We start from the raw sequence: 124,663 nt of genomic DNA, 5'->3' as shown, positions 1-124,663 counted from the left end.
GAGCAGGGCTGGGGCTGTGACAGGAGCTCTGAGAAACTTGCACTGCAGTGCAGGAGCTGCTTGTGCCACCTCAGCCTGCTTTCCCAGCAGTGGCCGTTCACAAAGCTTTCCTGCACCAGCATGGGGACACGCTGGCTAGCAGTGACATGCAGAAACTTCTCTGGGAGCTCATTTGGGATGCTGCCCTGAATCAGGAAGGTCTGGGCAGAGAGGGAAAGATGTTCTGCGAGGGATGGCTGTCCAGCAGTGAGCACATCAAGGAGACCCGAGGTGGTGACTTAGGTCGTGGCAGTCCCTCCCCGAAGAGCTTCAAGAGAGGAGCATCAAGGAGCAGAAAGCTGGAGCCGGGCTGTGTGAGAGGGGAAGGATTGTCCTATCAATCACAGGAGCCTTCTTAAAAATTAGATGGCTAACAGTGACTATAATTATAACAAAAATTACAGTCTTGTCGCACGCAGTATGGGAAAAAAGCCCAGAGCTGGAATACAACAGAGAACTTTTGTGGAGGATTTTGTGAACAGCTAGCTAGTTGACAAAGGTCACACTGATATAATACCGTTAGTTAAGCAAGTAGATGAGGATAGGAGTCAGCAGTCAATGTCCAAACCTGGAAAGGGCACTGTGCCCTTGGTGCAACATCAGGATGGGGGAGAGGATCGTTAGTTAGAAATATGAAGAAAAGATGTGGACAGCTGCAACATAGTAGCCACAAGAATGCTAAGGTAGGCGTAGTTAGCTGATAAGTAACTAACCAATAATGAGCTCGCCTTTTGCAATATGTATTGGCCTCATTAACACCAATATAAATGTATGTGCCTACCAATAACGTTTTGAGATTTGCTGATCACTCATATTGAGTGCCGCATTTCTTCCGCCGATTACCACAAACTTTGATGTGATCTTTTGCTTGAGCGAGTGTGGCAGAGGCAGGCTCCTTTATCCCTGTTTTTGGACTTGACTTAACTTTTAGTTCAGGGAGATTAAGACTCAGGCAATATAGATGGGGGTATTTCCTGCTGGATTTCTCAAGTGATGGAATGTAGGAAGGCCTTCCAGGTGGAAAGAAGTGACGGAGTGCCTGTCTCAGATGAAGAAAGCGAGGCACTGCAAGAAACCAGCATGCCAGGGCACTGCTGTCCTGGGCTCACGAGTCCGACTGACGGTGGTCCTGCAGGCCTTTGCCCATGCCTGCTCCAGCTGGGCCATCTGCAGCCAAAGCTGGAGGTGTGAGTGCAGCAAAGCTGCTGTCCAAGGAACGCAGCACAGCTGCTGTTGAGGCTGACTGTTGCCTGCATGCAGTGTGTGGGGAGGATATTGCCGGCAGCAATTGCCGGAGAGATGCTTGAAGGCATCTCTGGACAGTGGGCTTTTGGGGGGGTCCTTCTACTTCTTGCTCGGGCGGTAAAGACTGTCCCAAGACAATGCTCTTCCCTTTGAAGTGATGAAGAGGAACCACTGAGCTCCTTAGCCTTGTTCCTCTCCTCTGCTCTCCACAGCAGCTCCAGCTGCGCCTCTGCGCTGTCTCTCATGGGCCTCTCTGAGATAACAGCAGCTCTGAGATAGCCACCTCCTGAGAGGGCAGCCCAAGGCTCTGTTCAGAAGAGAGCTGTGCCTCAAGCCTTGAAGCAAGCCTGACAAACTCTTCTCATATAGACACCCACACTTGCAGCCTTCCAGATGCACAACTGAGAGCTGGGGGACATATGCATGCTCATGCCCTGCAGTGCCCTTTCTGAAATGCCTCGGCTGCTTCTGAGGGAGCTGACATGCCACTGCAGCAGCAAAAGAGCTCCGGATTCAATGGGGTCCGGCAAAAAGCGTGCCTGGCATTTGCCTTGTGTGTTGCTCTGTCCAGTGGCCAGTGCCTTGGTTTGCCACCTCATCCCTGCTCTCTGCCACTGGGGCCGGGAGGGGCGGGCCCGGGGCTGTGGGGCTGTGCCGGCCCCGCTTCCCGGGCCGCAGCTCCAGCTGCCGCCGCTGCCTGGGAGCGGCCCCGCTCCGGCGCCAGGGCTGAGGCGCCGGTGCCGGGCCCCATTGGCCGCTGTCGTGCCGCCGCAGGAGAGCTCCCCGCCGCGTCCCGGCTGCAGAGAGCGGCTGCCGGGGCGGTTGGCCTGGGAGTCTGAAGCGAGCATGGCCCAGGGAGCGGAGCCGAGAAATAGAGACCCAAGAGACAGGGGCAGGAAGCAGAACGGAGAGACAAGAGGAGCAAAAGAGGGCCAGGGAACGGGGCCGGAGCTGCGGGAAGGGGCAGCAGGGACAGAGGAAGAGACGCAGAATGAGCAGGAGGGAGCAGAAGAGAGCGAACACTGGGCTGGGGCGGGATGGAGACTGTTGAAGAAGCTTTGGAGGGACAACAAAATAGAGAGCGAGTGGCAAAGAACAGGGCTATAGCGGGCAAGCAAGGGACGGGCAAGTGGCTAGAGCAACACAAAAGGAGAAGCCCAGGGGCAGTTTTTGCATGTAATCCAGTAAAGCCCGAGGTGTTTTCCTGCTGCAGTGGTCGCTGCCAGCCAGCGGCAGCAGCTGGGGCTGAGGCCCGGCAAGCGGGGCCGGCACAGCCCCGCAGCCCCGTGCCCGCCCCTCAGGGCCCCGTGCGCAATGGCGGCAGCAGGGGACGAGGAGGCCGCGGGCTGCGGGCAGCGCTGCGCCCCGCCGGGCCACACGCCGCGGGCAGCTTCAGCAGCAGCACAGGAGCTCTGGGGACACTGGTGCTACAGCTGGTGATGGGCCGCCGAGCAGCACAATGGCGCGGAGCACGGTAAGGGAGAGCCTGGGCGTGTGGCCCCTTAAGGAACAAAGGAGGGCCGTGTTCATCGGTGCCTCCCCTCGGGCAGGAATGGAGGGCCCGAGATGGTGCTCAGAGCCAAGGCCGAGGCAGCTGGGCAGCCTGCCTGGGTGCTACGTAGGAAGGAGATGTCACCAAGACACCCTCCAGCCTGCTCTGGCCCTCTGCTCATTATGGGCTGCGGCCTTCACGGTGGGCAGTGATGTGTGCTTGATTCCAGAGGATGCCATGGGCCGAGTTTCTGCAGCTTGTCAGCTGCATAGGACTCTTACGAGCCTTGGAGAGAGACCTGAAGGGTGGAAATCTGTCAGTGCCTCTTTGCTTGCAGCTGGAAACACCTGGGGCTTAAGTGGTGCTTCAGGGACAACTGTACCAAAGGTGCTCTAGAAGGCTGTCCAAGAGCTTCTGAGCGGAGGTTGCCTGGCACACATAAGTCATGCATATTTATTTGCCAGAAGAGCTGCTCGGCTAAAAGGCCAGCAGTGTTACCTGATATCTGCAGCAACCAAGACATTTGTGTGTGTCCCGTGGCGGTGCCTGATGGTGTCCGAGGACAAGGCAGAGGGAGCTCAGGGGCTCTGGATGACTGCTTGAGGGATCTGGGCCGCATGTGGTATTTTCTTCCGCCACGTGCAGTGAGCCAGACCCAGGAAGGCTCTAGAGGTGAATGGCCGGCAGCCTGGTGTTCCCAGCAACAGTGTGGGAGTTTGAGCGTGGGTTACTCTACAGGACAGCAGGCGTGATGGTGGCACATGGGCTACATCTGCCTCAAAGGGAAAAAGGCTCTTGGCTGCAGAGTTAGCAGGGCTCCTTGAGAGAGCTTTAAGTAGCATTGGAAGTGGAAAAGGGAGTAAACCAGGCTGACGGGGGAGATGCGTCAGCACTGCACAGCCATGTTTGCGTGACAGTGGAGGATGGAAGCAGTGCTGCCATCAAAGGTCATGAAAGTGTAGCAGAAGTCATGGGAAAAGCAGGTTTTTGCCACAATTCTTTCAGAACAAAATACTACCAAAGAAACACTCTTGAATTTGGGCTTTTTGCAGCAGCCTTCATCCAGGTCTTCTTCTAGGGAATTTCGGAGGAATAAGACATGAGTGCCTCTGCATTCCCATGCACAATGCTGCCTCCAAAATACGCCAGCCCTTCTCCATTTGGCTCCTTCCATTCCTGTGTAGAAGAAGGAAATTCAGTAGAGGGGAGGTGCAAGAATTCACAGGCAACGTGGGCGTACATTGGGGCCTTCACAGCCATCACTTTGGTATGAGGTCACAGAGCTCTGTTTGATGTCAGGTTCCAGAGCCCCACTGTGCTCTTCAGTGCTCACTCTGGGCAACACTGCAGCAGCAGCAGCAGCAGCAGCAGCAGCAGCAGCAGAGTGTTGCTAGCAGGGGGGATCATGGTCCTGAGCCGCTACCTCCTGCTGCTCTTTCTCGTGGCCCTGCCAGCCCAGAATGCCCAGAGTGCTCCAGCAGCTGGGCAGGGAGCAGGTAGGCAGGCAGGGGCCAGCACACAGCCCTGGCTGGCAGCAGCGGGGCCGGGAGCAGGGATGGCTGAGCCAGGAAGGCACCACGGGGCAGGCAGAGGGGCAGAGGCTCCAGGGGAGGTGTGAGGGGCTGCAGCTGCTTTAGGGTGCAGCATGGAGAGAGCTTCCTAAGGAGCAAGGATGTGGGGAGGGTCGGGTCAGGCCCGGAAGCTCAGCAGCAGTTCTCCATCACTCAGCAGTGGCTGTCCGTCCCTCCGCTCTGGTTGGCCAGCCTTCTGGTCTGGCTCCAGGGCTGACCCGCACACAGATTTTGTGGGCATGCCACGGCTTTTCCCTTCATGTGGGAGCTGCCAGCTCAGTGTCCCAAGGGCAGCCAGACCCCCCTGCAGCTGTGAGGATGCAGACCTGCCTGAGCGTGCCCTAGCAGTGCCTCCCACATCCAGGGCTTGAGGTGTGCCCGTGAGGGCAGTGCACGTGATGGTAACTTCTTGTGGGTGTTTGCTTGTAGTTGTGGACACAGAGAGTGCTCTTTCAGCCCCTGAGCGAGGAGGGGCAGATACCGTGCTGACTCCGAGCTGGTACCTCAAGCGTGAGTAGTCAGTCTGTCCTGCCTTCACAAAAAGGAGCGCCCCTTTTCCCTGTTTTATTCACGAGAAAAATACCGTCATAGGTTAACGTGCTTTTGTAAATCTAACAATAGGGATGAACGATGACAAGGGTCCTGAAGAGTTCCCTGAAGGATTGCCGGATGTTCCAGAGGAGCTCCTGGCAGCCTTGCATGAAGCCCCGTCTGGTTAGTATATCCCACTCTATTAACCCTGGCAGCCGGGAAGCTGAGCTTTTGCTTCCTGTAGGCATGTGCTGTATCCTGGACAGCCAGAAGCACTCAGTCAGAGTCTTGCTGCAGGCCCACTGCATTTCACACCTCCTGCAGGGAGCCCTAGAGATGGTCCAGCACAGCCTCTGCTCGCAGCTGTGCTTCCAGATGACTGCCAGGGGCATCTCCAGCTGCTGCTGCAGTTGTAGCATTCCTGGCCAGGGCTGCTCTGTGCAGACATTGGCATCCAGATGTTGGGCAAAGGCCAGTGCTGAATTTGGGTTCGCCACACGCTCAGCACCGCATGGAGGCAGCAATGACATCAGAGCAAGCCTTGGCTGCCCCTTGCAAAGCTCAGGCTCAGGGACGGCTTGAAGCTGGAGTCCAAGGGTGAGGGGGAACCTGAAGGTACTCCTTCTGTGGGTCATTTGGTTGATTAAGTCTTGGCTGGTTTGGGTCTGCACTTCTTGTTGCACTGCAGAAAATCCCGCTGTCGATTCCTCCTGTCTTGGGGGGGACAGCGGCCTCGTCAGCGCCGCTTGCCGCAATGCCCAGGCCATGGTACCCTGCTTGTGCTGAGGGGCAGTGGCTTCTGCTTAATGTGTGCAATGTCTTGTTTTTCTGAAGAGACAGATTCTGAGACTGTGCCGGAGACCTTAGCTGTGGAAGAAAGTGACATTGTGCCAGGCTCACATGAAAAAAGAGAACCAATAGAGGACACCAGGACACTTGCTGAGCCTGAGGAATATTCAGGTGAGTGCTTGCTAGATGCTGTCTTGGGCAAAGAGCAGCATTTCTGCTGCATCCCTGCAGTGCTCTCCATGGGTGAATTGCAGGTGCCCAGCACGCAGCCCGGGCCTGCAGCCCGGAGGACTAGATGGGGCAGTGCTGCTCCCTGGCACACACTGGCCTCTTGTGCATGAGAGCTCGATGGGATCCCTCTTGGTCCCTGATGCTAAGACACCAGAGCCAGAGGAAGCCATCTCTGAAGACAGCATCAGATGTCAGTTCTGATCCACTAGCAGTGCCAGTCCTTGGGCATCTGAAGCACACTGTGGGGTTATGCCTAGTGCAGAGCACAAACGCTGACTCTTGCATTGTCTCTTCTCCTGCCAGGGTCATCCGGTGGGCAAAAAGCCGAGACTGCTGGACACTGTGACCCGAGCAAGTACTACATCCTAGTAGGGACAGTAGCAGCCTCAGCTTTGCTTCTGCTTGGGGCAGTGTCTGGCTATCTAGTCATGCATCAGCTGCTGAAGAGAGACAGGTGAGTTATTAATTGCTGCCATTGGCAAGGAAGTCTTTGCAGCATGCAGGAGCGCCCAGGTGGCTCCTAGCAGGGCTCTGAGGAAACTGTGCTCCAAATTGCTATCTGTGAGGAGTCTTCTTGGAAATCTGTTTCTGCAGGAGGAGCCAGGAGGACAAAGAGGCAACAGGACAGGACTGGGACTCTTCCTGGGAAAGCTGTGGTCAGCCTAGAGGTGAAGCAGAGCCAGGAGAAGGAGCGGGAAGCGGCGAGAGAGCCCAAGGCAACGGGTTCAGGGACAGCTGCCGCCTGTTTCCTGAGCTCTTTGCAGCAGAGCTTGCCCGGCTGTACAAGAACATGAGCGCAGACCCGTCACCTCTGCCCACCTGCTCCTTCTGTGCTCTGGCTGACAACGCCTCTTCACGGGACCACTGGATTTCCCTGGAGTCACCTCAGCCCACAGCATCCTCTTGGCCCTCCTACCACCAATACCTGCAGGACTACTATCTCTTAGAGGATGATGATTAGTGATAGTGATAGCCATAGATAGTGATAGTGGTAGTGATTCTTTTAGTGATAGTGATAGGGACACTTAGATAGTGATATTAGAGGGTGGTGGTTGTTTTAATGATAGTGATAGTTAATATTAGAGGATAGTGATGGTTTTAATGATAGCGTTAGTTAATATTAGGGGATAGTGATTGTTTCAATGATAGCGTTACTTGATATTAGAGTGATAGTGATAGTCATAAATAGTGATAGTGGTAGTGATTCTTTTAGTGATAGTGATAGGGATACTTGATATTAGAGGGTGGTGGTTGTTTCAATGATAGTGATAGTTAATATTAGAGGATAGTGATTGTTTTAATGATAGCGTTCTTTGATATTAGAGGACAGTGATTGTATTAGCGATAGTGATAGTTAATATTGGAGGATGGTGATTGTTTTTGTGATAGTGGTACATTTAGTGGTAGTGATACTTGGTATTAGCAGACAATGATTGTTTTCTTGATCTTGATAAATAAATATTTTTCCAAAAGCAGTAAATTCTTGCCTGCTGCGGCTGTTTCTGTTGGGGCAGAACGCACAGAGCTGGGAGCAGGGCTGGGGCTGTGACAGGAGCTCTGAGAAACTTGCACTGCAGTGCAGGAGCTGCTTGTGCCACCTCAGCCTGCTTTCCCAGCAGTGGCCGTTCACAAAGCTTTCCTGCACCAGCATGGGGACACGCTGGCTAGCAGTGACATGCAGAAACTTCTCTGGGAGCTCATTTGGGATGCTGCCCTGAATCAGGAAGGTCTGGGCAGAGAGGGAAAGATGTTCTGCGAGGGATGGCTGTCCAGCAGTGAGCACATCAAGGAGACCCGAGGTGGTGACTTAGGTCGTGGCAGTCCCTCCCCGAAGAGCTTCAAGAGAGGAGCATCAAGGAGCAGAAAGCTGGAGCCGGGCTGTGTGAGAGGGGAAGGATTGTCCTATCAATCACAGGAGCCTTCTTAAAAATTAGATGGCTAACAGTGACTATAATTATAACAAAAATTACAGTCTTGTCGCACGCAGTATGGGAAAAAAGCCCAGAGCTGGAATACAACAGAGAACTTTTGTGGAGGATTTTGTGAACAGCTAGCTAGTTGACAAAGGTCACACTGATATAATACCGTTAGTTAAGCAAGTAGATGAGGATAGGAGTCAGCAGTCAATGTCCAAACCTGGAAAGGGCACTGTGCCCTTGGTGCAACATCAGGATGGGGGAGAGGATCGTTAGTTAGAAATATGAAGAAAAGATGTGGACAGCTGCAACATAGTAGCCACAAGAATGCTAAGGTAGGCGTAGTTAGCTGATAAGTAACTAACCAATAATGAGCTCGCCTTTTGCAATATGTATTGGCCTCATTAACACCAATATAAATGTATGTGCCTACCAATAACGTTTTGAGATTTGCTGATCACTCATATTGAGTGCCGCATTTCTTCCGCCGATTACCACAAACTTTGATGTGATCTTTTGCTTGAGCGAGTGTGGCAGAGGCAGGCTCCTTTATCCCTGTTTTTGGACTTGACTTAACTTTTAGTTCAGGGAGATTAAGACTCAGGCAATATAGATGGGGGTATTTCCTGCTGGATTTCTCAAGTGATGGAATGTAGGAAGGCCTTCCAGGTGGAAAGAAGTGACGGAGTGCCTGTCTCAGATGAAGAAAGCGAGGCACTGCAAGAAACCAGCATGCCAGGGCACTGCTGTCCTGGGCTCACGAGTCCGACTGACGGTGGTCCTGCAGGCCTTTGCCCATGCCTGCTCCAGCTGGGCCATCTGCAGCCAAAGCTGGAGGTGTGAGTGCAGCAAAGCTGCTGTCCAAGGAACGCAGCACAGCTGCTGTTGAGGCTGACTGTTGCCTGCATGCAGTGTGTGGGGAGGATATTGCCGGCAGCAATTGCCGGAGAGATGCTTGAAGGCATCTCTGGACAGTGGGCTTTTGGGGGGGTCCTTCTACTTCTTGCTCGGGCGGTAAAGACTGTCCCAAGACAATGCTCTTCCCTTTGAAGTGATGAAGAGGAACCACTGAGCTCCTCAGCCTTGTTCCTCTCCTCTGCTCTCCACAGCAGCTCCAGCTGCGCCTCTGCGCTGTCTCTCATGGGCCTCTCTGAGATAACAGCAGCTCTGAGATAGCCACCTCCTGAGAGGGCAGCCCAAGGCTCTGTTCAGAAGAGAGCTGTGCCTCAAGCCTTGAAGCAAGCCTGACAAACTCTTCTCATATAGACACCCACACTTGCAGCCTTCCAGATGCACAACTGAGAGCTGGGGGACATATGCATGCTCATGCCCTGCAGTGCCCTTTCTGAAATGCCTCGGCTGCTTCTGAGGGAGCTGACATGCCACTGCAGCAGCAAAAGAGCTCCGGATTCAATGGGGTCCGGCAAAAAGCGTGCCTGGCATTTGCCTTGTGTGTTGCTCTGTCCAGTGGCCAGTGCCTTGGTTTGCCACCTCATCCCTGCTCTCTGCCACTGGGGCCGGGAGGGGCGGGCCCGGGGCTGTGGGGCTGTGCCGGCCCCGCTTCCCGGGCCGCAGCTCCAGCTGCCGCCGCTGCCTGGGAGCGGCCCCGCTCCGGCGCCAGGGCTGAGGCGCCGGTGCCGGGCCCCATTGGCCGCTGTCGTGCCGCCGCAGGAGAGCTCCCCGCCGCGTCCCGGCTGCAGAGAGCGGCTGCCGGGGCGGTTGGCCTGGGAGTCTGAAGCGAGCATGGCCCAGGGAGCGGAGCCGAGAAATAGAGACCCAAGAGACAGGGGCAGGAAGCAGAACGGAGAGACAAGAGGAGCAAAAGAGGGCCAGGGAACGGGGCCGGAGCTGCGGGAAGGGGCAGCAGGGACAGAGGAAGAGACGCAGAATGAGCAGGAGGGAGCAGAAGAGAGCGAACACTGGGCTGGGGCGGGATGGAGACTGTTGAAGAAGCTTTGGAGGGACAACAAAATAGAGAGCGAGTGGCAAAGAACAGGGCTATAGCGGGCAAGCAAGGGACGGGCAAGTGGCTAGAGCAACACAAAAGGAGAAGCCCAGGGGCAGTTTTTGCATGTAATCCAGTAAAGCCCGAGGTGTTTTCCTGCTGCAGTGGTCGCTGCCAGCCAGCGGCAGCAGCTGGGGCTGAGGCCCGGCAAGCGGGGCCGGCACAGCCCCGCAGCCCCGTGCCCGCCCCTCAGGGCCCCGTGCGCAATGGCGGCAGCAGGGGACGAGGAGGCCGCGGGCTGCGGGCAGCGCTGCGCCCCGCCGGGCCACACGCCGCGGGCAGCTTCAGCAGCAGCACAGGAGCTCTGGGGACACTGGTGCTACAGCTGGTGATGGGCCGCCGAGCAGCACAATGGCGCGGAGCACGGTAAGGGAGAGCCTGGGCGTGTGGCCCCTTAAGGAACAAAGGAGGGCCGTGTTCATCGGTGCCTCCCCTCGGGCAGGAATGGAGGGCCCGAGATGGTGCTCAGAGCCAAGGCCGAGGCAGCTGGGCAGCCTGCCTGGGTGCTACGTAGGAAGGAGATGTCACCAAGACACCCTCCAGCCTGCTCTGGCCCTCTGCTCATTATGGGCTGCGGCCTTCACGGTGGGCAGTGATGTGTGCTTGATTCCAGAGGATGCCATGGGCCGAGTTTCTGCAGCTTGTCAGCTGCATAGGACTCTTACGAGCCTTGGAGAGAGACCTGAAGGGTGGAAATCTGTCAGTGCCTCTTTGCTTGCAGCTGGAAACACCTGGGGCTTAAGTGGTGCTTCAGGGACAACTGTACCAAAGGTGCTCTAGAAGGCTGTCCAAGAGCTTCTGAGCGGAGGTTGCCTGGCACACATAAGTCATGCATATTTATTTGCCAGAAGAGCTGCTCGGCTAAAAGGCCAGCAGTGTTACCTGATATCTGCAGCAACCAAGACATTTGTGTGTGTCCCGTGGCGGTGCCTGATGGTGTCCGAGGACAAGGCAGAGGGAGCTCAGGGGCTCTGGATGACTGCTTGAGGGATCTGGGCCGCATGTGGTATTTTCTTCCGCCACGTGCAGTGAGCCAGACCCAGGAAGGCTCTAGAGGTGAATGGCCGGCAGCCTGGTGTTCCCAGCAACAGTGTGGGAGTTTGAGCGTGGGTTACTCTACAGGACAGCAGGCGTGATGGTGGCACATGGGCTACATCTGCCTCAAAGGGAAAAAGGCTCTTGGCTGCAGAGTTAGCAGGGCTCCTTGAGAGAGCTTTAAGTAGCATTGGAAGTGGAAAAGGGAGTAAACCAGGCTGACGGGGGAGATGCGTCAGCACTGCACAGCCATGTTTGCGTGACAGTGGAGGATGGAAGCAGTGCTGCCATCAAAGGTCATGAAAGTGTAGCAGAAGTCATGGGAAAAGCAGGTTTTTGCCACAATTCTTTCAGAACAAAATACTACCAAAGAAACACTCTTGAATTTGGGCTTTTTGCAGCAGCCTTCATCCAGGTCTTCTTCTAGGGAATTTCGGAGGAATAAGACATGAGTGCCTCTGCATTCCCATGCACAATGCTGCCTCCAAAATACGCCAGCCCTTCTCCATTTGGCTCCTTCCATTCCTGTGTAGAAGAAGGAAATTCAGTAGAGGGGAGGTGCAAGAATTCACAGGCAACGTGGGCGTACATTGGGGCCTTCACAGCCATCACTTTGGTATGAGGTCACAGAGCTCTGTTTGATGTCAGGTTCCAGAGCCCCACTGTGCTCTTCAGTGCTCACTCTGGGCAACACTGCAGCAGCAGCAGCAGCAGCAGCAGCAGCAGCAGCAGAGTGTTGCTAGCAGGGGGGATCATGGTCCTGAGCCGCTACCTCCTGCTGCTCTTTCTCGTGGCCCTGCCAGCCCAGAATGCCCAGAGTGCTCCAGCAGCTGGGCAGGGAGCAGGTAGGCAGGCAGGGGCCAGCACACAGCCCTGGCTGGCAGCAGCGGGGCCGGGAGCAGGGATGGCTGAGCCAGGAAGGCACCACGGGGCAGGCAGAGGGGCAGAGGCTCCAGGGGAGGTGTGAGGGGCTGCAGCTGCTTTAGGGTGCAGCATGGAGAGAGCTTCCTAAGGAGCAAGGATGTGGGGAGGGTCGGGTCAGGCCCGGAAGCTCAGCAGCAGTTCTCCATCACTCAGCAGTGGCTGTCCGTCCCTCCGCTCTGGTTGGCCAGCCTTCTGGTCCGGCTCCAGGGCTGACCCGCACACAGATTTTGTGGGCATGCCACGGCTTTTCCCTTCATGTGGGAGCTGCCAGCTCAGTGTCCCAAGGGCAGCCAGACCCCCCTGCAGCTGTGAGGATGCAGACCTGCCTGAGCGTGCCCTAGCAGTGCCTCCCACATCCAGGGCTTGAGGTGTGCCCGTGAGGGCAGTGCACGTGATGGTAACTTCTTGTGGGTGTTTGCTTGTAGTTGTGGACACAGAGAGTGCTCTTTCAGCCCCTGAGCGAGGAGGGGCAGATACCGTGCTGACTCCGAGCTGGTACCTCAAGCGTGAGTAGTCAGTCTGTCCTGCCTTCACAAAAAGGAGCGCCCCTTTTCCCTGTTTTATTCACGAGAAAAATACCGTCATAGGTTAACGTGCTTTTGTAAATCTAACAATAGGGATGAACGATGACAAGGTTCCTGAAGAGTTCCCTGAAGGATTGCCGGATGTTCCAGAGGAGCTCCTGGCAGCCTTGCATGAAGCCCCGTCTGGTTAGTATATCCCACTCTATTAACCCTGGCAGCCGGGAAGCTGAGCTTTTGCTTCCTGTAGGCATGTGCTGTATCCTGGACAGCCAGAAGCACTCAGTCAGAGTCTTGCTGCAGGCCCACTGCATTTCACACCTCCTGCAGGGAGCCCTAGAGATGGTCCAGCACAGCCTCTGCTCGCAGCTGTGCTTCCAGATGACTGCCAGGGGCATCTCCAGCTGCTGCTGCAGTTGTAGCATTCCTGGCCAGGGCTGCTCTGTGCAGACATTGGCATCCAGATGTTGGGCAAAGGCCAGTGCTGAATTTGGGTTCGCCACACGCTCAGCACCGCATGGAGGCAGCAATGACATCAGAGCAAGCCTTGGCTGCCCCTTGCAAAGCTCAGGCTCAGGGACGGCTTGAAGCTGGAGTCCAAGGGTGAGGGGGAACCTGAAGGTACTCCTTCTGTGGGTCATTTGGTTGATTAAGTCTTGGCTGGTTTGGGTCTGCACTTCTTGTTGCACTGCAGAAAATCCAGCTGTCGATTCCTCCTGTCTTGGGGGGGACAGCGGCCTCGTCAGCGCCGCTTGCCGCAATGCCCAGGCCATGGTACCCTGCTTGTGCTGAGGGGCAGTGGCTTCTGCTTAATGTGTGCAATGTCTTGTTTTTCTGAAGAGACAGATTCTGAGACTGTGCCGGAGACCTTAGCTGTGGAAGAAAGTGACATTGTGCCAGGCTCACATGAAAAAAGAGAACCAATAGAGGACACCAGGACACTTGCTGAGCCTGAGGAATATTCAGGTGAGTGCTTGCTAGATGCTGTCTTGGGCAAAGAGCAGCATTTCTGCTGCATCCCTGCAGTGCTCTCCATGGGTGAATTGCAGGTGCCCAGCACGCAGCCCGGGCCTGCAGCCCGGAGGACTAGATGGGGCAGTGCTGCTCCCTGGCACACACTGGCCTCTTGTGCATGAGAGCTCGATGGGATCCCTCTTGGTCCCTGATGCTAAGACACCAGAGCCAGAGGAAGCCATCTCTGAAGACAGCATCAGATGTCAGTTCTGATCCACTAGCAGTGCCAGTCCTTGGGCATCTGAAGCACACTGTGGGGTTATGCCTAGTGCAGAGCACAAACGCTGACTCTTGCATTGTCTCTTCTCCTGCCAGGGTCATCCGGTGGGCAAAAAGCCGAGACTGCTGGACACTGTGACCCGAGCAAGTACTACATCCTAGTAGGGACAGTAGCAGCCTCAGCTTTGCTTCTGCTTGGGGCAGTGTCTGGCTATCTAGTCATGCATCAGCTGCTGAAGAGAGACAGGTGAGTTATTAATTGCTGCCATTGGCAAGGAAGTCTTTGCAGCATGCAGGAGCGCCCAGGTGGCTCCTAGCAGGGCTCTGAGGAAACTGTGCTCCAAATTGCTATCTGTGAGGAGTCTTCTTGGAAATCTGTTTCTGCAGGAGGAGCCAGGAGGACAAAGAGGCAACAGGACAGGACTGGGACTCTTCCTGGGAAAGCTGTGGTCAGCCTAGAGGTGAAGCAGAGCCAGGAGAAGGAGCGGGAAGCGGCGAGAGAGCCCAAGGCAACGGGTTCAGGGACAGCTGCCGCCTGTTTCCTGAGCTCTTTGCAGCAGAGCTTGCCCGGCTGTACAAGAACATGAGCGCAGACCCGTCACCTCTGCCCACCTGCTCCTTCTGTGCTCTGGCTGACAACGCCTCTTCACGGGACCACTGGATTTCCCTGGAGTCACCTCAGCCCACAGCATCCTCTTGGCCCTCCTACCACCAATACCTGCAGGACTACTATCTCTTAGAGGATGATGATTAGTGATAGTGATAGCCATAGATAGTGATAGTGGTAGTGATTCTTTTAGTGATAGTGATAGGGACACTTGATATTAGAGGGTGGTGGTTGTTTTAATGATAGTGATAGTTAATATTAGAGGATAGTGATGGTTTTAATGATAGCGTTAGTTAATATTAGGGGATAGTGATTGTTTCAATGATAGCGTTACTTGATATTAGAGTGATAGTGATAGTCATAAATAGTGATAGTGGTAGTGATTCTTTTAGTGATAGTGATAGGGATACTTGATATTAGAGGGTGGTGGTTGTTTCAATGATAGTGATAGTTAATATTAGAGGATAGTGATTGTTTTAATGATAGCGTTCTTTGATATTAGAGGACAGTGATTGTATTAGCGATAGTGATAGTTAATATTGGAGGATGGTGATTGTTTTTGTGATAGTGGTACATTTAGTGGTAGTGATACTTGGTATTAGCAGACAATGATTGTTTTCTTGATCTTGATAAATAAATATTTTTCCAAAAGCAGTAAATTCTTGCCTGCTGCGGCTGTTTCTGTTGGGGCAGAACGCACAGAGCTGGGAGCAGGGCTGGGGCTGTGACAGGAGCTCTGAGAAACTTGCACTGCAGTGCAGGAGCTGCTTGTGCCACCTCAGCCTGCTTTCCCAGCAGTGGCCGTTCACAAAGCTTTCCTGCACCAGCATGGGGACACGCTGGCTAGCAGTGACATGCAGAAACTTCTCTGGGAGCTCATTTGGGATGCTGCCCTGAATCAGGAAGGTCTGGGCAGAGAGGGAAAGATGTTCTGCGAGGGATGGCTGTCCAGCAGTGAGCACATCAAGGAGACCCGAGGTGGTGACTTAGGTCGTGGCAGTCCCTCCCCGAAGAGCTTCAAGAGAGGAGCATCAAGGAGCAGAAAGCTGGAGCCGGGCTGTGTGAGAGGGGAAGGATTGTCCTATCAATCACAGGAGCCTTCTTAAAAATTAGATGGCTAACAGTGACTATAATTATAACAAAAATTACAGTCTTGTCGCACGCAGTATGGGAAAAAAGCCCAGAGCTGGAATACAACAGAGAACTTTTGTGGAGGATTTTGTGAACAGCTAGCTAGTTGACAAAGGTCACACTGATATAATACCGTTAGTTAAGCAAGTAGATGAGGATAGGAGTCAGCAGTCAATGTCCAAACCTGGAAAGGGCACTGTGCCCTTGGTGCAACATCAGGATGGGGGAGAGGATCGTTAGTTAGAAATATGAAGAAAAGATGTGGACAGCTGCAACATAGTAGCCACAAGAATGCTAAGGTAGGCGTAGTTAGCTGATAAGTAACTAACCAATAATGAGCTCGCCTTTTGCAATATGTATTGGCCTCATTAACACCAATATAAATGTATGTGCCTACCAATAACGTTTTGAGATTTGCTGATCACTCATATTGAGTGCCGCATTTCTTCCGCCGATTACCACAAACTTTGATGTGATCTTTTGCTTGAGCGAGTGTGGCAGATGCAGGCTCCTTTATCCCTGTTTTTGGACTTGACTTAACTTTTAGTTCAGGGAGATTAAGACTCAGGCAATATAGATGGGGGTATTTCCTGCTGGATTTCTCAAGTGATGGAATGTAGGAAGGCCTTCCAGGTGGAAAGAAGTGACGGAGTGCCTGTCTCAGATGAAGAAAGCGAGGCACTGCAAGAAACCAGCATGCCAGGGCACTGCTGTCCTGGGCTCACGAGTCCGACTGACGGTGGTCCTGCAGGCCTTTGCCCATGCCTGCTCCAGCTGGGCCATCTGCAGCCAAAGCTGGAGGTGTGAGTGCAGCAAAGCTGCTGTCCAAGGAACGCAGCACAGCTGCTGTTGAGGCTGACTGTTGCCTGCATGCAGTGTGTGGGGAGGATATTGCCGGCAGCAATTGCCGGAGAGATGCTTGAAGGCATCTCTGGACAGTGGGCTTTTGGGGGGGTCCTTCTACTTCTTGCTCGGGCGGTAAAGACTGTCCCAAGACAATGCTCTTCCCTTTGAAGTGATGAAGAGGAACCACTGAGCTCCTCAGCCTTGTTCCTCTCCTCTGCTCTCCACAGCAGCTCCAGCTGCGCCTCTGCGCTGTCTCTCATGGGCCTCTCTGAGATAACAGCAGCTCTGAGATAGCCACCTCCTGAGAGGGCAGCCCAAGGCTCTGTTCAGAAGAGAGCTGTGCCTCAAGCCTTGAAGCAAGCCTGACAAACTCTTCTCATATAGACACCCACACTTGCAGCCTTCCAGATGCACAACTGAGAGCTGGGGGACATATGCATGCTCATGCCCTGCAGTGCCCTTTCTGAAATGCCTCGGCTGCTTCTGAGGGAGCTGACATGCCACTGCAGCAGCAAAAGAGCTCCGGATTCAATGGGGTCCGGCAAAAAGCGTGCCTGGCATTTGCCTTGTGTGTTGCTCTGTCCAGTGGCCAGTGCCTTGGTTTGCCACCTCATCCCTGCTCTCTGCCACTGGGGCCGGGAGGGGCGGGCCCGGGGCTGTGGGGCTGTGCCGGCCCCGCTTCCCGGGCCGCAGCTCCAGCTGCCGCCGCTGCCTGGGAGCGGCCCCGCTCCGGCGCCAGGGCTGAGGCGCCGGTGCCGGGCCCCATTGGCCGCTGTCGTGCCGCCGCAGGAGAGCTCCCCGCCGCGTCCCGGCTGCAGAGAGCGGCTGCCGGGGCGGTTGGCCTGGGAGTCTGAAGCGAGCATGGCCCAGGGAGCGGAGCCGAGAAATAGAGACCCAAGAGACAGGGGCAGGAAGCAGAACGGAGAGACAAGAGGAGCAAAAGAGGGCCAGGGAACGGGGCCGGAGCTGCGGGAAGGGGCAGCAGGGACAGAGGAAGAGACGCAGAATGAGCAGGAGGGAGCAGAAGAGAGCGAACACTGGGCTGGGGCGGGATGGAGACTGTTGAAGAAGCTTTGGAGGGACAACAAAATAGAGAGCGAGTGGCAAAGAACAGGGCTATAGCGGGCAAGCAAGGGACGGGCAAGTGGCTAGAGCAACACAAAAGGAGAAGCCCAGGGGCAGTTTTTGCATGTAATCCAGTAAAGCCCGAGGTGTTTTCCTGCTGCAGTGGTCGCTGCCAGCCAGCGGCAGCAGCTGGGGCTGAGGCCCGGCAAGCGGGGCCGGCACAGCCCCGCAGCCCCGTGCCCGCCCCTCAGGGCCCCGTGCGCAATGGCGGCAGCAGGGGACGAGGAGGCCGCGGGCTGCGGGCAGCGCTGCGCCCCGCCGGGCCACACGCCGCGGGCAGCTTCAGCAGCAGCACAGGAGCTCTGGGGACACTGGTGCTACAGCTGGTGATGGGCCGCCGAGCAGCACAATGGCGCGGAGCACGGTAAGGGAGAGCCTGGGCGTGTGGCCCCTTAAGGAACAAAGGAGGGCCGTGTTCATCGGTGCCTCCCCTCGGGCAGGAATGGAGGGCCCGAGATGGTGCTCAGAGCCAAGGCCGAGGCAGCTGGGCAGCCTGCCTGGGTGCTACGTAGGAAGGAGATGTCACCAAGACACCCTCCAGCCTGCTCTGGCCCTCTGCTCATTATGGGCTGCGGCCTTCACGGTGGGCAGTGATGTGTGCTTGATTCCAGAGGATGCCATGGGCCGAGTTTCTGCAGCTTGTCAGCTGCATAGGACTCTTACGAGCCTTGGAGAGAGACCTGAAGGGTGGAAATCTGTCAGTGCCTCTTTGCTTGCAGCTGGAAACACCTGGGGCTTAAGTGGTGCTTCAGGGACAACTGTACCAAAGGTGCTCTAGAAGGCTGTCCAAGAGCTTCTGAGCGGAGGTTGCCTGGCACACATAAGTCATGCATATTTATTTGCCAGAAGAGCTGCTCGGCTAAAAGGCCAGCAGTGTTACCTGATATCTGCAGCAACCAAGACATTTGTGTGTGTCCCGTGGCGGTGCCTGATGGTGTCCGAGGACAAGGCAGAGGGAGCTCAGGGGCTCTGGATGACTGCTTGAGGGATCTGGGCCGCATGTGGTATTTTCTTCCGCCACGTGCAGTGAGCCAGACCCAGGAAGGCTCTAGAGGTGAATGGCCGGCAGCCTGGTGTTCCCAGCAACAGTGTGGGAGTTTGAGCGTGGGTTACTCTACAGGACAGCAGGCGTGATGGTGGCACATGGGCTACATCTGCCTCAAAGGGAAAAAGGCTCTTGGCTGCAGAGTTAGCAGGGCTCCTTGAGAGAGCTTTAAGTAGCATTGGAAGTGGAAAAGGGAGTAAACCAGGCTGACGGGGGAGATGCGTCAGCACTGCACAGCCATGTTTGCGTGACAGTGGAGGATGGAAGCAGTGCTGCCATCAAAGGTCATGAAAGTGTAGCAGAAGTCATGGGAAAAGCAGGTTTTTGCCACAATTCTTTCAGAACAAAATACTACCAAAGAAACACTCTTGAATTTGGGCTTTTTGCAGCAGCCTTCATCCAGGTCTTCTTCTAGGGAATTTCGGAGGAATAAGACATGAGTGCCTCTGCATTCCCATGCACAATGCTGCCTCCAAAATACGCCAGCCCTTCTCCATTTGGCTCCTTCCATTCCTGTGTAGAAGAAGGAAATTCAGTAGAGGGGAGGTGCAAGAATTCACAGGCAACGTGGGCGTACATTGGGGCCTTCACAGCCATCACTTTGGTATGAGGTCACAGAGCTCTGTTTGATGTCAGGTTCCAGAGCCCCACTGTGCTCTTCAGTGCTCACTCTGGGCAACACTGCAGCAGCAGCAGCAGCAGCAGCAGCAGCAGCAGCAGAGTGTTGCTAGCAGGGGGGATCATGGTCCTGAGCCGCTACCTCCTGCTGCTCTTTCTCGTGGCCCTGCCAGCCCAGAATGCCCAGAGTGCTCCAGCAGCTGGGCAGGGAGCAGGTAGGCAGGCAGGGGCCAGCACACAGCCCTGGCTGGCAGCAGCGGGGCCGGGAGCAGGGATGGCTGAGCCAGGAAGGCACCACGGGGCAGGCAGAGGGGCAGAGGCTCCAGGGGAGGTGTGAGGGGCTGCAGCTGCTTTAGGGTGCAGCATGGAGAGAGCTTCCTAAGGAGCAAGGATGTGGGGAGGGTCGGGTCAGGCCCGGAAGCTCAGCAGCAGTTCTCCATCACTCAGCAGTGGCTGTCCGTCCCTCCGCTCTGGTTGGCCAGCCTTCTGGTCTGGCTCCAGGGCTGACCCGCACACAGATTTTGTGGGCATGCCACGGCTTTTCCCTTCATGTGGGAGCTGCCAGCTCAGTGTCCCAAGGGCAGCCAGACCCCCCTGCAGCTGTGAGGATGCAGACCTGCCTGAGCGTGCCCTAGCAGTGCCTCCCACATCCAGGGCTTGAGGTGTGCCCGTGAGGGCAGTGCACGTGATGGTAACTTCTTGTGGGTGTTTGCTTGTAGTTGTGGACACAGAGAGTGCTCTTTCAGCCCCTGAGCGAGGAGGGGCAGATACCGTGCTGACTCCGAGCTGGTACCTCAAGCGTGAGTAGTCAGTCTGTCCTGCCTTCACAAAAAGGAGCGCCCCTTTTCCCTGTTTTATTCACGAGAAAAATACCGTCATAGGTTAACGTGCTTTTGTAAATCTAACAATAGGGATGAACGATGACAAGGGTCCTGAAGAGTTCCCTGAAGGATTGCCGGATGTTCCAGAGGAGCTCCTGGCAGCCTTGCATGAAGCCCCGTCTGGTTAGTATATCCCACTCTATTAACCCTGGCAGCCGGGAAGCTGAGCTTTTGCTTCCTGTAGGCATGTGCTGTATCCTGGACAGGCAGAAGCACTCAGTCAGAGTCTTGCTGCAGGCCCACTGCATTTCACACCTCCTGCAGGGAGCCCTAGAGATGGTCCAGCACAGCCTCTGCTCGCAGCTGTGCTTCCAGATGACTGCCAGGGGCATCTCCAGCTGCTGCTGCAGTTGTAGCATTCCTGGCCAGGGCTGCTCTGTGCAGACATTGGCATCCAGATGTTGGGCAAAGGCCAGTGCTGAATTTGGGTTCGCCACACGCTCAGCACCGCATGGAGGCAGCAATGACATCAGAGCAAGCCTTGGCTGCCCCTTGCAAAGCTCAGGCTCAGGGACGGCTTGAAGCTGGAGTCCAAGGGTGAGGGGGAACCTGAAGGTACTCCTTCTGTGGGTCATTTGGTTGATTAAGTCTTGGCTGGTTTGGGTCTGCACTTCTTGTTGCACTGCAGAAAATCCCGCTGTCGATTCCTCCTGTCTTGGGGGGGACAGCGGCCTCGTCAGCGCCGCTTGCCGCAATGCCCAGGCCATGGTACCCTGCTTGTGCTGAGGGGCAGTGGCTTCTGCTTAATGTGTGCAATGTCTTGTTTTTCTGAAGAGACAGATTCTGAGACTGTGCCGGAGACCTTAGCTGTGGAAGAAAGTGACATTGTGCCAGGCTCACATGAAAAAAGAGAACCAATAGAGGACACCAGGACACTTGCTGAGCCTGAGGAATATTCAGGTGAGTGCTTGCTAGATGCTGTCTTGGGCAAAGAGCAGCATTTCTGCTGCATCCCTGCAGTGCTCTCCATGGGTGAATTGCAGGTGCCCAGCACGCAGCCCGGGCCTGCAGCCCGGAGGACTAGATGGGGCAGTGCTGCTCCCTGGCACACACTGGCCTCTTGTGCATGAGAGCTCGATGGGATCCCTCTTGGTCCCTGATGCTAAGACACCAGAGCCAGAGGAAGCCATCTCTGAAGACAGCATCAGATGTCAGTTCTGATCCACTAGCAGTGCCAGTCCTTGGGCATCTGAAGCACACTGTGGGGTTATGCCTAGTGCAGAGCACAAACGCTGACTCTTGCATTGTCTCTTCTCCTGCCAGGGTCATCCGGTGGGCAAAAAGCCGAGACTGCTGGACACTGTGACCCGAGCAAGTACTACATCCTAGTAGGGACAGTAGCAGCCTCAGCTTTGCTTCTGCTTGGGGCAGTGTCTGGCTATCTAGTCATGCATCAGCTGCTGAAGAGAGACAGGTGAGTTATTAATTGCTGCCATTGGCAAGGAAGTCTTTGCAGCATGCAGGAGCGCCCAGGTGGCTCCTAGCAGGGCTCTGAGGAAACTGTGCTCCAAATTGCTATCTGTGAGGAGTCTTCTTGGAAATCTGTTTCTGCAGGAGGAGCCAGGAGGACAAAGAGGCAACAGGACAGGACTGGGACTCTTCCTGGGAAAGCTGTGGTCAGCCTAGAGGTGAAGCAGAGCCAGGAGAAGGAGCGGGAAGCGGCGAGAGAGCCCAAGGCAACGGGTTCAGGGACAGCTGCCGCCTGTTTCCTGAGCTCTTTGCAGCAGAGCTTGCCCGGCTGTACAAGAACATGAGCGCAGACCCGTCACCTCTGCCCACCTGCTCCTTCTGTGCTCTGGCTGACAACGCCTCTTCACGGGACCACTGGATTTCCCTGGAGTCACCTCAGCCCACAGCATCCTCTTGGCCCTCCTACCACCAATACCTGCAGGACTACTATCTCTTAGAGGATGATGATTAGTGATAGTGATAGCCATAGATAGTGATAGTGGTAGTGATTCTTTTAGTGATAGTGATAGGGACACTTAGATAGTGATATTAGAGGGTGGTGGTTGTTTTAATGATAGTGATAGTTAATATTAGAGGATAGTGATGGTTTTAATGATAGCGTTAGTTAATATTAGGGGATAGTGATTGTTTCAATGATAGCGTTACTTGATATTAGAGTGATAGTGATAGTCATAAATAGTGATAGTGGTAGTGATTCTTTTAGTGATAGTGATAGGGATACTTGATATTAGAGGGTGGTGGTTGTTTCAATGATAGTGATAGTTAATATTAGAGGATAGTGATTGTTTTAATGATAGCGTTCTTTGATATTAGAGGACAGTGATTGTATTAGCGATAGTGATAGTTAATATTGGAGGATGGTGATTGTTTTTGTGATAGTGGTACATTTAGTGGTAGTGATACTTGGTATTAGCAGACAATGATTGTTTTCTTGATCTTGATAAATAAATATTTTTCCAAAAGCAGTAAATTCTTGCCTGCTGCGGCTGTTTCTGTTGGGGCAGAACGCACAGAGCTGGGAGCAGGGCTGGGGCTGTGACAGGAGCTCTGAGAAACTTGCACTGCAGTGCAGGAGCTGCTTGTGCCACCTCAGCCTGCTTTCCCAGCAGTGGCCGTTCACAAAGCTTTCCTGCACCAGCATGGGGACACGCTGGCTAGCAGTGACATGCAGAAACTTCTCTGGGAGCTCATTTGGGATGCTGCCCTGAATCAGGAAGGTCTGGGCAGAGAGGGAAAGATGTTCTGCGAGGGATGGCTGTCCAGCAGTGAGCACATCAAGGAGACCCGAGGTGGTGACTTAGGTCGTGGCAGTCCCTCCCCGAAGAGCTTCAAGAGAGGAGCATCAAGGAGCAGAAAGCTGGAGCCGGGCTGTGTGAGAGGGGAAGGATTGTCCTATCAATCACAGGAGCCTTCTTAAAAATTAGATGGCTAACAGTGACTATAATTATAACAAAAATTACAGTCTTGTCGCACGCAGTATGGGAAAAAAGCCCAGAGCTGGAATACAACAGAGAACTTTTGTGGAGGATTTTGTGAACAGCTAGCTAGTTGACAAAGGTCACACTGATATAATACCGTTAGTTAAGCAAGTAGATGAGGATAGGAGTCAGCAGTCAATGTCCAAACCTGGAAAGGGCACTGTGCCCTTGGTGCAACATCAGGATGGGGGAGAGGATCGTTAGTTAGAAATATGAAGAAAAGATGTGGACAGCTGCAACATAGTAGCCACAAGAATGCTAAGGTAGGCGTAGTTAGCTGATAAGTAACTAACCAATAATGAGCTCGCCTTTTGCAATATGTATTGGCCTCATTAACACCAATATAAATGTATGTGCCTACCAATAACGTTTTGAGATTTGCTGATCACTCATATTGAGTGCCGCATTTCTTCCGCCGATTACCACAGGCGTCAACCCACTACTTTTATCCCAGCAAGTACAGTGAGACAAGAGCACTCCTTTAGATCCAATGCACTGAATTCAGCAAAGCCTCCCCAGCCACTCCCAGCTGAGATGTTCAGGAATCAAAGGAGGAAGCTCCACCATGATTTCATTGGCAGTAATGGGGACACGCCTCTGGAAGTGCTGCCAGCTGAGCCAGGGGCTGGGCCTGGGGGGGACTCCTGTGCCCCCATTGCTCTCTCAGGGCAAATGCCGTTTGCGCAACACCAAGGAAATGTAATGAACACTGCCTCAGGGATTTCATACAGACAAAAAGGCAAAATGGAACAAACTTTGGTACAGACAGATCATGTCTCAACAAAGACAAAATGTGAAAAGTTGAAGCATAGAAACACCAAACCTCTTACATTTATTGCTAAATCTAACACTACTAATACATCTTGAATAATACTTATATATCTTAGCTAATAAAGAGAGAGATTCCCATCATGTAAATTAATAGAAGAATAAACAATCCTAAAAACTTGATAAACAATCTTATTTCTATCTAGTCCTCTTGACCCCTAACTCCTGCTAGCCTGGGGCAAATGCAGGGCTAATTTGGCCTTTTCTTCTTGGGGAGAGGCTGTGCATCCTTGCGTGGGCGATGTCTTCTCCTGTGCTTGTTCCTCTCCTTGATGGTTTCAAACTCCCTGGAAGACAGGAAACAAACCATGCATTGTTAACTTCATACACACCATTAAGCCAAGTGCCGAGATCTCCCTTTTTGGATGAATTTCTGCCTTTTCAGGCTGTGACACATTTGTAAAGTGATCAGCACCATGAGTCTGATCTTTCTGGTTTCAATTCTTTGAAATGTCTTCCTCCTTTTGCTTCATCCTTGGTTTAATTGGATCAGCAGCATCAAAGCAAGCTTTGATGCATGTGTTCCTGCTTGTATGAGCTGTGTCTTGTTGGGGCATGGCAAGGTTTCACTGGGAATGCTGGGTTTGAACTAAGTTGTTTGGGTTCCAAGTGGGCTGTAAGCTTGAGCAGGGCTGCCAGGAGCGATCCTGCAAGTGTCCTCAGCTTGCCCTGTGGTGCCTTTGGAAAGGGTCAGCGTGCTTTAGGCCAAAGGGGCAGCTGGGAGCAGAAGGAGGAGGAGCTTGCGCACCGTTGGCACTGCCCGCACGGAAAGGGGCCTCCCGCCGGCTGGGGCGGCTGGCGCGGTTGGCAGCAGGGACACTCCGCGCTGCCAGCCCGCTTGCGGCTTCTCTTTCCGGTCTCCCCAGTCTCCTTCCTGGGAGGGCTTTTCCTCCTCTTCCGTTTGCCTGCAGTCTGGAAATCAAAGAATCCTTATCAGTGCTTCCTTCCTCTCAGAAAGCTGGAATTCACAGCATCCACCCCAAAAATCTATTGGCCTAAGCAAATTCTTCCAAACCCCAAAGAGCTGAGAAAAGGGCTGGATATGGCAGTGGGCTGCGGCAGCCTGCCAACCCAGCACTTGCAGGAACATACTCCCCTTTACCACAGCTCTAAGGGGGTGGGATAAATACGTGGCTATCTCTAGTTCTGCATGTCTGATTTCTACCTCTCTGCCTAACATCTATTTATCTCTGGTTTTCCTCCCCACATGTCTTGGGCATGGCTTATACATTCAGTCACACTAGTGAAGACACATGATTACCCATTTTCTCCTACCCAAAATAATCTGTCTCTCTCTTTCTCTCTGTCTCTCTCTGAAGCAAATTGCTCTTTGCTGGTATGGAACGTATTTAAGGTCCCGTAGCACTGGCACATCTCCTTCTTGGGGATACGCTGGGGTGCTACAAAAGATCTCTAAAATTTGGCAGCATCTCCATGAAGGCAGCCCAGATGGCTGATGTTATCAGGCAGTGGGGAATGAAGGGTCTGATTGGAATCTGAGGGTGCCAGCCCTTAAGAAACCGATTTGTAGAGAGTCAAAGCCCATTTTGGTGGTGGTGCTGCTTTGTTGGGTCAAAGTTCTGCTCCACAATTCTGTATTTTAGGCTAGCAGCACAACAAAAGTCAGGGCAGCATCTGCTGAACGTTTCCCAGTGCGTGGGACCAAGGGAGCCAGGCAAAGCGGCGTCTGGCGTGGCTTGCCAGCAGGGTTTGTGCCCTTCTGCCAGTTTCTTGACTCTGCTGGCGTGTCTGGATTTTCTTCCCACTCACCTGAGCAAGAGTGCTGCTGGCAAGTTTCTGCTCTTTTTTCCAGCAGTAGTAGTACTCCACACACTGTGCCACGGTCTTACTCGGGATCTGTTGTGAAGAGAAAAAGAAGGAATCTGAAACAGCTGTCCTGTAGGGTGCATTGGAGAACAATGAGATTACAGAGTAAAGTAGGAATTAAAGTCATGGAGAAAATTGAGGAGGGTGTAAAATGAAATCAATATGCAGGAGTCAGAGAGGCATTATGCAATGTAATAAACCGAGTATTGTGCTAGGTGGTAACACATGTAATGCACAGATAAACAACAAGTCCCTCTAGCAGAGTTCTTCTTTGCCCCTTCATTGCAGTTATCCCAGCACAAGGTGTTGTGGAAGCAGCAGCACACATGGGAGACAAGTCTAACAAAACAGAGCTTTGTCTTCCAAAACAGCCTGGAGAGAAAGGCTGCAGAGGCCAGATCATCATTTTCACACAGGCCTTCCATGTCCTGTTCTGTGACTACTTTAACAGTTTTGGTACTTGAGAAAAGAGGGACATAGGTGCAGTATTTGGTACCAGCAATAATCAACATGTCCCTTCTGATGATCTGCCAAGGTGAGGAATGTCCTGTGGCTTTACCTGCTTCTTGATGAGATGGAAATCCTTGCCGTAGGTGTGGAAAGCCATTTGGAAGGCCTCCTTCTCCTCAGCTGTCCATCTATCAGAGCCTGTCAAGAAAAGGCAGCAGCTGAATTGATCCCTCTAGCCACTTGAAGCAGATCCCACTGGCTGCCGAAAGCAAGCTGGCTCCAACCATCATTCACGTGTGTGCATGTCTGCTCCCTCAGAAGGTGATGAAGACGAGAGCAGGCATTCCCCAGGGAAAAAAGCATGGAAAGCGGGTCAAACTGAAGGAGTAGATGCTGGTGCTTTCCCCACCCCCAGAGAAGGCGAGATCTTGTGCTGGTTCAAAGCACAACTAATTGAAGCAGAAATGCTTGACACGGCCATTAAGGGCATGGCAGCATGTGTCAGAGAAGGAAGAAGCTGGGCTTAGGTTACCTGCATAATGATAATCAGCCAAGGGATGGCCTTGAGCTGTTGGAGGCCCCCCCGAGAGCAACATCTCCAGAGCCTCCTGCAAGATGCAAAGGAAAACGGCTTGAGCCGCCCCACAACACAAAAAAGGAGCCAAACCCCACCAATGCTGCCCTTCAGCCGCTTTGCCTCTTCAGCTGAGGATTCAGGCCCCTGGCTCTCATATGGGTCAAAGATTGTGCTTTGCTCCCAGTCCCTCATATTTGCTGCCCAGTCCTTGGCTCCTGCTCCCGAAGGGTAGCATTTTCCTCTCCAACTCCATGATTTTGCTGCTCCTGCACCCAGAATTGCCTCAGCTGACTGTGGCTTCTGGGAATTGTCCCTCAAAATGTCTTTGAGAACACAGATCTCCAGGAGGTTTTCAAGGCAGCAGGCTGCAGGACCCTGCGCCGCTGCCTCCAGGAGAGATCTTGTCCCTGCTGGAGCCATTTGGGCTCAGCCCTGCCGCAGCTGGACGAGACACAGCAGGCAGCGAGTGCTCTGCTGCTTGTGAACTCCCTTCTTCAAGGAGCAGCCAGGAAAGGCTGTCCCGCTGCCCGGGCCTTATCAATTCCCTGCCCACTCTTGCCCGCGCCCAAACAGCCGCTTCCTACCGGAACGCTGCCGCGAGCCTGGTGCAGGCAGTGCAGGGCGAGCTCCAGCTGAGCTGCTGCCCCGGGAAGGCCACGGGAGCTGGCCATGTCCAACAGTTCTCTGACTGCAAGCACAACAAAAACCCACCCAAAGTCAGCCGTGAGCCAACAAAGGGGAAGGCTTGCCATACAAGGCAGAAGGAAAGCACAAGAGCTAAAGCCTGCAGCTTGGAGAGCACAAAAACGAGAGCAAAGCAAGGGGCAGCTGAAGCAAGGGCCCACCTAGTGCTGCCTCTCCCTTCCATGCAGCTTTTGTCATAAGGAGTGGAGGCCAATCTCCCCTCTTCCAGTGGCACATGCCCCTGACCCATTTGGAGAGCAGCACAGTTGCTCTTTTTCCTGCTCTGCTGCAGAAGCAGAGCATTGTCCTTACCCCTACCACTTCCACAAGGGAAGATGGGCATGACAAAGGAGAGAAGCAGAGCCTGCCAAAAGCTGCCTTTTTACCCAAAAACCAGCACGTTACATGCCCGACTATCTCAGGAGTGGAAGGAAAGCTTGACAGTTACCTCTGTCCGGTTTTTCCAGGTCAGGGTCGTCTTCCTCCAAGGGCTTCCAGACCAGGGTTGCAGGCTCTTCATCCTCACTTGGCGGCCCGGTCTGCACCTCAGGGAGCTCTGCCTGAAAGTCACTGCCAACATTGATGTGTCTAGAGGAAGAAGGAGGAGGATGTAAGAAAGGCAAGTGGTCAAGAGACACCTGGCGTGCAGCCACGGCCTTGGACCAATCCCACCGTGACTCTGAAAGAGCAGTTGTCCTGCTCGCCGTTCCTCAAGTTTGCTGTCCTTTAACCCTAGGCCAAAACTCACGGCTCAGTGTGGGCTCTTGCTTTCCTTTTCATTGTGCCTCTCCTTTCCACCTGAAAGAGATCAAAACAACGCTCCAGATGAAACTCATTCTGCCAAGATGTGTCGGTAGCCTGCTTCTCATCCTCATCATCACTGAAAACCCCAAGCTCCTCTGTCCCAGCTCCTCTCCGTTAGGTGTCCTTGTTGTGTTTTTCACTTGGAATTTCTGAGGCAGGTCCCTCTAGCAGTCTGCAGCTTCCTGAAGAAGGAAAGCTGAAGGGCAGGCACTAGAGTGCTGTGAGTCTTGGGGCCAGTGAGAAGAGCCAAGAGGATGGCATGGAAGATGCACTACTGCAGGCTTGGGTTGGATGGAAGGAAAAGGTTCTTCAGCCAGAGGGGGCTTGGGCACTGGAACTGCCTCCCCAGGGAAGGGCTCCCAGCACCAAGGCTGAGAGAGTTCCAAAAGTCTTTGGACACTGCTCTTGGGCACAGGCTGGGATTCTTAAGGCTGTCCTGAGCAGGCCCAGGTGCTGGGCTCCATGATCTTTGGGAGTCTCTTCCAGCCCAGAAAATGCTGTGATACTGTGATTGTGTTCCTGAGAAGCACCACTCAAGAGGGCATCTCACAGCTGCCTCTGACCGCGAGGCAGAGCCAGCCCTACACACATTGAACAACACAGACAAATCTAGAGCAAGATCTCTCTGGAAAAGAGATGCAAGGCAGGTGGAAAAAAATCAAAAAAGCTATGAAAATAGAATATTCTTCCAGTGTCTGGAAGTGATGTAAGTATGTGAGTACATAAGAATTGCTGCAACCAGATCATTTTGGAGGATGAAAGCCAGTATTGCAGGACAAGCCCAGCAAACTCCTTGCATGCTCTGATGGGCAGGCATCCCAGAGGAGAAGTCCCATCCTTTTGGTTTTTCAAGCTTTGCAGGAGGTGTGACCAGAGTGAGGGCGTAACAGGATTAGCGGACACTGAACCCCTAACCTCCTCCGGAATGACCAATTGGTTTTGGGGTCACCACAACGTAGTTTTAGGACTTAAATGGGTGCCAAGAACTTTTACACAGGTCATCAGAGGACGAGAATCTGCAAGTGCACCGTGACAGCTCCCTACGTCCTCTATGGAAATGTGTGTATTTCCCCTGGAGGCAGCATTATTCCTGGAGAAGTTGCAGCCTGCTTTCATGTGCAACCTCGTCTGGGGAAAGTGACCACACGCCGTGTCTGTGGTGGTTGGTGGCAGAGCCAGCTGGAGCCTCCTGCCGTTCTGTGAGTGCTTTGGGGGCCCACGGGGATTTTCTTACCTTGCACAGTGCCAAAGTGCTGTGGGGATGCCTGGCAGCAGACGAGGAGATGAGGATGTCGCTGCAGAGGCCAGCTGTGGCGCTGAGTGCAGAAGGTGGCTGCTGAGGGACAGCCCAGGAGCAGATGCTGCAGCTGCTGCTCCAGCGCTGCTCCACCAGTGTTCCACCAACGGCCGCAGGAGCAGCAGACAAGGGCAGTTGCTACGGGCACAGCCCAACATTCCATGCAGAACCCCAGGGGAACCATGGGACAGAAACAGGGATAGGCCACCTTTGCCCCTTCTACTTCTTCTGCTGCAAGTTTGCTCTGAGGAGCTCCCCATTGGGGCTTTTCTCCTCAGTCCTCTGGACGGGGAAAAGCAGAGCCGGGACAGCTCTGGCTCTCCTCTGTGCTTCTCTGTAAGGTGCCTGCAGCTGAACAGGCACAGGAGGCTGGCTCTGTCCAAGGGCCCATTCCACATTTCCTGCACTGCAGAACCAGGAGGACTCCTGCCGCTGCCTCTCCTCTGGCTCTGAGAGGAGCTAGAGCTTGCAAATCATTCTGTGCAGAACCAAGTGCAAAGCTTTCTCTCCAAGTGGCGGCATTCATCCTGCCCCCTTTCTCAATTGTCTGGTGCCCAATAATGTCACTTGATGTTTTCCCTCCTTTGGCCAGCTGAGCTGGTCTCTCACCTCAACACTCCTTCCCTGAAACTTGGAGAAACGGGATGTTTCTCAGGGCAGCTGATGGGGACACACACACTGGGGCAGTGCACCAGCATTGCTGTAGTCAACACGTCATGCAGAATTTCTAGGTCTCTCTTCCAGCTCCCTTGAAGAAGGGGGAATGTTCATCTCTACTACTCTGGCATTCCTCTAAGGAAGGAACACCAAGAGAATTTCTTTTCCACACTAATGACCCTCAGCTTTGTTTGAATACTTAGGTGCCAGATATGGCAAAACCCAGCCACTTGTACTGCTTTCCTGCCTAAGGTTTAAGCAAAAGCAAATCTTGCTTCCTTCCCAGCCTGCATGTTACACCCACGCCAGCCACCTGCTGGGAAAACATCTGGAATGAGGCCCACTGCAAGGCAGATACTTTGTAGGCTCCAGATCCCACCTGCACTGGCTCCAGCAGGCAAGGGCAAGCTTTGGTCACTTCCCAGAAGCAGCCTGGCCATTCCCCCCTGCCTCGCCCCCTCGCCATCCTCCACAGCCCCTGCTGCCAAAGCCTTGCTAGGCAGAGCCATTTGCTGGGCTCGGTAAAAGAGTGACTTGGATTCTTCTTTGGTGCAAATACCAAAGCTGTGAGAAGTGAGAGGATCAGGTTCACAGCCGCTCTGCTTTAGCTAAGGACATTTCTGGAGGCTCAGAGCCTGGTCCTTTAAAGAGAAACTGAATCTGAACTCCTGGTGTCTTTGTGGTGCATGTGGATATTTCTTTTCTAGAATCAGAGAGGTTAGAAAAGTCCTCCAAGGTGCTCAAGTCCATCTGTCCCCCAAAATGAAACAAAGTTATGTTGCTGGGCAACCAAAAGGCCTCAACCCACTACTTTTATCCCAGCAAGTACAGTGAGACAAGAGCACTCCTTTAGATCCTGTGCACTGAATTCAGCAAAGCCTCCCTAGCCACTCCCAGCTGAGATGTTCAGGAATCAAAGGAGGAAGCTCCACCATGATTTCATTGGCAGTAATGGGGACACGCCTCTGGAAGTGCTGCCAGCTGAGCCAGGGGCTGGGCCTGGGGGGGACTCATGTGCCCCCATTGCTCTGTCAGGGCAAATGCCGTGCGTGCAACACCAAGGAAATGTAACGAACACTGCCTCGGGGATTTCATACAGACAAAAAGGCAAAATGGAACAAACTTTGGTTTAATGATAAAGACAGATCATGTCTCAACAAAGAAAAAATATGAGAAGTTGAACCATAGCAAACAACAAACCTCTTACATTTACTGCTAAATCTAACACTACTAATACATCTTGAATAATACTAATATACCTTAACTAATAAACAGAAGAGATTCCTACCAGGTAAACTAATAGAAGAACAAACAATCCTAAAAACTTGATAAACAATCTTATTTCTATCTAGTCCTCTTGACCCCTAACTCTTGCTAGCCTGGGGCAAATGCAGGGCTAATTTGGCCTTTTCTTCTTGGGGAGAGGCTGTGCATCCTTGCGTAGGCGATGTCTTCTCCTGTGCTTGTTCCTCCCCTTGATGGTTTCAAACTCCCTGGAAGACAGGAAACAAACCATGCATTGTTAACTTCATACACACCATTAAGCCAAGCGCCGAGATCTCCCTTTTTGGATGAACTTCCATCTTTTCAGGCTGTTACGTATTTATTAAATTGATCAGCACCATGAGTCTGATCTTTCTGGTTTCAATTCTTTGAAATGTCTTCCTCCTTTTGCTTGATCCTAGGTTTAATTGGATCAGCAGCATCAAAGCAAGCTTTGATGCATGTGTTCCTGCTTGTACGAACTGTGTCTTGTTGGGGCATGGCAAGGTTTCACTGGGAATGCTGGGTTTGAAGGAAGCTGTTTGGGTGTCAAGTGGGCTGTAAGCTTGAGCAGGGCTGCCAGGGGCGATCCTGCAAGTGGCCTCAGCTTGCCCTGTGGTGCCTTTGGAAAGGGTCAGCGTGCTTTAGGCCAAAGGGGCAGCTGGGAGCAGAAGGAGGAGGAGCTTGCGCACCGTTGGCACTGCCCGCACGGAAAGGGGCCTCCCGCCGGCTGGGGCGGCTGGCGCGGTTGGCAGCAGGGACACTCCGCGCTGCCAGCCCGCTTGCGGCTTCTCTTCCCGGTCTCCCCTGTCTCCTTCCTGGGAGGGCTTTTCCTCCTCTTCCGTTTGCCCGCAGTCTGGAAATCAAAGAATCCTTATCAGTGCTTCCTTCCTCTCAGAAAGCTGAGACGCTCACAGCGTCCACCCCAAAAATCTATCGGCCTAAGCAATTTCTTCCAAACCCCGAAGAGCTGAGAAAAGGGCTGGATATGGCAGTGGGCTGCGGCAGGCTGCCAACCCAGCACTTGGAGGAAAATACTCCCCTTTCCTACAGCTCTAAGGGGGTGGGATAAATACGTGGCTATCTCTAGTTCTGCATGTCTTATTTCTACCTCTCTGCCTAACATCTATTTATCTCTGGTTTTCCACCCCACATGTCTAGGGCATGGATTTTACATTCAATCACACTAGTGAAGACACATGATTACCCATTTTCTGCTACCCAAAATAATCTCTCTCTCTCCCTCTCTCTGTCTCTCTCTGTGAAGCAAATTGCTGTTTGCTGGTAAGGAAAGTATTAAAGGTGCCATAGCACCAGCAGCTCCTTCTTGAGGATACGCTGGGGTGCTACAAAAGATCTCTAAAATTTGGCAGCATCTCCATGAAGGCGGCCCATATGGCTGATGTTAGCAAGCAGTGGGGAATGAAGGGTCTGATAGGAATCTGAGGGTGCCAGCCCTTGAGAAATCGATTTGTAGAGAGTCGAAGCCCATTTTGGTGGCGGTGCTGCTTCGTTTGGTCAAGGTTATGCTCCACAATTCTGTATTTCAGGGCAGCAGCACAAGAAAGCCCCGGGCAGCACCTGCTGCGCCTCTCCTGCTGCGTGGGACCAAGGGAGCCAGGCAAAGCGGTGTCTGGCATGGCTTACAGCAGGGTTTGTGCCCTTCTGCCAGTTTCTTGACCCTGCTGGCATGTCTGGATTTTCTTCCCACTCACCTGAGCAAGAGTGCTGCTGGCAAGTTTCTGCTCTTTTTTCCAGCAGTAGTAGTACTCCACACACTGTGCCACGGTCTTACTCGGGATCTGTTGTGAAAAGCAAAAGAAGGAATCTGAGATGGCCATCCTGTAGGGTGCATTGGAGAACAATGAGATTACAGAGTAAAGTAGGAATTAAAGTCATGGAGAAAATTGAGGAGGGTGTAAAATGAAATCAATATGCAGGAGTCAGAGAGGCATTATGCAATGTAATAAACCGGGTCTTGTGCTACGTGGTAACACATGTAATGCACAGATCAACACCAAGTCCCCCTAGCAGAGTTCTTCTTTGCCCTGTTCACTGCAGTTATCCCAGCACAAGGTGTTGTGGAAGCAACAGCACACCTGGGAGACAAGTCTGACAGAACAGAGCTTTGTCTTCCAAAACAGCCTGGAGAGAAGGGCTGCAGAGGCAGGATCACCATTTTCACGCAGGCCTTCCATGTCCTGTTCTGTGACTACTTTAACAGTTTTGGTACTTGAGAAGAGAGGGACATAGGTGCAGTATTTGGTACCAGCAATAATTAACATGTCCCTTCTGATGATCTGCCAAGGTGAGGTATGTCCTGTGGCTTTACCTGCTTCTGGATGAGATGGAAATCCTTGCCGTAGGTGTGGAAAGCCTTTTGGAAGGCCTCCTTCTCCTCAGCTGTCCATCTATCAGAGCCTGGCAAGAAAAAGCAGCAGCTGAATTGATCCCTCTAGCCACTTGAAGCAGATCCCACTGGCTGCCGAAAGCAAGCTGGCACCAGCCATCATTCACGTGTGTGCATGTCTGCTCCCTCAGAAGGTGATGAAGACGAGAGCAGGCATTCCCCAGGGAAAAAGGCATGGAAAACGAGTCAAGCTGAAGGAGTAGATGCTGGTGCTTTCCCCATCCCCAGAGAAGGCGAGATCTTGTGCTAGTTTAAAGCACAACTAATTGAAGCAGAAATGCTTGACACGGCCATTAAGGGCACGGCAGCACGTGTCAGTGAAGGAAGAAGCTGGGCTTAGGTTATCTGCATAATGATAATTAGCCAAGGGATGGTCTTGAGCTGTTGGAGGCCCCCCCGAGAGCAACATCTCCAGAGCCTCCTGCAAGATGCAAGGGAAAAAGGCTTGAGCTGCCCTACAACACAAAAAAGGAGCCAAACCCCACCCATGCTGCTTTCAGCCGCTTTGCCTCTTCAGCTGAGGATTCAGGCCACTGCCTCTCATATGGGACAAAGATTGTGCTTTGCTCCCAGTCCCTTGTTTCTGCTGCCCAGCCCTTGGCTCCTGCTCCCCAAGGGTAGCATTTTCCTCTCCAACTCCATGATTTTGCTCCTCCTGCACCCTGAATTGCCTCAGCTGACTGCGGCTTCTGGGAATTGTCCCTCAAAATGTCTTCGAGAACACAGATCTCCAGGAGGTTTTCAAGGCAGCAGGCTGCAGGACCCTGCGCCGCTGCCTCCAGGAGAGATCTTGTCCCTGCTGGAGCCATTTGGGCTCAGCCCTGCCGCAGCTGGACGAGACACAGCAGGCAGCGAGTGCTCTGCTGCTTGTGAACTCCCTTCTTCAAGGAGCAGCCAGGAAAGGCTGTCCCGCTGCCCGGGCCTTATCAATTCCCTGCCCACTCTTGCCCGCGCTGACACGATCCGTCCTAAGGACGTGATTCGTGGAGGTTCTTTTTCACTGATCTCAGGGTGCAAAAACTGACACAACAAGGGGATTTGCAGTAAAATCAAAATACATGTACTATTATTAAATAGCCATAGAGAAGACGCATTAGAGAGAGGGGAATGAAGAAAGGGAAAAGAATAAGGAAAAGAAAAAAGAAGAGAGGGAGGGCAAGGAGGTATATAGCTATCAGACGTGCAGATGACAAAGTCCCTCAAAGTCCGGTTGGCCAAGAGGCCTGTCGTCTTCACGTCAGGGGAGATCTCCAAGGTATCAGTCAGGTCTAACCTTTTTTATAGTCCTTTTGAAATGGAGGAAGGGGACCCATTTCAAAATAGTCTATTGATAAAGGGTACAAGGAGTCCATCAGTAGTCCATCAGGAACAGGTGTCGTCAGCAGCAGATGTCGTAGGCAGGAACCATTGTGTTCTCGGTCCCGTGGTCGCTTGCAAAACTTGCTCCGGTCCCCACGCATACCTTCCCTTACCCTACGGTGGGGATTTCAGTCTCAGTCCTTTTGGGAAGAAGAGGGGAGCTTTTCCATGTAGGGGTCGCATGTCCCAGTCCTTGAGGGGAGAGCCCTCTCCCATCTCAGTCCCTCTGTCACGGTGGTTGATGTACGGTGAGTGGAGGGTCCTTTTGTGGTGACCTCCGGGAAGGTCATTCCAGAGAGAAAGTCCAGCCAAGTCAGAAGGGTGGAAAAATTCCAGCACTAGTGTTGCTAGGTGATGCAGGCAAAGGAGAGCACACTGCCCCTTCTTGGGTGCAGTGTTGTTCCATGAGTTGAGCAAACACACCCATAGGCAATAATCTGGCTTGGTGGACCAGACAGACCTGGATTTTCAGAACAGGATCTTTCCCTTTCCCCGGTGGTCTTGGCTTTCATGACGATCGAGAGGCAAAAAATGAGGGAAGTTTTGGACAGACTCTCACAATAGCAAGAAGCTTCAGAAATTTGCATTTTCCTATGCCCTTTGTACCTTGGCAGAGGTTTCTTAAGTAAAAGGTTAAAATTCAACACATAATTCTACAATTTAAAATTTAAATGCTTAGTCCACATATTGCTAACTTAATTGAACCCCCCAAAACCTCCATTTCAACAGCAGCCCCTGCCTGGCTTCTGCCTGCCCACACCGTGGGCATCCACGGCTCCTCCTGAGCATGGAGCTCAGTCAGTGCTGGTGCTGGGTGGCTTTGCTGCTGCTGCCACCTGGACACTGGGGTGACCGCTTGTTCTAGGTTACAGTATAAACATGTATTCTATTCCCATCCTCAAGAGCTGCTGAAACCAGGAGGGGCATAGTTTTCTTCCTTATCTCCTGTTAATCAACAAGATCACCGCTCTGTCTCCACCTACCAAGGAGAAGAAAACACAAGCTTTCCTAGGTGCCGTAGGCTTTTGGAGAATGCACATTCCCGAGGACAGGCAGATTGTGAGCCCTCTCTACCTTGTCACCCACAAGAAGAACGATTTCCACTGGTGTCCTGAACAGCAACAAGCCCTTGCCCAGATTAAGCAGGCAATCGCTCATGCGGTAGCCTTTGGCCCAGTCACGATAGGACCAGAGGTGAAGAATGTGCTCTACTCTGCAGCTGGGAACCATGGTTTGTCCTGGAGTCTTTGGTAGAGGTGCCTGGTGAGACTCAAGGCTGACCACTAGGATTCTGGAGATGGAGCTATGAAGGCTCTGAAGCAAACTACATTCCCAGAGAGAAGGAAATCTTGGCTGCCTACGAAGGAGTTCAAGCTGCCTCAGAAGTAACTGGCACCAAAACGCAGCTGCTTCTGGCACCCCAGCTACCAGTGCTGGGCTGGATGTTTAAAGGAAAGGTTCCTTCCACACATCATGCCACCGACACCACATGGAGCAAATGGATTGCCCTCATCACCCAGCGCACCCAGATTGGAAATGCGAATGGCCCTGGCATTCTGGAAATTCTATCAAACTGGCCTGAAGGGGAGACTTTTGGATTGTCTTCTGAAGAAGAAGAGGAGCAAGTGGCACGTGCCAAGGAAGCCCCACCATATAGTGAGCTACCGGAGCCTGACAGACAATATGCCCTCTTCACTAATGGTTCCTGCTGAATTATAGGCACTAACCGGAAATGGAAAGCTGCAGCATGGAACCCCACAGGACAAGTTGCACAAGCTACTGAGGGACAAGCTGGATCGAGTCAGGTTGCAGAGCTTAAAGCCGTCCAGCTGGCTTTGGCTATTGCCAAACGAGAGAAGTGGCCGAGGCTCTATCTCTACGCCGATTCATGGATGGCAGCTAATGCTCTGTGGGGATGGCTGCATTGCTGGAAAAAGGCCAACTGGCAGCGCAGAGGGAAACCCATCTGGGCCACCAAGATTTGGCAGGACATTGCCACCCGAGTAGAGAGGCTGACCGTGAGATTCGACATGTGGATGTGTATGTACCCAAGAGTCAGGCTAATGAAGAGCATCACAACAACAAACAGGTGGACCAAGCTGCCAAGGTGAAAGTATCACAGGTGGATCTAGACTGGCAGCACAAGGGAGAATCATTCCTAGCTCTCTCGTTGGGCCCACGGTGCCTCTGGTCGTCAGGGGAGAGATGCAACATAGCGATGGGCCCGTGACCGAGGGGTGGGCCTTGCTATGGACAACATCTCACAGGTCATCCACAACTGCGAGAGCTGCGCTGCAATCAAACAGGCCAAGCGGGTGAAGCCTCTGTGGTACGGTGGGCGATGGTTGAAGTACAGGTATGGGGAAGCCTGGCAAACTGACCTCATCACGCTTCCCCAAACCCGCCAAGGCAAGCGCTACATGCTGACCATGGTAGAACCTACCACAGAGTGGTTGGAAACCTACCCTGTGCCTCATGCTACTGCCTGGAACACCATCTTGGGTCTAGAAAAGCAAATCCTGTGGAGACAAGGCACCCCTGAGAGAATTGAGTCGGACAATGGAATTCATTTCAAGAACGGCCTTATCAACACCTGGGCCAGAGAACATGGCATTGAAAGGACATATCATATCCCCTATCACACACAAGCTGGCGGGAAAGTTGAACGATGCAACAGACTACTTAATACTAACCTGAAGGCACTTGGTGGAGGAGCCTTCAGGAACTGGGAACTGAACTTAGCAAAAGCCATCTGGGTGGTCAACACCCGAGGACCTATCAATCCTGGTGCTGCCCAGTCTGAACCCCTGCACACAGGGGATGGAGACAAAGTTCCTGTGATACACATGAAAGGTATTTTAGGAAAGACTGTTTGGATTAATCCCACTGCAAGCAGGGGCAAACCCATCTGTGGGAATTTTTGCTCAAGGACCTGGTTGCACTGGCTGGGTAATGCAGAAGGACAGGGAAAGCCGTTGTGTACCACAAGGAAATCTAACCTAATTTGAAGCGAGAATTGTGTGTAAAGTTTCATTTTATATTATACATATATATAGATAGATACATATATATAGTAAGAGGATATTGGTTTGGGTATAAATGGTAATAGAATAAGGGTTAGATTATGTCCTAGGTTATAATATAAAATTATGTTCTATTCCCATCCTCAAGAGCTGCTGAAACCAGGAGGGGCATTGTTTCTTCCTTATCTCCTGTTAATGGGCCCATCAATGTCTTGCCACATGACTCAGAGATAACTCCCTCCCAGAGCCATTTCTGTTTCATGGCTAATCAAGGACCCACAGCATGAGGCAGAATGATATCAGCCCACTGTGAGATGCTCTGCCCATGGGGGAGGAGCTAAGCATCCCCAGCTGGATATAATCTGGGTTTTGGGACACAACAAGCAGTCTTTCCACTGGATTCCCAGAGGAACCGCCGCCCTTACCCACTGCTTTTCCAGAGGATGAGAGCTACCAGATTGTTTCGACAGGATCACCACTTCCACAAGTCCATTTCAGCTGGACTGCTACCACCACCCTAACTAGCAGGGTGTCAGGCTGTATTCTGACCCTGTCAGTGGTTTTTCTTTTGTATTATTGCATGTATTTTGGGGGTTTCTTTTCCCTTTTCCTAATAAATTGTATTTCTGACTTGGAGCCTCTCACTGGTTTTGCTTTCAAGCCAGGACACAAATCCATCTCTTTATTTCAACAGAGGAATGGGCCATTGCCTAACCTGCAAGCGGGGGGGTGGGGTGGGGTGGGGTGTCACCTTCAGTGTTGACTAGAGGGCAAGGCCAGGGGGCTCATGGGCAGAGAAAGGGATGTGTTGGTCCCAGGAGGGGCTGGAGGGTGCTGGGCTGGTCCTGGGGTCTTTAGAGTAACATGGATTGGCTGGGATGGGACAGACGGAGATAAAAATAGGGATGAAGGCAGCTTGGGGAGGCCCATGGGGAGAGCAGGTGGCAGTGGGATCTACGGGGCAATAAGAGGCTTCCTTATCGACGGTTGTTCTGGGGTCCTCTTCACAGAACACTTGAGAGGGCAGTCCAGGCTGTAACTGCTGCTGGAGGAGCTGCTGGAGGAGCTGCTCTCGCTGGAGGAGCTGCTGGAGGAGCTGCTCACGCTGTCTGGGTGTGAGGTGCAGCCACTGTCATCCAACTCCTGTCCCGAGGTGCTCCTGTGCAGAGAGGAGGTGGCTGAGGCCCCAGCTGCCAGTGGCACACAGGGACCCTCGTGCACAGCAGGGCCCAGAGCTGGCAAGGCTCCCCAGCACGGCTGGAGCTGCTGGCACAGCTGGGCCCCACTGGACAGCTGCCCCTCAAGGCCCCGGCCAGCAGGGTACGGCTCTGGGCAGGCTCCCTGGCCAGGAGCGGGCCCCAGAGCGCCTCTGCCTTTCAAGGGCAATCTCGGCCCTGCTCTTTCTCCTCCCCACCTCCCTCTGCCTCTGCCCCGTGCCCCTGGGGCTGCTCTTGGCCAGGCAGTCTCAGTGGGAGCCAGCTCTGGCTGCAGCCCCAGCGGGGCCCCCAGGACAAGGCCCAGCAATTGAGAGGCCAATGGAAGCACTGGGCAGCAGCAGAACCCTCAGCAGAGTTATTTGGACAATCATGGACTGGCCACAACCCCACTGCAGTCTCAATGGGAATGTTCCCTGACCACGTTAGACTTTCAAAAGAAGCTGTTTGAGGGGGAGAGCAACAAAACACTCACTGTTTTCTCTTCCAGGAATACCCGATTCCAAAGCAGCACAACAGGAAGACAAGCTCCAAACAAAGGACGCCTGCCTGTAACCCTAGCCAGCAGCCTGTTCCCTGACAGAAACCCCTTCCGAGGCCATCCTGGGCATCGGTAACAGGTCTTGTGGTGCCAGCTGCATCTGTGGGAGCAATGGGGAGCGTGAGCCCGTGCTGTGCTGCACTGCTGAGCTGGCAGCACGGTGGATACGGGCAGGACGTTCTCTGTTTCCCCCAGAGCTGGGGCCTGCAGGCACCTTGCCGGCGCTGGGCACAGGCTGTGCCAGCCAACAAAGCCCAGCAGGCCGGGAGGAGAGCCCGGGGGCAGCGCAGCTGCTTGGGCAGTGGCTGCTGCCAGGGACACGGGCCAAAGCCATCCCTGAGCAGCCACTGCCACCCCTGGCCCTCCCTGCCCCGTGACAGCTCCCCCAGCCCCAGGGGACAGGCTCAGGCCCTGTCAGGACCCAGCGCAGCCCCTGCCCAGTCGGGAGCCAGGGCTGGCTCTGGCCCTGGGCTGGCGGCAGGGCTCCCGCTCGGGGCTGCTCCTGTGCCTTGGGCCTCTGGGCACTCAGGGCCAGCTCCGCAGCAGCTGCAGCGCCAGGGACCTTGCTGCACCAGTACCGTTTCCCCGGGGCTCTGAACAAGCTCCTGCAGGCCTGGAAGCCGAGGCGCCTCCAGCTTTGGCTGCTGCCGCGCCGGGCAAGGGCAGGCCCTGGGGGAAGAGCTGCTGCCACACAGCCCCGGCCAGGGCTGAGCCTGGCACAGCAATTACCTGCTGTGCCTGTGCCCGTGTCTGGCATCGCCTTCCTTCCTGCAGCAGGGGTTGCCAATGAGCCACTGCTTCTCCCTGAGTGTTCCTCCTCCTGAACAGCCTTTTGGTCCATCACTTGAAAAAGGAAAAAAGGGACAACTGGATCAAATGGAAATATTCCCCACTGGGGAGGTGGCACCTTCATGAGGCAATGCTTGTCTAAGTCAAAGGTAAAGATCAGGAAAAAGCCCAGGTAATTGGGGCTGGGGCAGTGTGCTCCCTTGTGCAAACAGCGGCACCGCCTGATCTTCTCAGAGACTGGGAAATAGCAGGTGATCTCAGACCCACAGTACAGTTGGGGCACCCTATCAGCTACTGCCAAATTCCATCCTGCAGAGGCTGGGGAGGAATTGAAGCCAGGCCAGGCTGGGAAACAGCCCTGCAGGGCATGACTGCAGCAGCGGGGCAGCGAGGCTGCCATGGATCCCTTCCCGCTGTGCCGGGCACGGCGTGGCCAGATGTGCAGCCAAAGCCCCCGGCTGCTGAGTTCCACGGGAAGCATGAGGGAAAGGCACCCACCTTGTCCTCCAGGTGCTTCCTTCTGTGTTTGTCTCAGGAATTCATCTGAGTCATGAGACTTTTTGGCTGCAAAAACTTGGGTCTTTCCCTTTGGAAGACCTTAAGAGAAAGTAGTTCCGTTTCCCAGGAACGGATCCCACAAAAGCGGGGCTCAGCCTGTGGGGTCAGCAGGGACACACTACTCACCCCTGCCATGGGAGCTGGGTTGGGGCCAAGCATCCAACCCTGGAGCTTGAGAAGTCCTCCCTGCAGACACACCTGTAACTCAACAGCCACAGAAGCTTCTGCCATCTCTGATCTGCACGGGCACCATTGAGCCGCAGCAGCGGTGAGGAGATCGTGCAGGGCGCGGGCACACACGTGCATGGTTCTGTGCTGGCACCTGCAGCGCTGCCTCCCTGGCCCAGCTTTGGGCTCTGAGCTGGCAGCTCTCCCAGGGGAAAGGCCTTGACCTACCCTCAGCATCTCCCAGAGCCTCAGTCCTGGATGTGGGGCCTTCACCCACAGGTACAGCTGCAAAGAAAGGCAGGACAGAAGAGCTCCTGTGGCACTGCAGGAGATCCTCAGGCTGCCCACAAGGCTCAGCCCCGAGGCACAGCCCTGGGCCCGGCCCCTTCCCTCTCTGCTCTTCTCTGTGACTGCACAGAGCACACGGAAGGACACACTGGCACAGCACACGGGAGGAGGACTGAAAGATCAATACTCCTTCCTCCCACTGACAGCGATCCTGTGGGATCCCTCAGGGCTCCAGAAGGGAGCAGGGAAAGATTCTCAGAATCCTTCGGCCCTTACATAATGTTAAGGGAAATGGTTTATAAATGAGCTTTTGTTGCATTGATCCTGATTATTCACTAAGGAAAGGCAGAATGAAAACTTGCCTCTAGCATTCTCCAGGAACTTCAAACCATCCTTCATCAGGACTTCCTGAAAACCCATGTCACGATTCCCGTCTAAAAGGGAGCGGAGATCAGAACCATATCTGTGGCATGCTGGGATCCCCTAATGCTACAGGGAAAAGGGCACTGCCAGGGGGTTGGGTAAGGCTATGGGACCCAGATGTGAATAGACATGGCCAAAGGTTCTTAGGGGCCTGGGGAGCTCTCGGCTGGCTCCTGATCACTCTCCACACTCTTTCCCTGCCCTCAGCAACATCCCAGGGAGGGGTGGCTGGAGCAGCACAGGGCCCTGGGGCTCTCTCCCTCAAACTCACAGAGAATCCTCCCTAAAGCCCTGGGGAAAACTGCAGCAGGCAGTGCCACAGCTATCCCTCCCTCCTACACTCCCTCCTGCCCTCCTTCAGCTGGGACAGCTCCCAGATCCCAAGGGCAAACAGCCAGGCCCTCTCAGGACACACTGGAGCCTTGCTCTCCCCCTCTGTCCTTTCCCCACCGTGGGCACCCCGTGCAGTCACTGCCAGGTTTCAGGACATGTCTCCCATGGAGGGACCCCAGCAGGACTGCTCAGGACCCGAGTGCCCTGAGCCTGCTCGGGATAATTCCCCTGGGCTGTGCCGCTCTAGTCCAGGCTGTGCCCGCACTGCCAAGCAGCAGAGAGGGCAGCTCAAGCCTCAGCAGGGCTCAGGCCCAGAGGCACAGCAATTACCTCCTGTGTCTGTGCCTGGCATGGCCTCCCTTCCTGCAGCAGAGGCTGGCACGGAACCACTGCTTCCTGCGGGAAATGCTTCCTTCTGCACAGGCTCTCCTTTCATTTCTGGAAAATGGAAAAGAGACAGCTGGATCAGATGGAAACATTCCTGACTGGGAATGGGGAAGGTGCGACATCACTTGTGAAAGGAATGGATAAGGATCAGAAAACACGCAGGATTTTGGGACAACCCAAGGCTGCTTCCTTCCTCAAACAGCCCCAACATCTGATCTGCCTGGACATCAGGAAATTGCAGGGGATCTGAGGGTGGCCATGGACTGTGATGCAATTGGGGCTGTCTGTCAGCTGATGCCAAATGCCTTCCTGCAGAGGCTGGGCAGAAGCTGCAGCCAGGCCAGCCTGGGAAACAGCCCTGCAGGGCGTGAAAGCAGCAGCGGGGCAGCGAGGCTGCCATGGATCCCTTCCCGCTGTGCCGGGCACGGCGTGGCCAGATGTGCAGCCAAAGCCCTCGGCTGCTGAGTCCCAGGGGAAGCATGAGGGAAATGCACCCACCTTGTCTTCTCTGCAGACATTCCTTCAGCATTTGCCACATGATTTCTAATGGGTCCTGGAATTTCTTGCCTGCCATGTCTTTGGTCTCTCCTGTCGTAGGACCTTAAGAGAAAGTAGTTCCATTTCCCAGGAATGGATCCCACAAAAGCAAGGCTCAGCCTGAGGGGTCAGCAGGGACACACTACTCACTCCTGTGATGGGAGGTGGGCTTTTGTGCAGCATCCAAGGTAGGAGTTGGTGAAGTCGTCCCTGCAGACACATCTGTAACACAACAGCCACAGAAGCTTCTGTCACCTGGTCCTGACCAGTCAGTCAAACATTACGCCTTGGTGGGACAGTGAGAACATACCTGCAGAATGCTCGGAGGGCTGCACAACTTCAGAGCGCCAGGCTAATGGAGAATCCTTCCCAGCATCCCAGTCTGGAAGCAAACCAAGATGAGAACTGTTTCCATTGTGTGCCAGGGCTGGCTCTGGCCCTGGGCTGGCAGCAGGGCTCCCGCTCGGGGCTGCTCCTGTGCCTTGGGCCTCTGGGCACTCAGGGCCAGCTCCGCAGCAGCTGCAGCGCCAGGGACCTTGCTGCACCAGTCCCGTTTCCCCGGGGCTCTGAACCAGCTCCAGAGGCCTGGAAGCCCAGGTGCCTCCAGCTTTGGCTGCTGCCGGGCTGGGCAAGGGCAGGCCCTGGGGGAAGAGCTGCTGCCACACAGCCCCGGCCAGGGCTGAGCCTGGCACAGCAATTACCTGCTGTGCCTGTGCCCGTGTCTGGCATTGCCTTCTTTCCTGCAGCAGGGGCTGGCACCGAAGATAGAGTGCTTCCTTCAAGAAATGCCAACTTCCACTGAAGCACTATGTCCATCTCTTGACAAAAGAAGGGAGACAGCTGCATCAGATGGAGCTGTTCCCCACTTGGGCGGTGGCATCAGAGGTAATATTTGTGAAATTTACGGAGCAGGAAAATGGCCAGATTACAGTGGCATGGTGTGAGCACTTCCACCTCCAAACAGCCACCCTTTTCCTAATCTGCAGGGCTGGATATAGTGGGGGATCTCAGGGTGTGTTACAGTTTGGGCTGCCTGTCAGCTGATGCCAAATGCCTTCCTGCAGAGGCTGGGCAGAAGCTGCAGCCAGGCCAGGCTGGGAAACAGCCCTGCAGGGCGTGAAAGCAGCAGCGGGGCAGTGAGGCTGCCATGGATCCCTTCCCGCTGTGCCAGGCACGGCGTGCCCAGATGTGCAGCCAAAGCCCCCGGCTGCTGAGTCCCAGGGGAAGCATGAGAGAAATGCACCCACCTTCTCTTGTCTGCAGGGGTTCCTTCAGCTCTTGCCTCATCTGTTTGGAAGTTTGCAGGGACATCTTATCTGTTGTATCTTGGACTTTCCCTGTTGGAGTACCTTAGAGAAAAATATTTCCATTTCCCAGGAATGGATCCTACAAAAGCAAGGCTCAGCCTTTGAGGTCAGCAGGGACACACTACTCACCCCTGTGATGGGAGCTGGGCTTGCGTATAGCATCCAAGGTAGGAGCTGGAGAAGCTGGAGAAGTCCTCCCTGTAGACACATCTGTAACACAACAGCCACAGAAGCTTCTGTCACCTGGTTCCTGCCCGCTTGTCTACAATTCTTCCTTGGTGGCACACTGAGAACATACCTGCAGGAGGCTCCAAGGGCTTCAAAACTTTATTCATCCAAGCTGATGGAGAAGCCTTCCCAGCAACCTCATCTAGAATGGAGCACAGATGAAAACACTTTCCAGAGTGTGCTGGGATCCCCTTCTGCCACAGAGAACTGGGCACTGCAAGGGGGTCGGCTAAGGCCGTGGGAGCCAGATGTGAATAGACATGGCCAAAGGTGCACAGGGGCCTGGGGAGCTCTGGGCTGGCTCCTGGTCACTCTCCACACTCTTTCCCTGCCCTCAGCAACATCCCAGGGAGGGGTGGTTGGAGCAGCACAGGGCCCTGGGGCTCTCTCCCTCAGACACAGAGGAAATCCTCCCTAAAGCCCTGGGGCAAACTGCAGCAGGCAGTGCCACAGCTATGCCTCCCTACCTCCCTCTGTCCCTCCTGCCCTCCTTCTGTGGGGACACCCCCCAGATCCCAAGGGCAAACAGCCAGGCCCTCTCAGGACACACTGGAGCCTTGCTCTCCCTCTCTGTCCTTTCCCCACCGTGGGCACCCCGTGCAGTCACTGCCAGGTTTCAGGACATGTCTCCCATGGAGGGACCCCAGCAGGACTGCTCAGGATCCGAGTGCCCTGAGCCTGCTGGGGATAATTCCCCTGGGCTGTGCCGCTCTAGTCCAGGCTGTGCCCGCACTGCCAAGCAGCAGAGAGGGCAGCTCAAGCCTCAGCAGGGCTCAGGCCCAGAGGCACAGCAATTACCTCCTGTGTCTGTGCCTGGCATGGCCTCCCTTCCTGCAGCAGAGGCTGGCACGGAACCACTACTTCCTCTGGGAAATGCTTCCATCTGCACAGGCTCTCCTTTCATTTCTGGAAAATGGAAAAGAGACGCTGGATCAGATGGAAACATTCCTCACTGGGAATGGGGAAGGGGACAATTTCAGGAGGCATCACTTGTGAAAGGAATGGATAAGGATCAGAAAACACCCAGGATTTTGGGACAACCCATGGCTGCTTCCTTCCTCAAACAGCCCCAACATCTGATCTGCCTGGACACCAGGAAATTGCAGGGGATCTGAGGGTGGGCATGTCCGTTGGTCCAGTTTGGGCTGTCTGTCAGCTGATGCCAAATGCCCTCCTGCAGAGGCTGGGCAGAAGCTGCAGCCAGGCCAGGCTGGGAAACAGCCCTGCAGGGCATGAAAGCAGCAGCGGGGCAGTGAGGCTGCCATGGATCCCTTCCAGCTGTGCCCGGCACGGCGTGTCCAGATGTGCAGCCAAAGTCCCCGGCTGCTGAGTCCCAGGGGAAGAATGAGGGAAATGCACCCACCTTGCCTTCTTTGCAGACGTTCCTTCAGCATTTGCCACATGATTTCTAATGGGTCCTGGAATTTCTTGCCTGCCATGTCTTTGGTCTCTCCTGTCGTAGGACCTTAAGAGAAAGTAGTTCCATTTCCCAGGAATGGATCCCACAAAAGCAGGGCTCAGCCTTTGGGGTCAGCAGGGACACACTACTCACCCCTGTGATGGGAGCTGGGCTTTTGTGCAGCATCCAAGGTAGGAGTTGGTGGAGTTGTCCCTTCAGACATGGCTGTAAAACAACAGCCACAGAAGCTTCTGTCACCTAGTTCTTACCAGTCAGTCAAACATTACGCCTTGGTGGGACAGTGAGAACATACCTGCAGAATGCTCAGAGGGCTTCACAACTTCAGAGGGCCACGCTAATGGAGGAACCGTCCCAGCATCCCAGTCTGGAAGCAAACCAAGATGAGAACTGTTTCCATTGTGTGCCAGGGCTGGCTCTGGCCCTGGGCTGGCGGCAGGGCTCCCGCTCGGGGCTGCTCCTGTGCCTTGGGCCTCTGGGCACTCAGGGCCAGCTCCGCAGCAGCTGCAGCGCCAGGGACGTTGCTGCACCCGTCCCATTTCCCCGGGGCTCTGAACCAGCTCCAGAGGCCTGGAAGCCGAGGCGCCTCCAGCTTTGGCTGCTGCTGGGCCAGGCAGGGGCAGGCCCTGGGGGAAGAGCTGCTGCCACACAGCCCCGGCCAGGGCTGAGCCCGGCACAGCAATTACCTGCTGTGCCTGTGCCTATGTCTGGCATTGCCTTCTTTCCTGCAGCTGGGGCTGGCACCAAAGATGGAGTGCTTCCTTCAGGAAATGCCACCTTCCACTGAAGCTCTATGTCTATCTCTTGACAAAGGAAGGGAGACAGCTGCATCAGATGGAGCTGTTCCCCACTTGGGCGGTGGCATCAGAGGTAATATTTGTGAAATTTACGGAGCAGGAAAATGGCCAGGTGAGAGTGGCATGATGAGAGCACTTCCACCTCCAAACAGCCACCCTTTTCCTAATCTGCAGGGCTGGATATAGTGGGGGATCTCAGGGTGTGTTACAGTTTGGGCTGCCTGTCAGCTGATGCCAAATGCCTTCCGGCAGAGGCTGGGCAGAAGCTGCAGCCAGGCGGGCTGGGAAACACCCCTGCAGGGCGTGAAAGCAGCAGCGGGGCAGTGAGGCTGCCATGGATCCCTTCCCGCTGTGCCGGGCACAGCGTGTCCAGATGTGCAGCCAAAGTCCCCGGCTGCTGAGTTCCACGGGAAGCACGAGGGAAATGCACCCACCTTGTCCTCCCTGCCGCATTTTCTTCAGCTCTTGCTTCATCTGTGTGGGTGGTTCCAGGGATATCTTGTCTCTTGTGTCTTGGATCTTCCCTGTCAGAAGAACTTAGAGAAAAATACTTCCATTTCCCAGGAATGGATCCCACAAAAGCGGGGCTCAGCCTGTGGGGTCAGCAGGGACACACTACTCACCCCTGCCATGGGAGCTGGGTTGGGGCCAAGCATCCAGCCCTGGAGCTTGAGAAGTCCTCCCCGCAGACACACCTGTAACTCAACAGCCACAGAAGCTTCTGCCATCTCTGCTGATCTGCACGGGCACCACTGAGCCGCAGCAGCGGTGAGGGGATCGTGCAGGGCGCGGGCACACACGTGCATGGTTCTGTGCTGGCACCTGCAGCGCTGCCTCCCTGGCCCAGCTTTGGGCTCTGAGCTGGCAGCTCTCCCAGGGGAAAGGCCTTGACCTACCCTCAGCAACTCCCAGAGCCTCAGTCCTGGATGTGGGACCTTCACCGGCAGGTTCAGCTGCAAAGAAAGGCAGGACAGAAGAGCTCCTGTGGCACTGCAGGAGATCCTCAGGCTGCCCACAAGGCTCAGCCCCGAGGCGCAGCCCTGGGCCCGGCCCCTTCCCTCTCTGCTCTTCTCTGTGACTGCACAGAGCACACGGAAGGACACACTGGCACAGCACACGGGAGGAAGATTGAAAGCTAAATGCTCCTTCCTCCCACTGACAGTGATCCTGTGGGAGCCCGCAGGCCTCCAGAAGGGAGCAGGGCAAGATTTCCAGATTCTTTTAATCTTAAGATTATATTAAGGGAAATGGTTTATAAGTGAGCTTCTGTTGCACTGACCCTGATTATTCACTAAGGAAAGGCAGAATGAAAACTTGCCTCCAGCATCCTCCAGGAACTTCAAACCATCATTCATCAGGATTTCCTGAGAACCCATGTCACGATTCCAGTCTAAAAGGGAGCGGAGATCAGAACCATATCTGTGGCATGCTGGGATCCCCTTCTGCCACAGAGAACTGGGCAATGCAGGGGTGTTGGGTAAGGCTGTGGGAGCCAGATGTGAATGGACATGGCCAAAGCTGCAGAGGGGCCTGGGGAGCTCTGGGCTGGCTCCTGGTCACTCTCCAACCTCTTTGCAGGCCCTTTGCAACATCTCTGGAGGGGTGGCTGGAGTAACCCAGGGCCCGTGGGGTCTCTCTCCCTCCCGCAGAGGAAACCCTCCCTAAAGCCCTGGGCAAAACCATCCCCAGCGCTTCCCAGGGAGAAAGGAGCGCTGTCCCGGGAAACGGCAGCCAGGCTGCCGGCTCACCTGCTCGCCACGCTTGTAGCGGAGCAGCCTGGGCAGCCCTGGCAGGCAGGGCCACGGCCAGGAGCAGCAGGAGTAGGAGGCGCAGAGCAAGGGCCATGGTGCCTTGTCCTCCGCCAGTCCTGCAGCTCTTGCTGCCACCGCTGTCCTGACACCACTGTCCCAACGTCAGCACCGCTGCTGCCACCGCTGCTGCTGCCGCAACAGTTGTGCTCAGGGACTGAGTGCTGGCTCCTTGTGCTGCTGTGCAACCACGGAGCTCTGGCACCTCTGGCACCTCTGTGACCTCAGGGCCTGCTGAGAGCTCAGCCTGCTGTGACCCCAGAGCCCTGCTGTGACCTCATGGCCTCAGCTGTACCCCCAGAGTGTGCGCCCGTCTGCATGAATGGACTGCCCTGATTGTAAATGTTTTGCTTCATCAAAGGGCCATTGCTTAGCAAAACCTTTCTTTTGCCTGCTGACATTGCTGGTCAGGCTGCGTCCCTCAAGATGCTCTTATTGTTGCAGTTCAAATTTATTTTATTGATTTCATTTTAAGTGTTGTTTAAGGGCTCTGTTATCCCCCATGTTTTTCCTGAGTTGGTTTACCTGTGGGTTTTACCCTCCCTCCAAACTGTCCCTCGTGCACTTCCCCACCCCTTGTTCCAGCTCTTTCCCTGCCTGTCAAGGCAACCCAGCCCCTTGGTTCCCAAACCTTTGGGCCAATCCCTGACTGCAACTCCCCTTTGGAATTCCCCTACTCCTGGGAGCCCCATTGGCCCTTGTGACCCATCCTCTCCACCCTCCTACCCCAATTGGCCCCAGACACTTGATGTAATCCCCTCACTCCTCTCCTGAGGATTCCCTATTGGTTCATTGTTTGCATCCACCCCATGACTTGTATGTGTACAAAACCCCTTGGGCAGTACAGCTAGGGGCTTTTCATCCTGTTCTCTTCGCCTGGACTAAACTGTTCCTTGTGGAACCTGAAGACGGGACGCCTCCTCCTTTCTCCTGTGCTTCGTCCCTGTCGTGGCTTGTGTCTGGCACTGGAGAGCAAGTGGCACTAAAGGCTCTGCCTCTGGTAAATCCCCATAGCGAGGCAGTTCCCGACTCCTGCCGTAGTGCCGGAGTTCTAAGAGCTAGCCCAGGTTCCAGCACTCACTTCACTAATGTACTGAATGCCCCTTCTTCAGTGCCTGCTCTGGTGCTCTGCCATCTCACACAGCAGAGTGTGATTCACATATTGCAGCCCAGAGTTAGGTTGTTGCAACATTGAAATGGGTGTGGTTGGCAGGATGGCTGGGCATAAATCACTACAGAACTAAAGCAAATGCGTGCACGGTCCCAGGCTGGACTTGAATAGGCACAGGAATTGTGGAAAGATGAGGACAAGATAGCAGACAACAATGGATAAATAGATATGATTCATGCTGACAAAATTGAAACAGTAATCAATATTGATAATTAATATTTGGAAATAAAAAACCAGTTAAAGGTGTCATGCCAAGCAAGAAAGGGAGAGGAGGGGTCCACCCCCAACCTTCTCCTGCAGATGTTCAGAACAGGAGGAAGCAAGAGATAAATATGACTAAATTTCGTTGGAAGAGAGGAGAATTTGGTTGGACACCAGGAAAATGTTTATTGTAGCAGGCACAGGGCCTGCACGGCCTCCCTGGCGATCAGAAGCCTGAGCTAGGAAATGCCAAAGAGTAGCATGACTAAGGCTTTAGAAACCCCTCTCTTCCGCCTTTCCGGACCCTGTTATCTCCCTGTATATCCATAGGTCACTTTTCCCCTGACCCTTACTATTGGACAGTTTTCAAAACCCCTGTAAGGTATAAAACCCCTAACTCTGCCCACTTCGGGAGAGAAGAGCTGTCACTGGACCCTTCGCGGAGACCCGAATAAAAGAACCCTGCGGAACCCATACAGCGCTTCTCCCTCTCTCTCTGCGTCTGCTGCGGCGGCGGTACCGACGGCACCAGGCAAGCTAAAAGAGCTGAAATCACTAAAGAGCTGACTGCAAATCACTATAGCCTGCCTGGGTTGCCTGAGCCCCCCGCTGAGCTATCCTGGCCCTCCGCTGAGCTATCCTGGCCGGCCGGCATTCCCCGCTGGGCTTCTGCCCTGAGGGTAATAGCCCAGCCATAGATGGTGCACCGAACATAGCGGACGCCCGAACAGCGAGGGGCCCCTGGGCCGACATCTGAACCGCCGTGATATCCTGGCCGCGGAACTGAATGCCGGACCTGGCATTTCAGAGGAGCAGCATTTCTTCGTGAAATTGTCACTGCCTCCGCGCCAGAAATCCTGGAAGGAGAAGCTCTCCGTTATAGAAGGACTCTTCTGGACAGGAGGTCAGCCGACCCGCACCCCGACACCTGAACACTTGTTCATGGAGGCTGATGAGCAGACGACCCCCAGCAGAACTTTGACCCACAACAGGCTGAAAAGTGTAAGTTTAACACAGCCTTTCTTGCGCACAAAATATTTTTCCTTGGGTCCTTTTTTTTTGGGTTTTTTTCTTTTTTTTTTCTCTTTTTTCTGCTGGCGGGAACTGAAAAATGGGATCAAAGCTTAGTACGTTTAAGCCATCCCAGAACGAGAGAGATTTATATTCCCTAATCCTAGAAATCCTATCTTCTAACAACTTTTCTTTTTCTAAAGGTAACCTTTCAAAAACTAACCTGAAAAAATTTATAAAGTGGATTCTCTGCCACTTCCCAGACACTAATACACAGACTATTACCTTAGACTCCTTTTGGGATACAATTGGGACCACGATATATAAGTTTCAAACTAACCAAGACTTTTCTGTAACCCGGTTTTTACCTATATTTCACGCTATCACTAAAGCTGTAGAAAAAACTAACAAAAAGATAGTAACTTCAGGGCTAACTTCTGTTGAACGAAAGGGGAAGTTCTTATCTGACTCAACAGAAGCGCCTATTTCAAATGCTAATCGAGGAGATAACACCCCCTCCACCATGGATTCCAGTACTCCTCTGGATCCAAGCGTCCTGCCATCTGCGCCGCAACCCCCCGACCCCAGGGCGCCCATGGCCCCTGCCCACCCCCTCTTCCCCCGTGCCTGCCCCTCGGGAGCCACACCCTGCACGCCTCCTTGCTCTGTGTTATCTCCGAGAGCATCTGCGCCAGTTCCCGCCAGGACCGACCCAAACCCCACCCCTCCCCCTGCTCCCCCCGACCCTACTGGGGCCCCCCCCACCCCCTTTGCCATCCCTCCTGCCCCTGCCACGCCCGCCCCCACTCCCTCCCCCACCCTCGCCCCCCCTGCTACCATCGTGTCTTTCCCTGCCCCCGGCATCATCCAGGCTGCGGCAGGGGATCAGCCTGCCTGCGTATCCGCGCCCCCCCCACCATCGCGCTTTCGCCTGCCGCCGGAATCGTGCCTGCCCGCGTATCGGCCCCAGACCCAAGCCACCCTGTATCCGCCGCACCCTCTTCCAGTCCCGCCGCCTCCTCCATCCCGCACCTCCCCTGCCCCCATACCCACGCTCCACAGCCCCCGGTCGGGACCCCCCAGACTTCCTTCAGTTCTGCCCCCCCTCCCCACGCCCCCCAGTCCTGTGCCTGCTGTATCACGCATTGCATGGCCACTCCAGCCCTGCTGCCTCCCTGTAGCCACGTTCTGCCATGTGCTGCCTTACACTCTCCACAGACACATGCACCTCTGCCAAATGTTGCTCCAGCCAGCCATAAGAAACATAAGGCAAGGCCTGATAGCTCTCACTTCTCGTCATCTGATGACAGCAGTGACAGCGATTCTGATTTGGAAATAGAATATGTTGATCCTTGGGCAATAATAAAAATGGAAGCCACACAGGCAGGGGAGTGGCAATTAGCTCAGAGAATTACTGCCTTTCCAGTAGATTATAAGAAGGGAAAAAGAGGAGGTGCCACTACTAGAAAGACATGGGAACCTATTACAAATAAAGAACTTGTGCAGTTAAGAAATACAGCCACAGAACATGGTAGAAGTTCACATATTTTTAGAAATTTCCTAGAGGCTACGTTCTCAGCATATGTTTTGGTACCCCACGATATTAAAAATATTGCCCAGTGCCTCCTTTCTCCCGCCGAGTACATGCTTTGGGAAAGGCATTGGAAAAAGCAATTAAAAACATTATCAGATAACTACACTGCAGATGCTGATAAGTCAAATTTTACACTCGAACAGCTGGCTGGTGAAGGGGATTTGCAAAAGCCCTCTGACCAAGCTGATACTTTACCTAAGGCAACATTACAAGACGTGGCTATAGCAGCAAAAACCTCCTTACTCCTTACCCCTGATGACCCTACCCCTACCCAATATTTTTCCACTATCAAACAAGGAATAGATGAAAGCTTTACCAAATATGTGGATAGAATTAAGGATGCTCTGGAAAAACAGATAGAGAGCACAGAGGCAAGAAAAGAACTGTTGTGTAAACTTGCCACGAGTAATTCAAATGAAAAATGTAAAGCAATTCTGAGAGCCTTACACTTAGACACAGAACCTACCATAGAGCAAATGCTGGAAAGCTGCACACGCCACTTGTCCACTGAAGATACAGTGGCCCAAGCAGTAACTAAGGGTGTTGCAGAAGGAGTTTCTAGTGCATATGCAGTAATAGCTTCTAAAGACCAGGTCCGCTGCTACTGAAATAAATGGGCAGGAGATCTTTCTCCTTTTTAATGCCTTTATTAAGAAGAATCAGCTCAGGTGGGGAGAAATCGACGGGTTGCGCCCTCGCCGCCGTTGCTCCCAGGCGTGGCACGAAGAAGGAGGATGATGCAGCTTTGTCCGCTGGTCTGCAGACAGAACTGGGGACTCTGTCCTCACGGGAGAGTCGTGGAGTCCTTGGTTTGTTTGTTTAAAAACCCGGGGGGTCTCTTTAGTCAGTTTCTTTTCAGGTTAGAGTGAGAAACAAAAAGGTCCAAGCAGGTACGGGACTATGCTCCCATCTTTAGACGTCACTTAAGTCACTTGCTGGCTGGTGATTTTAGGGGTTTTTCTTGTAAAAACTGTAAAACTGTAAAAACCCAAGGTGCACTGCATTTCTTATTTGCATACTGGCTCCGATGTCACTCCTATTTTCTTTACCTTGGAGGGGTCTGTCCTGGTGTCTTTTTTTGGCAAGTGGCCAGCATCAGGGAAACAATCAGTTAATCACCGGCCATTAACGGGTGATTAAGGGCTTTCCTTTGGCAGCACACCTAAAGAAGTCTGACCGGTTTGACTTGCTTTTTTTTAACTCTGAAACTAAAAAAAATACAATTTTCTATTCATAACAGCTCCCCCCTTTTTTTCTTTGATCAGGCTTAAGCTTAAGCTTGCATCAACTTATAATTTTTGGCTCATTAACATAGAATTTCCTATATTTTTTATATTGATTATACTTTTCCTCAGCACTGAGGTGATCATATTTACTAAACTTCATTACCCTTTTTGGTTTTTTCAGGTTAATTCCTTTAGAGATCCTTAAGTTATTCTGTACAGCAGATGTCACTATTTTTGTTAAACATGGAAATAAGAACAGACTAACAAGTGTGCCCACAGTGAAGGTTATAGTTTTCCAACTTTTTTTGAAAATCCATAGATTATCCCACCAACTGGAATCAAGTGTAAGAGTCCTTTGATTTCCTAAATATGCTAGTTTTTTTATTTCGTTTAAAGTGTTTCTAATGACTGCTACAATTAATTTGATTTGATAAACTACTGTTTTGGTTTGGTTGAGTTGGTCATTAATATGATTAAGAGCTAATGCGGTCTGATTAGATATTACTTCTAATTCTGATTGTAGCTTCAAAATTTTGTTTAACATATATTGTTTCTTCAGTTTTGTTTTTCTCAAATCCTCATATATAGGAACTCTTAAACTTGATCCAGATTCTTTGTGTAATATAAAGACAGTTTGTTTTAGAATTCTAATGATGCCACCACTAGACCAGCCTCTTGGCAATTCAGTGGATGTTGTGGTACCATTGGCCTTGCCTCTTGAGGATTTTACTGAGAAGAAGTCTCCAAGCTCTTTAGAGTCTCTTGCTCCTCTGGTTAAACCTCTCTTGATCTGTCCGTGCTAATTTGGTCTCTCCTAGGGGAGCACTCTGGAGAAGATTAACCTGGGGTCTTTGGTACTAAGTTGGGACGACTTAACCAGAATTACTTATTAACAATTTTTAACTTTTACAAATTTCTTAAAACACTTCAAGACATGTTATGATTCTAAACTTTTTTCTTATGCAGTTCATCAGTCTTTTTGAATGTCAATTTTAAGTCATTTGGTCCTTTTATAATAGTGTATTCAGCTGAATTAACTCCTGATGCGGTTGAATCCTGTCCTGAGTTAGAGTGTGAGGGTGGTGTGGAATCTGGTCCAATACCAGAGGGAGACACTGAAGAATTTTGTCCCATGCTCGGGGGTGGGACTGGTCCTTTAATTCTCGTGATGTGAGTCCAACCTTTTTCTCTGGTTCGCACAGCCGAATTAGTGATGAGGAGTACCTGAAAGGGGCCTTCAAATTTAGGCATTAATGGTCTATAATTCCAGGATTTTATTAAAACCCAATCTCCTGGGTTGATGTCATGTGCTTTTGTATCAAGAGGGGAGGTTTGGGGGAGGTATCCTCTCTTTCTAAGTCCTTCTAGGGTTCTTCCAATTACTTCTAAATATTTCCTTGTAGCTTCTTCTCCTTCCAGATAGTCTCCTGTGCTGTAGGGTGTTAACAAGAATGGCAATCCGAACATTATTTCATAGGGTGAAATCCCTATATCAGACCGGGGTCTTGTTCTGATGCGCAAGAGCGCTAGGGGCAAACACTTTAGCCAATTCATTTTTGAGAGTTTTGTTCATTTGCTCCACCCTCCCAGAACTCTAGGGGTGCTACGGAGCGTAATCTCCATTTTATTCCTGAAGCTTCAATTATAATTTGCAATGTTTGGGCCACAAAATGTGGACCTCGGTCTGAGTCTATGGTATTCACTATTCTATTCTGGTTCACTTTTTGGCAAGTTAAACACTCTTTTATAATTGTTTTTTGCTAGGTCATATACGCTTATGCACAGGTTATTCCTTAGGAAATAATCACATAGTCCTTGGACTCCCCAGTGGGTTAGTTTCTGTAGTTCTGTTAGCACCATCCCAGCAAGTGCTTTGTTTAGCAACACCCGTCCGTCAGATATTAACCACTCCCCCATATCCCTTGATGTAACTTTAAATTTCACAAAATATGAGTTCTTTTTTTCTTTTTCCCTTCTCGGGTGTGGTTTCTGCTTAAAAAAACTTTTACCAGATCTTCTGGTCTTAAAGCTGCTTCCTTTGCTATCTTGATCAGCTAGCAAAGATTTCACAACTTTAGGCTAAACAGTCTGAGGGGGGTCCAGTTGCTCCACAGTAATAGCAGCAGCTTTCACTCAAAGGGACTCGAGGCCTCTCCATGCCTCCTGCCCCTGACAGTACTGCCGTATCCTTGCCTGCTCCTGGTGGTGGACCCCCGCACTCTTTTGTGGCCTCGTACTGTAGGAAAGAGTTGTTTGCTCCCACACTTTCTCTGGCTATAGCAAGCATGATCTTAGCTTTGGCCTTCGCTTTTTCTTCTTCCCCCCTTAAATACACTTTCAATGCTTCCCTCAATAACTCGTTAATATCTTTTTCTTGCCAATCCTCTATCTTTTTCAGTTTTCTCCGTATATCAGGCCAAGATTTAGTAACAAATTGGACTTTTAGTAGCATTTCACCTTCGCTGGTGTCCAGGTCTGTTTTGGAGTACAATTGAAAGTTCCGCCTCAGGCGATTAAGCCAAGTGGCCGGAGTTTCATCTTTCTCCTGTATACCTTCAAATGCCAGTTTTGTATTAGTTCCTTTGGGAATTGATTCTCTTATCCCTCGAATTATCAAGGACCTGTACTCCATCATGGCCTTCCTCCCTTCCTCCTGGTTAGGATTCCAATTGGGATCCACTAGTGGCAATTTTTCTTCTCCTGATGGCACTTGGGGCCCTGGACGGTTATCTTTTTCCCAAACTCTTATGCTTGCGGCCCTAATCATTCGGGACTCTTCTGGGGAAAATAATATATTTAGCATTTGAGGGGTATTAGCATTAGCTTGGACTTGCTGTAGGCTAATGGCTGTACCTGGTGATAAGGGGTTACTAGATAAGGAGGAATTTGTGTCCCAGTTAGGAGGAGGTGGAGGGACTGCAGTAGGAGGGGGAGAAGAGCTTGGGTGCATATTAGGTGGAGTTGGAGAAGGGGTGGAGCATGCAGCAGGTGTAGTAGGTATTAGTGGTGGTGCCGAAGCAGCTAAAGGAGTCAAAGGGGGTGGTGAGGGAATGGCCCCCATGGCAGCCGGGAGAAGAACTGGATCTGCTATTTGAGGTGCTCGAAGGAGAGGGTTATAAGGTGGAGGGGCATCAGGAGGCAAGTAGTCTAGGGGGTCCCACCTTTTACCAATTTCTTTAATTCCAGCATCTCCTCTTTCATTCCCTTCTTTCTTGCTCTGCACTTTACAAATTTGCACTCCTTCATTCTTTATAGCATTCAACCAACAAGCTACATACAATAATTCCTCAGGATCAGTATCTCGAGCCGTCAGATAATTACTCAGCTGTTGACACATCCACTTGTCTTTCGTCCCACACCATGGCCATCCTCCTTGCACTTCTAATTCTGGCCACACTTCTGAACAGTAATGAATCATCTTAACTTTATCTAATCCTTCTGTGCCTTCTATAAAGTCCCATTTCTCTAATAGTTCACCTAGGGGACTGTGGGGAGGTATATTCTTCAATCTTTGGCCACTTTTTTTACTACCGCACCCTCCCATATTTTTCTGCCTCTAAACAAATCACAAAGATGTCTTTTTTTCTCTAAAGGAAATATTTAAGAAGTCTTAATTATTTAAGAAGTCTCGACCTCCTGCCAAAACTCCAATTTCACTGACCCTTTTCGTCAGGACTTTGTTAAGACCTTGGCCTTCTCTTGCCAAGACTCAACAAACAATCAAAATACAAAAAAACATCCTCGAGGTCCTGACCTCTGAGGTTTGCCTGACCTCCTTCGCCAGGACTTAGAGAGACCTTGGCCTCCTTTGCCAAGGCTCAAACAGTCAAACCTCGAAACCCTGGCTTCTGAGGGGTGCCTGACCTCCTTTGTCAGGGCCAAACTGCCTGATATCCTAAATCCTAACTTCCTTCGTTAGGACCTGTATCAGAGCCTTTGGGGTGCGTGCCACTCACAAAGTATTTCCTCCGCACGCCCGGAGGGCGGTCCTCTTTACCCCTCTGGAGGCGCCTCAATCACCAATTCCACTCGCTTTCCCCTGTTCCCGTCCGGCCCCCTCACGGGGGTGCGGAACCGCGGTACTGAGGGGTCCTCACTCGCTTCGAGGGCCCGAGCTGCCGGCCCTCGTCTCACTCACACACACTCGCTCGCCTCCCTCTCCCACCGCCGGATATTCTCACCAATCCGGCGCTGCTCCGTGTCACTGTCCCAAGCCGATCTTCTCTGGTCCCGATAGCCAGCTGTCCTGCAGGTCCAGGGTGGGCGGCCGTCCCAGTCCTGGTGTCCTCTTCAGGCGTGGCTATCCCGGACGAGACCCCAAGCTGAAATAAATGGGCAGGAGATCTTTCTCCTTTTTTAATGCCTTTAATAAGAAGAATCAGCTCAGGTGGGGAGCAATCGACGGGTTGCACCCACACCGCCGTTGCTCCCAGGCATGGCACGGAGAAGGAGGATGATGCAGCTTTGTCCGCTGGTCTGCAGACAGAACTGGGGACTCTGTCCTCACGGGAGAGTCGTGGAGTCCTTGACTTGTTTGTTTAACACTCCGGGATGTCTTCTTAATCAGTATCTTTTCAGGTTAGGATGAGAAACAAAAGGTCCAAGCAGGTACGGGACTATGCTCCCATTCTTAGACGTCACTTAAGTCACTTGCTGGCTCGTGATTTTAGGGGTTTTTCTTGTAAAAACTGTAAAACTGTAAAAACCCGGGGTGCAATGCATTTCTCATTTGCATGTTGTCTCTGGTGTCACTGCCCATTCTCTTTACCCTGGAGGGTTTCCCTTGGTATCTTTTTGGCAAAGGACCAACATCAGAGGAACAATAGTTAATCATCGGCCATTAACGGGTAATTAGAAACTTTTTCTTTGGCAGCGAAACCAAAGGAGTCTGACCCGGTCTGACTTGGTTTTTTTTTTTTTTTTTTTTTAAACTCTGAAACTTAAAAAAAATACAATTTTCTATTCATAACAAGAACGTCCTTGTGGACCTGGGCACGGGCAAGGCGAAGCTCATCGACTTCAGGTGCGGCACGATCCTCCAGGACATGTTCTACACCTAGATGTCAGGTGAGCCCAAAGCCGGGGCCCAGTCGGGCAGGGGAGGTTCCCCCTTTGCTGGCAGAGGGGGAACAGGGAGGGAGGGAGGGAGGGATGGAGGGGGAATACTCCTTCAGCCGGCTGCAGCCAAGTTGCTTTTTGGCGGGGCAGGGGCTGGCTGCTGTGGAACGGGAGCTGGCTGGCAGGGAGAGGGAGCAGCATCGCCTGATGAGCTGCACCTGCGTCCCATAGGAACGCCATAGGAGTCCCATAGGAGTGCAGCCCACCGGAGTGGATCCTCTTCAGCTGCTGCCATGGCCAGCCAGCCACCATCTGATCCCTGGGCATCCTGCTCCATGACCTGGTCTGCAGGCACTTTCATTTCTACAGCAATGAGGACATCGTCAGGGGCTAGCTCTTCTTTCCACCCTGGGTGTCTCAAGGCGAGGATGCACCTTCTTACAAACGGTGGCCCTTTTCTACAGGAAACAAAATTCAGCCCCCAGTGTTTCGAGGTCGGGTCAGAGGTGGAGTCTGGAGCTCCAAGAGCACGCAGAGTCCGAGTTACTAGACTGTTGATGTTTGCAATATTTAGAGGCTGCCTATATGCATGTACTCACAAAAGCTTTGCCTCCATCTGGATTAGCTCTCCTTCCTCTGAGCCCCACATGCAGCAGAGAGAAGGAGAATGGGGAAAATGGCACCGGCAATGATGATGACAGAAGAAAAAAAGAGGAGTTGAGTTCAGAGGAAAAAGGATGTAAGGTAAGGAGACCAAGCTAAGTCCTGTGTGGTAGATTTTTGGTTCATGTGCTGTAGGTGTAGCTCTGAGAACTTTTCTTGTGGTGTGGGCCCAGGGAAGCAGCTGGCCAAGGACGAGCTCACTGTGCTTCAAGCTGTGTCCAGAGGGAAGGGATGGCTGGTCCATGGGGACAGCAGCCCAGATCCCAGGCACACGATTGCCTTTGCAGCAGGGCCAGGACGTGCAGTTGTTTTGGGTTTGCTCTGGCATACAGGAGGAGGCAGATGAACAACAGCTTTGGTAGACAGAATGTCCAATTAAAGGTTTGGGAACTTGATTTCAGCCTTGCAGAGAAAGGGCCCAATGTATACAGGAACTGACCCTTTCAGTGTACTTTGAACAGGTCCTGATTTGGCTCTCTAGCTGGGCCAGAAATGATGGGATACTAAGCATGGATGTGCATCTGCCCCTGCTGCCTCCTCCCCCATTCCTGGCCCTGGCATGGGGGCCCTGGAGCAAGTTGGGCAGGCAGAGACCTTGCAGAGAGCAGCAGGGCAGGGAGCTCTGCTGAACTCCCTAAATGGCAGTAAGGCTGAGATGATGGATGTGTGGGAGCTGGAGAGCAGCGAGCATCCCGAGAGCTCAGCAGCAGCATCTGGGCTCCAAGGCTGCTGGGGAAGTGTAGGAGGGAAGGGCAGCAGCAGCAGAAATGAGAGGCTTGAGACAAACAGGTTTGGACATGCTGCAGAATGGTTTTGTGGGGATTTGGCTGGAGATCAGCACTGGCTGTGAGACACCTTAGGGGCAGGGAGAGAACAGTGATCTAAACCCACTTCCATGGCATCCAAAAGGCCAGGGGACGCAGTGGCACCCCAGAACACCTTGATGTCAAACGTATGGATGCCAGCTGGGAATGCAGCCACACTTGCAGAGCAGTGAGCAGGAGGTGAGCACAGAACTCATCTAGGTAGAGAACTTTTGACTAGACAGGTTCTTTTGGATCCATTGTCCCCCAGACATGTCAATGTGTGGCCCTGTTGTCATGACAAGTCAAAAACAGCAGCACAAGTGACACAAAGAAAACATGGCAAAAGAGGAAGAGGAGAGGCCCAGCAAGGAAGGGATGTGGTGAGACACTGGCACATCAAGTGAGCTGCACTCCCATAATCTCCAGGCTAGGAGATCCTGGTCTCATATTCTCCTTTGGTTTATATAAATTTTATTTATTTTTTTAGTTTTTTAAAATCATCAAAATAAAATATATACAATTAAAATATCTCATCAAAATTTAAATATACAATCAAACACATTTATTCAAAACTATCAGAACACAGATACATCCGTAACTATGAAGCCTAAACCTATTCCAAAATCCTAACTCCTATTGCGGATAATCCTATTCTTGATGAATCCTAACCTGGGTGAATCCTATTCTTGATGAATCCTAATCTGGATGAATCCTATAGTTGATGAATCCTATTCTTGATGAATGCTCTTCTTGGTGAATCCTCTTCTTGATAATCCTAAAGCCTAAATCCTAACTTGAAATATTCTTTGGACAGTCGGCAGCTTCTTCCTGATCTTGGAGAAAGGGCGCTTCTGGACTGCAGGCAAGGACTTTCCTGGTAAGGGAATAGTGGAAATGTCCAGAGAAAACTTCTTGGAAAGACTGTAGCCGGTCGTATCTGTGGAGACACAAAGTTTAACAGAGCCTGGAATGCAAACCTAAAGCATCTGAAGCTCCGTATTTCATGGAACAGATTCCTTGGAAGCTTCTAAACAGCTGCACAGGGAAACCTGCTCCTGCTGGCTGCAACTTGAAGCAGGCCAGTTCGAAAACCCTGCCCCACTTCCACAGAGCTGCCACAGGAGCAGCCTGGCCTCTGGGCTGCCCTGGGACAGCAGGGAGCCCAGAGCCCTGTGCTCTCCAGCCATGGCTCAGCTGCACATGCACCCTGCTGCTGCTTTCCCTGCCCCACAGCTGAGCAGCCCTACAGCTCCACGGGGCACTGCCAGCAGCACAGCTCATTGCAGGTGCACATGCAGGACACAATGTGCACAGCCATTGTGTAATTCAAGCCAGTGTTCCCTGCCAATGTGCACAGCTTCTCTGGGCTGCCACAAGACCCTTCCTCCCAACAGAGAGTGGCCCAGCTCCCACCTCACCTCTGTGTGAGGCAGATCCATGCTTGGTCTTCACCTTGTCCTCAGTCTGCAGTTGCTTCAGTCTGATTCATGCTTAGTCTTCACCTTTTCCTCAGTCTGGGTTCACTTGAGGCTGATCCATACTTCATCTTCACCTTGTCATCAGTCTGCAGTTGCTTCAGGCCCCCCATGTCATGACTAGGAGGGGCAATGCTGATAACAGAGTGGGGGCAGATGCACAACAGAGTGGGGGCAGATGCACACCCTTCCTTAGTATTTTGTCATTTCTGGCACAGCTGAAAAGTCACGTCTGGTGGTGTCCAGCTCAGAAATTTGTCCGCTTTCTGGAGAACATCAAACCTTCACCAGCCCAGAAGGCTGTTGAGGTTTTCCTGCACGTGTGGAGGTGTGCTGTCAGCAAACTTAATGATCTGGCTGCCCAGTGCCTCGCAGAGGGCACAGGCCAGCTTGGTGACCACAGCGCAGACGTTGGCGCTTCGCACAGGCAGCGCCTTGTTCTCCAGGCAGGACCAGAGCACGGGCAGGGCGTAGCGCTCGACCGCTTCAGGGCTCCTGGCATGAGCCCATTCCACAAGCACTGCCGGGAGAGAGACACAGCTGCTTACCCACCAGCCTCCATGCAAACAGGGATCTACCTCTGCTCTTGCTTCTTGGAAGCCTCTCGGGCCAAGATCAGTGAAACAGCACACACAGCCCCACGACCCAGAAATGGGCAAAGCCGCTGATCATCCTTGAAACACAACCACCAGCCCCTCGGGACTAATATCTCCAACCAGAGCTTTGTACCTGTGGCAGACTTTGTACCTTTACTAAATTATTGCACAATTTCTTTCTGTATGAACAATGAATGAAACGTCAAATTGCCTACTATTTCCATTAACAAGTTGTCTAAACCCACGTAGAAGATTTGGAATTGCACCCTAGAGAGACAATTGAGAGATTTCTAATAAAAGCAATGATTCCATTTTTGTAACTTTGATGTCAAGGGCCAAAAGTCTAATCTGGCTCTCCCCTTTGCTCCGTGGCCCACAGCAAAGGGCAGTATTAGAACACACTTCAAAACTCCAGCCCACCAGAGATGGCTGCTACTTGACAGCTGGATGAGAACCACCAGAGACTAGCTGGTGTCTTTGGTGGAATGCTTTTGTGGCTTCCAACAAAGAGCTGTTTCAAACCTCAGGGTGTCTTGGAGAATTACCCAGACCCATTGCCCTGGCATTTGCCCTGGCACTTGAACATCTCCACATTATAATGGCATTTCCCCTCCCAATGTTAATAGCATTTCTTCTTACAACGTGCACTGAAATAGGGGCATAGAGAGAGAAAAAGGCTACACAGGGGACTGAAATTTAGCCAAAACACGAGGGTTTTCTCACATTGCCTCTGGAATCTGCTCTCTGCTCATTTTCTGAACTGAACTATATCAAACACAGACAAAACGTGACTACCAACAGGCTCCTTGCATGGCAGATTTGGCTGAAAGATCAAAACCTGAAATGCTCAGGAGACCGGTCTTGTTTCCTGATCAGGCAAACTGTTATGTAGTAGCCATTTACTATTCTGTGGTGGAAGAAACTTCATTTCCTCTATGCTGTTAATCCACCAGCAGTCAAAAACACTGAAAGAGCTCCTGAAAGTACCCAAAACCAATTTGGCTAAGCAGGAAAAGGGTTATGGTACCCATTCAAAAACTGGACTTCATTTGAGTTTAAATGCAATTAAAGACATTGGCCACTATGGAACTTGAGAAGGGCCCCAGTGAGAGCTCAGCACCTCCTGATGTGGAGGAGCTACTCTACTGTCTGTTCACTGGCATTCCCTGTAAATACTCCCTCGGAGACCTCTTGGCTTAGGAGGGGAGGCCGTACCTGTGATACGCTCCGTGACATCCAGCAGAGCTTGGCCACTCAGTCGTCTCCATTGGTGGCAGAGCTCTTTCATCAGTGATACTTCATCTACAAGTGAAACACACGTTTCTGTTCACTCTTCTGAGGGCATAGAAGAGAGGACAGTGGCGAGGGAAAGGACAGAGGCAACCCCATTTTATACAATAAAGTCCATTTCTGCTGATTTTTGAATCCTTTTCTTCTTTCCTTCCAGCCTACTTGTCGGTGTTTAAAACACCAAAAGAAAAGCTCTCCTTTTACATTTGTAAATCCAAAGTTGTCCGCTCCACCAGGAGCTATGTTAAAACATTTCACATCAGGGTCCTCGAGAGTTCAGTCACTTGGAAGCAATGAAAAGGTTCTGCATCCCAGAGCCAAAAGGAAGAAGCCCATACTTGGGACACAGAAAGGCACTGAGTCAGGCAGTCCATGACTTCACAGAGCAGCTGAGGTGGAGAAAGTGGAAACTCCCCTTGAAGACCTGCCTCTTCAACACTCCATTGTTCAGCCATATTCCCCCAGTGTAGCATTTTCAGACCTGACATCAATCTGTGTGGCAGAATAATTTACAGCTGCCCTTGCCTCTGTAGGTATTTGCCATTTCCTTCTTGTCCCATGCAAAACAACGTGTGGAACAAGGCATCATTGACAGATGGATTTTGACCCATGTGTTATAAAGAAATGAACTTGATGAATCCTATGGTCCCCTTTGAAAAAAGAAGACAAAGAAGAAAGGTGGAAAATGGGCAGCTACTGCCTATAATGTAGAGCCTTCCAGGTGGCTGCTGTGCAGAAGCTCTGATGGGCCAGTGTCCCTTCATGCCTACAGCAAAGCTGTTCATTTGGCAAGTCAGACGGGGCCCAAGCAAACTCCAGAACCCCTTTGCCTCTGAATTGCAGCAAAGCTGTAGTCCAGGACTTGCTCTTCAGACCAGCAGCACAGAGCCAAGGGCTCCTGGGACTGTTGGGAAATGCTGCTGCACATTCCAGCCAGTTGGGGATGGTGCATAAGGACTGCACCTGCACAGCTTCTGGTGGGTGTCAGCTGGAGCATTCCACAGACAGCAACAGCTACCAAGGCACTCAGCGTTCTCTTGTGTCGAAGAGACAGACACACAGGTGAGGAGAGTCCATGCCAGGGCTCAGCCTTACCTAAATGCACAACAGATTGGTCCAGAGCCGTCATAGCTGCAGCATGAACCCCGGGATCCTTTGAGTTTAGGTTCTTTGTTATGCCTTCAACCAAACGGATCATCAATGGGTTCATGGCATCCTGCAGGAGTCCTATGATTTCTGCCAGCGCCTCCAGCGCCTTCTGTTTCACTTTCTTATGTGTGTCACAGATTCTCAGGCCAAAATAATCAAAAATCTGTGAAGAGGACAAACAACATGAAAGCTTGATTAAAATGACCTTTTTTGAAGAGGCGATGTAGAAATGAGCACTCAGGAATCTAAAAGATGAAAGTGATCCTTTCTGTCAGGTCAGCCCTTGCTTGCACATTTTCACTGTTTTCCTGTGGGCCACTCACTGGAATGGTTGCACAACCTCATGCTGCTTGAAAGATTTTCATCTGTTTTTAAGAGGTTTGGGTGGGGACAGAAAAGTTCCTATGGTGTTTCTCTCCACCTATAAATCATTAAATCAATTCCATTTATTAATTCAAAAGACTACCTTTGCTTTACAAGTATGGAAGCAGATGTTTACAATGCCCATTTTTTTAATACAGTTGCCTCAAGTATTGAGGGCAGCTATGATTTTGCCTAAACTATGGCTGGAGGAGATCTAAGTTTTATTTTCTCTGTCTCAGAACCTGTGTCTGGAGAAGGGCAGGGCTCAGATCAACTCTTCCAGGATCCAGACCATTGCTCTGACTAACAGGTGGACTTGTGAAATATAATGTGCTGTACAGCTCTCATTCCAGCAGGTTCAGTCCCTTGACAGCCACATTATCAGGCACACTTTTCTGGAAAGAGGGGAAAAGCAGCTACTGGGAGGAGAGGGGATGGATCTGTCCTTATTTGTTTTCTTCCTTTCCAAAGAGAAAAAAAGGCCCCCCAAGAAGGGTGAGCACCATCTTTACTAAGAGGAATAGGGACGAGGATGGAAATGAGTTTTACCTGTGCAAGACAAGATGGAGTTGACAGAAGTATCCTTTTAAAAACATTTTGTTTAAACCAACCCAGCCTGATAGTTCTCTTCCCCATGCAAACCCGTTTTTTCTCTAGAGAATAATTGCCATGTCTTCAATGGCTCAATTCCCTCCACTTAACCCAACTGGGAGTAGGAGACAGCAGAGGTTACACCAGCAGAAAATTCTGCCATCATCTGATGAACAGCAGCAATAGGCACCTGCCAGACAAATACAGCTGGACTGAAATAACTTGTCCTGAAGCCTGGAGCTCAATTAATTTGTCTGGATAAGAAGGGCCAGTCTGTCTCAAACAGCCAGGATATAGTGCCAAGACACACTGAATTAACTTTACTTCTGCAGGCTTGGGAAAGGAGCGAAATGAAAGGAGCAATGAAGATATCCTACATACTTGAACAATGTTAGTGGAGATGAGCTGGGGTCTGGTTTTGGACAGGTCTAGAAGGAGTGCCACTCCTTCCATCCGTGTCTGGAACGCCTTGGCTTCCAGGAGATGGTAAAGCTTCTGGAGCAGCTCCCTTTCTTCCACAGATGCAGGTAATGTGACCTGGGCTCTTGCACGGTGTAGGCGGCGTCCACCAGTGGCAGACTTTGCCCTGGAAAATAAAATCAAAATAGGATCTGTTTCTGATAATCTCTTCAGTTAATTGTGAGCCAAACATCTTGAGGAGCTTTCCTAATGATGTGGTTTCAAGCTAGAAAATCATGAGGCTCTGAAGTGAAGAACAACGTGGACCTCATGACAATCATTATGGGAAACAATCTGCAAGTCACATTCTCCCAGTGCTCATGTAGGAAAACCAAGGATGAGATGCATCTGATCTATCTTCAGATGGCTTCTAAGACACACAGGTCACGTTGCTTTGTGGGGAAAGAGAGACACTGCTTCCAAGTTTAAATGCCTCCTCATACGGGACGTGTGTGTTTTATAATAAGGAAACTCATCACTCTGGAGAAGTGTCTCTACAACCAGGCATGACAATCTGCAAAAGTAGCTCAGATGCATCTGAACAGATGAACAGGGGCATAGCTAAATGATCCAGAAAATCAGTAACAGAGAGAAAAACAGAAATCAGACATCCCAGAACTACACTCACATTTCATTTGCTTCCCTAGAAACTAGATGCACAGCATAAAAAACCCACTGGGAATAATCCTCTTGGATCAACCTGTCTCTTCCATGAGAATGGGAAGATGCTAGCTATGCTACTGAGGCATATGGTCACTTTCTTGCCACCGCTGAGCATGACAGAGCTAAATAAATCCCCTCTGTTATCAGAGGAGAACAGTACAAGTGGCTCTGCCACTGGCATGAAGAGACAGCAAGGACCAAATTCCCATTTTAAATGCTGATTGGAGCACAGGGGGAAATAAACCAAACACGCTGTCCATCAAGCGAACTGTAGGAAGGACAGGAATCGCAAGACAAAAAGTCCACCTTGAGACACTTGTTGACCAAAATGGCTTAGGAATTGTCTTGCTCCTTACTACTCAAACTTGGTACTGCTGTTTGAGGGTAAGAGAAACAACAATCAGCTAGACCAAACCTCATGGAAAGGAACTGCTTGTTTGAGGAATGGCATCCTGCCTCTAGACTGGGACTTCTCATTAAAACACCCATCTAAAAAGGACTCGGATGAAAAAAAACCCTGGTTGAATTTACTTGTCTCAAGTCAGGCAGCAGAGACTTGGCCCTCTCCTAGCCTCCACAGCCCTGCCCTTGCCATTGCACTGGAACATCTGAACTGCAAGCAATGGGTGACTTTTTGTCGCCCAGTATTTGTGGAAAGCCCTCCAGAGAAACTGTGTTCAACACAATGCAGAAATAGATATTTTTTATCCTAGAGCATTTGTAGGGAAAGGAAACAATCTTTGGCACTGGTCATCTCCATCAGAAAGATGTGCCTGAGGAAGAGGCATGTGAAGCTTGTCATGAGCTTTGTCACATCTGGCAAAAGTGCTCAGTACCGTTTGCTAGGAGGTGATGTGGCCGGGGGCTTCTGGGAGCCATCATTCCTCTTCTTCACCGGCTCCTGCACAGGTGGGCGTTCAGCCTTCTGGTTTTCCATCCCCTACAGAGACACAGAGAAACCCCATCAATCTTTAGAATAGAACTAGGAAATTCCCTCTTTAAAACACCAGTTAGAACCAGGATCACTGCTACCAAGGCCTAGGGAAACATTTCCTAACTTACAGAAATAAACAGACCAGAGATTCAGTGATGCCAACTCTTTGTTTTTGGTAGCCCAAGGCAGGTTATGGGTGCTACCATACTGAGCTGCTGTCTAAAATCCCAAATTTATGAGTTTTGACCATAAATGGGAATTATGCAAACTGGTAGGCAATGAGTGGTCTTAAAGGAAGCAGCAGAAAAAACTGGACTCTTTGGGGGTGGGCCCATTGTGTTGGAAGTTCAACACTTGGTTCAACACTTACTCTCCCTGCCCCTGCATAAAGAAACACTCCCTTCTGTAATGTAGATAAAAAGAATAAAATCCCTCCCAATCAAAGAAATTATTTTCCACTGGATGCTGCTGAATTTACCAAGCTTCTTCCAGCTCCACAGGGCTTGACAGCAGGGCAGTATTCCTAAAAGACAGACAATAATTGTAGTAACTAGGATTGACTTGGACATCTTTTGTATATTTGGTAATTTTCTTGGTACTACTAAGAGACTTAGAGTCTCTTTTGCAAAGACTCTGTTATGTTCAGAAGCACTACTGTCACTTAATTGCTTTACTGAGGGCAGGGTAGGGAGAGTGCTGTGGGGGCTTACACGTGAATGTAAACCCATTTTCTCCTCTCTCCCTTTCCTCTTTGTGACCCATATTCAAAGTATTCAAAACCCCACTTTTCCCCTAATAATACAGTTCCTCTGTGGTCTGCAGAAGAACAGGCTGAGGATTAACAGCTCATTTTCAGGAATAAAATGATTCAGCAAAAGAGGAATGAGATAAAGACACATTGGGTATGTTGGATCTCCTATTAGAAGTGGCAATACTTGCACAAAGGAGACATTTTTCCTGCCAAGCACTTACTTTCTTCTTAATTCTCTTCAGGATATCTTCCAGGTCATGCGTGGAAAGAGATTGTTCCAAAAGCTTTTTAAATTTTTGATTACTAAGCAACATCTTCACCATCTCCTGTCCATAATGCCTAAGGAAGGAAGGAAGGAAACAAAAGAAAATTGAACAAAGGAAGAGTGTTAACAGAAGAGGCTGATGCCTTAAACTCATGAAGTGCAATGTTTGCATGAGAAGGCGTTACCTAGACTCAGCAAAGAGGGAGATTTACCTCACTTGACACTGCACAGTGCTGTCAGCTGAACACAAGAGGCAAGAGGAGAATGTGGGGCAACAGAAAAATACCATTTCTCTCTGAAACTGGGGGTGTGCTTCTGTGGGATCAAAGGATCCCAGGCAACAAGGGAAACACATCTGCTTTGTTGTCAGAGCCTATTAGCAGTCTTCTGCTGCCCTTGCACATCCATTTTCCCTCCTTTAACTGGCAGGGAAGCCAGGACAAAACACCTCATCCTTGCTTTTGATTATTCTATACTATCTGTATGCACATGGGCAGCTAGTTGCTCTGGTGTTCTTGGCAGCTATTAATGGGAATTTCATCATCAAAGGAAGGGGATTTTGGTGGCTTGGGGTGGTTTTGCCACTAGGAAACCACAATTTTCTTCAAGAAGAAATTTGGAGGTCACTGAGCCACAGATAATAGCACTCTAGAAATCTGCAGAAGAGGTTTAGAAAGACTGAATACATTGGCTAAAGACCTCTAAAATATTTCTAGGGAAGTCTTAAGTTAATGAGAAACAGATGTTTGGGATCCTTCAATGATGAACATTAGCCAACACTTTGGCTTTCTCTTGTGCACCTAAGGCCAAACAAAACTGTTGGACTGGCTAATCAGAGCTCTTGTGATCTCAGTAAAGAATCTTTCAAGTCACAGGAAGTTGGCAATGCTCCTTGCTGCCAACCTCAGGTTACCAGTACAGTCATTTCCCCAGACAACCCAGAGCAGTGGTCACAGCACCAAGCCTGACAGAGCTTAAGAAGCGTTTGGACAATGCTCTCAGGCACATGGAGTGACTCTTGGGCTGTCCTGCACATGGCCAGGAGCTGGACAGCATGACCCACATGGGTCCCCTCCAACTCTGCATATTCCATGATTCTGTGCCCCTTAGCCACACTGTGAGGTCACTTATTATTGCCTTGAGTTTCCACTCTTTCTGGTTTTAGCTTAAAGCCAAACACAAAACGGTTTTCCTGTTTTAGGAGGTGAAAGAAGATCATTACCTCGTGTCCTTGTGACTGTCCTGAGCAAGTGTCCCTGCCACCTGTGCCAGCCTCTCAGCCCTGGGTGTGCCTGCAAGCTTCATGACTCCCATTTTCTCCATCAAGGACAGGAGGAGTTCGGCCGTACACTTCCGCGCAGGGACGTAGCGGCTCCTAGGAAGGAGAGAGCAAACCCTGGGACACAGGGAGAAGGAGCAGCAGCAGCACAGGCCTTGGCCACAGCCTGCTCCCTGTCCTTGCTGGGGGAAGGAGCCTGGCTTCTCCCTGCAGCTGCAGACACCTGTAGAAGGTTCTGTCCTCAGATAAACACAAAGTTAGCATTGTACAGAAGGGCTGTCTGCATGGAAATTCAGTCTCCCTGCACTATCGGATGCTCAATTTCTTTCCCGAAGTTTACTCGGAGAAAGATTAAAGTAATAGATTACATATGAATTATTTAGAAATTAAGGATAATTTGTGCTGACCCATCAGAGGGCACCCACCACCCAGAGTTGCAGCAGGATGAGGCTCTTTCCACCCATTCATCCCCAAATCTGCAGACCCCTGGGAAAACACAAATGCAGAGAAAACACGCCGTGGGCCGTGAAGTTGTGGAACACCCAGCAATTCAGCCTGTTTCTTTTGTAAAGCTTGGCAAGGGATACGTCTGAGTGCTTTACCATATTCCAAAGCTGAAGAAAGGGTGGCAGTCGGTTCAGACAGCTTGTCCTATTCTAGAGACTGTCTCTTGGGAACTATCAGGCCCAGTACCAACATTTAAGGCAGCATTTGCTTCAGCTGTCCTATGGCACTCAGCCGGTGAGGGTGCCTGGAAAGTGCTCCATCATCTCAGGGCTAACATGAAACATCAGTTTGAATAGAAAGCAGAGCTCTAAGGCCAGGACAGTCACACAAGACTCCTTTTGGCAGGAGCTTCACCTGCTGTGCAGGCTGTGCCACAGCCAGCACATTCTCCCTGATGTGCTCCATGCCCCAGCAAGTACCCTCCTTATTTCTCAGAAAGGAGAAATTAGGTTGATCAGAGAATCAAGTCACTGAGTCCACAGGAGATGCAGGATACAGGGCCCTTCCCTTCCACCATTCCTGTACTCTCTGTCATCCCTTCCCTCACCCACACACTAGAAGGTCAAGAGTATCACAGAAAGAAGAAGAACCTACTTGACTCCATTGTCCATGAGAGCAGTCATTGCTCGTGTAGGAGTCACGTTCTCTACCATCATGCCCAGGCTCTGACAGGCTGCCTTCTGAATAAACTCTGGGGAGTTCCGCAACATGTGGAGAAGGACTGCAGTAATCTGATCCACCTCGGAGTCCATGTCCTTCCCCAAGATCGCAAAGAGCTCTCCCAGAGTGACAATTGCAGAGCAGGACACGTTGGACCGGAGGTTGGTCACCTGGGGAAGTCATGAGGGGGAAACATAAGCATCACCTTGCAAAGAAAACCAGTTTCCTTAGACAAAACTCCCAGGAAATCACAACACGTCCCACTGTGTATAAAAGCACAGTAGGAGCAGAAGAGCCCAAGCACAGAAAGGCACTTACTCTGGCACCAATTTCTGCCCACACACCTGCTTACTGCAGGCATGAAAAATAGGCTTCACTAAAGTGTTCCACTTAACCCTTCTATAATGTCTACTGCTTTGATTTTAGGCCCTTTTATTTGAAAAACATAGAAGCAAAATAAAGAAAGGGCTGCTTTCAAACCATAAAGGCACAAGGCATAAAGATAAAACATTCAGATGCTCCTGTTCAAAAAAGCAGCACCTGTAGTTGAAGCACCCAGGCAGAAAACAGAAAACACAGGCTCAGGTCTACAGACTCATTTGCAGTGTTCAATTACAGCTTGAGCAGAGATTGGGACTCTGGTATATCATGTTATTAGTGTCTCTTTTCTGCCTTGCATTATAATGGTACCTCACTCACAGACAAGTGTCAGATACCCGACCTGCCAGTAAATACAGCTACATGTACACACAGATCCTACAGATGGCTGACAGACATTAGAAATAGAAGGTCTAAAACCAGAAATGAAGGCAGTCCCTGAGCACACATGGAGATGAACAAGCACATATTCTACTCTACAAGCTGTATATCAAGTATGGGGGACAATTCAGAGCAATGTTCTCACCTCTCTGGTAACTGCCAAGCAAATCTCACGAAGTCGACAGAGCAGGACTTGTGAATGGGACTCAGCCAGCAGTGTGATGTTCAAGAGTCCCTTCTTCTTCCGTTCCCTGAAAGGCAAGTACAAAAAAGATTGATTTTTCTCTCTACCCAAGCACTTGGCAGCACCCTTTGAAATCACCAGGCTGGCAGCTCAGTCAAAGCATGGCAGGTGCTTTTCAAGGAGTACTTAATGAAATCGTGGAACACATTGCCACAGGATGCTGTGGCTGTCAAAAGCGTACACAAATCCAAGAGGCAAAGAGAGGGCTTTCAGAGTCTTCATTTGTGACCTTTCTGAAAATCTCTGCTATGAAGTCCCTCTGTCATCACTGCTTCCTAGAAGCTGTGAGGCCAGGCCATGCTGCTGGTTCTTGTCACCTCCCTGTACCTGTCCCTGAGACACAGTCCCATTGGGCTGTTACTGGGACATTTTCCTTCTTTGGCAGCCCCAGCAGGCAGTTCAGCACTGAGAGTCTGCACTGGCACTCTAGAGCTGAGTTTCCACTCTACAATTCAGGCCTGTGTGTCACCCACTCCATCTCACACATTCCCCAAAAAAGCAGCAGGATGTCCCAGAAGATTAAGATTCCACCCCTGGGCAAGAACTGTTAAAACTCTGGCTTTTCCCAGAACACTCCGACCTAAAACAATGCCCACAACAGCAAAGTGTTATTGAAAAGGGGCAAACAACTCCATCTCTCAGCACTTGCTTTGTGCAGGCCCTCAGCTACAGGAAGGTGTGTGAGGCATCAGAGCTGCAGCCAGGGCTGGCAACTGATCCCACGGGCACCCCTGAGTGTCATCAGGACCCCCACACCTGCAGAAGCTCTCTGCACCTCCCAGGGCATCAAAGAGAAATGGGGAAGAGAAAGCAGAAGAGAAAGGGCAAAGCAAAGAAGACTGCACAAGGAGATGCAACGTGGCTAATTTTTCATGCTGTGAAATTTTTCATTCCCTGTGAGAATGAAGCATCCACCAGTGAGTGGATGCTAACCCGGACATCAAAAAGACAACCAATATCACCTAACATTTGTAAGGGTATCACCTCTGGGCCTCCTTCTGTCTGTGTAGAGTTTTGGGACACATTGTGAGTATTGACAAAACATCTCAAGCCCATATGATTCCTTGAGAAGGAAAAGTTGAATTGCAAAAGTGCAAGATTCCCAGAGGATTTTATTTCTCTTTCCTTCTCTTCTGCCATGAGCCCTTCAGGAGTAATGGTAGGCAGAAGGACTTGAAGGCACAACTCAGTCCATTTCTCAAAAAGAGGAGCTGCCTGGAGCAGCTTCTGGGACTCGCATGCAGGAGTCCCTGCCATTGCTGTCAGCAGTGGGAGCAGAGAGGAATCTTACTCAGTCCCACTGGGCCAGTGGCCCAAGGCACCCAAATCTCTACACTCAAAACTGCTGCCATCCTGCTTCTGCCTTCAGCCAGCAAAGCATCTCGTCCCACAGCTTTCTCTCTTCCCTCAGTATTTCCTTTGCAGCTCCATGTTGCAGCAGCCAAAGCCAGGAAACAGCATGGACCTGCTGCAGTTGGAGCAGTGCTGCAGAGCAAGGCCAAGAAAAGGCTGCTCTCCACTCTTTATCCTCTCATAGCTCCACAGTGGTTTCAGCAGTGCCCTTTGGCCCTCTGGGCTCTCGGGGCTCAGAGGCACCAGCAAGACTCTCTTCTGACCGACCTTAACGCCAAGAGGGACACAGAGTGATGGGGCCTTTCTTACCAGTCGTCGCTGCCCAGCAAGGACAGTGCCTCCTGCAAGGCCTGCTGTGGGTCCGAAAAGGCTCTGTCCTTCTGCCTGAGCCCACGGAGCGGCTCCTCTCGGCGCAGGGCACCAGTGGCTGTCTGCGAGGTCTCTGCAAGGACAGGGTCAGCCATGGGCGCTGCAGGCCCGGGCAAGGCACCCGCCATGGAGCGGCCTGCAGCCCATCTCCCAGCCAGGGTTCCCTGTGGCACACACTGGCACTGGGGCACAGACTTCCCTGCTCTCTGGATCCTGGGGCTCCCTGCTTTCTCTCAGCCTCCCCAGCAGGCACAGCTCCAGGCTAAACCTGACAATTGCCCCACAGCCCCAGCTCCAAGTGCCACAGGTGCCACAGCCAGCGGCAGGTTCCTGAGGCCGCAGAGCTCCCACTCCCTGCCAGGCAGTGCCAACAGCAGGACTGGCCAGCCCAGGAGGGAACCCCTCAGGTGCCCCTCTTGTCTCAGCACCTTGATTTCCCACAGCCCTGAGGACAGGAGGTCTCGGCAAGTCCCTGAGGAGAGACCTGCAGCTGCCTCGTGACAGCACCAAGCCAAGCCTGAAGAACCCAGCCCTGCTGGGCCCAGCTCAGTCCCCAGGGAGCAACAACCAGGGAACAGCCACACCTGACCCTTCACACCTGACAGTGCCTCTGTTTCTATTGACTTCAAATATTCTAGACTACCAAGCTGGAGTAACTCCAAAGTAGATTTGCTGTTCATTCTCAGGACACACTATGAACCCAAGATCCCGGCTGTGCTGGCTGAGGCAGGAGGCAGTTCGTGCTCCTTTTGCAAGGACAAACCCCTGCAGGAAAATGCTGCCACGGAGCAGGCTTACCTGAGGAGCTGCGTGGGAAGCTGCCATCTCCAGGGAGGGTGGGCGTACTGGGCTGTAAGGGCACCGTGTCCTGCTTTCTCACGACCGTTTTCTTCATGGCGCTACCAGGGTCTTTTCTCTGTACACTGGGAGCTGTGCCATTGATAGGTGGTAGGCTGAAGCCTGCAGGGACCAAAGAGGAGCCTGTAAGTGGTGAGTTCTGGACAGGGTGACTAGGGAAAGGCCAGAGAAGTTGCTAGAGCTGGGTAACATTCTTTGTTGTCCCAAAGAACTACAAGTATAACAATGGCACACTAACATGGGACAGTGATCTCAGAATCCCAGAGGAGTTTGGGCTGGAAGGCACCTTTAACCACCATCTAGTCCAACCCCTGTGAGCAGGGACATCGTCTAGATCAGGTTTCTCAGAGCCCTACGTAAACTGGCCCTGAACACCTTCAAGGATAGACCAACAACAGCTTCCCTTGGCAAATCCTGCCAGCTTTTCATCCCCTTCATTTAAAAAAAAATTCTCCTTAATATCTAATGTAAATCTGCCCTCTTCTAGTTTAAAAGCAAACTGCAGTGACGCTTCTCCTAAGAAACAAAGAAAACCCAGAGTATTGCTTTGCTTTTGTTCTTCTGTTCCAGAGGCAGGCAGGGAAGTTACCAAAGTGCAGATAGCCTGGTGTGATGCCCTCGGGCTGAGTGCTGCCCCTGAGGGCCCCGCTGCCGCCCTCGGGCAGCGCTCACGGCCCTGCAGGCTGAGCCCCTCAGCCAGGATTCAGTTGGGAACGCTGCTTGCTCCTGGGGCTACAACAGAAGCACTGCCTGGGGCTTCAGCACAGCTCTACAGCGCCAGCTCCTCAGCAGGGAGCGGCAGGAGAAGGATCTCTGGTGTTTTCATCAGAAGGAATGGAATTTTGTTCCTTCCAGGTTGCAGCCTGGTTGAAAAGCATCCTTTTGGCCTCACCTTCCCTGGAGGCTGCTCTCCAGGAGAGAGTCTGAAGCCCCGGTGTACTTTGCAAGACAGAATTTTCTACTCTGAAAGACTTTACAAGTGGAGGTGGGAAGCTAATATTCTGTTACTGACTCAATGAGGCCATGGGCAAGACACTTCATGTCTCTCTGTTTTTCTTTGGGAAACAGAATTAAATCCTAATGCAAGCTTCTTACTCAGATGCAAGCAGAACAGCCCCCCCAGTCTGATTGCAACATTGTGCAAAGGGCAAGCAAGTGGTCAAAAAGGACCACTACAAGTGTAGCCACCACTTACTTGCTTCAGCTGCATCCCCAGGCTCAAATGTCTCGGGAGGAAGCTGCAAGGATTTTTCATTTTGTCTCCTCTTCATCTCTTCCATCAAAATCTCCATTTTCTTCAGCTCTAAGTTCTCTTTAGCCAACCTGCACAATTCAGCGTGGGTCTAGGTGCAATGGAAACACATCACAGACTGTAAGCAGAGACACACCAAGCAGACACAACACCTCATCAGGAGCACAGAGTGCACAGAGTGCCACAGTCTTCCATGCATCTCCATATCCATTCCAATAGTTTCAGAGGAATGTCTCCCATGCTCGCCTTGGCAATTACACACAGTGAGGTGGAACACTTCACTGCCACAACCTCACACTGCTGCAACTGCAACCTATGTCAGGAAGCCCTGCTTGAAGCATGAAAGTCATAGGAGTGCTCCAAGACAGATGAAGAGCTCACATGACAGTGAGCAGGCAGTGCAGTTCCTACAGGCCATGGCAGAAGAACGAAAACCATGTGCAATACCCAGCAAGGAGGGGGAATGGCTGTTGCTTAACACTCATGGCCAGGAATTGCAGCTGTTTCTCACTTCCTGGCTTCTGAAGGACTCAGCTCTGAAGGACTTGGTCTCTGAGGCCAGCAGACCAAAAGGAGGAGTCTTGTGAAAACAAGTTGCACAAACGCTGATGTTAATGAGCAGAAAACATGAGAAAGAGAGGGCTGTGAGATACAGCCACAAAGGTAACCAGGAAAAAGCAAACTCTCCCATTTTAGTTTGCAGCCTTGCTTACACTCAACATTAGAGTCTTTGCTTCTCTGCATCCAAGGATGCACTTCTCCCACATTCACTGATGTCTAGCATGATCTGCCATTCTGAACTTCTCTAAACCAGCCTTTGCACATAAAGAATGCTTCTGGTGTGACCTTAGCACCATCTCCAAACCAGTCACCTTGGCACTACTGGAAATAGCCAAGCAATTGCTCTGTAGCTGTCAAATACATTCCCAAGAGAATCCCCATCCCCCAAGGAGTGGAAGATTATGATTTTCAGTGGCATTTTGGGCCAAGCACTAAACAGCCACTGGAAAGGAAGTCTGCTCATCCCTGTTCTTATCCCTTACCTTTCCAAAGCTGTCCCTCAGCTCTTTGTCACTCCTAAGACCAGGACTGCTGGGATGATCTGTCTCCTTGGCCTGACTCAGTGAGAGGCCTGGGAATGGAAGCAAAGGTTCCTGTAAATCTCTGGCACCACGTGTTGGAGGCAAAAGAAGCTTTGCTTTCCTCATTAGATGTGCCCAGTATTCTGCAATCCTGTATTTGCAGGGAACAAAGTGCTCATCCAAAAGTTCCACTTTTGCTCTCCTTCCTTGTTCCAGGGGTTTATTCTCTGCTTTCTTTTCAGCAGAGACATCCAAACCCAAATAAACATGACCTAGCTCAAAATAATTTTGATCTTGGCTGATATTGACAATTCAAAATGTCCTTAATAGAAATAGCTGATGGCCGGTCATTCTGAAACACTCCCCAAGAGAGCTGGTAGAACTAGGAGAACTAATTCTTCACATGGTTTCACAGAGGATAAAATCATGTAGCAGTCAAGCACTATGAGAGGTATACCTGTCTTAAAACTGGATTCTATCACCCTGCAGAATGATTGGGTCAGTAACAAAAGAAAGACCGGAAAGGATGAATGACAGAAGTGATTTATAGTCCAGAATTAATCCATAAAAAATGTCATTTACTTACTGAGGACTACCGCTGCCTAGCTGCAGTAAGCATTGCAGTTGCATATACACAATTAAGGAGTTATTCCAAAGGTGCCATACTCAGTATTTGGCAGAACAAACCCTGAGCAAAGGGACCAGGGGATCTGATCCCTTTTTCTGCATCAGCAGAATTACTTCTCCAAGTCTCATCTCTCCTATCATTACACAACCAGAGATGCCAAAGGAACAACAACAGTGTCATTGAGGCTTACAGCTTGAAAGCAGTGGATGACCCAGAGGTGCCAGAGACTGCATTTTGTCTGGCACAATTCCACTTGTCAGGGATCAGGCAAGGCAGGGACAGGAACAAGGCAGGAGGCATCTCCTCCCCAGCCTCAGCCTGCAGCACTGACACAGGCAGAGACAGTCGCGGAAGAGATTTGTCATTGGGAACCTGCCATAGGTGGCTTTGGGCTTGTGCTGTCAGAGGATGACAAACTCACACCCTGCCTAGGCTGCAGCCATTTGGAAGTCTCCTTCTCCTTCACTGGAAAATTCAAAAGGACTTTCATCATAGGAGGTATGCCTATTCCTTACAGTGCAAAACAAGGAATAACCAAGTGCAGACCAAAAATCCATGAATCTCCATCAAATCTCAAAGGGTTCAGACCAGAAACTACCTCAAGGAATGGTTTACTCCTTCAAAAGCAGGAGGAAGGAGTGGAAACATTTCTCATTTCATACTAAATTCCTTCATTTTCTACTCTAATTTTTGACACAAGAAAGGCTGCAGGGAGATAAAAGGCATGTGCAAGAAGGAGAGGAATGTTTCCTCTTCCTGCACAGCACATCCAGGACCCAAGGTATCCCTCCAGCTCCTGCCACTCAGCATTTCACACTGGAGGAATTTTCACTGCACCGCCAGAGAACACTCCCAGTCATTGGGCTCTGGGAGAGTCCACTGAGCCCATCAAGAAAATGAAATTAATATAAAGATATCTTTAAATGAATGTGTTTTATCCAAGCTTTCCAAGTGTCACCTCTGAGTCAAGATCCCAATGATCATTTTAGGACAGACATGCCCTGTACCCACCTCCATGCTCCGGGGTCTTCTCTTGGCTTCTGCTGCTGGGTCTTGCCCTGAAGAAAATGGAGGACAAAAAAACACATGAGGAGCTAGAAGGAGAAGGGAGAGAATGGGTGTACCATGCAAGGAGGCAAACCTTCTTAGCATGGTCACTGTGACGAAGGAGGAATTGTAACACATAAACCCAAATATGATTTATTGTCCTTAAGCTTTCAGTTGCTGGAATCACACAGAGCTGGCCAAGCTCTGGCTGAAATAACAGCCAAGTCCAGAAGGGGACCCATCCTGACATGCTTTGAAGCCCTGCCTCCCCTTCCCCAGCACCATCTCTGCTCTTGGGGCATTGCTCTTGGGTTTGACATTGGATGGGCAAAATGCGGAATACTCAGAGGTTTGCCTAAATACATGGGAGACTGTGCAAAATCACCACAGGAGATGGGAAGAGTGAGGTGAAGAGCACACTGGAGCAGCAGACACCTTGGCTTACCTCATCTCCTGGGACTCCTGCAATTCCATCTGGGGAGAGCTGTGCACAGACCCCGCAGCACTGCCCACAGGGGGAATTCCTGCCTTGCGTAGACGGGGGATTAAAGATTTTCCCAATTGTCTCTTCTTCATTTCCCCGCCAGTGGAGCACAGCAAGGAGGTCTGGAAAGAGTAGAACTCAGTGCTCAGATCAATCATCCACACTTGCCCCCTTTGATGCCTCAAGAATTTTATCAATGCTCTTAACTGGGACTCTTTTCTAGGAAAAGTCAAACTGATGCAGCAGCTTGGCACAGGATGGGGAATGCAAAGGGAACTGGGAGAGACCATGTCCCACATTTCCGAGCTCTCCCCACCTTCTCACTTCCCTGGAAATGCGACTACATTCCCAGATGGCATCCACATGTTTGACATCAAGGTGTTCTGGGGTGCCACTGCCTCCCCTGGCCTTTTGGATGCCATGGCAGTGGGTTTAGATCACTCTTCTCTCCCTGCCCCTAACGTGTCTCACAGCCAGTGCTGATCTCCAGCCAAATCCCCACAAAGCCATTCTGCAGCATGTCCAAACCTGCTTGTCTCAAGCCCCTCATTTCTGCTGCTGCTGCCCTTCCCTCCTACACTTCCTCAGCAGCCTTGGAGCCCAGATGCTGCTGCTGAGCTCTCGGGATGCTCGCTGCTCTCCAGCTCCCACACATCCATCATCTCAGCCTCACTGCCATTCAGGAAGTTCAGCAGAGCTCCCTGCCCTGCTGCTCTCTGCAAGGTGTCTGCCTGCCCAACTTGCTCCAGGGCCCACATGCCATGGCCAGGAATGGGGGAGGAGGCAGCAGGGGCAGATGCACACCCATGCTTATTATCCCATCATTTCTGGCCCCACTAGAGAGCCAAATCAGGACCTGTTCAAAGTTCACTGAAAGGGTCAGTTCCTGTATACACTGAGCCCTTTCTCTGCAAGGCTGAAATCAAGTGCCCAAGCCTTTGATTGGACATTCTGTCAACCAAAACTGTTGTTCATCTGTCTCCTCCTGCACCCCACAGCAAACCCAAAACAACTGCACGTCCTGGCCCTGGTGCAAAGAAAATCGTGTGCCTGGGATCCGGGCTGCTTTCCCGATGGCCACAGGCTATCCCTTCCCTATGGACAAAGCCATGCCAGAGCACACAGCTGCCCAGAATCTGATGAACTCTGGAAATAGCATCAGAGATTGCTGTGCAGGGGGCATGGCTGTACCACTCACAAGCTCAGACAACCGGACTTTGCAGGTTCCAGCAATCATCTTTTTCCATCCAAAGCAGACACAGCTGGCAGAAAACATCAGCAAAACATACAGGTGCATCAAAGATACCTGTAGATTACTCAGTGGGGAAGGATTGCTTTCCCAGATTGCACAGCTTTAGCTGCTCTGACTGCTTGTTGGTGTTTTCTCAGCCATAAGACAGACGAGGAACTACAACACAGCCCAGAAACCATTCAAAGACCTCTCCTGCTATTGATACATGCTGAGGACATGACGTCTGCACTACACACCCATGGCAAAGACAGCCTGAAGCGCAGTGTCCAGCTGAGCTCTTCCTTAGCTCAGCTGCTTCCCTGGGCTCACAGCACAGGAAAAGGCCTCCATGCTCTGCCTACAGCACATAAAATGAAAATCTACCATCCAGGACTTAGCTTAGTCTCCTTACCTTATGTCCTTTTCCCTCTGAACTCTGCTCCGCGTTGTTTCTTCTGACATCTTCGTTGTCAGTGCTACTTTTCCCTTTCTGTTCCTCCCCATCATACATCTTGCTCAGCTTGATGGAAGAGCTCTCTTGGATGGGAGGCAAGGGCTTGAAGGGAAGGAGTGAAGCGGGACGTGTCTCAGGAAGATTCGTGGCAGGAGTGTAGCCAGTCAGAGCTGCAAAGTGGAGACACAAAATGTAACAGAGCCCCCAGTGCAAAGATGAAGCATCTGAAGCTCCGTATTTCATGGGACAGATTCCTTGGAAGCTTCTAAAGAGCTGCACAGGGAAACATGCTCCTGCTGGCTGCAACTTGAGGCAGACCAGAGGGAAAACCCTGCCCCACTTCCACAGAGCTGCCACAGGAACAGCCAGCCTGGCCTCAGGGCTGCCCTGGGACAGCAGGGAGCCCAGAGCCCTGTGCTCTCCAGCCATGGCTCAGCTGCACATGCACCCTGCTGCTGCTCTCCCTGCCCCACAGCTGAGCAGCCCTACAGCTCCATGGGGCACTGCCAGCAGCACAGCTCATTGCAGGGGCACATGCAGGGCACAGCTGTTCCCTGCCAATCTGCACAGCCTCTCTGGGCTGCCACAAGACACTTCCTCCCAACAGAGAGCGGCCCAGCTCCCACCTCACCTCACCTCTGTGTGACAGAGCAGTTAGAAGGAAGAGAACTAATTTTCTACATTGTTTCACAAAGGGTAAAATAAAAAGGTAGCCAAACAATACAAGACAAACACTTCCCTTAAAACTGGGTCCTTTCAGCCTGTGCAATCCTCTGGTCAGTAACATAAGAGACACAGGAAACATTCAACGACATAAGTCATTTCCACTCCAGAATTAATCCAGAAAAACTATCCGCCTGCTTACAGAGCAATACTGGTCTAGTGCTGCATTCAGCATTGCAGATGCATACCGGCAATGAAGGAGTCATTCCAAAGGGGCCATACCCAGCATTTGGCAGAACTAACCCTGAGCAAAGGGACCAGGGGATCTGATTCCTTTTTCTGAATCATTTCTCCAAGTCTCATCTCTCCTATCATTACATGCCCATAGATGCCAAAGGAATAACAACAGTGTCAATGAGCCCTACACCTTGAAAGAATTGCCGGACATAGATGTGCCAGAGACTGCTTTTGTCTGGCACAATTCCACTTGTCAGGGATCAGGCAAGCCAGGGACAGGGACAAGGCAGGAGGCATCTCCTCCCCAGCCTCAGCCTGCAGCACTGACACAGGCACAGACAGTCGCAGAAGAGATTTGTCATTGGGAACCTGCCATAGGTGGCTTTGGGCTTGTGCTGTCAGAGGATGACAAACTCACACCCTGCCTAGGCTGCAGCCATTTGGAAGTCTCCTTCTCCTTCACTGGAAAATTCAAAAGGACTTTCCATCATAGGAGGTTTCCCTGTTCCTCCCAGTGCAAAACCAGGCAATATACACGAATCTCCTTCAAATCTCAAGGGATTCAGATCAGAAACTACCCCAAGGAATGGTTTTCTCCTTCAAGGGCAGTCGGAAGGAGTGGGAACATTTCTCATTTCATGCTATTTGGCTTATTTTTCCATTCCCCATTTGGCACTAGAAAGGCTGCAGGGAGATAAAAGGGATGTGCAGGATGGAGAGGAATGTTTCCTTTTCCTGCCCAGCTTATCCAAGAGCCCAAGGTACCCCTCCAGCTCCTTCCACTCAAACATTCACACTGGAGGAATTTTCACTGCACCACCAGAGAACACTCCTAGGGACTGGGCTCTGGGAGAGTCCACTGAGCCCATTAGGAAATTGAAATACCTTTAAAGATACCTTTAAATGAATGGGTTTTAACCAAGATTTCCAAATGTCAACTCAGTGTGAAGACTAGAAAGGCCACTTTCGGACAAAATGTGGAATACAAAAAAGTTTGCCTAAATACATGGGAGAGCTGACTGTGCCAACCCACCACAGGAGATGGGAAGAGTGAGGTGAACAGTACACTGGAGCCCTGTGCCTACCTGCATACTCCAGGGTCTTCTCTTGGCTTCTGGTGCTGGGTCTTGGCCTGGAGAAAATGGAGGACAAAGGAACATATGAGGAGCTAGAAAGAGAAGGGAAGGAATGGGCGTACCATGCAAGGGGGCAAAACTTCTTGGCATGGTCACTGTGATGAAGGAGGAATTGCAAAACATAATCCCAAAGATGATTCATTGCCCTTAAGCTTTCAGTTGCTGGAATCACACAGAGCTGGCCAAGCTCTGGCTGAAATAACAGCCAAGTCCAGAAGGGGACCCATCCTGACATGCTTTGAAGCCCTGCCTCCCCTTCCCCAGCACCATCTCTGCTCTTGGGGCATTGCTCTTGAGTTTGACATTCTGCTGGATCACCATGGATGGGCAAAATGTGGAATACAAAAACGTTTGCCTAAATACATGGGACAGCTGACTGTGCAAAATCACCACAGGAGATGGGAAGAGTGAGGTGAACAGCACACTGGAGCAGCAGACACCTTGGCTTACCTCATCTCCTGGGACTCCTGCAATTCCATCTTTGGAGAGCTGTGCACAGACCCAGCTGCACTGCCAACACGGGGAATTCCTGCCTTGCGTAGACGGGGGATCAAAGATTTTCCCAATGATCTCTTCTTCATTTCTTTACCAACAGGAGAAGGCAAGGATGTCTGGAAAGAATAAAACACAGTGCTCAGATCAATCATCCACACTTGCCTCCACTCTGCTTCAAAACATTTACACGTGTCCTCAACTGGGACCTGGCAGTAATAAACAAGACAAACTGCTGCAGCAGCTTGGCACAGGATGGGGAATGCAAAGGGAACTGGACAGGGAGAGACCACGTCAAACATTTGACACCTCTCCCCTCATGCTCATTTCTTTGCAAGTGTGGCTGCATTCCCAGCTGACATCCACATGTTTGACATCAAGGTGTTCTGAGGTGCCACTGCCTCCCCTGGCCTTTTGGATGCCATGGCAGTGGGTTTAGATCACTCTTCTCTCCCTGCCCCTAACGTGTCTCACAGCCAGTGCTGATCTCCAGCCAAATCCCCACAAAGCCATTCTGCAGCATGTCCAAACCTGCTTGCCTCAAGCCCCTCATTTCTGCTGCTGCTGCCCTTCCCTCCTACACTTCCCCAGCAGCCTTGGAGCCCAGATGCTGCTGCTGAGCTCTCGGGATGCTCGCTGCTCTCCAGCTCCCACACATCCATCATCTCAGCCTCACTGCCATTCAGGAAGTTCAGCAGAGCTCCCTGCCCTGCTGCTCTCTGCAAGGTGTCTGCCTGCCCAACTTGCTCCAGGGCCCACATGCCATGGCCAGGAATGGGGGTGGAGGCAGCAGGGGCAGATGCACACCCATGCTTAGTATCCAATCATTTCTGGCCCAGCCAAAGAGCCAAGCCAGGACCTGTTCAAAATTCAGTGAAAGGGTCAGTTCCTGTCAGGGAAGAGGTCTCAGAGCTCTGCTGACAGCACACAAGATGAAAATTTAGCACAAAGGACTTAGCTTGGTCTCCTTACCTCTCTTCCTTTTCCCTCTGCTCTGAGCTCCTGGTTTTTTCTACTCTCCTCATCCCAGACATTGCCAGCATTCCCAGTCTCCTGCTCTCCGCTGCACATCTTGCTTGGCGTGGCAGAAGGAGAGCTCCTCTGGATGGGAGGCAACGGCTTGGAGGGAAGGAGCATCGAGGGACTTGCCAGGGAAAACCTCTTGGCAAGAGGGTAGCCAGTCAGATCTGCAAAGTGGAGACACAAAATATAAGAGAGTCCACAAAGTAAATCTAAATCATCTGAAGCTCCGTATTTCATGGGACAGATTCCTTGGAAATTTCTAAAGAGCTGCACAGGGAAACATGCTCCTGCCACCAGCAGCTTGAAGCAGACCAGGGGGAAAACCCTGCCCCACTTCCACAGAGCTGCCACAGGAGCAGCCTGGCCTCTGGGCTGCCCTGGGACAGCAGGGAGCCCAGAGCCCTGTGCTCTCCAGGCATGGCTCAGCTGCACATGCACCCTGCTGCTGCTCTCCCTGCCCCACAGCTGAGCAGCCCTACAGCTCCACGGGGCACTGCCAGCAGCACAGCTCATTGCAGGGCACATGCAGGGCACAGCTGTTCCCTGCCAATGTGCACAGCCTCTCTAGGCTGCCACAAGACCCTTCCTCCCAAAAGAGAGCGGCCCAGCTCCCACCTCACCTCTGTGTGAGGCTGAGCCACGCTCACAAGGGAAGAAGTGAGTTCAGTGAACTCCCACCTTTACAATCAATCCATCTAATGGGTGAGGCATGTAAGGGGTGTTTTCATTATTTAGAAGATCTCTCTGTTTTTCTTTTCATGGAACTACCATCTAGAACTACTACTACTACTACTAGAATTCCTTTGAAATGTATGGAGCTGGCAAACCAGGAGAGAAAGCTTCTACAACTTTGCTTATGTGTTGTTCATTACCCATCCACTACTTTGAAATCCCTTTCCTTCTAAACTGTGGGCAACCCACAGTGGTCAACAGAATTTGACAATTACAACCCAGAAGTAATTGCTTTCCAAAGCTAGAGTTCATGGCCTTTGTTTCAGTAACTCCCACTCAGTTCTGGGTTGGGTTTTATTGCTTCATTGCTTTTCTTTCTCTTCACAACAGAGGAAGTGCTGGCACATGAACAATGGCACCTCATGTTGGAAGAAGCTTTGCAATCCAGGTTACATGACCCCAGTACTCAAGGAGTCTGCATTTGCAGGGCATAAACTGGCCATTCAATTGGAAATTGCCACTTTTGCTGTGCTTCATTGCTCCATGGGTTTTTCTCCCTGCGTTCTTTCATGCAGACAACAACCAACCAACATAAAACCCAACAACAACATAAACATGATGTGCCACAACACATTTCTTATCTTGGCTAATACTGCCAATTTAAATTTTTCTGAATGGGAAGAGTGGAGGGCAGGTGATTCTGAAATGCCCTCCAAGAGAGCTCTTAGAAGTAAGAGAACTAATTTTTTACATTGTTTCACAAAGGGGAAAATACTGAGGCAGCCAAGCAATACAAGACGAACACATCTTTTAAAACTGGATACTTTCAGCTGGTATATTGCTCTGAGAGAGCAAAAATATCACCTGCTTACAGAGCAATACTGGTCACTTGATGCATTAAGTATTGCAGGTGCATACCAGCAATGAAGGAGTCATTCCAAAGGGGCCATATCCAGCATTTGGCAGAACTAACCCTGAGCAAAGGGACCAGGGGATCTGATCCCTTTTTCTGAATCATTTCTCCAAGTCTCATCTCTCCTATCATTACATGCCCATAGATGCCAAAGGAACAACAACAGTGTCATTGAGCCTTACACCTTGAAAGCATTGCCGGACATAGATGTGCCAGAGACTGCATTTTGTCTGGCACAATTCCACTTGTCAGGGATCAGGCAAGGCAGGGACAGGGACAAGGCAGAAGGCATCTCCTCCCCAGCCTCAGCCTGCAGCACTGACACAGGCAGAGACAGTCGCAGAAGAGATTTGTCATTGGGAACCTGCCACAGGTGGCTTTGGGCTTGTGCTGTCAGAGGATGACAAACTCACACCCTACCTAGGCTGCAGCCATTTGGAAGTCTCCTTCTCCTTCACTGGAAAATTCAAAAGGACTTTCCATCATAAGAGATTTCCCTATTCTTCCCAGAGCAAAACCATGAATAACCCAGTGCAGAACCAATATCCATGAATCTCCTTTAAATCTAAAGGAGTTCAGACCAGAAAATACCCAAAGGAATGGTTTTCTCTTTCAAAAGCAGGAGGAAGGAACGGGAAAATTTCTCATTTCATGCTAAATGCCTTCTTTTTCTACTCTAATTTTGACACAAGAAAAGCTGCAGGGACATAAAAGGCATATGCAGCGTGGAGCGGAAATGTTTTATTTTTTGCGCTGCAGTTCCAGAATCCCCAGGTACCACTCAAGCTCCTGCCACTCAACACTTCACCCTGGAAGAATTTTCACTCCACCACCAGAGAACACACCCAGGGACTGGGCTCTGGGAGAGTCCACTGAGACCATCAAGGAATTGAAATTAATTTAAAGACTTTTTTTAAAGAATGCGTTTTAACCAACCTTTCCAAGTGTCAACTCTGAGTCAAATTCCCAATGGTCATTTTAGGACAGACGTGCCTGTACATACCTACATGCTCTGGGGTCTTCTCCTGGCTTCTGCTGCTGGGTCTTGGCCTGGAGAAAATGGAAGACAAAAGAACATATGAGGAGCTAGAAGGAGAAGGGAGGGAATGGGCATACCATGAAAGAGGCAAACCTTCTTGGCATGGTCACTGTGATGAAGGAGGAATTGCAACACATAAACCCAAGAGGATGCAAAGATGATGCATTGTCCTTAAGCTTTCAGTTCCTGGAGTCACACAGAACTGGCCAAGCTCTGGCTGAAGTAACAGCCAAGTCCAGCAGGGGACCCATCCTGAGACACTTTGAAGCCCTGCCTCCTCTTCCCCAGCACCACCTCTGCTCTTGGGGCATTGCTCTTGGGTTTGACATTGGATGGGCAAAATGCGGAATACTCAGAGGTTTGCCTAAATACATGGGAGACTGTGCAAAATCACCACAGGAGATGGGAAGAGTGAGGTGAAGAGCACACTGGAGCAGCAGACACCTTGGCTTACCTCATCTCCTGGGACTTCTGCAATTCCAGCTGGGGAGAGCTGTGCACAGACCCAGCAGCACTGCCCACAGGGGGAATTCCTGCCTTGCGCAGACGGGGAATCAAAGATTTTCCCAATGATCTCTTCTTCATTTCCCCGCCCGTGGAATACAACAAGGAGGTCTGGAAAGAGTAGAACACAGTGCTCAGATCAATCATCCACACTTGCCCCCTTTGATGCCTCAAGAATTTTATCAATGCTCTTAACTGGGACCTGGTAGGAAAAGTCAAACTGATGCAGCAACTTGGCACAGGATTGGGAATGCAAAGGGAACTGGACAGGGAGAGACCATGTCCCACATTTCCGAGCTCTCCCCACCTTCTCACTTCCCTGGAAATGCGACTACATTCCCAACTGACATCCACATGTTTGACATCAAGGTGTTCTGGGGTGCCACTGCCTCCCCTGGCCTTTTGGATGCCATGGCAGTGGGTTTAGATCACTCTTCTCTCCCTGCCCCTAACGTGTCTCACAGCCAGTGCTGATCTCCAGCCAAATCCCCACAAAGCCATTCTGCAGCATGTCCAAACCTGCTTGCCTCAAGCCCCTCATTTCTGCTGCTGCTGCCCTTCCCTCCTACATTTCCCCAGCAGCCTTGGAGCCCAGATGCTGCTGCTGAGCTCTCGGGATGCTCGCTGCTCTCCAGTTCCCACACATCCATCATCTCAGCCTCACTGCCATTCAGGAAGTTCAGCAGAGCTCCCTGCCCTGCTGCTCTCTGCAAGGTGTCTGCCTGCCCCACTTGCTCCAGGGCCCCCATGCCATGGCCAGGAATGGGGGTGGAGGCAGCAGAGGCAGATGTACACCCATGCTTAGTATCCCATCATTTCTGGCCCTGCTAAACAGCCAAGCCAGGACCTGTTCAAAGTTCACTGAAGCGGTCGGTTCCTGTCAGGGAAAAGGTCTCAGAGCTCTGCTGTGTTCTGGATTGACTATATGATGCTTTTATCCCCAATTGTCTTGTTCTGTTTATACCGAATAATGTTTTACACCTGTAAGACTCTCTTCCAGACAGTGAAGAGGGGAGGGAAGAAGCGCGCAGTTTGTTTTCAGACTGCTCTCACTCCTCCACATTCCTGCTCCTGGACTGTCTTGTCTGCGGATGGACAGACAGCTGGACAGAGCTCCTTTTTCCCTTTTTTTCTGCTTTTAGTTAGTTTTAGCTAGCTGAGGCAAAGAAGTTCCCTGGACTGTGATTTTTTTCCTTATTTCTTGGACCTGTTCAAGCCTGCTCTGGACTGAACACCCAGAAGAGCACCGGCAGCTCCACCTGTGGCCCCCTGGCCGGGCCTGGGACGCGGCGTTTCCAGCACCAGAGACTGGTCAAAGACTGAGTGAGCCGAGCTGCAACCCGGGGAAGGGACTGTTCTGAGTTTGCTTTCTTTGGAGCAGTGAGAAGTTTTATTGTTTAATATTGTTTGGGTTCTATTGTTTAATAAACAGGTTTCTTTCCACTTTTTCTCCAAGGAGATATTTTCTCCCAAACCGGTTAGAGGGGGGAGGGGCAATTGAATCTGCTTTTGTAGAGAAGCCCCTTTGGGGGTTATCTCCCAAACTTGCCCTAAACCAGGACACAATGCCACCCAGACAGACAGTGCCCAGAGAAGCAGTGTCCATAAGGAGCCCAGAGGAGTCCAAAACAGCACACAAACTCTCTTTCCACACTCTGTGCCTCTTGACTGCCTCTGCTTGGTAGCTTTTCTTCTTCAGCTTGCATGACGGCAATTTCCCCCTTCATCTCAAGCAGCCTTTTCTCCTGCTCCCTCTGTACCTCTGCCAGGAAGTTTGCCCGTTCCTCCAGCTGCTTCCGTGCCTCCACATGCTGCTCTTCCAGTTGTCTCTCCTGATGAGGGGAACAGACAATTCCTGATGAAGTCCAAGCAATGCTCCCCATAGAAAGAAATGGAAGCTTCATCCCTCCAACAACCCCCCCACCTGGAAAGTGCACATGAGTTGTGACTTTGTGCCCTCCAGCAATGCTGTTCTAACCCAAAATGTAGAGGGAGTGTCAGCAGCTGGAAGGAAGGAGATGCCACCTTCCTTCCCTGCTCTCATGGCTGCCTGTTTTCTGGCCCCTCTCTCCTCAGCATTTCTGCCTGTTCTCAGAGGCTCTGTGCTCACATTCCCCCTGCCCTTTGATCAAGGAAGAGCTGCACATGGACTGCAGGATGAGGATGAGGCCATCGCCTCGATGATCCAGTCACAAGGCAGGCCACCAGCTGAAATACCAGCAACACAGGGCCTCTTGTATATCATTCAGGCCCAAAGACATCTGTCCACCATGGCCTCCCATGGACAGAAAGCAAGGAACCCAGTTGCTGGGACTGCAGTTGGCAGCAAGGTCAGCAGCCGCCTGCTGCATGGCACAAGGCTGTGGGGAAGATCCTGCCCCTTTGCTGCCATGCTTTGTGTGGCGACCACCCAGCCTCCTGGGGAACTTGGCTGATGCCCATCCTGAACCTGTGCATGCATATACTGTCCCAGCATTGTCCTCTGGCTCTTCACAGGCCTTCAAGTATGAGTCCTTGAAGGCCCCTGCTGCCTGGACCAGCAACGTCTGGCCTACAGCAGATGCTTGCGGCCATGTCACATACTCAGGCTGCTCTTCTGCTGAGACAGCCCACCAAACCTGCCTGAAATCTTCAGGTGCCTCTTGTTTCTTACCAGTTTTTGCTCGAGATTCCTTTTTTCCTCTTCCTGGGCAGATTGCCAGAGTCTCAGAACCTTGCAGCACTGCTCTTGTGCCCAGCGGAGCTGTTCAGCCATGTCTTCACATTGCTGCTGGCTGAGAGCTCTTACAGCCAGCAGTTCACGATGAAGGCCCCTCACATCCTCTGCAAACATGACACACGGCAATCAGACACTCCACAAGCAGAGCAATCTGCTGGCCTTAAGCCCTTCCAGTTTCAGGCAAGGAGGGACCTGTCCTCAGCTGCTTCACTGCTCAGAAGCCCTGGGCACAGAGCTGCCTTGCCAGCCACTGCACTGGGCAGGGCCATAAGCAGAAACAAAGCACACCAGGCTCTCACCCAGTATCGCCTCCTTGGCCTGCCTGGCCCTGTGCACTTGGGCTTCCACACGGCTCCTGGCCATCTCCAGCTCCCATATGTGCTGCTGAGCCTCCAGCAGGCTGCTTTGCAGGCTCTCCTTCTCTGACCTACAAGGCGTGAAGATGAAGAGCAATTGCTCCTGGCACACAGGGGCAGCTTCTCCAGTAAGATGTGCCTTAAGATCCCTACACCTTAGTATGGAAAATGGCTTGCATGGAAACTCAGATACAGCAGGACTATCTTGCCACTTTACACAGCAAAGCAGGCCCCTCCAGGTGACTGGGCAGCCTTTCCTCATGACCTAGCCCAGCTCAGTTTGGTCTCAGCAGCCAAAGCTGAAATTGCTGTTGCCTGACCTAGCACACACGGATGTGCCCACCAAATATCTGCAAAGGGACAAAAGCCCAGCCTCTGCTCACAGCCTTGGGCTCATCTGCACTTCCAAGTCACTCTGCAGGTGCAGGACAGAACAGGGCTCTCCTGGCTGACTCCTCAATGCTCATGCCATTCATAGTGGACATATAGGTACTTTGTTGGCCAGGCACTCTCTAAGTAAAAGGGACTAAAGGAATTCACCAAACCATATAGCAAAACCTCTGGCTTCTGGCAGCATGAGTAGGAAACCAGAAGTAGGTTTCTATCTGCACAAGAACTCTCTAGGAGGAGGGACAGATATCCGGCCAATTAAATGACTGGAATTGGATAAACAAGACCACTTGCTACCTTTATTTTTGCCTAACTAAGCCGCAGTGCCCAAATATCTGGGCACTCTTTAAAAAGGAAGAAGGACCAGCTAAAAAGATCCTTGACAGGTTACAGAGGTGGCTGGACAAGTGGGCAAGAATCAGTGTGCAGCAAGAATCCCCAGACACTGTCAAGAAGTCACAAGACCTTTCCCTTCTGCTGCTGCTGCTGTTTGTAAGCAGTTCTAGGTTCTGCACCATCCTTCACAAGAGTCAGCTCTGCAGGCTCTCAAGATTTTCAGTGTGACCCTCCAGCTTCACCTGAAGCGTCAGCGCCCTACTCACAACATTCACATCTAAGAGCCTTGAATTCCAAAAACCCCATGTCAAACAACTTGGCAAGGAAAGATTGATGGTCAGATGCACTGAAGGAGAAAGCAAAACCAGAGGGAAACTTCTGGTTTCAGCAAACATCTGCACAGTGTCCCTGGTCCTGAATTCAGTGCCAAGTTGGCTTGCTTTGCACTTGTCACAGGAATGTGCAAGGGGTCCCAAGCAGGCACCCAAAAAAAGCTTTGAGACCTTGAGCTGGCAGAAAAGTAAGATTCACATCACAATATCCTTCCCTTTTTGCTTGTATCTCTTTGCTTCTCTGCCCAAGAAACATCTGGAGAGCACACAGCAGGCAGTAAATCCTGGCATAATGCTCACCACCTTTGTAACTACAGACCTTCAGTAATGTCCCACCCAGGGTCTCCTCCCTGCCTTTACCTGGCCTCTGCCAGCTGCTCTGAAAGGCCTCGCAGGTCTCGCTCCGTGGCTGCCAGTCGTGCTTCCAGGGCAGCGTTCTCCGGTGCCAGCACCGCCTTCTCTCTGCACACCTGGGACAGGGTGTGCCCTTGGCGGGAGAACTCCTGCAGCAGCTTCTCCAGGCCCCTGTGGGCTGGCCGCTGCCGCCGGAAAACCTGGGAGTGGAGGGGCACCATTTTTCAAGAGGAACAACAACAACAACAACACAGGTTCGGTCTCAGCTTGCTGCCAGAAGCAGCATTCAGGGGGGTCTTGCTAGGACAAATCCCTCTCCCACAAGTGCTGCCTAGGAACAAGGTGAGCATACCTTTGGCACTGCCAGAGGAACCACTTCCTTCAGCAGATCCCTCTGAGGCTGCCATTCCTCCGCTGTCGCTGCCGCCACTTCAGACGCCCTCTCTAGTGAGGAGTGGCGCTTTCTCTCACATGCAGCCAACTCCTTCCACCTACAGCAAGCAGACAGACAAATAAGCCTTTAATTGCAACACAGTCTCCTTGCAAGGCCAGGACTGCATACCATGTCCCACACAAGGCAGTCTCAGGGACTTCCAACAGCCCTCTACTTCCACCTCAAGAGAATGCTGCAATTCCCTCCCTAGACCAGCATCTCTATTTGTTGTTCCTGCAGGTGAAGGAGTCACCGCTGAGGAAGTCAAACAAGCTTCCAGAAGCCACAGAACACTTCCAGAAAGCTCAGGTACTCTCAGTTGAGTAACAGCTTCCTGCCTGCTAGCTCTTACTCTCCTTTCTGATTACAGTGGATACTGGACTTGCAAAAGTTCTTCTTTGGCTAAGACATGCTTGCTAAGTCTAGATGAGTACTGCCACAATTACTCTTGCTTTCACTAGTGAAACAAGGAAAGAGCCTGCAAGCCATAGCTTGGGGAGGAGGTGGGGATGATTTTCCAATCCAGTTATCAAAGGATGGGTTAGGCTGGCAGAGATGCCAGGAAGCCTCTAGCCCAGTCTTCAGTTCCAAGCACTTGGGGTCAGCATCTGGACAGGCTGCTCAAGGCCCTATCCAGCCAGGGCTTCTGAATTTCCAGGGCTGGAATTTGCACAAGCTCTCTGAGACACTTGTTCTGCTGCATGACTGCCTTTGCGGGTCAATGCTCTGCTGTCCTTAAGCCCAGCCTGACCCTCCCTTGCTTTTACTCTGGTCTAGTTTGGAATGCTTTTTGTCAGGGTTTAAGGAGTGAGTCCCAGGAGGCAGCTGTGCTCTAGGTTGCTCAGCAGCCAGACCTGCCCTGGGCTGCCTTCCCTCATCTGTGCTGAGCAAGTCCAACAATGAGAAAGCCAAATTTGTTCTTTGACACTGGGCCTCCTAAAGCCCAGCAATGCCCAGCCCTGCTCAGAGAAAGCGAGAAAGCTCAACACACACCTGAACTCCTGGGCGCCGTGCACTCCGTCCGTGCTCTCCTGCCGCTCCGCCTTTCCTGCCTGGGCCCGGGAGTCCTGACTGGCAAGATCCTCTCCTCGCGGGACCTGCAAGGAATAGGCAGGGGAAAAGCACAAACAAGCAATCAGGAGCAGGCAAGTTGGCTCCTGAGAGCTGGCAGAAGCAGCAAGTAGCAGCCCCCCTGAAGACAAAAGCTGTTGTGTGGGGCTGTTTATGTGGTGTTGATGTGGTGTTTGTGTCCCAACTAACCCTGGAGTTGCTCTGGAAATGTCTGAATAGAAGCAGGGAACATTTCCCTGCTCAGCTCTGCTCAACTGGCTTCCCCTCAGGATTTCAGGCCTTCAAGAGCAGCCAAAAGGAACTGCATTCCAGCCCTTCACAGACAAATTTTGTCTCTGCCATGCAGAGCTGCTCAGGATTCTCCTCAACACACTTGGGTCAGGTCAAAGTTAAGGGGGCAGTCGAAGCAGTGCCTGTAGCTACCTAGATAGGGCGTGGAGAGGGGTGGGTCCCTGCAGGCAACAGCGGCTCCTCGGCACCCCACAAGGCTGTGAACTGCACCTGGGGACCTCTCTCTGCTGACAGCAGGGAGCCTGCACAGACTCTGTGCACAAAGGGGCTGACTTCCACACCAGTAGCACTAAAGGACATCATGCTACCGCTTCTCTGACACCAAGGGAAGTTCACAGTCCCTGTGAGAATGCCAGGAAAACGATGCCTGCATGTCAATTTTCAGATGCCATTTCTCATGGGTCAGTGGCTGGGCTGAAGTGCGAGCTCATGGCAGGACTCCAGCCCCCAGCATCCTCAGCCTCAAAGGGCAAGGGCTGTCTGCTCAGAAACTTGCAGCTCTGCACTGCCCCAGAGCTTTGCACTCAACCAACCAAAGCTGCCACTGATTGCTGCAGGATGCTCAGGCCCTGGACTGACAACACCTGGAGGTTTCTTGTCCTTTGTGTCCCCTTTAGCCTCTGGAGGAAGAGAGTGAGCCAGAGGAGGTTCTGCTGCTGCTGTGGTGCTCTGCAGACAGGCAGCAGTGTGAGGGACAAGGAGTAACCTGTCATTTAGAGCCTGATTTCTCCTGAGCTCTATCCTCAGCTCTCCTAAGCACAAGTCATGAAATTGGGAAAAAGTGAGATGCTCAGGCATTAAAACTCAATTAAAAAGGGCTGATAAGTCTAATGTTTAAACAGGATTGTGCATGCTTCTGCAGGAGATATTTCAGGCTGGCTACAATCAGCATGCAGCCTCCTGCCTGCAAAGCTTGACTTTAATTAGTTAAAACCTCTTCAGTGGAAAAGGAGGAAAGGGATGGAATCCTTCTGGTAGTGTTCATGCAGATGCTGATGTGGACTTTCTTTCAGCCTGCCAGGCTGGCACTCTACTGCAACAGGCCAAGCCCACAGCTTTCTCCACACTCCTCAGACACCAGGAATGTCAAGGGTGCCCGTCCCACTCACCGAAGCGCGCGCTTGACTCCTTCCACCTCTGAGGCGAGCTGCCGGGGGCAAGGAAAAATGAACCAGGTGCTGTTAGAAAACTGTTTGTGCTGAGGAATCCCACAGAACAAGTCCCCCCAAGCAGAGAGCATTCTCCTTTCACAACATCCCTCCAGGAGCAACATTTTTAACACAGCGAGCAAGACCGCAGGACAATACCTTAGGCTGTGTCTACCTTTTGCTCGGCATTGCCACTAAGGAACTAGAAACTTGGCCATGAAGATGCAAATTGTTCCTTAGCAGGCAGTGCCTACATTGGAGCTCATTGTCCAGCCTGCAGCTAAAGCAGCTTTTTTCTCCTCTCTTTCCTGGACTTGCTTTTTCTTTTTGTAAATTGCATGCAGCATGTACCACACAGTTGCTGTAAACAATTCCCTATAAAAGCTTCCACCAAACCCTTCTCAGCACTGGCAGTTCTGTTGGGACACAGCACAGGCCCAGCTCCATGCTTCAGGAGCACACACAAAGTGCTCGGCAGTTTGCCCTTCAGCACAGAGCCAATGGCTCTTGGAGCACACAGAGGGGGTCCAGTTAGACAGGCACATCCTTTAAGGATGGAATGCAATCAAAAGATGCTTTTCCTCAGTTCTGGAGAGACCTGCACAGTTTTTGGGAGGATATCTGCAAAGATCTCTCAGTCTGCATTTTGGAGGTTCCTACACCCTGCTGGGCAAGAGACACCCCTTTTCAGCTGAAGCTCTTGACAGGAGCTTTACCAAACATATGGCATCTTTATGCCATTTTTGTTCCAACGTGCTGCCCCAAAGGAAAAAACAACTTCTATTTACCAGCCAAACGCAGAAAAGCTTTCCGAGAAGCCGCCAATGAAAAGGCGCTGCTGACTGCTCTACGGACTCGCTCCATCCTTTGAGCAGGGCTGCTCGAGTCCGTAGGTCAGGAAACAAAAATGGAAAAAAAACCCCACTTGCACAAGTCCTGAGACTGTGCAAGTAAAGAAGGGGTAAAACAGGACACTTGCACAAGTCCTGAGACTGTGCAAGTAAAAAGGGGAAAAACAGGACACTTGCACAAGTCCTGAGACTGTGCAAGTAAAAAGGGGAAAAACAGGACACTTGCACAAGTCCTGAGACTGTGCAAGTAAAAAAGGGGTAAAACAGGACACTTGCACAAGTCCTGAGACTGTGCAAGTAAAGAGGGGAAAAACAGGACACTTGCACAAGTCCTGAGACTGTGCAAGTAAAAAGGGGAAAAACAGGACACTTGCACAAGTCCTGAGACTGTGCAAGTAAAAAGGGGGTAAAACAGGACACTTGCACAAGTCCTGAGACTGTGCAAGTAAAGAGGGGAAAAACAGGACACTTGCACAAGTCCTGAGACTGTGCAAGTAAAAAGGGGTAAAACAGGACACTTGCACCAGTCCAAGGACTGTGCAAGAAAATAGAGAAACAAAAGGACACCGGCCGTAATCTGAGAACAACTCAGACGAGGTGATCCTCCTGCAAGGAGCACGCCAAGAGCTGCTCTGGATGCTGAGGCCTTGCGGGCACCAGGAAAACCTCCTGCTGACAACGCTGTGACGTGGCAGCCCTCTGCTGACATCACAATAGCAGCCGCTCTGGCTTGCTCTGTGAGTTCATGCATGGCAACCAAACCTTCCCTACAGCTAACACAATAGAAAAGCCCAGAAAGTTCTCCTCTGCCCCAAAGCAGCACAAAACTCCCTTGCAGTCCATAACCCACAGCTCAAAGGATCCCAGAGTAACACAGAACAGGCACCAAGCCCATTCACCCTGTACGCCAAGCTGAACACTCAGAAGAGCCAGCATGTGAGGAAACCAAAGGCAATGTGCCCTTTTGCCCAGCAGTGCTTCTCCAAAAACCAAGAACACTTGATTAAGTGCTGTGGATGAAATTGTGCACTGCTAATATCCTGGAGAGTTCCCTCAACTGGAATGCCTGTCATTCCCACCCATTTGCTGCATGGCTAACATCAACCAGCAAACTGTAGGGCTTGCTGAAGGAACAATGACACCAAAGTGGGGAGCAAAAGCCAAGTAACCAACCTGCTGCACACACAGCACACTGCTGCTGCACAATTACAGCACCTCAAAGAAGCCTTTGGGACCTGTGCCTCACTTCTGGCAGCTTCCCTGCAGGATGCATCTGGCAGTCACAGGGATCTGACTCCAATGGACACACAGAAAGAAGGAAAAGAACCTTAAATCCCAATGTGGGACAATGTAGAAGCTGGTGGGGCAAGGAAAACCACTAAAATGGGCAAGTCCCACCTAAAAGGGAGTTATAAGGCAGAGACCAAATAGCTCAGCTGGTGGGCACACCTTAGCAAGGCAGGCTCAGGAAAACAGAGCAACCACAAGCTTTCCAAAGTTCAGAAGCTTCCTTCCCCCTCCTCTCCTCTGCCCTTGAAAACAGGTTTTTTTCTCCCTCCTAAAAATACCTTCCTGAGCACAAACAGAAAGTGCCTGGAAAAACTACCAGGTCTCAGTTAAAAACTAAAAGAATGGAGAAAGATCTGGGCTTTTGCTGTTTGCCTGCTCTTGCAGCCATGGCAGCATTTTGGAAGGGCTCTGCACAAGTCCAGGTGTTTCCCAGCCCCAGGACCACCTCTGGCATGAGCCCAGCAAGTGGAGTGGAGAGAGCAGCTGGTCAGACACCACAGGTGACAGCTGGGAGGCTGCATATTGTCCTGATGCAAATTCCCTCTGCATGTCACACGGAAAGTCATGATAATTCTCAAGAAATGTCTGATTAGATGAGGAATGTCTGTGGATCTGCAGACCCCACATTTGTGCCTTACTGGTGTCATAATCCTGAAGCTTTAAGATGTTGCTGGGTGACCCTAATTTCCTCCAGGCTAGAGATCAGGGAATAGTTTCAAACATGCACTGCTTACAAAACAGTCCCCAGAGCCAGTCATACCGTTTTCTGCCCACCATTCACAAAACACTGCTGTTTCCTCAAAGGAAAGCAACGGGAAGCTCCAGCAGCCTGCCCCCAGCCCAAGAGTGTTGCCACATTCTCTTCACAGAGAAAAGCAAGGCACAAATCTTCCCAGGAATATTTCTGGGTTTCATATTTTCTGAACATCAGAGAAAGAGAAAACACAATTCTTATGACTCTGTTGTGCCAAAGTAGAATGCAATATGGAGTTTGTTACCCAAAGTGAGGATGTTTTGTTCCCTTGGCCTATCAGGGCCAGGAGAATGTGTGTGTCAGGACTGCCATGAGACAGACACGAGAGAATCAGAGTGGATGCAGTTCTGTGCAGCTGTGAGCAAGGGTGAGTGTGTGGCAGATTCAGTTTAGATGCAATCTATATAGTATGGTATAAGAAAGTAATTATTTAGGCTTCTGATAAGGTGGAGTCAGATGCATCACCCTCTCTCCCTCTCCACATTATCAGAGTCACCTTGATTTTCCATACAAGAGTTTCCAACTGATTTTTTCCTCTACTTTCTATGTCCTGTGTCTCAGCAAAAGTGGCTTCTGCCAGCACAATGAAGTGGACACAGACCATTCGTTCATGTGCAACAGCACGGGTTGGTGCTCCAGCCTGAGAGCTGGAACTCAGCAATTGGGCAACTGTGCTTTGAGATGCAACAGCAGCCAGAGAACGAGGCTGGGGGTGACAGCTTGGGGACAAGGCTGGCCCAGCAATGGCATGGCACACAAGCTGTGCAGGAGGCACTGTCAGCATGACAGCCCTAAGAATGCCACAAAACCCACACAGTTTTACACATTTATGCAACGCTGGTTGCTCTGCATGTATGTCTGTACTGCTGCCTTTATAACCTTTTGGAAATGGTCAGAGCTAGCAGGATTCACCCCCACCAGGAGCTGATTCAGCCTGGCAACCTGCTGACTTACACAGGCTTCTGGCTTTCCAGGTGAAGCCAAGGCAAGCCCTGCTGCTGCTGCTGCTGTGGCAGAAAGCCCCGTCTGGGCAGGGATGGCACCACTGTGCCACGGGCTGTTTCTCCTTCCAGAGCTGGGCGCTGCTTTTGAGCCACTGATGACGGCTGGCGGCAGAAGGAAGGGGCCTTTTCCTGCACCAGCACTCATGGACGCACCAGGGCCACCTTCAGGGGAGACGTTCGGCCCCACAGAGTGAAGCAGAGGGCCACAGCTGGCAAACGCTTCCTTTGGAGCCTTCCTCTCTCTGGAAAGAAGGGAGCCGAGGGACAGGACGAGCAGCAGGGCCCAATCCCGGCCCGGGCCTGCAGGGAGGGGCGGCTGCCGCTGGGCGGCGCCATGGGCAGGGAGCGCGCCTGCGCGGGGCGGGCGGGGCCGGGCAGCCGCCAGGGGGCGCCCGGGGCGGGGCGGGGCCCCTGTGTGAGGGGGGAGAGCCTCGGGCAGTGCGGAGCCACAAACGGGACTGTCCGTGCGGCACGCACAGCGCCAGGGCAATGCACAGCGCCAGGCACAGCACAGCTTCAGCGCAGCCTGGCCAGGAAGGGAATGCTCCCACGGAGTGCAGGAGCCAGCTGGTTGGATTCCCAGTCCTGTGCTGAGCTGGCAGGGCACAGAGCCTCCTCAAGCACCGGTGCCTCCTCTCCAGGCTTCCTGCCCTTCCTTTGCTGACAGGGTCCCATCAGCCAGGCTGGGGGCAGGCTCAGATGATGTTAGAAAGCACTGCTGTCCAAAAGCAAAAAAGATAAAAGGCAAACCAGAAAGGAGTTATTCGTTCCCAAGCTGAATTCCTCACAGGTGGAGGCAGGATTCCTCTGGTTCCCAGAAAGGTGCAGAAACAGGACATGAGGACACTATGTACCCCTTACCTTCATGTCCAGGACCTTGCTACTGCGGGCCAGCGTAGCTCACAATCATATTCACCCCTTTACCCAGGTGTCTTTAGCTTGCTGGGATTTTCCCCTGAGAGCAGCCTGAGAATGCTGCTTGCTGTCACAGGGCTTTGTTTCTTCCAGGAAACTCCACACACTCACTCAGCTTCCTCCTTTCTAAGACACGGCCCAGGTTAACTGCCAAGAGGATAAGCATTGTAAGCCGTTCCTCAGCAAATGCCAATCTCCCTAAGAAATGCTGATTCCAGTGGGATTTAGGCCCAAGTGTTGTTCTCAAGAGCACTGAAGTTCAGCAGCAGGACAAGAGCAGGCAGCTTGTCAGGCCTCCTCCAGCACTCACCTGCCTTGCAAATTCCTCTGCTTCCTCCAGCCATTGGCTGAACTCCTGTTCTTGACCTGCGGCCTTCTCCTGTTACCCGTGAGGCTGGCAAGCAGGTTTGGCACTGCTTTGGGACAGTGTGCGCCCTGTCAAAGAAGTCCTTTTCATCACCTGTTTTTATAGAGTCTGCAGACACATGCAGGTCTCACTTTTTCTTCTTCTCTCTTGTACAGTCTGTGGATTTGTGCAGGTGTACCTTTTTTCCCACCTTTTTTTGCTGTACATTCTGACACCTTGTGCAAGTGTCCTTTCATTCTCCTTTTTCTGCACAGCCTGAAAAGTCATGCAAGTGTCCTTATTTTCCATTTAATTGCATGGTCTTGGGACTTGTGCAAGGGTCCATTTTTTGCCTCTTTTCAATGCACACTCTGGACATTCTTGCAAAAGGGTGATTTTTCCTTTTTTGTTCCATGTTCCACAGACTGGAGCAGCATTGCTCAAATGATGAAGCGAGTGCACAGAGGAGTGAGCAGCGCTTTCCCCGGACCGAGCTCTGCCACTCGACAGAGCAGCCACCCAGCTCGAGCCGCCGGTGCCCCGTTCAGATGGGGATGCCCGGCATGGGGCACTTGGTGGGCCATGGTGGGGAGGTTGGGGACCGTTCCCGGTCCTGGCCTGAACACTGACAGCCGCGTCTCACCCGCAGAGAGAGCGCAGGAGGTCCTGCGAGAGCCGTTCCGCTGGGGTCACTGCTGCTGCACAGTGGCTTCAGCACTGTCTACTCGGGGACGTGCCCCACGGATGGCACCCTGGTGGGTGGAGGGGGTGGGGCGGGGGGCAGAGGGAGGACGGGGATCCGCAGGGCAGGATCTGAGCTCAGCCCGCTGCCCCCCTTGGCTCACAGGTGGCCATCAAAAGTGTGTCACAGGATTGCATCCGTCATTAGGGCCAGCTGGTGAGTGAGCGGGGCCAGCGGCAGAAACTGGGACATGACAGGCGGGGTTGGCCGAGGCCCAGCAGAGTGGAAGCCACCAGGATGCCCGGAGGGAGAGCGGGTGTGAGCTCTTTGGAGGGCTCAGAGCATCCTGGGCTGGGTGAGGGGTTCTAGACGCCTGGCACAGCATCAGCCCCACTGACACCATGGTGGTCTTCTTTGCAGCCTGACGGAATCCGTGTACCCAGGGAGATGGAGCTGCTGGACAAGGTGTCCCCTGGGTTTCATGGTGTTGATCAGCTCTTGGGTTGGTGTGAGCTCCCTCACAACATCTTCTTGGTGATGGAGTGCCCTGAGCACTCGCAGGACCTCTTTGATTTCATTCTGGCATGGGGGCTCCATGTTGGAGGAGGTGGTGCAGGGGCCATTCCTCTTTGTGCTGGAGGCTATGCAACACTGCAGCAGCTGTGGGGTCCTGCAGCGGGACATCAAACCGGAGAACATCCTCCGTGACCGGGCCACGGGACAGGCAGAACTGATGGACTTTGCATGTGGCACCTACCTCCAAGACACAGTCTGCCCACACTTTGCAGATGAGCCCACCCAGGGCTATGCTCCTGGTCAGTCCCGGCATCCCAAGGCCCAGCCTGGCTATAGCTCCGGGGATTCCCCTGTTTGCTGCCAGTCAGGGGCACATCTATGAGCCACACAGATCTGCCTGTACGAGACAGGAGGAAAGATCAGAAGAATCATTCCACCTTCTCTTGCTGCTAAACCACTTCTTCTCTTCCTCATAAAGACAATATGCAGTATTTTCTATGCATCAATAGCAGCTTGTAGCACCTGCAGAGCTGAGGGGCTTTTTCCCCTGCTGCTGTGCTGCAGGCAGGTTTAGCAGCACTGTCTAACACGGAGATACACAGAGGGACCACAAGCAATTGACTTTGTGCCACTTAATCTCAAAGGGCACCACTCAGCAGATGGAGATTGAAGAGACTGGCGCACTCCCTGTTTGCTCTGTTACACACATCTGGCTGGCACGGCTTTCCCTGATGGAGAATAACAACAAGGGACAGCTCCCTCCCAGCCCTGCAGCCCAGAGATCTGCAGGGCACTATCAGCACCCGGCTTCATAAGTGACCAGTTCTTCTGGGATGGAACCAACCACCAAATCCTCGCTGACTTCAGCAGCAGCAATAGCAGTTGCTGCATCTGATCCCTAGGGCTGGGGCTGGGCTGGACAAAGGACACATGCAGCACATTGCCCCTGAAGAATGCGACTTTGGAAAGAACCACCTGCCACTGCCTCCTGTTGTTTGTGCTAGAGTCACAGCAGCCTGAGGCACTGGGCAGCCCTCAATGGCACCTGGGACTGCAGATGACAGGCTCTGGCCTCCGGGACCAAACACGGGGGGAAGTCACTCTCCAGACGGAGCTTGCAGATTGAAAAGGCTGCTCAAAGGGCAGACAGATGAGGTTCTCCTGCACTTTAGCTGTGACACACAGCTACACAGCCCGACACTGTGGAGCACAGGGACAGCAGAAGGCACAGAAAGAGGAACAAACCCACTCAAGCACAGACACTTTTCATGATTGCTGAGCCCCAGACAACCCCAAGTGTGGCGTCACCTACCAGTTCTTACCTGGTGACAGAGAGCAGGTCCAGTGGGTGCTTTGCCTGGCTGGCCAGGGTCCTGCCAGGTGCTTTCCTCTCTGCTCTCCTGTACTGCCAGCAGACGTGCCCACCTTCTTGGTTCCACTTGCAGAGCCTCGTACCAATTAGCCATGGCTGCCTGGGAGGTGGGAGCAGTCACTGCGGAGACGTGCCGGCTACACTGAGCAGGAACCAAAAGCATCTGTGTGCACAGCTGAAAGCCTGTATATCCACAGCATGTTTTGGCTGTCCTGCTTTTCACTGGGTTTTGGCTGGAAATGCAATTGCACTTTCTTCCTCATCCACAAGTCCATGGCTGGGCAACAACTGGCCAATAGGCAGCATTCCAAAGGCAGTGTAGGTTGGAGCTGATAAAGGAAGGAGACCGTTCCCAATTCCAAACCACACCAGAACGCCCTGAGGAGGTGTCAGGATCTCTGTGGTCAAGATGACCCCAAGAATGTTAGAAAGTCTCTTTTTTCCCAGCCCGGTGCTCGAAGCAGGAGTCATAATTCCTTGCCTCTGGGTTTCGAGGTTGTTTATTTTCTCTTATCTAATACATTATTTTCCTCACCTGCTGCAGTCTGACTAGCAGGTCAGTTCGTGGCACACTGCACTGCCCTTTGGGTGGTGTCAACATTTTAAACTAAGAACTATGTGTACTTTATTTGTAATTATTTTCCAGTACCTATCACCTATGTTAGCCAGTTGGTCTCTACTCTAAACCAATCTAAAAGTGCCAGAATCACACAGAAGATGGAGGCTATGAAGAAGAAGGAAGAAGAAGGAAGAAGGACAGGGCACGCCCAAATACCTCCATCTTGCCTCCTGAACCCCCATTCTAAAAACCCCAAAATTCTGCCTTTTCACCCTGAGACAAACTATTATTCTGCTTAAACTTTCATCACTTGTAACTCTTCACGTAACATTGGTAATTTTCTCCTTAGGTCAAAATCAAAGACACCTCAAAGGCACAGGTATCTTTGCCTTCATGCCAGGGTCTGCGAGCCCCCTGCCAGGGGCTTGAGCCACCCAGGGCAGCCAGAGGGATGTCCTGGGCTCTGACAAGGAGAGACTTTACATCTTTAAGAACGAATGGCCAATTCAGAAGTGAACGTAGAGCCTTATTCCCTGACTGGCAAGGAAGGGAATTATCACCCGCCAGGGGCTGTGTACAAATCAGGAACAGGACAGGACTGCTGAGGAATGCAGCTTGAGCTGTTTTATTTTCCAGCATCAGTCTCATGACATGGTTATGACAATGCAAAGATGCCATCAGCTCACATCCCAGGCAGCAGACCAAGAACTTAATGTCACAACTTACTTTAAAGGTTTTTTGACTAATCACACAAAGCAAAAGCATATTGACAGTACTTCCATCCAGTCACTGCAAGCACACCTACCTTTGGTTAAAACAATGCTTGCTTATTTCAAATATAATACCTGATTGTAAGCCTTAAAACACAATGCACAGAGCTCTATTATTAAGCTTTGAACTTCCTAATATCTTACTAGATATACTTTTCTGAAGCTTAGGAAGTTATTCTAGCCAAGAACACAGACCATTGTTCTATTTATCCTTACTTTTCTACTTTTTACATAATTTTTACATAATTTTTCTGCTGACCTATCTTATGGCTACTGCTTAGCTCTAATCACAGTTATGTCTCTGAGACCTTCCTCTTGCAGCTTTTCCAAAACCCTCTGATGTTATGGATTCCCACAATTCCCCTCTCAGTTCACCTAAAAAGAAACCTTTGCAACTGTGTCTTTTATTAACTGCCTTGCGTTTCATAGCTTTACTATAGTATATCTGCTTATGACTTGCTTAAAGCATCCTTTTTGCTCACATTAAGTGTTGCTATATTACAACACAACAATTTTAATGCTGTAAAAGTCCAGTCAGTTCAAAGGGCATAAGTCATGTCTGATAGCAATTACAAGTCATTGTTCAAAAAAGTCTCACCTGTTCCAAGGTTTAATTCAAAACCTTCTTCTATGTCAATACCTTCATCCACCATCTCTGTGAGATTTTGAGAACTCTCTGTATTTCCATTTCCTACTTCTCCTTCTCGTACGATAAAATCTGTTTGATAGTTTTGTCTGTCATTTGTTGCACGCACCGAAGTGTGCAAGGTATTACTACAGTATTGCTACCAAAACACCCAACACATATAGACCTATTTTACAAAGTTCTCTTTGCCAATGTGCAAAGCTCCATCCTTGGAACAAATAATCTAACCAGGACCCACCATCAGCTTTAATTGGAGCTGTCAAATCTTTCAGCTTTTGTATGTTTTTGTGGATGGATTCAGAATGATCAGACAGGTTCATACAACACACAATCCTTCAAATTCCTCACAACCATGTCCATATGCCAGTGAAAGAAAATCAACTGCAGCTCTATTTTGAAGGGCAGCATGCCCAACACTATTAACATCTGTCAGCATATCACTGATTGCACTGGATGTGGCATTAGCTTGTTTACTCAGCCAAGATCCAACCTGATCTAAATGTTTCAATGCCCTGGCTGATTGGGGTAATAACCTGATGAAACCCTTTTGGCAGCATTCCAAGGCATGAAATCTCTCTTACAGTTTTCATGGTAGTGATGAGCAGATCTTGTTCCCCTGTGTTTCTTCTTAATGACTACTTTAGCAGTAGGTGCTATCACAGTGAGCATTCCAATGCTACACGGGGCACCTGCAGGGTGTGATGGGATGCCCTGCCAAGCCCTATCTCCACCAATGAACCAACATCCTTTTGGCAATTGTCGTGGATATTGGTCAGCCTCGGAAAGCACATACCAACTGTTTGAATAATTACACCAAAAACTAGAATTTCTATATGCAAAATAATGGGGAGTAACATTGCACTTTGGAGGATCACCTTCTTGCCAATCATTATATTCAAACGTAAGGCAGAAATCCATTGTTAAAAGACCAAGGATTTCAAATTCTTTGGGTTCAGATCCTGGTTTGGGAAGTTCTTTGGCCTAAACGTTCCAATCCACTACAGGATTGCTCCCACTGTCAATTTCACCAGGCTTAACTACTGAATTGCTTTTTGACTAAGGGCAAATACTCTACTGGCACACCGACTAGACATGTTGAGAAAAGCTTTTCTGGTTCCAAATTAGACAAACTTATGGTGTTGGAGCCTGCTGCCTGGTGGCTAAAGTCACCCAAACATTTGGTTTTGGCTGTTCCGCAGGCAAATCTGCACTACAAGAACCAATTAAACCAAGCAACACCAGTGTATAATTTGATTTTGCTCCATCCTTTTCATAAGCTAATTTTCAGCAAAAGATCTTCCCATATATATCAATTTTAAAACTTTGGTTTTGACTTTTCATTAAAATTTCACCTTTGAAAATCCAATAGAGGGGATCTGTAACGTAAGAAAACAAAACCCATGATTTTGCCAAAAAAGCTCTACGAAACCAACAACTGGCACATTTATGAATAGCATAAAATCAGAGTTTGCAGGTTCCACTGATGAACAAGGAACGTCAGGCATGACCTGTTATCCCTCTGTTTGGCTCATGTCTGCATACTTGAATGAATTGTCATAATTGCTTTTAATCAAGGAGAGTGCATTGGCTATTTTAGGCTTAGAAATTTTCCTTTGGTTTGAAGAGGAAAGTAATAAAGTCTCTTTGGCCACCATTGATTTCACTGCCACTAGCGCAGAGTTATTATTATCGTGGTGGGCATTTTTATCAAGACTCCAAGGCCTCTTGCCATTCTTATTTTCATCTATTTTTGATGGATTATGCATGCTGAGGTTTGAGTAGTTCCAAGTCTGTGTCTTATGTTTCTAACTGACATCTTTCAAAAGCAGAATGAGCTCTCTCCCTCTGGCTTGTCAGCGTTAGAACTTGGTTCCGCATGAACCACATTGGATAATGTTCATCTGCTGTCTGGCCAAATTCCACTGTAATTCCTTGGCCTGAGGAATATCAGGAAGACCTGCTGAGCTCCATGAACACTGTCAGCTGCATGGAAGAGAACGTCCTTGACTTTACTGAAGAAACTGGAGCTCAGCTTAGGTTAGATGCTCTTGAGCAGGAGAAAGGCTGGAATCGTTTTCCCAAGGCCTGTGTGCCCAGAGGGACTGAGTTCTGGGGAGCAGCTGGGTGTTTCTGCACATGGATACAAGGGGATTGCCAGGCAGCTCAAACCTTGACACAGGCAAACACTCCCCAACTCTTCTCAGGCAACACTTTGCTTTGGGTTTCAAATTGTTCCCACTTGTCTGTCTGTGAAGATGCCCCTAAAACCACAAGGCAAGCCTCTCAGAACTGGTGTTACATTTCCAGCAATGAAGAAAAGAAACCCAAAGCCAACAAAGTTTCTAAAACAATGATTTTTAGAGAGGAACTTAGTTCCCTGTGCAGTTTCTTCTCACTGGGAAACATGCTGGAAGCCTGGGAATGAGGGTGTAAATGGCTCAGAGTCTCTTCTGCTTCTTTTCCAGTGCTGCTGAAACACCTAGTGACCGTGTTTTTTCTCATAGCCCAAGCCATGCTCTCCATGTCACCAAGCCAGAGCCTGGTGATGTGGAGAGCTTGCCAAAACCTCCCAGTGTTTCCTGGCACTTTCTGGGATGAGCCTACCATTAATGCATTGACTTGAGTAGCCAAATGAGCAGAGAGTGACCATAGGGATGGCACCTCTCCTTCTTCTGACCATGGAAAGTTTTCTTTTGCTGCATAAGGGAAGCTGAAATTTTCCGACTGCTGAGAGACAGAGCTGCAGGTGTTTCCTGTGTGCCCAAGCAGGCACTTTCATCCCAATACATTTCTGCAGGCATCTTAATGTGTCTGTGTGGAATTTGAGATTTAAATGTTTGTTTCCTTACCTGAGGAATACCTGGTGGATTTCCTTTCTTTCCTTCCAATTACCATGGTTTTCAAGAACAAAGGAGAGAACTTGATGAGTTTTGTTTTATGGCAGCTGTGCTTAAGAGACCAACAAGCATTGCAGAGACGCCTTTCTTGTACTAATCCTTGGAAATAGCAGAGTTAGTGTAGCAAAGTCCCTCTTCCAAAAAGCCTATCAAGCTGGTGTGAATTCTCAGAGAATCAAATGTGCTTTGCTGATGTAGTTCCCACTTGTTGGTTCAGTCAATGAAATCAGCTGCCAAGGCAAGATCTGCAGGATGTTGGAAAAGCCGTGGGGTTTGGGTTTTTTGTTGGTGAAGGAAAGTCATCTCTGGGTCTCTGCCAGGGCAGAAACTGCCACTGCAGAATGAAGCTTAAACAATGGGCGCAGGGAGAGCAGTTACAGATGTGAAAGCAGCAGGTGGAGCCTCCCTGTTTCCTTTTTCCCCAGCCTCAAATCCTGATAGGCACAAGACGGAAACTAAAGCTGCAGGACCCCAAGATGTTTTCACCTTGCCTGCGTGACTTCCTGAGCGGCTGCCTGCAGACAGATGAGGCGCGGCGCTGGTCTGCCAAGGAGCTCCTGCAGGTAAAATGCAAAGGGACTGCAGGTGAAACAGGGTGCAAGGGATGGGCTCCTCCTCTATGGAAGTCCAAGGCATCAGATGAGCCCCTGTTTCTGCTCACCTCCACTCTTGGTGCTCTTGAAATGAAAACGGTGAGGAGTCCTAGACTGGGCTGGGCTGGCAGGGCCCTGTGAAGGTCATCAGGTGCAAGTGTCCTGCAATGAGCAGGGACATCTTTAAAGAGATCAGATTGCTCAGACCACTTTGCCACCTGACCTGGAATGGTTCCAGGGATGAGGCACCTACAAGCTCTTGGGGACCCGGTGTGCCGGTGTTGCAGAATGCTCTAAGTAAACAAATTCTACCTAAGATCTACTCTGATTGCATCCCATTTGTGTTTAGAAATATTTTCCCACATTCTGTTGTAACTGGTACTGTTCAAAAAAGGTTTCCCCCAGTTTCTTCAAAGCCACATTGAATTTTGGAAAATGGCTATAAAATCTCCTTGGGCCTGTTCTTCACACAACTGAATAACTCCACCCCTCTCTGTTTTTCCTGAGATGAGAGGTGCTCTGTCCTCTGACTGTTTTCTGTTGCCCTGTTTTGTAATTTGGTGGTGTGCCCCATTTTATCTAATGGCAAAAGAATTGAAGTAGAGCAATGCAGGGTACAGAGACATGCAAAGGTGGTGCAGGAACCCAAGGATGCCAGGCCTGGCTGAGTGGTCAGAGATTTGGCTGTGGGCAGGAGGGGCTGTGGGGGGCTCACTGTGAGCCTCTGAGGGGCCCTGGTTTGTGCCCCAGCCCACCCTTGGAGGTTTCTGGCACGCAAACAGGGAGAGCTGAGAGGGACTTCTCCCAGCCCCATCTGCTGCCTGGCACGCTCAAGCAGACAGGAACTGCCCCAGGGTTACTGCCAGCTCATGTGGCAGAGAGGGAAGTGCAGCAGCCAGTGCCACTGGGCTGTCCCTGCTGGGAAGGAAGGTGCCATCCAGCACAGGAGGGGCAGGGCATGGAAAGGTAGGCACTGCTCTGTCTCCCTGTGGAAATCAGCACAGTGCCTGTCTTTCAAAGACAGGGACCAATGTGATTCATTGGAGTTTTCTGAAAGGAAGAAACCTCAGGGCAGAAACACCATTTCTAGAGCACTGGCAGGGCAAAAATCCCAGCAAGATGAAAACACCTTGATAAAAGGATGAGTGGGAGTCTGGGCCAGGTTTGCCTGTGATGGCAAGGTCCTGCACATAAAGATGGAGGTGCAGATGGTCCCATTGTTCTACTTTGTGGGTCTTTGTAGGAACTAGAGGAATCCTCATGGAGCCAGTGAAGCATTGAGCTTGGAAAGTCATGGTTCACCACTCTTTGTTGTTTTTTTTTTTTCCCTTTTTCCTGTGTACAGCATCCATTTGTAACATCATCCAAGCCAGCCTCCATCCTGGCACCACTCATCATTTCATTGCAGAAGAAGAAAAAGAAGTATTAGGAGCCGAGAATTTAACAATAATTTCAAGATGTTATCGTCATAAGAAATTTAGAGTAGAAATGTAGAGTAGGATTGTTGAAGAGTTTTGTAGAATAGAGTATACATTAGGATTGGATTTAAATAAAGTTTCTGGAACATCAACTCATTTAGAAGACTTAGATTTAGGCTTAGGCTTAGGCTTAGGTTTAGGCTTAGGCTTAGGTTTAGGCTTAGGCTTAGGCTTAGTACTAGGTTTAGGAGTAGGTTTAGGACTAGGGTTACAGTTAGTGTTATGACTAGGTTTGAATTTGGGTTAGGGGTAGGGTTAGGGTTACAACTTAGGGGTTTAGGGTTAGGGTATGATTGTCTAATAGGTCTGCTGAGAAGGATTTGAAATTAATAAAATTTTTAAAACCACAACTCTCCTTGTAATTTCCTTCCTTCTTACGCTGTGAATAAGCTCATGATTTCCTTGTAAATTGTCTGTTGTTTCTTAAAGGTGGAAGTCACCCCTACAGTGTCTTTGGCATGTTGTGAAATTGGGGTATGCTCATCTTCATTTATCCTCTCCAGACCATGCTGCTTTTGGAATATGACCCATTTGTCTGGTTTTGGTCAGCTGTAGTACCTCTATTTGAGGGAGAAAGGGCAATGGCATTTGCATGAAAAAACAGTGGAGGAATGGGGCAGCCCAAATACTCTATGTGGATACAGGCTCTCTGCTGTGACTCAGGAGCATTCGATTTCCTGCCACTAGGATTTGTATCCCCAAGTGCAATCTCTTTGGCAGAAGGAGAGCCTTGCTCAAGTGAGAAAGCAGAAGGATCAGAGAGGGGGCTCGGAAAGGTCTCCTCTGGTGCAGAGCTGGCAGCGCCTGTGAGGTGAGAGCGGGCCTGGCCTTGGCCGGGGTGCAGCCCCAGCAGAGGCCTGGCAGAGCCCGGAGCAGGGAGCCTGGGCAGAGGCAGGCTGGAAGGAGGCCCTTGGAGCTGCAGGAGGCAGCAGCCGGGCCCTGGGTGCCTCTTCCTGGCAGCGGGCGAATCCTCCGCTCTCAGAGCCCAGGTGGCAGCTGGCTGCTCCCGAGGGGAAGCGTAGCCGTGCTGGGCACAGCCCAGACTGGAGGCATTGGCCGTCTGGAGTCTGCCCAGGAGCAGAGAAAGGCCAGGGGCAGCCAAGGGCAGGTGGCGTGGCTGAGGATTCCTACTCTTCTGCCGGCTGCCCTGTGACTCCTGGCAAAGGGCAGCAGTGTGTGCAGCACTCTGGGCAGCGGCGCAGGGAGCCGGGCTGCTGGGCAGGCTGGAGCACAGGGCAGCGTCCTTCAGGCACGGCACTTCTGCCAGGGCAACCCAGGCCAGCCTGAGGCACTGACAGCTTGGCAGCTCCCATCTGCAGGAGCCAGTGCCTCCCACAGCTCTGCCAGGAAGCGCCTGCAGGCCTGCAGTTCTGCCCTGAGCCACAGCAAAGGTGTGAAATGCAGAGTGCTTTGCAGAAATATTCAGGGCCACCAGGCCAGCCTGCTTTGTGCTCTCTGGAGCACAGCAAGGACTGTGCAATGCTGCTCTGAGCTGCTGGGAGAGAGGTGTTAGGAATAAACAAACTCTTAGTTACCTTTAAGTGGAGACAAAGTCATTAAAGCAAAAGAGAACCTTCTTCTTAGTAAGGATTCAACTGAGCCGGCTGTGTATCTCTGTCTCCTGAGAGCTGAACATACACACACACCAACACAATGCTGCTTTTGATTGCTTTTCACAGCCTCGGGTGATCCCTGTCCCCTTCCCCTTTGGCTGGGTGCTAGGCAACTTCTATTCTCTCCTGACAGCCTACTTTTCTGTCCCCTCTCCTCTTCTCCTACCTCTCTTTTATTCTGGTGTTCAACCCTGCCCCTTTTCCAGCTCACAGCAACACCCAAGAAATTAACTGGAACAAATGCAAACCAGAACTAACACCACCTAGCACCAACAGCTTTCATTCTTTTTTCTAATAACCTTTTGGCTGCAGCAAAATATTACCTCCTAGCTTTCTGAGGGAATCATGAGCCTAATTTCAACATATTTTTGGGATGATGATGCATCTTCAGTGAATAGGTTTTCTTTTGGGAAGGGTATAAGGACATGAGTTCAAGGCTGCAGGACAAACCAGTTTTTGTTAGTTGAAAATTTTCATTATGACCATCCCATGCCTAGTTTTTAACCTTTCTGTAATATCAAATGACCTCAGTTCTGTGATTATTACATCTGCATACTAGCTGCAAAAACCCAACATTAAAAGCCATGGTCATATTTTGGTTGAAAATTAAGAAAACATGCAAATTAATATTTCAGTGATAGCAGTGGCAGACCTTTTAGGTTTAATCCTATTTGTGCTATTTTCCGAAACCTGCTCTTGACTTCAATAGGAGCTGGCATGAGTGCTTAACCATGACTAAATATGGAAGGTAGTTGTTAATGATTTTCAGCATGAAAATTATTTTATATACACTGTAAACAGAAGTGACAGGTGGCAAATAGTCAGAAAACTCTGCAACTTAGAACCTGCTGATGAAGCACTTCTGTGTATACAGACCTAGCCTTCAAACACCTCTCAAAGATCTGTGGAGTTCATGGGAACCTCTAGTGCCTTTATTTATAGTACCTTTAGTTATAAAGGTGTAAATTTTAATTTAAAGCTGTGAACAGAAAGGGAATATTTAACCAGATGCAATGTCTTTAGACACTGCAATCAAGGTTTTCTTTTGCTCTACCATACTCCAATGTATTTGGGAAAATAATCTTTATGCAAACCTGTGTGTCAGTGTAGTTAATCACAGTGGTATTGTGTGGATGGATGTACATACAAAGTCTTGAGACAGAAAATATAAGTTCAGACCTTGTTAATACTTAGTAATAGATTAGGAGTGCTTTGGTTGATCTGATCTGGTGGGGTTCCAGTATCTCTTCTTTTAAGGCAGTCTGTAAGATAGAACTCTCTACCTCACACACAAAGTAGGTGTTCTGTCAAACAAACAAAACAAAACAAAACAGCTTGAGACAATTCGAAGTTTTTTGAGAATTATAGCCCATGCCTTGTTTGTGTATAGTGACTGTTTAGTGAATTAGCACTCCCAAAAGGCAGATTTGGATGCAGCAGTGGGGAACAAAGTGACACAGACCCCCTCATGCATCCAAAGGAGATCCCTTTATTGTAAACATGGCACCCTTTTTATGCCTTTAGTCTCAACCTGACATAACTGAAACCAAACCGAGACCTAACAGAACTGAAGAGAAAGAAGGCACCCATTGGCTGGTGCTCCCAAATGTCAGAGATGAGCTTGCTGCCAAGCCCCGGGATTGACTGCCAGGGGCTTCCCCCAGTCAGATCTCTTAGTAAGCTGCAAGCATTTCAGCAGCCAGATGCCGAGGGGGTGTGGAGTTCAGACCAATGAGAATATGCAGACCGGGTCTTTCAAATGCTCTGTATGAGGGGTAGGCTGGGAAATAAACCCTCTCTGTGCCACACAAACCTCGGGGCTGAGTGATCTCTGTCTCCTGCACCCACAACCCCCAGAAGTGACCTAACACGTGGTGAACCCCAGAGTGATAAGAACTCAGAAGCACAGAGCAAAGGAGACACACGGCGTTAGAGCTGGAAATCGGTGTACAACCGGATTACAAGCTGTGTAAGAGCTGGGAAATGGTGTGGGAACCAGATTACAAGAGCAACAGGCCCAAATTGGTGTTTGGAACTGGAGAAATACAGCCTGGGAGCTAGGAATGGTGACAGAACTGATATGGTGAAAACCTGGGAATTTGCTAAGTAGCATAAAGTACTGCAAGGTTTCTAGCCCTGTATTTGTGGACTGGAATCACTTAGGAGACCATGGGAGCTTGGATGTCAGGATCAGAAAACTCTGTAATGAAGGTACTGATTTTCTTCCTTCAAATAAGAGAAATAAACCATGCTGAGCAAGCTCTACAAGCTTTATTCACATGGTGCGAAAACCATGAGCTGCACGTATCAAAAGGCGATGTTATAGATTTGCCCTTTTGGGAGAGGGCTGGACAAAATATATTTGAGGCAGTCTCATTTGGCAATGATGCAGCCATCGGTATTATAAAACCATGGACACTTGTTCTGGACTTATTAAAGAACTGGATTATGAAAGGCAAAGGGGGAAGGGCAGCAGCGCAGCCGCCTCTTCTTTCCACCCTGTGTGTGAGCTGGCATTGCCACGGGAGCCGGCAGGCCCCGGCTGCTGTGAAAACGTGCTCTGCTACTGGGACTGTGGCTGACCAATGTGGAGTGGCTGTGGGAACCAGCACAGCCCCAGGGAGTGGGGGAATCCCGGAAAACGGAGACCATCCGGGGGCTGCCGGAGCCAAGGACACCGATGTCATCCAGAGGGCCGGTGGCGCCGATTGCACAATCCAGACACATGGAGAGATGGCGGCCGCCACAGCCCCGGCAGCCGACCCGGGCGGGCACACCACGCCGCCCTGCCCTGGGGGAGCAGACCATGTGGGGAATGCTTCTGCTCCCCGCCGGGGACACCATGCCATGCAGCCGCTCCGAGCCCTCCCGGGTTACAGGGGAATTCTGCAGCCATTACACCGTGCCACGTGGCCGCTGAGATCGCCCCCCACCATTCGCACCGGGGCCGCCGCAATTCCCATCACCACAGAAACCGAGTGGGCTGGCTCCAAAGTCACACCTCCGTGGAGCCCAGCGTGTCTGCATCGGGAGTGGCCCTGCCCCCGAGCCTGCCTCCAAGGTCGGATCTGAGAAGAGCTGCAGACACCAAAGCCAGAAGCAGAGTGTGGGAAAAGCACCTGCGGGTGCCCAACCAACAAAATACAATGGAAAGAAACCTGCCAGGGTGTGGGGCCGTGTCAGCAATAGCAAGCAAGCCATCCTGAAAAGATGCTGCTGGCCACATGCCACGGCCATTTCACAGCAGCTGAGAGAGGGCCACTTTCTCACCAAGTCCAACAGAAAGCCAACATTGCCCTACAAAGCTTTTCAAATCAAGGCTGTCATGTTCCAAAAACTCTAACAAACACACTGAAGGGTTATCACACAAAAGTTAGAAAAATGTACAACTGTTTGTAAAATATGCCTTAGAGTTCATAGTACAATACTCATTATGACTGTTTGCGATTGTTAGGACCAAAATCAATAGGCCTATGATTGGGAAAATGTGCTATTTCTCCTTCAGGCAATAACTGCTGTGCATCAAGGAAGCCTTAGTGTGTCTATTAATATGTGTTTTCCTAGTACTCCTACTAATTATTATTGCCTTGTTTCAAGAAGGATGGTTAAGATCCAAGGGATATCCACTAAGATACTAATTTTTAAAAAAATATCAATTTGTCATAACCAAATTACTGCTGCAAAGTTCTTTCACTGAAGTTCTACCACTTGTCATCATTTTGTCCTAGATTGCAAGGAAATGTGTGTATTCCATTTGCCATCTGTTAGAGGTGTGGCTCTGTTATCTTCTCTTAATTGGGCAGTTTTCTTTATCTCTTCCATGACCAATCCTCCCTCTGGGGACACATCTGCTGTTAATGGGCCATTGAGTGCCACAGCATGACTGATAAAACTACATCATCCCACATTGTGAGAAGCTCTGCCCAGAGGGAGGAGCCAAGCATTCCTAACTGGATATCATCTGAGATTTTGGACACCAGGACAGCCTTTTCCACTGGATTCCCAGAAGAGCAGCTGCCTTTTCCACTGGATTCCCAGAGGAAGACCAGGCCCATCCACACCACCACTGGATCTTCAGAGGATGACTACACCTTTCTACAGGATCACTGCTTCAACAGAACCACACCTGACACTCCAGGAGGACGGCAGCCACCATTCCAATTGGACTGTTACAAACCCCCTGACCAACAGGGTGTCTGTTGGAGTGTTGGAGGACACAAGGCAGATGATGGATTTTGGACCGGGTTAACATAAGAGATTTGATAACAGGATGCCTTGGCAAAAGCAAATGGAACTTTGAAAGTTAGACTTAGATTGCAAGAAGATTAAATCAAAGAGGTTTACCAGAAAAAGAAAATCCCATTAAACTCTGCAAGCAAGAGATGTTGTTATATGCATAAGTTTGTGTACGTAATTTTAACCTAATCATTGTAGTACACATTACTAGTCTTCCTGAAATAGTATATAAGTGTTTGTATCCCACAATAAAATTGGATTCTATCACTGAGTCAGTCTTCAGTCTCTCTCCATTGCTGACAGGTGTCAAGTTGTATTCTGACTCTGGCAGTGTTGTTTTGTATTACTGCATTGTTTATTTGACTTTTATTTTCTTCCCTAATAAAGAACTGTTATTCCTGCTCCCGCATCTTTGCCTGAGAGGCCCCCTTAATTTCAAAACTACAACAATTTGTAAGGAGGGGTTTCACATTTTCCATTTCAGTGGAGGTTTCTGCCTTCCTCAGCAGACATCTGTCATTTCAAACCAAGACACATTTTAAAAGTGAAAAGTCATCTATTAAATCACTAACTAAATATATAACTTTTAACAAGGGGAGAAGGGTGGATTGCTTGCACTGTTATTCATGTCTAAAGTTTTCGTGCACTAGATATTAGTAAAAGTTTGTTTTTAAAGTATAAATACAAAAAACCTCCCCCAACCAAGCTCATGATCCTGATCAAGCCATGAACTTGGCTGGTAAAGAAAAATATATTATTAAACCTAGATTCTCTTTTTCCATTGAGAGAAATGAAAAAAGCCTCATCCAGAAGAGGTTTTTCTCAGGTTCTCATAGTGAAAAAGAGACTCAGGCAGAGCTCAAAACCCATGTTTTGTCCTTATTTTTATTTATTATACAAAGAAAAAAGGGGGAAAAGGGGTTGTTGTGAAGGTGCATCTTTGACTCTTAAGTAAATAATATAAAAGTATAATAACCCTATGATATTCAGCTGCCTAAAATACACTTCAGTAGACACTGGAAACCACAGACAAGCATCCTGAAGTCTACCTACCTCATGGACAGTTCATATAAGAACTTGATTTGTTTACAATCTATTCCTTAAAATATTAGACCACATCCTATTGTAACTGGTCCTGTTAAAAAAGCTGTCTCCCACTTTCTTCAAAGCCACCCTGAAGTTTTGGGAAGTGGAGCTAAAGTCTTCCTGGGGCCTGTTCTTCACAAAGCTGGATAACTCCATGTCCCTCCACATTTCCTGAGAGGAGAGCATTGCTGGCCAGGGGTCTGTGTCAATCCATGAACGGGACGGGAATGCTGAGGAACGCGTCTCGAGCTGTTTGTTTTCCAGCTGTTTGGTTTCCACTCTCATTAGATGGTTATGACAATGGGAAGATGCCAGCATCTCACATCCCCGGCAGCACACAAAGAACTTAATGTTACCTTACCTTAAAAAAGTAAACTTTTTTGACCAATCCTGCCGGGGTCGGCTGTTGCTTGTCTCTGCCCCAGCACGGGAAAAAGTGGTTCTGGGTAGGCCGCGCTCTCGAAGAAGGAGTCTGGACTCTTGCTTTCGGTCTTCAGTCGAGTTTATTATTTCTTATCTACAAAGATTTTCTGTCTGTCCAGCCGAGGTCTGACCAGCAAGACAGCCAAAGGCACTCTCTCCCGCCCACGAGGCGGTTGTCTCTTTTATAATGAAAATTACGTATTCGATATTTACCTTTACTTCCCAATACTTTCTGCCCTTGTTGGCAAGTGCACTCTCTCTATGAACCAATCCACACATGCCAACATCATCCTGAACATGGATGTCAAGGAGAAGAAAGAAGAAGGACAGGGCACGCCCAGATTCCTCCATCTTGGGACTCCTGATCCATGCACAGAATTCTAGACCCCCCTGTACAATACATAAAACCCCCCTGTACAGTGCATTCTAACTTAAGTTCTAACAAGTGAATAACATCCCCTCACCATTTAGACATGAAATTCTCTCATCTCCTCACCTTCAGGTGTCATTTCTTTAAAAGGATCAAAGTCAAGCCACCAGGTACTTTTGGCAACATTCCAGGGCCTCCGAGCCCCCCAAGGGTTGTCTCGGTAGCTCTGGACATCCAGAGTGATGTACTGAGCTCCCACACAATCCCACAAAGCAAAAGCATATTGACAGTAGTTCTATCCAACCCCTAGAAGCACAGGTACCTTTTGTTCAAACTATGCTTGCTTTCTTGGAATACAATACCCACTTGTAAGCCTTAAAATACAATGCACAGAGCTCCATTATTAAGCTCAGAAGTTCCTAATATCTCACTAGATATACTTTTCTGTAGCTTAGGGAGTTATTCTAGCCAAGTTTTAATACAAAGACCATTGTTCTATTTACCCTCACTTTTTTACGTCTTATGTAATTTTGCTGCTGACTTATCTCATGGCTGCTGCTTAGCTCTAATCGCAGTTCTTATGTCTTTGAGCCCTGCCTTTTGCAGCTTTCCCAAAACCTTCTGACTAAAAAACCCTTCATAACCGTGTCATTTATTAACTGCCTTGCGTTTCATAGCTTTACTATAGTATATCTGCTTTTTACTTGCTTAAAGCATCCTTTTTGCTCACCTTAAGCCTTGCTATTTTACAACACAGCAATTTTAATGTTGTGAAAGTCCAGTCAGTTCAAAGGGCGTAAGTCATGTCTGATAGCAATTACAAGTCATTGTCAGAAGAAGTCTCACCTGTTCCAAGGTCTTAATTCAAAACCTTCTTCTATGTCAATACCTTCATCCACCATCTCTGTGAGATTTTGAGAACTTTCTGTGAATCCATTTCCTACCTATGTCTCTTGTATGCTAAACACTTCTTTGATAGTTTTGTCCATCATTTGTGGCACACACTGAGGTATGCAAGGTATTACTACAGTATCACTGCCAAAACATCCAACACATATAGACCTATTTTACAAAGTTCCCTTTGTCAAGGTGCAAAGCTCCATCCTAGGAACAAATCATCTAACCAGGATCCAGCATCTTCTTTAATTGGACCTGTCAAATCTTTCAGCTTTTGTATGTTTTTGTGGATGGATTCAGAATGATCAGACAGGTTCACGCAACACAATCCACAAATTCCTCACAACCATGTCCATGTGCCAGGAAAAAGAAAAAATCAACAGCTGCTCTATTTCAAAGGGTAGCATGCCCAACAATCTTAACATCTGTTTAACAGTGATATTAAACAGATGTTAACATCTGTTTAATATCACTGTGTTATTGCAGTGATATTGGCATTAGTTTGTTAAATTGTTAAACAATTAAAAACAACCAACATCAGTGTATCATTCAATTTTGCTCCATTCTTTTCGTCAGCTAATTTTTGGCAAAAGATCCTCCCATATCTTCCTCAATTTAAAAACGTTGCTTTTGACCTTTAATAAAAACTTCACCTTTGAAAACCCAATAGAGGGAATCTATAACGTCACAAAACAAAAACCACACTTTTGCCAAAAAAAGCTCTACAAAACCAACAATTGACACATTTCTAAACAGCATAAAATCAGAGTTTGCAGGTCCCAGCAATGAACAAGTAACGTCAGGTGTGACCTGTGATCCCTCTGTTCAGCTCACGTCTGCGTACTTGCTTCTACAGTCTTGGACTCATCAACACCTTCTGGGGTGTGATATGGTTTGATGCTTTTCACTGGGACCCACTTAATTCCTGCACCTGTAGAGACAGAAGCATACCCTTTGCCCCAAGTGGTTAATCAGAAAGGACCTTCAATTTGTCCTGTCCCAGGGTTTCTAATTAAAACAGGGGGATTTTCTTTTCATTTTGCGTGTGTGTTATTTGAAAAATGCCTAAAAATTGGTGGATCAGGTTCTGCAACAGAGCAGTTCAAGAAATTAAAAATATATAAAGCTTTGTTCAACCTCATCTGTGGTGTGATCTCTACTCCCCCCCTCATTCTTGATCAAGAATCTGTTCTAATGTCTGATGTGTCCTCTCAACAATTGCTTGACTTGTGGGAGAATGGTGACAAACAGCCCAATCCTTTAAAAATGTGGCAAATTTTTGAGATATATATGCAGGACCATTGCTGACTTTTACTTTTTGGGGCACACCCAATGAAGCAAAAGCTTGCAAAAAATGTTGACAAGCACAATTACCTGTTTCACCTGTGTGAAGAGAAGCAAAAACTGCACCAGAGAACGTGCCCACTGAAACATGAGTATTTTAAATTTACCAAAGGAAGGGTATTTAGTGATAGCCACAACTGCAGGCTCTGCAAACACTGCGTGTTGACCGCTCCTGTAGAAACAGAAGGCTCACAAGCTGGCAGTCAGGGCAAGTACTGATGATAGCTTTAGCCTGACTTTTAGAAATTTGAAACATTTGCACAAGTGAAAAAAGACATTACTCAGTTTTGCTTGTTCAAAAATGTTTGCAAAGTGTTTGAAATAACCATTCCCAGTTTGTCTGCTCTCACATTTTCTTCCACTAAAAATCCAGGAAGAGAAGAATGAGCCCTGATGTGAGAAACAAAATATGGATTAGTTCTATATTGCAATGATGTATACAGACAGGAAAGCCAACAATATAAAGTGTCATTACTAACATCCTTTAGAACTGATCCTTCTAATCTTTTAACCACATTAGCAACAGAATCTCTGATTAAAGTAAAAGGTTGTGGGAAGAGCTGAAAAGCATGAATCACAGCAGCAAGCTCAACAATCTAAGGAGATCCTTCTATTATTTGAAAATCTGATTCCCAGGTTTTAGATGTTTGGTTCAACCAAATTACAACTGATGTATGACTTTTCCCAGATCCATCAGGGAAGAAAGTTATTGCATTTAAAGGTTCCTCACTTAACATAGGTTCCTCTCTAAAACTCAATTTTGCTTGCAATAATTTGTGAACCACGTAAGGAACAGAACAAATACCTGGAAAATTTAACAATGCGTATTATAAATCATCAGAATTTTGCATTGCCCAATCAAGAGAATATTTTTTTCAGTGGTAAATAGATAACTGCAAATTTTGACTTGCTAAACTGAACAGTATTGTTCTGGCCTTAATGACAATTTGTGCTACCATCCCTAACACTGTAAAACTAGTCTTTGGAAACCTGTAGGGAAGAAAAACCCATTCTATTCTCAACAAAGGATATCTCTCAGAAGGGTCCCATTGAAAAATGAGACCATAAAGTCACATTTTTAATGTGACATTTTTAAAGAAAGAAGTCCAGGCTGAAGAGGTCCCATGTCTTCAGTCACTGCATTCATCTTCCTCAGGTCATGAAGCAACCTCCAGGAGCCCGATGTCTTCTTGTGGATGAGGAATATTGGTGAATTCCAGGGACTATTCATGGGTGTGATGTGATCTTGGACCTGTAATTGCTCCATTACCAATCTCTTAAGGATATTTAATTTTTTCTCTGTTAAAGGCCATTGATCAATCCTTATAGGATTACTGTGTGGCAGGGTGCCCTCAAACAGGGGGAATAATGTGCATTGACTCCATGATTGCAGAAGGCTGAGCAATTGCTTTATTGAGCTATAGTATATTATGGTATAGTACAGGCTGAAGAATTGCTTTATTAAGCTATGCTATATTATATTACACTACTACACTATACTACTAGGAAAAACCCATCTCCATTGCCAGGCAGTCGAACACACTGGATCCAATTGGGCAAGGAATCCAACACCAGCACCAGAGTCCAATTAGGAAACTACCTTTTGGTAAACAACCTCCAGAACACATTCCACATGTGCACAACAACAGGTGCAGAGATTAAGAGAAGAATTGTTTTCTCTGAGCTTTCTCACAGCTCTCAGGAAAATCCTGGCAGAGAATGAAGTCTCTTTCTGTCCACAGAATATGTGAATACCACAAGAGGATGATCGGATTTCCAGTTCAGGTTTAAAGTGGTAGGTTTTGATGTGGTTTCCATCACAAGCCGACTTTCGACAGTTTTGCTCCCTTCCCTGAGGGTGAGAAGCTTCTGAACAACAAAAGGACACATTGTGGCTGTCCCTTCTTCAGGAGCTCTGCTTTACACTGTGTTTTCTTTTTTTCTCTCATCACTCCTGTATCTGATACAGAAGAACAGGTATTGTTGGCACAGTAACCAGCTGCCCCAGGAGCCCTGCCAAGAAAGGCACAGGAGCAGAGCTCCAAGTTCTTGGCAGTAGGGTTATAAATAAAGTTAGCTTTTGTAGGCGGGGTCATGAATTGTTAATTAATGCGATCAACTGTTATACTTAATTTAGGTAATAAGTTATAGAGTAATAAGTTACGGAATTAAATGTGCTGAAATAGGAATGCATGCCCAGTAGAGGGAGGGTGGTGAGATCTGGGTGAGGGAATTTGCTAGAAAACTGCCTCAGGAGATGATGACATTAATATGAAACATGATTGCAAGAGCAGCCAGCCAATGAAGCCTCGGAACTCTGGAATGATTGGCCAGAGATGCACTATCTTATGGAGCAACCAACAACCAAGACAAGGAGCATGCAACAGGTGGATTGAGAGCGCACCAATCCTTTAAGAGACTTTAAAAGCCCCGGGTGCTGAGCACCTGGGTCTTTCTGCCCAGCCCGTGCCCAAGGAAACACCCTGTGCAGCACGCAGCATTGTTAGCTTGGAACTCGGACTTGCCGCCCAGGTCCCAGGCTCACCCTGGGCTCTCCTCTGCGCTTGTCTTGACTTTCAATAAACAGGCCCGAGCCTTTGGAAAAATCTTGGCTTCATTTTGCCAATTTCACTCAGGAGTGAGGCTCTTAAGACAGGGTGGCCAAACAAACTTTCTGCTTGTGTTGGGTTTTCACCAGCTATCGGTCACGCGAGTTTTTCAACTAGAAAATATTTTCTGCTGAATCATGACTCCTGTCACAAAGTGTTAACTATCCAAATCTAGCACACAAATTCCACACTGAGAGGAGCTAGAAATAAATTTATACTTCTCGTATTAGAGGAATTACTTTCATCTATACTACAACACTTATCTTTCAGCCAAATGAGGCTGCCACATAAAGGAAGGAGGTCAAGGGCTTCTCTTTTCTTGGCTACTTTTTTCCTATTCTTTTTGCTTTGTTTTGCCCTGTGGCCTCATCACAAACCAATATAGAATGAGACTGGTTTGCCATACAGCAAGCTGGCACCTGATGAAAATAAATTGAATAAATGTGGAAAGCAGAAAATGGAGTGAAATTTCTTACATGGAGAAATAATTCAACTGTGTTAACTGTGCTATTAGATCTCTTTAAAAAAAAAAAAAACAAAACAACAAAAACCCAGCAGATGAAAAAGTCACTATGGCTTTCAGAATCCATTATGATACAGAGTTGGATATATATAAACAAATAATGTAAAGAAAAAAACCTTTTCTTTGATTGCATTAAACAAATGTTAGTGGTGGAACATCAGTTACTGCATTCACCTACTACATGAAGAGAGCTGTCACATGCATGTGATATAGAAAACACCCACCCACTCAGCCTGAAATACCCACAGGCCCACTTTTGAGCAACTAGTGACATGTGCTCTGTATGCACGACCACTCTGCAGTCAGGTTTCTTGTGTGCCATCAGGATGCCTATTAAAGATGGATATCACAAAAGGATTAAGGAGTCTGTCACATGCATTATTTTCTGCTCTATTTCCTAGCCTGAGGGATTAGTCGGTGTAAACAGCTCAGGATCTCCACATTTTCCAGATGAGCCCGTGAAAAGAAAACAGTCACGAGAGCATCCAATATGAAACTTGGAAAGAAACGTGATTGAAGGCTGTCCTGATTTGCAAAATGATTGGTGCTGGTTTGCACTGTTGGAAACTCCTTGCTCTATGGAACCTCTTGTTTTCCTGACAATGAAGTCTGTCATTCCTGAGTAACAGCAGGCTCACACTTCCATAGCAAAAAGGAACCATCACAGCACCTAGTTTCATTTCCAGTCAATCACAGTCCATTTATATCTCAATAAGCCATTCTGAAAGCTTCCTTATACATTTTACATCTTATTAAAAACCGATAGTATTTGTTTAAATAATTTAACTTTGGAGACAGGAAGTTTTAGAAGTGACTCTCACAGCTGATGTTCTTTAAGTTGCTTGCAGCTGGTTACTGCATAAAGCAAGCTGCTGAGATGGATGTCAGGTCCCAATATCCCTAAAGACTGGTAGATGATCTGGGTCCCAAATGCAAAATCAGCATTCCAATGTCAGGTATTATTCAAAGCATCAGATATTTCAAGTATGAAGAGACATGGGTTTGCTGCTTCTCTAACAAAAAGAGTTTCCTATCTTATAGGCTGGAGATGATTTAAACAATTTAGAAGTGATTTAGAAATCACTTGGGGTGATTTAAACAGAACTCTCCACAGCTCTCCCACAGCTTTCTGAAATACAGAAATAGTATTTAATTTATGCAGCCATTTGTAAAGAAGAAAAGAATTTGTTTTGTTCAATAAACAGAAATTCTTTTATTCATAAAAGTCATGCTAATTTTACAGAACAATGAAAGTAAAATCAGAAAAATATGCTTCTATTTACAATGCAATTTTTAGAAATCCTTTGTCTGCTATGTCATATTTAATGGGATTTTTAGCTCTTTCACCTGCTCTTTCAGAATGCAGTCTGCTCAGAATAGTGAGCGAGTTTCTCCTAATTCAAGAAGCTGCTCAACTGCAGAGCATTGACAACTGCCTTTGTGAAATCCAGTATGAATTCACTTGTGAAAGTCAATTAGAATTTGGTATTTGGTTAGAGATTCTTATGCACACAACATCCAGACACCTCGCCAGTCAGAGTGTCTCAACACGGATGTGCACAGATTTATTTTACTTGCAATTTGTTTCTTTACCTTATCA

General features: G+C 50.3%; 5 protein-coding genes and 5 long non-coding RNA genes across 15 annotated transcripts; 4 read left to right on the top strand and 6 right to left on the bottom strand.

Annotated features, from left to right (window-relative positions):
* The first annotated feature begins 4,821 nt into the window (after positions 1-4,821).
* Positions 4,822-8,001, top strand: LOC135293234 (uncharacterized). Its single transcript, XM_064407233.1, has 5 exons — positions 4,822-4,857; positions 4,969-5,061; positions 5,713-5,838; positions 6,202-6,352; positions 6,493-8,001. The coding sequence occupies exons 2-5, from the start codon at positions 4,971-4,973 to the stop codon at positions 6,857-6,859; spliced, it is 735 nt and encodes a 244-aa protein (XP_064263303.1). The 5' UTR covers positions 4,822-4,857; positions 4,969-4,970; the 3' UTR covers positions 6,860-8,001.
* A 2,281-nt stretch (positions 8,002-10,282) lies between these two features.
* Positions 10,283-15,421, top strand: LOC135293233 (uncharacterized). Of its 2 annotated transcripts, none has more exons than XM_064407232.1 (5): positions 10,283-11,699; positions 12,396-12,488; positions 13,140-13,265; positions 13,629-13,779; positions 13,920-15,421. In XM_064407232.1, exons 1-5 carry the CDS (start codon positions 11,609-11,611, stop codon positions 14,284-14,286), a joined length of 828 nt encoding a protein of 275 aa, XP_064263302.1. In that variant the 5' UTR covers positions 10,283-11,608; the 3' UTR covers positions 14,287-15,421. The 2 variants fall into 2 exon arrangements, with proteins under 2 accessions (XP_064263302.1, XP_064263301.1); XM_064407231.1 differs by lacking the exon at positions 10,283-11,699 and adding an exon at positions 12,149-12,284.
* Positions 15,422-19,668: 4,247 nt separating this feature from the next.
* LOC135293231 (uncharacterized) lies at positions 19,669-22,855 on the top strand. Its single transcript, XM_064407229.1, has 5 exons — positions 19,669-19,704; positions 19,816-19,908; positions 20,560-20,685; positions 21,049-21,199; positions 21,340-22,855. Exons 2-5 carry the CDS (start codon positions 19,818-19,820, stop codon positions 21,704-21,706), a joined length of 735 nt encoding a protein of 244 aa, XP_064263299.1. The 5' UTR covers positions 19,669-19,704; positions 19,816-19,817; the 3' UTR covers positions 21,707-22,855.
* A 691-nt stretch (positions 22,856-23,546) lies between these two features.
* LOC135293232 (uncharacterized) lies at positions 23,547-24,382 on the bottom strand. Its single transcript, XR_010355338.1, has 2 exons — positions 24,310-24,382; positions 23,547-23,848 (listed from the first exon to the last, which is right to left on the bottom strand). It is a non-coding gene; the product is annotated as an uncharacterized LOC135293232 (long non-coding RNA).
* Positions 24,383-31,851: 7,469 nt separating this feature from the next.
* On the bottom strand, positions 31,852-33,667 carry LOC135293222 (uncharacterized). The gene is made up of 3 exons (XR_010355333.1): positions 33,453-33,667; positions 32,836-32,922; positions 31,852-31,976 (listed from the first exon to the last, which is right to left on the bottom strand). It is a non-coding gene; the product is annotated as an uncharacterized LOC135293222 (long non-coding RNA).
* Positions 33,668-37,988: 4,321 nt separating this feature from the next.
* LOC135293230 (uncharacterized) lies at positions 37,989-41,047 on the bottom strand. Its single transcript, XR_010355337.1, has 4 exons — positions 40,955-41,047; positions 40,397-40,510; positions 39,602-39,767; positions 37,989-39,071 (listed from the first exon to the last, which is right to left on the bottom strand). It is a non-coding gene; the product is annotated as an uncharacterized LOC135293230 (long non-coding RNA).
* Positions 41,048-41,105: 58 nt separating this feature from the next.
* On the bottom strand, positions 41,106-48,735 carry LOC135293223 (uncharacterized). The gene is made up of 20 exons (XM_064407218.1): positions 48,648-48,735; positions 48,218-48,289; positions 47,796-47,852; positions 47,523-47,594; positions 47,334-47,423; positions 46,789-46,905; positions 46,398-46,469; positions 46,238-46,309; positions 46,049-46,150; positions 45,484-45,591; positions 44,756-44,827; positions 44,587-44,667; positions 44,398-44,499; positions 43,852-43,968; positions 43,461-43,532; positions 43,301-43,372; positions 43,112-43,213; positions 42,557-42,664; positions 41,833-41,904; positions 41,106-41,110 (listed from the first exon to the last, which is right to left on the bottom strand). Exons 2-20 carry the CDS (start codon positions 48,273-48,275, stop codon positions 41,106-41,108), a joined length of 1,551 nt encoding a protein of 516 aa, XP_064263288.1. The 5' UTR covers positions 48,276-48,289; positions 48,648-48,735.
* A 1,247-nt stretch (positions 48,736-49,982) lies between these two features.
* Positions 49,983-61,438, top strand: LOC135293225 (uncharacterized). Its single transcript, XR_010355334.1, has 3 exons — positions 49,983-51,081; positions 58,884-58,977; positions 59,594-61,438. It is a non-coding gene; the product is annotated as an uncharacterized LOC135293225 (long non-coding RNA).
* LOC135293224 (TOG array regulator of axonemal microtubules protein 2-like) lies at positions 60,977-90,978 on the bottom strand. Of its 5 annotated transcripts, none has more exons than XM_064407219.1 (26): positions 90,878-90,978; positions 90,513-90,682; positions 89,620-89,691; positions 87,810-87,970; positions 87,320-87,366; positions 84,681-84,895; positions 83,667-83,827; positions 83,166-83,212; positions 81,139-81,350; positions 79,457-79,617; positions 78,976-79,022; positions 77,298-77,386; positions 76,198-76,345; positions 74,943-75,104; positions 74,085-74,217; positions 72,324-72,429; positions 71,354-71,589; positions 70,196-70,348; positions 68,930-69,047; positions 68,436-68,480; positions 67,860-67,963; positions 66,283-66,487; positions 64,894-65,110; positions 63,724-63,810; positions 61,856-62,432; positions 60,977-61,374 (listed from the first exon to the last, which is right to left on the bottom strand). In XM_064407219.1, exons 1-25 carry the CDS (start codon positions 90,939-90,941, stop codon positions 62,197-62,199), a joined length of 3,396 nt encoding a protein of 1,131 aa, XP_064263289.1. In that variant the 5' UTR covers positions 90,942-90,978; the 3' UTR covers positions 60,977-61,374; positions 61,856-62,196. The 5 variants fall into 5 exon arrangements, with proteins under 5 accessions (XP_064263289.1, XP_064263290.1, XP_064263291.1 ...); XM_064407220.1 differs by having other exon boundaries at positions 79,457-79,581; XM_064407221.1 differs by lacking the exons at positions 78,976-79,022; positions 79,457-79,617; positions 81,139-81,350.
* Positions 90,979-93,778: 2,800 nt separating this feature from the next.
* On the bottom strand, positions 93,779-96,787 carry LOC135293229 (uncharacterized). The gene is made up of 3 exons (XR_010355336.1): positions 96,078-96,787; positions 95,251-95,288; positions 93,779-93,876 (listed from the first exon to the last, which is right to left on the bottom strand). It is a non-coding gene; the product is annotated as an uncharacterized LOC135293229 (long non-coding RNA).
* Positions 96,788-124,663: the final 27,876 nt, after the last annotated feature.

This window comes from Passer domesticus, unplaced genomic scaffold, assembly GCF_036417665.1.
Source record: "Passer domesticus isolate bPasDom1 unplaced genomic scaffold, bPasDom1.hap1 HAP1_SCAFFOLD_89, whole genome shotgun sequence".
NCBI classification, from domain to species: Eukaryota; Metazoa; Chordata; class Aves; order Passeriformes; family Passeridae; genus Passer; species Passer domesticus.
The sequence above is the reverse complement of the archived record's forward strand: the minus strand, read 5'-3'. Positions and strand labels throughout refer to the sequence as shown.

What these genes read in the sequence shown, in the direction of transcription:
- LOC135293233 (XM_064407231.1), top strand. Translation starts at nt 12,173, where the DNA reads ATGGTAACTTCTTGTGGGTGTTTGCTTGTAGTTGTGGACACAGAGAGT. An exon ending in TCCGAGCTGGTACCTCAAGC is followed by an intron (nt 12,285 to 12,395) that starts GTGAGTAGTCAG and finishes ATCTAACAATAG; the next exon opens with GGATGAACGATGACAAGGTT. An exon ending in CAGCTGCTGAAGAGAGACAG is followed by an intron (nt 13,780 to 13,919) that starts GTGAGTTATTAA and finishes CTGTTTCTGCAG; the next exon opens with GAGGAGCCAGGAGGACAAAG.
- LOC135293234 (XM_064407233.1), top strand. Translation starts at nt 4,971, where the DNA reads ATGAACGATGACAAGGGTCCTGAAGAGTTCCCTGAAGGATTGCCGGAT. An exon ending in CTTGCATGAAGCCCCGTCTG is followed by an intron (nt 5,062 to 5,712) that starts GTTAGTATATCC and finishes GTTTTTCTGAAG; the next exon opens with AGACAGATTCTGAGACTGTG. An exon ending in CAGCTGCTGAAGAGAGACAG is followed by an intron (nt 6,353 to 6,492) that starts GTGAGTTATTAA and finishes CTGTTTCTGCAG; the next exon opens with GAGGAGCCAGGAGGACAAAG.
- LOC135293223 (XM_064407218.1), bottom strand. Translation starts at nt 48,275, where the DNA reads ATGGGTTCTCAGGAAATCCTGATGAATGATGGTTTGAAGTTCCTGGAG. An exon ending in AATGCGGCAGGGAGGACAAG is followed by an intron (nt 46,906 to 47,333) that starts GTGGGTGCATTT and finishes TCCTTTGTCAAG; the next exon opens with AGATAGACATAGAGCTTCAG. An exon ending in ACGTCTGCAAAGAAGGCAAG is followed by an intron (nt 45,592 to 46,048) that starts GTGGGTGCATTT and finishes TCCATTTTCCAG; the next exon opens with AAATGAAAGGAGAGCCTGTG.
- LOC135293224 (XM_064407219.1), bottom strand. Translation starts at nt 90,941, where the DNA reads ATGGCCAGGAGCCGTGTGGAAGCCCAAGTGCACAGGGCCAGGCAGGCC. An exon ending in GGGCAAACTTCCTGGCAGAG is followed by an intron (nt 87,971 to 89,619) that starts GTACAGAGGGAG and finishes TACTCTTTCCAG; the next exon opens with ACCTCCTTGTTGTATTCCAC. An exon ending in CTCATGGACAATGGAGTCAA is followed by an intron (nt 70,349 to 71,353) that starts GTAGGTTCTTCT and finishes TCTCCTTCCTAG; the next exon opens with GAGCCGCTACGTCCCTGCGC.
- LOC135293231 (XM_064407229.1), top strand. Translation starts at nt 19,818, where the DNA reads ATGAACGATGACAAGGGTCCTGAAGAGTTCCCTGAAGGATTGCCGGAT. An exon ending in CTTGCATGAAGCCCCGTCTG is followed by an intron (nt 19,909 to 20,559) that starts GTTAGTATATCC and finishes GTTTTTCTGAAG; the next exon opens with AGACAGATTCTGAGACTGTG. An exon ending in CAGCTGCTGAAGAGAGACAG is followed by an intron (nt 21,200 to 21,339) that starts GTGAGTTATTAA and finishes CTGTTTCTGCAG; the next exon opens with GAGGAGCCAGGAGGACAAAG.